The sequence below is a fragment of the Carcharodon carcharias genome, chromosome 11 (assembly GCF_017639515.1).
Source record: "Carcharodon carcharias isolate sCarCar2 chromosome 11, sCarCar2.pri, whole genome shotgun sequence".
In the NCBI taxonomy this organism is placed as follows: Eukaryota; Metazoa; Chordata; class Chondrichthyes; order Lamniformes; family Lamnidae; genus Carcharodon; species Carcharodon carcharias.
In genome coordinates, this window is record NC_054477.1 from 29,855,816 (window position 1) to 29,957,185 (window position 101,370).

The following is a 101,370-nucleotide window of genomic DNA, read 5'->3' on the forward strand; positions in this document are numbered from 1 at the left end:
AAATAAAATCCATGCCATAAACTGAATCTGCACAATTTGTTAAAGAGGTTTTCAGTTTCCTCATTTATAGCACAGAACAGCTAATGCTAATTTCAAACATTGTCGGAGACTTGTCGTCATTCCATTCTTATGCTCAGTCCTCATAAATTTTATAGAACATGCCCATTCACCTTAGGTTTTAGATTTCCAGCAACCACAATATTTTACTTTTATATTAGTGTCTATCAGAAGCTCATCTTCATCACTAGCATTTTGACAAGTGACAAGTTTAATATATTATCTGCAATTCTCAACAAAAGCTGCCTGGGAGGTGCCAAGCAGAGACAAACAAGAAATAGTGAGTTCTATCGATAAGTTGTGCATTTTTCTACCAGTTGTTTAAAGGATAGTGTTGGCACAAGTGTATGGGCACATTGTCTAATTATCTAGTACACTATTTACGGGAGTGACCTCAACTATAGAGTAATATAAATAAATAAATACATAAATCGATCAATCAACTTGCATTGTATATTTGATGAAGACCTTCTTGGCCCTTCATGGATTAGACTGCACGTTTACTAAGCAATTTGTATGATATTGAAACTGGTTTTAAGTTGCTTATTGGTGATACATAATTACACACACATACATATGACACACGCAACTATATCAATCCCCATCTCTTGGTAGTAGAGCTCTCCAAAGTTTAACCTAACTAAACTCAGAAGAGTACTTTTTTTGTTGTTCATGGGGTGTGAACGTCATTGGCAAGGTCAGCATTTGGTGCCTATCCCTTAAGTGCCTTTAAGAGCATGGTGGTGAGCCAGCTTCTTGAACTGCTGCTGTCCATGTGCTGTATGTTTGGATGAAGCTCCAGGTTTTTGATCTATGACAGTGAAAGGTATGACAGTGAAAGAGGTATGATATAGTTCCAAGTCAGGATGGTATGTTGCTTGAAAGGGAACTTGCAGGTGGTGATTTTCTCAGGTATCTGCTGCCCTTGTCCTTCTAGGTTGTAGAGGTCATGGGTTTGGAAGGTGCTGTCGAAGGAGCCTTAAATGGTACACACTTCAATGGTGAAGAGAGTGAAGGCTTAAAGGTAGTGAATAGGGTGCTGATCAAGTGAGCTGCTTTGTCCTGGATTGTGTCGAGCTTCTTGAGTATTGTTGGAGTTGCACCTATCCAGGCAAGTGGAGAGTCTTCCATTACACTCCTGGCTTTCAAATGGTGGAGAGCTTTGGGGAATCTGGAGGTGAGTTACTTGCTGCTGAATTCCCAGCCTCTGACATTCTCTTGTAGCCATAATATTTAATGACTGGTCCAAGTAAGTTTCTATTCCCCAAGGATGTTGATGGGGAGGATTTAGCGATGATAATGCTGTTAAAGGTCAAGGAGAGATGGTTAGATTCCCTCTGGCCACAGATGGTCATTACATTACATTTATGTGGTGTGAATGTAATGTTACACTTATCAGCCCAAGCCTGAATATTGTCCAGGTCTTTCTGCCTGTGGACATGGACTGCTTCAGCATCTGAGGAGTCATGAATGGTGCTGAACAAATTACAATCATTAGTGAACATCACCAAGAGTGGGCGAAAATAGGACCTGGAGCCAGTAACCACCACCTAGAAGAGCTATCCAATCCATTCCAGCCTACGGTTCCAGAGCAGAGCAGCTGAGTTCAGAGAGAAATCAAAGTGTGACATCACAGGAAAGCAGATAAGTGATTGGATGGTGAATATTTTGCTTGTTTAACTTCAAATCGTGTAATTTATTAGGTATTGTAGGGCTTTACTAGTTGTAGTAAGTTCACCTGAACTATGTTGGGGCAAATGTTCTGGCGAGTCATATAGTTAGGGCAGTAGAGAGGGCTTTAAACTAAATAGTGAGGGCAAGGTATCAAGTTTGGGAAGATTTGACAAAAGAAGTAGAGAAGACAAGGCAAAAGAGCAAGATAGGAATAAGGGAAATGATGATCAGAGCATGGCAGGAAGGGACAGAGTGTACAAACCTAAGAGTGCATCAGCAGATAAGGCTAAAGGTTCAAAAAAAGTAAAAAGACATAACTAAAGACTCTGTATCTGAATGCATGTAGCATTTGTAACAAAACAGATGAATTGACAACACAAATAGAAATAAATATGTATGACCTGATGACCATTACAGAGACATGTCTCCAGAGATGAGATTTGTAAAGATAAGAAGTCACTTATGGGAGTGGTTTATAGGCTCCCTAACAGTAAACACACTGTAGGGCAGGCTATACAGGAAGAAATAATGGCAGCTTGTGAGAAAGTTACGGCGATAACGATGAGTGATTTTAATCTACTTACAGGTTGGACAAACCAGATTGGCAAAGGTAGCCTGGATGATGATTTCCTAGAATGTTTTTCAGGCACATTTAAGCACCAACCAGAGGGCAGGCTATACTAGATCTGGTAATGTGCAATAAAACAGGATTAATTAATGACCTTATGGTGAAGGCGCCCCCAGGTAGCAATGATCATAATATGATTGAATTTCACATTCAGTTGGAGGGAAGAGAGGAGTGGATCTAAGACTAATGTTTCAAGCTTCAATAAGGGCAATTATGAGGGCATCAAGACAGAACTGGCAAAAGTAAGCTGGAAAATTAGGTTAAGGGATAGGTCAGTCAGTAGAGGTGCTGTGGCAGATATTTAAGGAGATATTTCAGAATACTCAGAAAAGATGCATTCCAGTGAGAAAGAAAGACTCTAAGGGAAGGACACACCATCCATGGCTAACTAAAGAAGTTAAACATAGTATCAAATTGAAAGAAATAGCATATCATTCCAGAAGGTCAGAAGATTAGACAAAATATAAAGAACAGCAAAGAATGACTAAAAGATTAATTAAGGAGGGAGAAATTAGAGTAAGAGAGAAAGCTTACTAGAAATATAAAAAGAGATAGTAAGAATTCCTACAGGTATTTAAGAAAGAAAAGAGTAAGTGAGCGTTGGTCCTCTATAGTGTAAGAATAGGGAATTAATAATGGAAAATAAGGAAATGGCAGATGAATTGAACAGATATTTTGTCTGTCTTCACTGTAGAGGATAAAAATAACATCACAGAAATAATTGTGAATCAGGAGGTGAGAGTGGAGGACAGGAACTTGAAACAATTACAACCACTAAGGAAAGGGTACTGAGAAAATTGTTAGAACTAAAAGCTGACAAGTCCTCAGGTTCTGATGGACTTCATCCTAAAAGAAGTGACTGCTGAGATGCACTGATTTTAATTTTCCAAAATTCCCTAGATTCTAAAGGTCCCATCAGATTGAAAAATAGTGAATGTGACTCCTCTATTCAAGAAAGGAAGGAGGCAGAAAGAAGGAAACTGCAGGCCAGTTAGCTTAATATCTGCTGTAGGGAAATTGCTGTAGTGTTATAAAGGAGGTTATAGCTGGACACTTAGAAAATCTCAGTGCAATCAGAGAGTCAACATGGATTTGTGAAAGAAAAATCATGTTTGACTATTTATTGGAGTTCTTTGAGGAAGTAACAAGCAACATGGATAAAGGGGAACCTGTGGATGTGCTGTACTTTCCAGAGGGCATTTGACAAGGTGCCACATCAAAGGTTACTATGCAAAATAAGAGCTCCTGGTGTTGGGGGTAACATTAGCATGGATAGAGGATTGGTTAGCTAACAGGAAATATAGATTAGAGGTAAATGGGTCATTTTTCAGTGGCAAGATGTGACAAATGGAGTGCTACAGGGATCAGAACTGAGGCCTCAGCTTTACAATTTGTATCAATGGCCTGAATTTTTCCTGTGTTGGGTGGGCTTGGTGGGAGCGGGTGGGGGCGGTCATGGACCTGACCACCGCCTGCCATCGGCTCCGCACTGCCATTTTACGCGGGCGGGCCAATTAAGGCCCGCCCAGCGTAAGCACGGAGCTGCCTCAGGGAGACAGAAGCGCTTTTGAAAAAAGTAAATAAATGCAATGAAAATTTATTGAAACATGTCCCCTTCTTGTGACTGTGTCACATGAGATAGGACATGTTTTTATTTTTCAGAAAAAGTTTTTATTTGATTCGTAAAAGCTTTAGGAAACCTCAAACCGCCTTGTGGATGAGATTTCCCAAAAAAACGTAAAGGCCTTTTCGCCTGCCTGCCAACCATAAGGTTGGGTGGGAAGTGTAAACTTGAAATTAATTACTTCCTTAATGGTCTTAATAGGCCTTTCAATTATTGGCGGGTGTGCAGCCGACTCCTGCACGTGGCCCGCTGAACGAAATATCGCGAGACAGCACAATGACATCGGGAAGGATGCATAACGTCATCGTGCGTCATTTTATGTTCCCACGGGTCGGGCCTAGCCCCCACACACCGAATGTAAAATCCTGGCCAATGGCTTGCATAAAGGGACTGAATATATGGTGGCTAAATTTGCTGATAACACAAAGATAGGTAGGAAAGTAAGTTGTGAAGGGAACATAAGGAATCGGCAAAGGGATCTATATGCCTGTAGCTTAAGTGACTGGGCAAATATTTGGCAGATGGAGTATAATACAGGAAAATGTGAACTTGTCCACTTTGCCAAGAAGAATAGAAAAGCTGCATATAATTTAAATGGCAAGAGATTGCAGAACTCTATGGTACAGAGTGCCCTGGTATATGAATCAAGAAAAGTTAGTTTGCAGGTACAGCAAGTGATTAGGAAGGCAAATGGCATGTTGTCATTTATTGCAAGGGGAATTAAATATAAAAAGAGAAATGTTTTGCTACAGTTGTACAGGACATTGGTGAGACCACCTCTAGAGTATTGTGTACAGTATTCTCCATATTTAAGAAAGGATATAAATATCTTAGCACAGGCTTGCCCAACCTTATCTTGTGGCGGGGGTGGGTGGGGGGGGGGGGGGTGCCACATTTCAATTTTTCTCACACTCGGGGGGCTGATGAACAAATTTCGGAAAGATGAGGTTTTTGCAACATTAAACGTGATTTTTTTAAAGCTGATTAGAAACAACTTGCTGAGCAAAAAAATTCACAACAATAAATTGATAATTTTAAAAAATAAGTTATGAGTAAAGACGTCCATTCGCGTGCGAAAGGGTGAGAATGTGTGTGTCCAGTTAACTCTGAGTGTCAGGGTGCTTACTCACTCAAACTCACCCACTTTGAGAGTGCCTGTTGCTGTGTGGGGGGGTGGAGGTGGGGGTGGGGGTGGGGGTGAGGGTGAATGAGAACCCTGCGACTGTGAGTGAGCCAGATAGACTCTCCCCTCCCGATCACCCTCTTCTCTCTCACACGCACAGACGCATGCACTCACCCTCTCTGTCACACAAACGCTCATCCTCTCTCTCCCGCGCATATGCTCATCCTCTCTCTCACGTGCCTTCACCCTCATGCTCACCATTTCTGTCACACACGTGCATGCTCACCTGCTCTCTCATGCACCCTCACTCTCTCTCTCACACATGCTCACCTCCTCTCTCTCTCCTGCACGCACACCCTCTCGTGCACGCTCACCCTCTTGCACACGTGCACCCTCTCTCACTCGCACAATCATTCTCTCTCACATACACTCACCCTCTCTCATGCACACGCATGCCTACTCTCTCTCATGCGCAGGCACACACTCACCCTGTCTCCCACACATGCGCACGGGTGCGCACACACGTTCACTCTCTTTCCCTCAAATGTACTCACCCGCCCACATACTCACTCACCCTCACTCGCTCACCCACCCCCACCCACCCCATCACTCAACCCCAATCACCGCCACCGACTCACCCTCACTCTGTCACTCTTCACCCTCACTCGATCACTCACCCTCACTTACTTACCCTCACACTTACTCGCCCTCACTCACCTATCCCCACACTCACTCATTCACCAACCCTCACATTCATTCACTCACCAACCCTGACGCTCACTCACTGACCCTCACTCCTACCCACCCCCCCATTCACTCCCACACACCCCCTCACTCAACCCCACCTACCCTCTCATTCACTCCCACCCCCGCCCACACCCAGGCCCACCTACACCCACCCACACTCTCACTTATCCAGCCACCCTCCCTCACTCCCCCACACCCCACCCTCACCCGCTTGTCCCCTCACCCACACATCCTCACCCCCCACACCCCCCTCACCCACAAACCCTCGCCGCCCCCTCACCCACACACCCTCGCCCCCCTCACCCACACCCTCTCGCGCCCCCCACCTCACCCACACCCCCTCGCCCCCCCTCACCCACTCGCCCCCCCACACCCATACCCCCCTCACCTCCCTCTCCTCGCCTACACCCCCTCACCCACACCACCTCGAGCCCCCCTCACCCATACCACCCTCACCCCCACCCCCCTCCTTGCCCACACCCCCTCACCCCCATCCCCTCCTCGCCCTTCACCACCACACCCCTCTCGCCCGCCCCCCCCACACACACCCCCTTGCGCCCCCCTCACCCCACTCTCACCCACCCACCCACCCGCCCCCCCCACCCACAACCCCCTCCTCGCTCACACCCCCTCACCCCCACCTTGCCCCCACCCCCTCCCCTACAACCTTTCGCCCCCACCTCATCCACACACCCCACCTCACCCACACCCCCTCACCCCCACACCCTTCTCGCCCCCAACAGCCAACACCTCCCCCCTCCCCACATGTCCCTCAAACATGACCCCCCAACCACACCCCCCTCACCCACTCGCCCTCCCTCACCCACACCGCCTCGCCACCCCCACCCACCCCCTCACCACACCCAATCGCCCCCCACCTACACCCAATCGCCCCCCACCTACACCCCCTCGCACCCCCCTACCCACACCCCCCAATCACCCCTCGCCCCCCCCACCCGCACCCCCCAATCACCCACACCCCCTCGCCCCCCCCACCCGCACCCCCCAATCACCCACACCCCCTCGCCCCCCCCACCCGCACCCCCCAATCACCCACACCCCCTCGCCCCCCCCACCCGCACCCCCCAATCACCCACACCCCCTCGCCCCCCCCACCCGCACCCCCCAATCACCCACACCCCCTCGCCCCCCCCACCCGCACCCCCCAATCACCCACACCCCCTCGCCCCCCCCACCCGCACCCCCCAATCACCCACACCCCCTCGCCCCCCCCACCCGCACCCCCCAATCACCCACACCCCCCTCGCCCCCCCCACCCCGCACCCCCCAATCACCCACACCCCCTCGCCCCCCCCACCCGCACCCCCCAATCACCCACACCCCCTCGCCCCCCCCACCCGCACCCCCCAATCACCCACACCCCCTCGCCCCCCCCCACCCGCACCCCCCAATCACCCACACCCCCTCGCCCCCCCCACCCGCACCCCCCAATCACCCACAACCCCTCGCCCCCCCCACCCGCACCCCCCAATCACCCACAACCCCTCGCCCCCCCCACCCGCACCCCCCAATCACCCACAACCCCTCGCCCCCCCCACCCGCACCCCCCAATCACCCACAACCCCTCGCCCCCCCCACCCGCACCCCCCAATCACCCACAACCCCTCGCCCCCCCCCACCCGCACCCCCCAATCACCCACAACCCCTCGCCCCCCCCCCACCCCGCACCCCCCAATCACCCACAACCCCTCGCCCCCCCCCCACCCGCACCCCCCAATCACCCACAACCCCTCGCCCCCCCCCACCCGCACCCCCCAATCACCCACAACCCCTCGCCCCCCCCACCCGCACCCCCCAATCACCCACAACCCCTCGCCCCCCCCCACCCGCACCCCCCAATCACCCACAACCCCTCGCCCCACCCCACCCGCACCCCCCAATCACCCACAACCCCTCGCCCCCCCCCACCCGCACCCCCCAATCACCCACAACCCCTCGCCCCACCCCCACCCGCACCCCCAATCACCCACAACCCCTCGCCCCACCCCCACCCGCACCCCCCAATCACCCACAACCCCTCGCCCCCCCCCACCCGCACCCCCCAATCACCCACAACCCCTCGCCCCACCCCACCCGCACCCCCCAATCACCCACAACCCCTCGCCCCCCCCCACCCGCACCCCCAATCACCCACAACCCCTCGCCCCCCCCCACCCGCACCCCCCAATCACCCACAACCCCTCGCCACCCCCCACCCGCACCCCCCAATCACCCACACCCCCTCGCCCCCCCCACCCGCACCCCCCAATCACCCACACCCCCTCGCCCCCCCCACCCGCACCTCCCAATCACCCACACCCCCTCGCCCCCCCCCTCCCGCACCCCCCAATCACCCACACCCCCTCGCCCCCCCCCACCCGCACCCCCCAATCACCCACACCCCCTCGCCCCCCCCACCCGCACCCCCCAATCACCCACACCCCCTCGCCCCCCCCCACCCGCACCCCCCAATCACCCACACCCCCTCGCCCCCCCCCACCCGCACCCCCCAATCACCCACACCCCCTCGCCCCCCCCCACCCGCACCCCCCAATCACCCACACCCCCTCGCCCCCCCCCACCCGCACCCCCCAATCACCCACACCCCCTCGCCCCCCCCCACCCGCACCCCCAATCACCCACACCCCCTCGCCCCCCCCCACCCCGCAACCCCCAATCACCCACACCCCCTCGCCCCCCCCCCACCCGCAACCCCCAATCACCCACACCCCCTCGCCCCCCCCCACCCGCAACCCCCAATCACCCACACCCCCTCGCCCCCCCCCACCCGCAACCCCCAATCACCCACACCCCCTCGCCCCCCCCCACCCGCAACCCCCAATCACCCACACCCCCTCGCCCCCCCCCACCCGCAACCCCCCAATCACCCACACCCCCTCGCCCCCCCCCACCCGCAACCCCCCAATCACCCACACCCCCTCGCCCCCCCCCACCCGCAACCCCCAATCACCCACACCCCCTCGCCCCCCCCCACCCGCACCCCCCAATCACCCACACCCCCTCGCCCCCCCCCACCCGCACCCCCCAATCACCCACAACCCCTCGCCCCCCCCCACCCGCACCCCCCAATCACCCACACCCCCTCGCCCCCCCCCACCCGCACCCCCCAATCACCCACACCCCTCGCCCCCCCCCACCCGCACCCCCCAATCACCCACAACCCCTCGCCCCACCCCCCACCCGCACCCCCCAATCACCCACAACCCCTCGCCCCCCCCCACCCGCACCCCCAATCACCCACACCCCCTCGCCCCCCCCCACCCGCAACCCCCAATCACCCACACCCCCTCGCCCCCCCCCACCCGCACCCCCAATCACCCACACCCCTCGCCCCCCCCCACCCGCACCCCCCAATCACCCACACCCCCTCGCCCCCCCCACCCGCACCCCCCAATCACCCACACCCCCTCGCCCCCCCCACCCGCACCCCCAATCACCCACACCCCCTCGCCCCCCCCACCCGCACCCCCAATCACCCACACCCCCTCGCCCCCCCCCACCCGCACCCCCCAATCACCCACACCCCCTCGCCCCCCCACCCGCACCCCCCAATCACCCACACCCCCTCGCCCCCCCCCACCCGCACCCCCAATCACCCACACCCCCTCGCCCCCCCCACCCGCACCCCCAATCACCCACACCCCCTCGCCCCCCCCCACCCGCACCCCCCAATCACCCACACCCCCCTCGCCCCCCCCCCACCCGCAACCCCCAATCACCCACACCCCCTCGCCCCCCCCCACCCGCAACCCCCAATCACCCACACCCCCTCGCCCCCCCCCACCCGCACCCCCCAATCACCCACACCCCCTCGCCCCCCCCACCCGCAACCCCCCAATCACCCACACCCCCTCGCCCCCCCCCCACCCGCAACCCCCAATCACCCACACCCCCTCGCCCCCCCCCACCCGCAACCCCCAATCACCCACACCCCCTCGCCCCCCCCCACCCGCAACCCCCAATCACCCACACCCCCTCGCCCCCCCCCACCCGCAACCCCCAATCACCCACACCCCCTCGCCCCCCCCCACCCGCAACCCCCAATCACCCACACCCCCTCGCCCCCCCCCCACCCGCAACCCCCAATCACCCACACCCCCTCGCCCCCCCCACCCGCAACCCCCAATCACCCACACCCCCTCGCCCCCCCCCACCCGCAACCCCCAATCACCCACACCCCCTCGCCCCCCCCCACCCGCAACCCCCAATCACCCACACCCCCTCGCCCCCCCCCACCCGCAACCCCCAATCACCCACACCCCCTCGCCCCCCCCCACCCGCAACCCCCAATCACCCACACCCCCTCGCCCCCCCCCACCCGCAACCCCCAATCACCCACACCCCCTCGCCCCCCCCACCCGCAACCCCCAATCACCCACACCCCCTCGCCCCCCCCACCCGCAACCCCCAATCACCCACACCCCCTCGCCCCCCCCCACCCGCAACCCCCAATCACCCACACCCCCTCGCCCCCCCCCACCCGCAACCCCCAATCACCCACACCCCCTCGCCCCCCCCCACCCGCAACCCCCAATCACCCACACCCCCTCGCCCCCCCCACCCGCAACCCCCAATCACCCACACCCCCTCCGCCCCCCCCACCCGCAACCCCCAATCACCCACACCCCCCTCGCCCCCCCCCACCCCGCAACCCCCAATCACCCACACCCCCTCGCCCCCCCCCACCCGCAACCCCAATCACCCACACCCCCTCGCCCCCCCCCACCCGCAACCCCCAATCACCCACACCCCCTCGCCCCCCCCCACCCGCACCCCCAATCACCCACACCCCCTCGCCCCCCCCCACTCCGCAACCCCCAATCACCCACACCCCCTCGCCCCCCCCCACCCGCAACCCCCAATCACCCACACCCCCTCGCCCCCCCCCACCCGCAACCCCAATCACCCACACCCCCTCGCCCCCCCCCACCCGCAACCCCCAATCACCCACACCCCCTCGCCCCCCCCCACCCGCAACCCCCAATCACCCACACCCCCTCGCCCCCCCCCACCCGCAACCCCCAATCACCCACACCCCCTCGCCCCCCCCCACCCGCAACCCCCAATCACCCACACCCCCCCCCCCCCCCCCCACCCCCCCCCACCCCCCCCCCCCCCCCCCCCACCCCCCCCCCCCCCCCCCGCCCCCCCCCCCCCCCCCCCCCCCCCCCCCCCCCCCCATCCCCCCCCCCCCCCCCCCCCATCCCCCCCCCCCCCCCCCCCCCCCCCCCCCCCCCCCCCCCCCCCCCCCCCCCCCCCCCCCCCCCCCCCCCCCACCCCCCCCCCCCCCCCCCCCCCCCCTCCCCCCCCCACCCCCCCCCCCCCCCCCCCCCCCACCCCCCCCCCCCCCCCCCCCCCCCCCCCCCCCCCCCCCCCCCCCCCCCCCCCCCCCCCCCCCCCCCCCCCCCCCCCCCCCCCCCCCCCCCCCCCCCCCCCCCCCCCCCCCCCCCCCCCCCCCCCCCCCCCCCCCCCCACCCCCCCCCCCCCCCCCCCCCCCCCCCCCCCCCCCCCCCCCCCCCCCCCCCCCCCCCACCCCCCCCCCCCCCACCCCACCCCCCCACCCCCCCCCCCCCCCCCCCCGCAACCCCCAATCACCCACACCCCCTCGCCCCCCCCACCCGCAACCCCCAATCACCCACACCCCCTCGCCCCCCCCCCACCCGCAAACCCCCATCACCCACACCCCCCTCGCCCCCCCCCACCCGCAACCCCCTATCACCCACACCCCCTCGCCCCCCCCCACCCGCAACCCCCAATCACCCACACCCCCTCGCCCCCCCCCACCCGCAACCCCCAATCACCCCACACCCCCTCGCACCCCCCCCCACCCCGCAACCCCCAATCACCTCCACACCCCCTCGCACCCCCCCCACCCGCAACCCCCAATCACCCACACCCCCTCGCCCCCCCCCACCCTCAACCCCCAATCACCCACACCCCCTCGCCCCCCCCCACCCGCAACCCCCAATCACCCACACCCCCCTCGCCCCCCCCCACCCGCAACCCCCAATCACCCACACCCCCTCGCCCCCCCCCACCCGCAACCCCCAATCACCCACACCCCCCTCGCCCCCCCCCACCCGCAACCCCCAATCACCCACACCCCCTCGCCCCCCCCCACCCCGCAACCCCCAATCACCCACACCCCCTCGCCCCCCCCCACCCCGCAACCCCCAATCACCCACACCCCCTCGCCCCCCCCCACCCGCAACCCCCAATCACCCACACCCCCTCGCCCCCCCCCACCCGCAACCCCCAATCACCCACACCCCCTCGCCCCCCCCCACCCGCAACCCCCAATCACCCACACCCCCTCGCCCCCCCCCACCCGCAACCCCCAATCACCCACACCCCCTCGCCCCCCCCCACCCGCAACCCCCAATCACCCACACCCCCTCGCCCCCCCCCACCCGCAACCCCCAATCACCCACACCCCCTCGCCCCCCCCCACCCGCAACCCCCAATCACCCACACCCCCTCCGCCCCCCCCCACCCGCAACCCCCAATCACCCACACCCCCTCGCCCCCCCCCACCCGCAACCCCCAATCACCCACACCCCCTCGCCCCCCCCCACCCGCAACCCCCAATCACCCACACCCCCCTCGCCCCCCCCACCCGCAACCCCCAATCACCCACACCCCCTCGCCCCCCCCACCCGCACCCGCAACCCCCAATCACCCACACCCCCTCGCCCCCCCCACCCGCAACCCCCCAATCACCCACACCCCCTCGCCCCCCCCCACCCGCAACCCCCAATCACCCACACCCCCTCGCCCCCCCCCACCCGCAACCCCCAATCACCCACACCCCCTCGCCCCCCCCCACCCGCAAACCCCCAATCACCCACACCCCCTCGCCCCCCCCCACCCGCAACCCCCAATCACCCACACCCCCTCGCCCCCCCCCACCCGCAACCCCCAATCACCCACACCCCCTCGCCCCCCCCACCCGCAACCCCCAATCACCCACACCCCCTCGCCCCCCCCCACCCGCAACCCCCAATCACCCACACCCCCTCGCCCCCCCCCACCCGCAACCCCCAATCACCCACACCCCCTCGCCCCCCCCCCACCCGCAACCCCCAATCACCCACACCCCCTCGCCCCCCCCCACCCGCAACCCCCAATCACCCACACCCCCTCGCCCCCCCCCCACCCGCAACCCCCAATCACCCACACCCCCTCGCCCCCCCCCCACCCGCAACCCCCAATCACCCACACCCCCTCGCCCCCCCCCACCCGCAACCCCCAATCACCCACACCCCCTCGCCCCCCCCCACCCGCAACCCCCAATCACCCACACCCCCTCGCCCCCCCCCCACCCGCAACCCCCAATCACCCACACCCCCTCGCCCCCCCCCACCCGCAACCCCCAATCACCCACACCCCCTCGCCCCCCCCCCACCCGCAACCCCCAATCACCCACACCCCCTCGCCCCCCCCCCACCCGCAACCCCCAATCACCCACACCCCCTCGCCCCCCCCCCACCCCGCAACCCCCAATCACCCACACCCCCTCGCCCCCCCCCCACCCGCAACCCCCAATCACCCACACCCCCTCGCCCCCCCCCCACCCGCAACCCCCAATCACCCCACACCCCCTCGCCCCCCCCCACCCGCAACCCCCAATCAACCCACACCCCCTCGCCCCCCCCCCACCCCGCAACCCCCAATCACCCACACCCCCTCGCCCCCCCCCCCACCCGCAACCCCCATCACCCACACCCCCTCGCCCCCCCCCCACCCGCAACCCCCAATCACCCACACCCCCTCGCCCCCCCCCCACCCGCAACCCCCAATCACCCACACCCCCTCGCCCCCCCCCACCCGCAACCCCCAATCACCCACACCCCCTCGCCCCCCCCCACCCGCAACCCCCAATCACCCACACCCCCTCGCCCCCCCCCCACCCGCAACCCCCAATCACCCACACCCCCTCGCCCCCCCCCACCCGCAACCCCCAATCACCCACACCCCCTCGCCCCCCCCCACCCGCAACCCCCAATCACCCACACCCCCTCGCCCCCCCCCACCCGCAACCCCCAATCACCCACACCCCCTCGCCCCCCCCCACCCGCACCCCCAATCACCCACACCCCCTCGCCCCCCCCCACCCGCACCCCCAATCACCCACACTCCTCGCCCCCCCCCACCCGCACCCCCAATCACCCACACCCCCTCGCCCCCCCCACCCGCAACCCCCCAATCACCCACACCCCCTCGCCCCCCCCACCCGCACCCCCCAATCACCCACACCCCCTCGCCCCCCCCACCCGCAACCCCCAATCACCCCACACCCCCCTCGCCCCCCCCCACCCGCACCCCCCAATCACCCACACCCCCTCGCCCCCCCCCACCCGCACCCCCCAATCACCCACACCCCCTCGCCCCCGCCCCCACCCGCAACCCCCAATCACCCACACCCCCTCGCCCCCCCCCTCACCCACACCCCCATCCCCCCCCCACGCAACCCCAATCACCCACCCCTCGCCCCCCCCCACCCGCAACCCCCAATCACCCACACCCCTCGCCCCCCCCCACCCGCAACCCCCAATCACCCACACCCCCTCGCCCCCCCCCCCCACCCGCATCCCCCTATCACCACACCCCTCGCCCCACCCCCCAACGCATCCCCCAATACCCACCCCCCCGCCGCCCCCCCCCCCCCACCGCAACCCCCATACACCCCACACCCCCTCCGCCCCCCCCCCACCCGCAACCCCCAATCACCCACACACCAGTCCCGCCCCCCCCCCCCCCACCCGCACCCCCAATCACCCACACCCCCTCGCCCCCCCCCCCACCCGCAACCCCCACTCACCCACACCCCCTCCGCCCCCCCCCCACCCGCAACCCCCAATCAACCCACACCCCCTCGCCCCCCCCCCCCACCGCAACCCCCAATCACCCACACCCCCTCGCCCCCCCCCCCACCCGCAACCCCAAATCACCCCACACCCCCTCGCCCCCCCCCCCACACCAGCAACCCCCAATCACCCACACCCCCCTCGCCCCCCCACCCCACCCGCAACCCCCCCCCAATCACCCACACCCCCTCGCCCCCCCCCACCCGCAACCCCCAATCACCCACACCCCCTCGCCCCCCCCACCCGCAACCCCCAATCACCCACACCCCCTCGCCCCCCCCACCCGCAACCCCAATCACCCACACCCCCTCGCCCCCCCCCACCCGCAACCCCCAATCACCCACACCCCCTCGCCCCCCCCCACCCGCACCCCCCAATCACCCACACCCCCTCGCTCTCCCTCCCCCCTCGCTCCCCCTCACCCACGAAATTGGCTTTGGGCCGGGGTAGGTGCGATGTGAGCTGGAGCAAAGCCTGAGGCTTAGGTTCACCCAAACGTGGGTGCCCGCCGAGTGGAGGGAGGGCCAAGAGCCGGTGGAATGCGGGGGGGGGGAACAGGGGAGAGTCGGAGAAACGCAGGAGGAACCGGGGAAAAGTGAGGGAGAACCAGGTAGAGCCAATGAGAACACAGCCGGGCCAGAACACCGGTAGCTGGAAGAAAGCAACCGCAGGCGGAGAAATGACTGCAGCTGGGCCAGAGCACTGGTTGCCATGGGAAACCATGGTGAACGTGCACTCCAAAGTCTCTCTCTATCTACAAATACTCGCAGTTGCCGGTATTCGCTGCACATCCAATTACAGCCTGTTTATCTCCCATGTTTAATGCTGATAGGCTCAATAGTGAGCCTATCAGCAGCAAACACGGGAGATAATCAGGCTGTGATTGGAGGAACAGGCCCCTGACGGAATCTTCAAAACTCAGCCATCTTTCCGGCGTTTTCAACAGTTGTTCCGGCCACATGGAGGGGCTTGGATAGGCCTGTACCAGAAGCAGTTCAGAGAAAGTTCAAGCAACAGATACCTGGGATGAAAAGAAATTATCTTATGAGGAAAGGTTGGACAGGGTGGGCCCGTATCCATTGCAGTTTAGATGATTGAGAGGCAATCTTATTGAAACATATAATATGCTGAGGGGACTTGACAGGGAAAATGCTGAAAGGATGTTTCCCCTGTGGAACTAGGGGACACCGTTTAAAATAAGGGGTCTCCCATTTAAGATGGAGATGAGAAGAATATTTTTCTCTCTGGGGGTCATGAATCTTTGGGATTCTCTTCCCCCAGACACCGGTGGAAGCAAGGTCATTGAATATTTTAAAGGCAGAGGTAAATAGATTCTTGCCTAACAAGGGAGTCAAAGGTTATTGGGGATAGGTGGAATATGGAATTGAGACCACAGTCAAATCAGCTATGATCTTGCTGAATGGTGGAGCAGGCATGAAGGGTCGAATGGTCTACTCCTGCTCCTAATTTGTGTGTTCGTATGTTGACTTCTGACCTCTTTTAGGGGGAAGGTCATTGATGAAGCAGCTGAAGATGGTTGTGCCTAGGATATTACCTTGGGGAACTCCTATAGCGATGTCCTAGAGCTGAGATCTTTCTTTGTGCTGGATTTGACTCCAAGCAGTGGAGCTTTTTTCAATGATTCCCATTGACTTCAATGTTTTTGATGTCACACTTGGTCAAATACTGCCTTGATGTTTAGGGCAGTCACTCTCACCTGAACTCTGGAATTCACCTCTTTTGTGCATTTTTGGATGAAGGCTGCATTGAGTTCTGGTGGCATGTGGCCCTGGCAGAACCCAAACTGAGCAACAGTGAGCAGGTTATTGCTAAGTGCTGCTTGATAGCAGTGTCAATGACATCCTGCATCAATTTGCTAAGGATTGAGAGTAGATTGATGGGCCATAATTAGCCTGATTGGATTTGTCCTGCTTTTTGAGGGCAGGACATACCTGGGCAATTTTCCACTTTTTCGCATAGATACCAATGTTGTAGAAAAAGTTTTCATTACTACTGTGGGATCATGTCAGGGCCCATAGTCTTTGCTGTATTCCGTGTCATCGGCATTTTCTTGATATCACATGAAGTGAAATGAATTGGCTGAAGACTTGCACTTGTGATGGTAGGGACCTTAGGAGGAGGCTAAGATAGATTATCTATTTACTACTTCTGGCAAAAGATGGTTGTGAATGTTTCAGCCTTGTCTTTTGCATTGGAGAGCTGGGGTCCCCCATCATTGAGGATGGAGATGTCTGTGGAGCCTCCTCCTCTGGTTAGTTATTTAATTGCCCACTATCGCTCATGACTGAATGTAGCAAGACTGCTTGATCTGATCCAAATAATTTTGGAATTACATTGTTCTGTCAATCGCATGCTGATTCCACTGTTTAGCATGTATGTAATCCTGTGCTGTAGCTTCACCAGATTGGCACATCATTTTTAGGTATGCCAGGTATTGCTCCTGGCATGCTCTTCTGCACTCCCCATTGAACTAGAATTGGACCCTTGCTTGATGATAACAGTAGAGTGAAGCATTTGCCATGCTATGAGGTTGCAGAGTGGGGTTGAATACAATTCTGCCACTGCTGATGGCTTAGAGCACCTCAGAGTTGACCAGTTTTGAGCTACTAGATCTATTCTGAGTGTATCCCATTTAGCAAGGTGGTGGTATGATGGAGGGTATTCCTTGTGAAGACAGGACTTTGTCTCCCCAAGGACTGTTCAGCATTACTGACATTAACAAGTGCACCTGCGACAGGTAGATTGCTGAGGGGAAGGTCAAGTAGGTTCTTTTCTTTTGTTAGCTCTCTCACCACCTACCACAGGCTCACTTTAGGAGTTATGTCTTTCAGGCCAGCTCAGTAAATAGTGGTGCTACTAAGTCACTCTTGGTGATAAACATTGAAGCCCCCTGCCACCCCACCCCCCCCAAACTTTGTGCCCATGCTACCCCCAGTGCTTCTTCCAAGTGGTGTTCAACATGGAAGAGCATTGATTAATAAGTTGAGGGAAGGTGGTAATCAGCAGGAGGTTTCCTTGACCATGTTTGACCTAATGCCATGAGACTTCATGGGGTCCGGAGTTGAAGCTGGAACTTTATATCACTATTCTGCCATTTCTGGTGGGTCTGTCCTGCCAATAGGACAGGACATACCCAGGAATGGTCATGGAGGAGTTTGGCCATCGGCTGCAACTAATGATTTGGTGAGTATAACTTTGTCAGGCTGTTTTGTCTAGTCTGTGAGAAAACTCTCCAAAGTTTGGTACAAGTCCAGAGATGATAAGCTGGAGGACTTTTCAGGGTTGACTGAGCAGTGTGTGCCTGTGTTTAGGTTGATACCGGGTCTGTCTGGTTTTATTCTTCTTACCATACTTGTGTGATATTTCCACTTCCAACATTACTCATCTTTATAGCCTCTCAACTTGGGGGTAGAAATCCCTGAGTGTCCATCCTTTAATAAACTGATTAATACATCTGGATGAAAATCCTGTTTTTCCGATGAGGCATTAAGCTGAGGCCTATCTCCCGACTGAGGTAAATGCAAAAGATCCCGTAGCACTACTCAAAACAGAGTAAGAAACTTCTCTGTGGTGTCCTGGCCTACATACTTGTCCCTCAAACACATCACTAAAACAGACTACAAAAGTGACTACACTTCAAGTATTGTTGTTCATTGGCTGTTAAGAGACTTGGGATAAGCTAAGGCCAGGAAAGGCACTATGTAGATGCAAATTCTTCCTTTAAAGAAGAATCTTGCATACAACATTGGGAATTAACATATTCTAAGCTGCATTTAACATTACAGAAACATTACAATTTAAAAAAAAATTTCAACTCAGCAACAGCAAATCCAACTCGGGAATGCAGGCTGCATTACTGAAAGATCTTGAAGGAGGCTGGAAGGCTCATTCCTGGCAGCTTTCAAACAATAAATTAAGGGTGAAGTGACAAGGAAAAACTATCTAAATTTAGTTGTTTGCTGAGTACTATCTATTTATTGAGTCCCTGCACGACAGATCTCCCTAATGTATGAGAGCTGGTAAGGAACAGTCCATTACCTGCATCTGCTGGAAGATCTTTAATCGAATAATGGTCTACTCCGGAATGCTCAGCACTTCCAAAACTATCTGCATTGGAACACCCTCTCTTAGCTGGAGATATCATAATATCACAATGTAAGAAATAGGAACAGGAGTAGACCATTCAGCCCATCAAGCCTCTCTGGCATTCAACAAGATTATGGCTGATCTGATTGTGGCCTTGACTGTGCTTTCCAGCCTTTTTCCCTTATTATACTTAACTCCATTGTCAAACAAAAATCTGTCTGAGTCAGCCTTGAATATATTCTATGACCCAGCCTGCACTGCTGCCTGTGGAAGAGAATTCCAAAGACTAATGACCGACTGAAAAAAAATTCCTCTTCATCTCCACCTTAAATGGGAGACCCCTTATTTTTAAACTGTGTCTCCTAGTTCTAGGTATCCCCACGAGAAGAAATATCCTCTCAGCACACTTGTGAATTCCAAATGAGCATCATAATTGATGATATGAAACGTTGTTACATCTCAATATTGTTACCTGTATTCTGTCTTGGGCAGAATTTTGGGTCACTTTACATTAAGATGTTGCTATTAAGTTAAACACAGCACACAAGGGATTAAATCTACACAACACAAACAATCTGAGCACATATATTCACCCAGTGGCCAGACATGATGAAATAGCTGGCAAAGCTGTGTTCCTGGTGTACATGATCATCTCCAGACAGTTAGCACATCCTAGTGATGTTCACATATCATGTTGGATTGGTTTCATTCATTTGAACACAGTGGCAGATGGCAGCCAGGGGGCCCACACTCCACACACACAACAGTGGCAGCTTTGATTTGCAGCCCCTCTGCCCAATCCCTGATTAAGTTAAGGATATCAAGTCTTTGGCATTCTATTGAGCTGGAAGGCTGTCTGCAGATTGAAACCAGCCAGTTCAGGAAATACTGACTTGGAACACAAAATTAGACCTGTAGCACAGGCTATGTTTGTGTAATTTTTATTATGTTTGTTGCTGTGGGAGCGATCATTAGATTAAATTTCTCATTTATTTGTTTGTTCATGTGTTATATTAAAGTAAACTAGTTGCTCAGTTTAGTTGGTTTTGTCTCACTTGATTGCTTATCAATCTATCTGCCAAAATTTAGATAAAAACCTGTGGAGGCATTCACAAAGAATGTACTCTCTGTTACTGGCTTCAAATAATGCTATCATAAATTCGGGCAGTAGAGGTTAACTCCTAATCTTTGGGCATTCCCTGTTCCCATTCTGTGATGATCTTTGAACCGGAAAAAGTAGTAAGGAAAATTTGTAATTTATTTAAAATGTCTAGGGAATCTGTCATTGTTTTTAAGAATGTTTGAAAAGTACCTTTAAGCGTTTGCATTGTAAAGGGATCAGCTGCAATTTTCTTGGATAATAAGAAATACTGGTCCATGTGATCTGGTGACCTTTGACCTGGAAGCAGTCCCAATAGGAAGGAAGTTAATATACATACATTGTGTGGGGCTTGGCCTAAATAGCCAAGTGGTTATGGTACTGGGCTTGTAACCCCAAGATCAAGAATTCAAATCTCACAATGGCAAACTATGAAACAATGTAACTTCATCTGAATAGGAACAGATGGAAACGTGTTTGTACTCAAAAGAGTTACATGCATTGTGTGACACAAAGGAGAGCTGAAGGTAGAAGGTGTTCAGCATGCAGATGTAGACACAAAGAGAAAGCAGATAGAGACAGAAAGGGGAACACTAACTCCTTGTGAGGAGAAGCAGCAAATTTCTCTCAAGAATGGATCAATGTTTCTGTTTGGTTAAAAAAAGGGGACAGGAGCTCTTGGGGGCAATGTGCAAGCTGGCAAATGAGACTAAAACCTGGAAAGCTATGTGAATAGCTCAGAGATACTAAAGAGCTAAGTGTTTTCCCAGAAGTGGCCAAACAATGAACTGGGGTGTTATTGGTTGGTCAGTTGAAACAGAAATCTGGAAAGCTACACTATCAGGATTGTTGTGACCTGAGGGAGAGAGAGTTTGTAGAAGTATATCTTGTTGATGATAATTGTACACATGAGACTCAGGTGAAAGTTGTCGGATAGGACTCCTATCCCACTCTGCATAAATAAAGGACAGCATATTATGGAACTGTGTAGCTATGTAGTGCTGTATGTATGAGGGGAGTGATACGGGTGCTTGTGTAAGATGTATCTTTGTTGTATTAATTATTTAAAGTGAAATTTACCATTTTATTTGAAGCATCATTTGCCTGTTAATTTGTTTAATTTGTGTTGGTTATGATCTGTGTATAAGTAAAAGCTACAAAAAATGTAATCTCGTTGGTAATTTCTTTACTTGGGGTCATTCAGTAAATTTGGTTATTTTGGTTTATGGTTCCCCCATGGGGATTGTAACAATGGTCCACTTATGTGAGAGATTGGTGACACTGTACTTGAGAAAATATCTAGTGCAGACATAAATATTTGTAACATAAAATTGGATCCCATTCATCTTAAGTCCAACCATATAAGATTCTTCATACTGGAAGGTCTTTTGTACAGAACATTGATGCAGAGTTTCATAGCAGCTCAACAGTCTGTGCCCCCATTCCTGGTCCTCCGATGAGATCATTGTCCTATGATGAGAAGCTGAGTAAATTGGGTCTTTACTCTCTGGAGTTCAGAAAAATTAGATAGTCTTACTGAAACATGCAAGATTTCTAAGGGACTTTATAGAGTAGACACTGAGGTTGTTTCCACTGACTGGGGAATCAAGAGCACAGGGTCATAGCCTCAGAATAAGGGACCAATTATTTAGGACTAAGATGAGGAAAAGTTTCTTCAGTCAAATGGTTATTAATCTCAGAATTCTCTTTCCCAGCACTTGTAGATGCTCCACTGTTGAATATATTTAAGGCTGAGATAGACAGATTTTTGGTCATTCAGGAAATCAAGGGATATAGAGAGCAGACTGGGAAACGGTGTTGAGGTAGAAGACTAACCATAATCGTGGTGAATGGTAGAGCAGGCTAGAGGTCTACTACAAAAACAGAATTACCTGGAAAAACTCAGCAGGTCTGGCAGCATCGGCGGAGAAGAAAAGAGTTGACGTTTCAAGTCCTCATGACCCTTCGACGGAACTTGAGTTCGAGTCCAAGAAAGAGTTGAAATATAAGCTGGTTTAAGGTGTGTGTTGGTGGGGGGGGTGCGGGGGAGAGAGAGAGAGAGAGAGAGAGAAGTGGAGGGGGGGTGTGGTTGTAGGGACAAACAAGCAGTGATAGAAGCAGATCATCAAAAGATGTCAACAACAATAGAACAAAACACATAGGTGTTAAAGTTGGTGATATTATTTAAACGAATGTGCTAATTAAGAATGGATGGTAGGGCACTCAAGGTATAGCTCTAGTGGGGGTGGGGAGAGCATAAAAAGATTAAGATATTTAAAAATAATGGAAATAGGTGGGAAAAGAAAAATCTATATAATTTATTGGAAAAAAAAGGAAGGGGGAAACAGAAAGGGGGTGGGGATGGGGGAGGGAGCTCACGACCTAAAGTTGTTGAATTCAGTATTCAGTCCGGAAGGCTGTAAAGTGCCTAGTCGGAAGATGAGGTGTTGTTCCTCCAGTTTGCGTTGGGCTTCACTGGAACAATGCAGCAAGCCAAGGACAGACATGTGGGCAAGAGAGCAGGGTGGAGTGTTAAAATGGCAAGCGACAGGGAGGTTTGGGTCATTCTTGCGGACAGACCTCAGGTGTTCTGCAAAGCGGTCGCCCAGTTTACGTTTGGTCTCTCGTAGAAGGAGCATTAGAATTAGGTAGCACAACATTTAACCCCAATATCAAATTTACCAAGGATAAACACTAGACAAAGAACCCATTACACAATAAAACAAAAAAAAACACACTACAGTAGAAATGATTGCAAGGGTTCCTTAGAGGTGCATTGCAATGATGGTGCAGTGATGATGCTTAAGGGTAGTGGGAACTCACCATAAAGTTTGATGGTGTTTCGGGTAAAAATGGCCTTTTAAGTAAAGTGGGCAATAACCTTTTATGTATCCCTTTCTCCATGTTTGATGTTTCCTATTGTACAAAAGCATTAGGAATAATGTGTCTCCATCGATTTTGGGCATGACAGATATTTCCAACAGCAAGAAAGGAATGTGTAGCAAGCTCCCATTTCCCACTTAAAGTAGCAAAGGGGTTTAATATTAAATGATAATGACATATAGACACCATTATGATGTCTCTCATCTCTCAGTGGCTATACTGCTTCTATAGGATGCACTTGGTAAGCACTGAGGAACAAATGGAAGGTACATTTGAAAGACCAGTAATAAATAAAATTGATCAGTTTTGAGATCTGTGCAGGTCCATTTATTCAAAATGTTTTTGTTGGGTTTTTTTTCCTCCTCATGGTCATCTCCTGCTTCTCATGAGTCTTCGTTGATTGCTTTGAACTATTATCTTTTATCTCCAATGCTATTACTTGCATCAGTAGGTTTCCTAATAGGAATTCCTGTATCTGTGATTCTTTTAAGAAGGGGTGCCACGAGAATGGTTTACACAAACCACTAGTATCCTCACACTTGCATTTGCAAACAAAAGTAACTGGACTTTTCTTTAATAGGTGATTAGTGTGTATGGAAGTTTCAACTGTCAAGTTAAGACAGCAGGCTTATTGGCACAGATACCTGAAGAACTGTTCTACAAGTTGGTTTTTTATAACCAGTCACAGCATGTAATATTACTTTATGAAAGAAGGCATGCTAAGATGATCATCAGCCAGCACAGATTGTTTGGCTACATCCGCCAAGATATGCCAATCATTTTCATGATCATCACACTCATTAGGTAATGGCTGTGGGGGGGTGGCTTCGCATAGCCTGGTTAGCAGAGATGTTCTGCTGTAAACAAAGTTGCCTACTAACATCTGTCTCTGGGCTGGCACAGCGAGTGGGGGAACTGATCAGTTGCCACCTCCAAGTTGCATGCAGTTTCCTCTTTGGGGGTCACATCTAATCTCCTGCCTTTTCTGCCTTGGGCTGCCAGTTGACGGTGGTGTCTTTGGAACCTTTCTAAAGTCTTTTAGAATCTTTATTCCACCATGGACTTGATGGACTGAATAGCCTCTTTCTGTACTATAATGACTATGATCCTTGTGACGCATTCATTTAATTGTTCTAATTATTTAAAATTTTACTTGCACCCAATTTTTCACTCCCATCTTTAGTTTGTAACTTACCTCTGCAGAAGGCCACACCGGATCCATAATTTATTGTGCTACTATGTTGACTCAGGATACCTGAATGCTATTAGCTATCTGTTGTTCAGATGAGAGTAACACAGTTTTTTTTACCTTTTAGACATGATATATCAGAGATGGAACTCTAATTCTTAAATCCCTAAAAGAATTGCACAACAAAATTTGTGAAAACAAATAAAACCTGTTACAAATGGAAACAAAGCATCACTAATATAATTTCTTAAAGTTCTTCAAGAGATAAAATCTACCAATGTGGAAAGAAACAGCTCTATTAACACCACAGTATAATGCATATCCTAGAATGATTTTGAGACTTTAATCTCATTTTGGATTCAAACGTAACTGCTGTACTTTTGTATTGTGTGGGCCCCTGATCTCCGCAAATGCTGTTAGACCTGCTGAGCTTTTCCAGGTACTATTATTTTTGTTTTTTTATATATAATACAATATCTTTGTGATTATCAGAGACATATTCATATATGATTTGAGAACTGTTGGGAATGACATTCAACATACACAAAAATGACACCAATTGAGAACACATTTAAACATATTGAGCACTGTTAATTTTTAAGAGTATGATGTATCAGAGTTGGATAAATGCCCTAGATGTGTGATTTTCAACTCAATTTGTAAACCAGAGTGTGTGCCTAAAACATAAATCACATAACTACCATTGAAAATTAAATTAATCTATACAGCTCCTCTCATGACTCCAGGACCTCCCGAAGTAATTTACAGCCAAAACGTGTTTTTGAAGTGTAATCACTGTTGCAGTGCAGGAAATATAATAGTAGTACGTAAATATTTTGCTTCCAATTTCCACCCCTCCATCATTTTCACGTGGTCCATCACTGACACTTCCCTGCCGTGACCTCTCAGTCTTAATTTCTGGTGTTAGACTGTCCACCAATATTCATTACAAGCCTACTGACTCCCACAGCTACCTCGACTACGGCTCCTTATGCCCGGCTTTCTGTAAGGACTCCATCCCATTCTCTCAGTTCCTTCACCTCCATCGCATCTGTTTTGATGATGCCACTTTCAAAAACAGTTCCTCTGACATGTCTTCCTTCTTCCTTAACTGAGGTTTTCCACCCATGCTGGTTGACAGGGCCCTCGACCGTGTCTGGTCCTTCTCCTGCCCATCCGCCCTCACACCTTCCTTTCCTTCCCAGAACCATGATAGGGTCCCTCTCATCCTCACTTATCACCCCACTAGCCTCTGCGTTCAAAGGATCGTCCTTTGCCATTTCCACCAACTCGAGCATGATGCTACTTCCAAACACCTCTTCCCTTTACCCCCACCCCGGGCGGCTTTCCACAGGGATTGTTCCCTCTGGGACACCCTGGTCCACTCTTCCATCACCCCCTACACATCAACTCCCTCCCATGGCACCTTCCCATGCAACCGCAGAAGGTGCAACACCTGCCCCTTTACTTCCCTCCTCCTCACCGTCCAAGGGACCAAACACTCCTTTCAAGTTTCAAGTGAAGCAGCATTTCAGTTGCACTTCCCTCAATTTAGTCTACTGCATTCGCTGCTCCCAATGCAGTCTCCTCTACATTGGAGAGACCAAACGCAGACTGGGTGACCGCTTTGCGGAACACCTTCGCTCTGTCTGCAAGCATGACCCAGACCTCCCTGTCGCTTGCCATTTCAACACACCACCCTGCTCTCTTGCCCACATATCCGTCCTTGGCCTGCTGCAATGTTCCAGTGAAGCTCAAAGCAAACTGGAGGAACAGCACCTCATCTTCTGACTAGGCACTCTACAGCCTTCCAGACTTAATATTGAGTTCAACAATTTCAGATCATGAACTCTCTCCTCTATCCCCATCCCCTTTCTGATCCCCCCTTTTCCAATAATTTATAAATTTTTTTAACAACTATTTTTTTCTCTTCCCTTCTATTTTTAAATTTATTTCGATCTATTGTTTCATCTCCACATTTTAGCCCATTTCGATCCCTTCCCTCCCCACCCGCACTAGGGCCATCTGCCGCTAGCTTACTTCCTCCCTTAATGTCCCCAATAGCACATCCTTTAGCTAATATCACCACCGTCAACACCCCTTTGTCCTTTTGTCTATGACATCTTTGGCAGTCTCTTCTTGGCCTCAACCTATCACTGGCCCCCTATCGAGCTCTCCTGTCCCACCCCCTTCTACTAGCTTATATTTCATTTCAATATGTCTTAGTTCTGATGAAGGGTCATACAGACTGGAAACGTCAACTGTATCCCCCTCTGCAGATGCTGTCAGACCTGCTGAGTTTTTCCAGGTACTTTTTTGTTCTAGATTTCCAGCATCCACAGTATTTTGCTTTTAAATTTTATCTTAGTTACGCTGTCTTTCCGTTTATCTTGCTGTTTCACCCCCAACACCCCACCACCGGTCTCTTTAAAATCCATCAGATTATGGACTATATCAATGTTTCTCTTCTAGACATGGAAGTGGAGCCATCCCAGAATCCGCTTGGAGGCTGCAAACCCTCTATTAAACCTACAGGAACTTTGTTGAGCGGCACCTCCGTGTTGTAGATGGCGCTAGCGAGAGAGAGTGAAAATATCCATCTGATGTTAACCAGAAGTTCCTCTCCCATTGCAATGACAAACAGCGCATGAGGATTTGGGCCGAAGGAAGGCGTTTTGCTTAGCAACAGAAGTAATTTAAAGGAGTGGGATCGGGTGAGTAAATGCTCCTGACATTCAGCTTCCAGGAGCGGCTGCTTCCATGTCGTTACTCATTGCATTTGGTTTTATTATTAGTTTATATTTTGCAGCGACGCGATGCCCTTGCTGAATGGTGGACTCCGGGCAGTATGGAGAGCTCTCTCCCCTGCTCGCTACACCACTCTGGCCGCTTTGGATGAATCCCGGGGCGGCGGTGCTCTGCTCTTGAAGTCCATTTCCACTGATATTTACGAGAACCTAGCGCTGGAAGACTGGTTACACGAGTACGTGCAGTCCCGGGACCGGCAAGTGCTCCTGCTCTGGAGGAATTGCCCAGCCGTGGTCATCGGTCGCCATCAGAACCCCTGGCAGGAATGCAACCTGAAACTCATGAGGGACCGAGGAGTGCAGCTGAGCCGGCGGAGGAGCGGAGGAGGCACCGTGTACCACGACCTGGGCAACATCAACCTGACCTTCTTCACCTCCAAGAAGAAGTACGACAGGCGTGGCAACTTGGCGCTGCTCATCTGTGCTCTGAAGAGGATCCGACCTCATCTGGACATCTTAGCCACAGACAGGCACGACCTGCTGCTCAACCGTGCCTTTAAGATCTCAGGTACTGCCTCCAAGATTGGAAGGACCTCTGCTTACCACCATTGCACCTTGCTTTGCAACTCAGACAGCTCTCTGTTGTCCTCAGTGCTCCAATCTCCACATCAAGGTCTAAAAACCAACGCTACCCCTAGTATACCTGCCATTGTGAAAAACCTTTGTGAAGAGGATCCCACCCTCACCTGTGATATATTAATGGATGCCATTGCAGCAGAGTACGCAAGGCGCCATGGCCTCCGAAGCCAGATCATGCTCATAGATCCTAAAGACAATTTGTTGTTACCTGGAATTGGCAAATTTACCCAAGAACTCAAAAGCTGGCATTGGATCTATGGAAGAACGCCGAAGTTCAGCATCAGCCACTTTTTCTCTTTGGACCATAATTTACCTGGGGAAGACATTAAATTGAACATGAGCATCAATCAGGGCAGGATTGAAAGCTGTAGTATTGAAGTGTTTAATGATCGGCTACCGTCTGCAATGTGTGATCAGTTAGCTTCAGACCTCATTGGCAACAAGTTTTGCCCTACTGAAACAATGGTTTTGGCAAGTGCTCATTTAAGGGTTTGTTCCCAGGACAATGAGCTCCATAGCAAATGGAATGAACTTTGTGAACAAGTTGTCACCATTATGTAATTTTTAGTCTTCAGTTTTTTTTAAAATGTTAACTCTACATGCAAATTTGGTACTGCCAAACCTGGTAGCTCAAATTAAGCAAAAACATATCTGGTTTTGTTTTGTGCAACTCTTACCAAAAATGAGTTTTACGAAAACCTTGTCCTCTTAAAATTTATTGTGCTACGTTAGTAAAAACTGAAGTTCCAGCTGTATGAAATAGCTATTTTATTTAGGGAATATGGAAACAAAAATGTTCTGGATGTGTGATGGGCTTGAGTGAAAATAATGTAATTGTCTATTGTTAGGCATATTTGAATTCATTAACTATATAACATACACAAATATTTATGAATAAAATATTAACAATGCAGGGTGCAAAATATAACTTATTTTTGTTGTAATTGAAATCCTTATAATATCTGGAAAATGGATTGTAGTGGTCCAATAAAATGGCTCACCAGCATCTTTGAGAACAATTAGGGATGGGCAATAACTGCCAGCGCCACCCACATCCCATGAGCATGTTTTTAAAAAATTAGATTGTAGGGGGTCAATGGGTATTGAACCTATATAGATCAGTGTATCTAATTTTAAAGTATTAATGACTCACTATATATTTCCAGCATTATCTGTTTTTCTATTAAAGATTTCCATCATTTATGATTTTTTAATTGGATTTTTGTCAGGGTGATGAATAAATACTGAGAAAGCTGCTACACTATTATTACATCTTAAGTTTCTACCATGTACAAAAGAATTTTACACGACAGAAGAAAGACAGTGGGTGCTGAGTAGGAGGCTGATGAGGTAAAATGGAGTAGCTAAGGGATTTGATAGCATTGTTTGGGGAAAAACACACTTAGAAGATGCATAACAGAGGCTGGGTGTTCTGCTCCAATTAACCCATCTCCTGGCTCCCCAAAGCCTGTCCACCATCTACAAAGCTCAAAGTCAAGATGTGATGGAAAATGCTCTACTTGCGTCGATGAGTGCACAACACCATCCAGAACAAAGCAGCCCATTTGATTGGCACTCCATAAATCACCTTAATCATGTACTCCCCCCACCATAGGCTCACAGTGGGAGCAATGTGTACTATGTGCAAGATGCAACTCACCTGGGCTTCTTTGACACCACCTTCCAAATCCATGATCTTCACCATCTAGAACAGCCAGGGCAGCAGCACAAGGGCTTACTATCACCTCTAAGTTCCTCTGCCACTGAAACACCATCCTGACTTGGAAACATATCACTGTTTCTTCATTGCCACTGGATCAAAATCCTGGAACGCCCTCCAAATAAAACTGTGGGGACACCTTCACACAAACTGCAGCAGTTCCAGAAGGAGGTTCACCACCACTTTCTCAAGGGTGATTAAGAATGGGAATTAAATGCTGGCCTTCCAGCGCCCCCCACATCCTATGACTAAGAAAAACATGTGACAGCAATTGCTGCATAACAGGTTTGTTTTCAAATGAAATGAGCTGAAATGCATTCTGGGTCTGGGAGTAATAAAACCATGTGACCCAGATTGCTACGTGCTGAGCAACATTTTCGATTGTAGGCAAGGAACACCTGCAGTATACATTCCAGTTCCTAATCGTTTTCCATCAAACTTTGAATTAAATTTAATTAATTAATTAGGTGATCTCGTTACAATGAGGTGGCTGTGAGAGGAAATAAACATTAGAATAATTTTCAAGGAAGAGAAAACAAAGTTTAAATAGGCCTGTGGATCTAAACTGTCTTGAAATGCTTTTGTGGTCTAGGTGTGACTGTATTTGCTTAGTTTAATGCCATAAAGATAATGGCAGACATTAAATGCAGATTATCCTGGAATTTTTGTAGATCAACAAAAGGTACATTTGAAGAATTCCCCAAGTACATGGTTTCAAAGGTGCAATTAATGCCTTTTTTTACGCCTTTTGTAGGCTTTTATTGAAATCCATTAAAGCAAGGTGCCCTTATCAATTCCTTTTGACATCCACAGTAAATAGGGACTTATAACTTCAAAAAATTATCTTTATTTTCTTTAACGATGCAACAATACTTCACCTTTCCAAGACTTCCTAGTGTGGTGTTTGTCACTTTAAAGTTCACAAGGTGTGCTTGACAGTCCCTGTTAGCTATGATTTATGATTTAGCTCAGATTTATAAAGAGAAGCACAGCTGTCTGGGGAAATAGTTACTCTGTGGAATCAATCCATTTTTAAAAAAAAGTTTAAAATTTCCCAGTAGTAATTCACTGAGTTTATCCATTTCAGTCGTTGAGACATATAGATCAGGAAGACCGTGGGGTTTGCTCTGTTTCGTGCTGAGCTAACTGATCTCCATTAGAAGAGTAGCACAGGTACTTCCATTGGCCTTCGTGCTTCTGAATTAGGCATAGCAAAATTATCTGGGTTCCTGCTCCTAATCGCTATCTGGAAAATAATGCTACAAGTGCAGCTGAGGTGGATCATGAATGAAGATTCAATGAAACTTAGTAATTCTTAAACAATTGCTAGTGAGAAGGGCCCACAGCGCAAAATTGTTCCAAATTTTGTGTTAAGTGGTAGTCTCTCTTAAATGCCTAAAAGGGAAGCTAAAAGTCATGCTGCTTTAGTAGTGAGTATGAAACTGGCTGAGATTGACCACTTTTGAGGATGTAATTGAGGAAGCTTTAATCTGCAGCAAATTATGTCATATTATAATGGGGAGTGCTTGATGCTGGCATCATTAAAAGTAATTAACATTCTTTTCTAAAAAGAATTGTTAGAAGTTCTGTATGCATGATTCAAGACTATTGTTGCCAGGATGGAACAGTCTGGGACCTAGCATCAAAGCAGATAATTTTTAAAAAGACATCCTTTTATTTCAGGATTCCATATTATACTCTTTATTTTGCTTACAGAAATTAACTTAAGGATTTCACCATGTCAGAACCAATAACGCTGAATGTAGGGGGAAAGTTATACACCACTTCCCTAAAGACTTTAACTCGCTTTCCAGAATCGATGCTTGGCTTAATGTTTGATGGAGCATTGCCCACCAGCATGGATCGGCAAGGAAATTACTTCATAGATAGAGATGGAAAAATGTTTCGATACATCCTGAATTTTCTTCGAACATCGCACTTGGACCTTCCAGTTGATTTCCAAGAGCTGGATCTTCTAAACAGAGAGGCTGATTTTTTCCAGATCCAACCTCTGCTGGAGGCTTTGCAGAAGATCAAGTCCCCAGTGACTAAAATAAAAAAGAATGTAATGCTTAACATCATTCATGACTCATATTTACATAATGTTGGCTCCTATACTGTAAAAATTGTTACTGTTCAAGTATTTTCCACATCGTGTGCCTTATTGAAACTCCTTAATTCTAAATTCTACTATGTTTTCAATGGAGACAATTTATCTACAGGCACCAATCTGGAAGATTCAAAATTTATTTCATTAGAATGGGCTGAAAATACCGGAAGTAGAATGGAAAGACATTATGTAATGCAGAATTGGAAAAGCCTCTATGTTTCACCATCTCATCAGCAAATCCAAAATCTGGAAATGTTTGTTCAACAAATCATAAAAACAGCAGTGGATGGTGGTTTCCTTCTTCATTCCATTCCTTCTGTTTCATCTGACCCAGTGATCTTGCATTTCACTCAGTATTGATAATACTGCAAGTCAACTGACATGGGTTTCCAATCTTCTGTGTTTTAAAAAAAAAATAACCTCTTCCTTTTTCTTATTTAGAACTGAATTTACTATCAGATGTGTACTTAATAATAAATATCCTGGTGTATAATGTGCAATATAATGAACGTTAATTCTTTGACTGGGGCAGTGGAATTTTGATGTTGAGATAAAACTTATGTTGCTAGATTCACTTGTTCAAGTGCACTTATTTTAAAATAAATCAGCCTAAATATTCTTATACATTTTTGAGAGTTGCTGAACACTGGCAGAGTCTCAATTCATTTGGACAGGATGTTCTTGGCTGTAGATTAATCACTGATTACTTTGCGGCTGCTTTGTCTGGCAGTCACCTCTTGAACTCATTTATACTCTTTTAGTCGCATGGCCTATCCTGGCAACTTATTCCCTACATTCTTTGTATAAAACAGGACTTCCTATTGTACAGTGTCATTTTTTTGTCTGATTACTTCTCTGAAGTACCTTGGGATGTTTCCAATGTTAAAGGCTGTATATGATTCCTAAGTTGTTGGCCTAACTTCCACAATATTGGATATTCACTGTTGATTTCTCTGGTTGCACAAAATAAGGTTTATCAATATTTAAATTAAAATGGAGGCCTTAAATAGTAATAGTTTTACCAGTTGAGACTTGGAAAGAAAAAATTACATTTGTACCATACCATATCATGCCCTCAGAAATATATCAAAACACTTCACATTATATAAATTACTGTTTTGCTATGGAATGCATGCTATTATGTAGGCATATGTGGCAGCTAGTCTGCACACAGCAAGATCCCACAAATAGCTACGGCCAAAGAAAACTATTTACTGATATAAAAAAATAACATTTAGTTACATCCTACAGGAAATATGTGCACAACACAGCGCTTAAAGATAAAAAAAGCATGGTAATATAGTGGTTATGGAGTTGATCAGTAAAGTTATATCTGTAAGTTCAAATCACACCACAGTAAATTGCTGCTGCAATTAAGTACAGGTATTCAAGTCTGTGGAGAAACAAGCTCACTACCTCACACTCCAAAATCAAAACCACCTCTGAACAGATTTGAATATGATCTTCCCACATAAATATAACTTCAAGGGTTATCGTAATAAAGCTTCCTCCCAAATTAAAAATATTCCATTAAGAAATGATACACAGCTCAGTGGGTAAGTGCACCACTTGGTTTGGTACTGAGCCATACAGATTCTGTGACAAGTTAGATGGTGTCATTGAGGAAGCAGTCTATAGGCTGAAGGAATTGGGATGGGGAGTATATTAAACCTGTAGCAGCAATGGGTCAGTTGGTAGTACTCTCATCTTGGAACCAGAAGGTTCTGGGTTCAAGTTCTACTCCAGGACTTGAGCACAAAAAGCAAGGCTGATACTACTGTACTAAGGGAATGCTGCACTGTCTGAGGTGTAATCTTTTGGGTAAGACATGAAACTGAAGTCCCATCTTCCAGCTGGACAAAAAAGATCCCATGGCACTATTTCGAAGAGGAGGGGAGTTATCCCTGTTTTCCTGGCCAATATTTATCCCTCAGTCAACTTCACAAAAGCAGATTATCTGGTCATTCTCGCATAGCTGTTTGCGGGGACTTGCTGTGAAGAAATTGGCTGCTGCGTTTCCAACACTACAAAACAGTTCAAAAGTATGTCATTGGCCATAAAGTAGTTTGGGATATCATGTGGTCGTGAAAAGTGTGATATACAAGCAAATCTTTTTTTTATTCACCTTCAATGACCCCTGCTGGAAAGGATTATAAATGTCAGTTCGGACTTATCTGCTTTGACCTCTCTTCCCCAGCCTATCCATTCATCCATCTCTCAAATGATTGTTGACACTCAAAAGAGTGACCATTTGTTTCAGGTACCAGAGAGGTGCAAATATCCATCAAGATTCTTGCCAAACTAAGCTACCATCCTGGGAATAAGAACTTTGAACCTTATTTGAGTAATTTGGATAGCTGTTGCTTATCAGCCAACAGAAGTTGCTGTCATTGCCTTGAGAGAAACAGGTTTCAGGCTACCACTTGCAAATCAGCAGTGCTGACTTATTAATTGTATCCCACTGGCCTATAGAATACAAGATGTAATAAATCTTTTAAAATAAAAATACTTTAAAAATGATGGAATATTTTATCGATGTTACTTCAGAGGAAGAAAAGTAACATGTTCCCATTAAGTTGTTAACTTTTTGAATACTGCAGTGTTGCCTTCACTTTTGCAGTCACTCAGTGAGTTGCTTTGTTCGCACCAGCTGCATTGTGAGTTTGAATAAAGTTGTGTGAAAGAGCAATGGCGGCGCCCAGTGTGAGCATTTGGAGCTGGTTTGCGCCAGTCGCCTTCGGTGTGACCCTGTTAAAGTGTCTGCTTATCCCTGCTTAGTAAGAGCTACCCCAGATACGGGGTCTAATCTTTAAACTTTTTTTAAAAAATTGTATTGTTCGCCTCACGGACGGACGGGTCTGGACAGAGGAGGGGCCTGTAGATGCGGCTGCTTTAGTTTAAGGGCTAATATTCTGGTTTTTTTAAATGAGAATTTCGTCAAATGTTGCTGAAAACAGGAACGCTCTGTAAGGGTTATGTTTTAACGCTAAAATTAAAGGTTAGATGTTAGAAGTGCATACAATAATGACTTCATTGTCACCAAATCTGCCCCCCCCCCCCCCCCCCCCCCCCGTGTTCTCCATTTCAGCAGCCCCTCTCTGGAGGTAAAGAGTATTGTCCAGTACTTTATACTGCCTTGTGTGTACCTATGAATATTACTGTCAGCTGCTTAAGCGGTGGGGTGGGGGAGACAATGACCTACTCAACCTTGTGTACTCATGCATACACTTTCCCTGGCCATTAATTCGGATTTTTTTTCTCTTTCTTCCCTAGCTGAGGGCCTCTGCAGTCCTCTATTGCTACCCAGGAAGCACATTACAATATTCCTTATTGTTGAAGAGCACCCAGCCTATTTAATGCATCTAGCCAGGTCAAGAAGATCCTATCTGTTACAAACCTGTGGGTCAAAACTGCCCCTTCATTGTGTATATGACTCAGTATCGCATTGCTCGATACATTTATCTAGTGAGTCATCACAGTGGATGAAGGGTTACACCTTTAAACCAAATTGTGTGATTCTGACTCTAAATCAAAAGTAAAATAGGTTCTGCTTGTAACTGTGATTCACTACGTGGAACGCAATAATGTTAAAAGTTAAATTGAGTATTTTAGCTACAGTGTTTGAGCCTTTTTGTTACAAGAACTTCAGTAGGCCCTTGTGCTGATCTCTGACCTAACTCCATATACCTCCCTTTTCTCCATATCCTTTAACACCTTGGTTAACAAAAATCTATCAGTCTCAGATTTAAAATTAACAATTGATCTAGCATCAAATACCATAGAGAGTTTCTAACTTTTACCATGATTTCTGTGTAGAATTGTTTCCTAACTTCTCTCCAGAAAAGCCTGGATTTAATTTATAGGCTATGTCTCCTCGTCCTACATTTCTCAACCAACGGAAATAGGGTATAAAGAGAGAAACTATCAGTTTCCCTTAACATTTTGAAAACTTTGGTCAAATCACCTCTTAATTTTCTAAATTCCAGGGAATACAGCCTTGGTTTGTGTAATCGCCCTTCATAATTTAACCCTCAGAGTCCAGGTATCATGCTAGTAAATCTCTGCTGCACTCCTTCCAAGGTTAATGCTTAGCATATGGTTTCTATAGCATGGTACCCAGAACTGAATACGGTACTCCTGGTGTCTAACCAGGACCTTGTACTGCTGTAATTCTTTCGAGTACAAACACGTTTCCATCTGTTTCAGATGAAGTTACATTGTTTCATAGTTTGCCATTGTGAGATTTGAACTCTTGATACTCTTTTGAGTAAACCTGTTTCCATCTGTTTCAGATGAAGTTACATTGTTTCATAGTTTGCCATTGTGAGATTTGAACTCTTGATCTTGGGGTTACAAACCCAGTACCATAACCACTTGGCTATTTAGCATGACTTCTAACCCTTTCTATTCTATTCCTGTAGATCAGCCAGCATCTCATTATCCATTTTGATTATTTTTTGCACCTGTCCATGACATTTTATTGATCTATGCACATGGATCTCTAAGTCTCTTCGGACCTCAGAGCTTCTGGTTTTTCACCATTTAAAAAGCACTCTGATCTATCCTTTTTAGGTCCAAAGTGGATGACCTTCCTCTTGTCTATATTTCAATCTATTCGCTACAGTTTTGTCCATTCACTTAATCTATCAATATCACTTTTGTAATTTTATGCTTCCATTCACACTGCTTACAAAACTATTTATCTTTGTGTCATTTGGATATATGGCTCTCTATCCCGTCATTGAAGTTGTTAATAAAGTGAATAGTGACGCTCCCACACACATCTCTGCGGGACTCCACTGGTCACATCCTGTCAATTTGAGTACCTTCCTATTATCCCTGCTCTTTGTTTCCTGTTGCTCAGCCAATTTCCTAACCAGGTCAGTATTTTTACTCAATTTTGTGACCTTCAATTTTAGCTAACAGTCACTGTGAGGGACATTATTGAATGTCTTCTGGAAGCCCATATGAATAGCATTCATAGGCAGACCCCTGTCCATTACTTTAGTCACCTTTTCAAAAAAAAGTCAATCAGGTTCATCAAGCATGACCTGCCCTTTACAAATCTGTCTCCGCCTGATCAGTTCAAAATGTTCAAGGTATTCAGTCATTGTATCTTTACTTATAAACTCTAGAAATTTCCTGACAACAGATGTTAGGCTAACTGGTCTATAATTTCCTGGCAGAATGACATGTGCAATTTTCCCATCTAAAGGAATGTTTCCTGAATCAAGAACTTTAGAAGGTTATAATTAGGATATCTATAATGGTCTCACCTACTTCCTCAAAAACCCTGGTCCTGGGGATTTGCCACTCTTTAATGCTTATGTTAATTATGTTGAGTCCCTGTCCCTGATTCAGTACTAGTTTTCTTGGGATGTCCAGCATGCTGTTTTGTTCCTCTACTGTAAATAATGATGCCAAGTTTAGCACATTTACCATTTCCTTATGTTCATTTATAATATCACTTATCAAATTTTAAGGAACCCATATCGCTCTTAGCCACCCTCTTTCCCTGATGTACTTGTAAAAGTATTTTGTATTGATTTTGATGTCTCAAGTTTCTTTTTTTCTTCTTTTGTGGCTCTTGCTATCTGTTTTGTCACCCTTTGCTGTTCCTTGGATCTTTTCCATCCTCTTTGCATTTTCTTTTAATTTTATGTTGTCTCTTCTTACGTTGTCTGTGGCAATTAGGTATTTGGTAATTTAGGAAAATTTAGTACTTTGATTTTGTTAGAGGTTTAAATTGGTTCCACATTACATTGTTTTTTTTTGTACACCATCCAGGAGCAGCACCAGGCATACCTTAAAAAAAAAAGGTGTCAACCTGATGAAGCTACAACACAGGACTACTTGCATGCCAAACAACATAAATAGCAAGTGATAGATAGAGCTAAACGATCCCACAACCAATGGATCAGATCTAAGCTCTGCAGTCCTGCCATATCCAGTCGTAAATGGTGATGAACAATTAAACAACTCAGTGGAGGAGGAGGCTCCACAAATATCCCCATTCTTAATTATGGGGGAGCCCGGAACAGCAGTATAAAAGATAAAGGCTGAAGTATTTGCTACAGAAATGCCGCGTGGATGATCCATCTTGGCCTCCCCCGCATTACAGTTTTCAGCCAATTCAATTCACTCTACATGATAGCACGAAAAGGCTGATGGCACTGGATAGTGCAATAGCTATGAGCCCTGACGATATTCTGGCAATAGTAGTGAAGACTTGTGCTCCAGAACTTGCAGCGCCCCTTGCCAAGCCATTCCAATACAGCTACAACACTGGCACCTACCTGGCTATGTGGAAAATTGCCCAGGTATGTCCTGTACACAAAAAGCTGGACAAATCCAGCCCGGCCAACTACTGTCCCATCAGTCTACTTTCGATCATCAGTAAAGTAATGGAAGGGGGTCATCAACAGTGCTTTCAAGTGGCACTTCCTTAGCAATAACCTGCTCACTGAAGCCCAGTTTGGGTTCTGCCAGGGCCACTCAGCTCATGACCTCATTACAGCCTTGGGTCAAACATGGACAAAAGAGCTGAACTCCCGAGGTGAGAGTGACTGCCCTTGACATCAAGGCCGCATTTGACCAAGTATGGCATCAAGGAACCCTAGCAAAACTGGAATCAATGGGAATCCAGGGGATAACTCTCCTCTATTTGGAGTCATACCTAGCACAAAGGAAGATGGTTGTGGTTGTTGGAGGTCAGTCATCTCAGCTCCAGGACATCACTGCAGGAGGTCCCCAGGTTATTGTCCTTGGCCCAACCACCTTCAGCTGTTTCTTCAATGACCTTCCTTCCATCATAAGGTCAGAAGCGGGGTTGTTCGCTGATGATTGCACAATGTTCAGCACCATTCACGACTCCTCATACTGAAACAGTTCATGTCCAAATGCAGCAAGACCTAGACAATATCCAGGCTTGGGCTGAGAGTGGCATGTAACATTCGCACCACACATGTGCCAGACAATGACCATCTCCAACAAGAGAGAATCTAACCATCACTCTTTGATGTTCAATAACATTGCCATCACTGAATCCCCCACTATCAACATCCTGGGGGTTACCATTGACCAGAAACTGAACTGGACTAGCCATATAAATACTGTGGCTAAAAGAGCAGATCAGAGGCTAGGAATCCTGCGATGAGCAACTCACCTCCTGACTCCCCAAAGCCTGTCCACCATCTACAAGGCACAAGTCAGGAGTGTGATGGCATACTCCCCACTTGCCTGATTGAATGCAGCTCCCACAGCACTCAAGAAGCTTGACACCTTCCAAGACAAAGCAGCCCGCTTGATTGGCACCACATCCACAAACATTCACTCCCTCCACCACTGACGCACAGTAGCAGCAGTGTGTGCCAACTGCAAGATGCACTGCAGGAATTTGCCAATGCTCCTTAGATAGCATCTTCCAAACCCACGACCACTACCATCTGGAAGGACAAGGGCAGCAGATAAATGGGAACACCACCACTTGGAAGTTCCCCTCTAAGTCATTCACCACCCTGACTTGGAAATTTATCGCCATTCCTTCACTGTCACTAGGTCAAAATCCTGGAACACCCTAACAGCACTGTGGGTGTACCACACCACATGGACTGTAGTGGTTCAAGAAGACAGCTCACTACCACCATCTCAAGGGCATGTAGGGATGGGCAATAAATGCTGGCCCAGCCAACGAAGCCCGCATCCCGTGAATGAATAAAAATAATAATGTTTACAGTTCGTTTAATTGATGCGCAGGTGATCTTCAGCAAAAGTGACCGTTAAGCGATAACAACTGATTAGGTGTATTTATCATTTCAACAGTCTTGTTTGGGAAATTTATGTCACTGATTTATTTCCATGAAATGCTTAATTATTATTTAACTATTTCAATTGTAGTCATTCAACAGACTTTGAAGTCCACAGAAACTGGCTGGCAATTACTCACAGTTTACCTGTTTCACAGTGGTATTATGAAGTAAGTCTTTATGCTTTAAAGGTAGCTTTATGATACATGAAAGATAAGGGTGTCCAATGATAATTCAATCATTTCCGTCCTGTCCTTTCAGTCATGATATGAATGAGAAAGGCCATTCAGCCCATTTTATTTGGTGCATTCAAAAGATCTGCATTTCGAATCATCATAACATCCAGTTGTTTCTTAAATGTTTCCAGACTTTTTCTTTCTCTAGAAACTCTTTCCATGACCTGAACGCTTTTATACGAAAGCTGCAGTCCCAAATTTGCCTTCTGTTGGCTTAGACCTGTGCCCACTTACCTTACCACCATTGTTTAACTTGATGCAATGTCCTGAATTTACTGCTGTACCCCACTTGCTAACTTAGATGCCTCTTCGAAGTCTCCTCCATTTACCAGGATAAAATGTACAAATTGCTTAATTATTTCATTGTGACTCAATGCTCTGATTCTAGGGATCAGCCTTTCCCTCTCTGTGCAACATCTCCTTGGCTTTATTGCCTGATTTGTGTCTGCATGATGAATCTGGACACAATACTCAAGGTGCATTTGGAGCTAAACATTGTACAATGGGGTAAAGCCTGGAATGTTTTTAAATGCTTAAATATGCCTGGTTTCTTCATCAAATGTAGCTTTCAATTGCAACAACGTTAGAGGGCACAGCGTGCAGCTGTAATTCAGTCCTCTTTTTAAAACCATCCATTCTGTCCTTATTCTTATAATATTTTAATATTAAAATAGAAAATAGTTAAATAGATAAACTAAAAACAGTATAGGAAGCATCAAATTGAAGTTGGAATGTAGGCGTTTCTCTACTGTACAGATGACACAAACATAGGCACTGTTATGATACCACAGGCAGGAAGATGTCATTACAACATAAGTTTACATGTATAAGTAGTTCTTATTTTAAATGTGGGACATAAGAATTTAAAATTGACAAGTGTAAGCTGTAAGATTTTTATTATATTAAATGGATAATGTAAAATCCAAGTGATATAAAAAATTAAGAACAAAATATGGCTTTAAAATGGTGACAGAATTACTTTTGCTCGTTTTGATCCAATTATCTCTTGTCCTTTTAAATCTTTTTTTATCAGTAGCAGAGTTGGTTGACTCCCCTTGTGCAATGCTATGGGAAATTGATTGGTAAATAGAAACAGATCAAACACTAAATCTAGATTTCAGCTATTTATGGTAAATATATCTATTTTTAAGGCAGAGGCAGATTCTTGACTAACGGAAGTCAAAGGTTATCGGGTAGGCAAAATGTGGACTTGAGACCACAATCAGATCAGCCATGATCTTATTGAATGGCGGAGCAGGCTCAAGGGGCCAACTGGCCTGCTCCTGCCCCTGATTCATATGTTTGCATGCCATTCTGCATTCTTGATTGAAATTTTAAAAATTCTGTAGTTTTCTTTTTTAAATCTGCCTATTTAGATTTGCCATGGACATTCCTGCAGAAAATATAGACTACTACTGTTCACCAATAAATTGTATTTGGCTATTCTATAAACAAATTGTAACAAAACCTGTCTGCCTTTTCTCCTTGACTATCTCCCTGCAAAACCTTTAACAGAAGCTTGTTAACAATGATTTCAGTTGAGCCTGTGATGGAAGGTGAATAGAAAGTCGAAAAAAGACAAATTTAAGTGGGTAAGGGGAAAGAACAGAGAAGCAGGAGTCGAGACATTGCTCTTTTCACAAGTCACTATATGCATAGTAGGTTAAATCTATAGCTTTCTCCTGCATTGTAAGATCACATGATTGCATAAGACCACTTAAAGTAATAGCCATTAGCAAAAATAATCATTTAACCAAAATCTACCAAATGCTGCATTTGTCATGATGTTTGCTTGAATTTAATAAACATCATCTTTTAGTTGATCCAAAATACTGAATTGTAAATGCAATTATTAACTTTATTAGTAACTTCTGTTTTCTTCTCTCTCTCCATTACTCCTCATCCTTCTGTTTCCTCCACCCACCCCTCCCCGCCTCACCCACCAAATGTAGGCAACCTCGCAGTGGACTTTGGACTATCCACCATTTTTTGCGTGGTTTGAATATCTACTCTCCCTCATTGCACAGTATTTCGACAAGGAAATGCTGGTTGTCCAGAACCTTAATTATGCCAGTAACGCAACAATCCTATTTCAGCGACTTTCAGTCATCCTCGTGGATATTGTATTTATTTATGGAGTAATAGAGTATGTTTTAATATTACCTTTATACTTACTTTAAAAATGCTTGTGTTCTATATTAGTTGTTTAGCAAGTATAAGAATTTGATAGTTAAACATCAGTAATCATAAAATATTTGTAAAACCACTAACTCTGAGAAATGAAGGATCACTAAATGTTTAAAGTGTTGATTTCAAAAATTATATTTTCCTATCCTATCCTGAAAGTGATAACTCTTTTTGTGATATGGTACCATGGTTACTGGTACTATTCTAATATCAAGCCCAAATGGTTATTCTTCATCTTTTGTGTCAGTAGTCTATTCAACAATGAAAGAGCATTTCCTAAGCACAGTGAAGCTCATCTGATCTCCACATGTGCACTTTCAAGTGCGGATCAGCCTGGTGACATTATAGCCAATTGCACTATTCCAACTACTGCCCTGCCCAGGGTGAGTCCAGCTAACTCAACATATATGGGATTGAACATTGGAACCTTTGTGTGGCTCAGTATCACGCTGGGTAATGCATTAACCACTAAGCCGTCTGAAGAGCTTAATTTTAATTATTTATAATCACATCAAGTCAGCCAGCAATATGACTGCTTAGCTTTCAAACAAAGGTGTACAGTCAGTCTCAAAAAGCGTTTGGCGTTGCAGCTCATTTGTTACATCTCAGTAGGGAACGTTCTGTTTACATTTGGCTTTGTGTTTTGAAAGAAAAAGCTAACAAAATAAAATCATGGCTCCTGGTGCCCGGTCATTGCTGATGAGAAATGTATATCTCATCCTAATTCCTGTGATATGGGAATAACGATGAGGATAGTGCAACATAAAGAGACTAATCAGCAACCATTGTTTTAAATACTATTTAATTTTAATCCTCTGCTGCTTTGAGTTATCAGTCACAGTTATGCTGTTGAAGAGGGAGCTGGGGTAAAGTCCAGGTAGTTCCCATGCTATCCATGTAGGTTCCATATTCTCAGCAGCTAGCTGAAGAATATTGTTGTTGGAAAGTTGAGAGCTGGTCACCATGCCTCTTACCTGAGAATGGCATATGACCAAAGAGAGGTCAATGGAAAAGGAGCACAATTCCACATACATTAAGTGATATATTCTCACCCTTAAAAATGTATTTATAGTGTTTGTTTTAAGAAGTTACATTAACGGCAAGCCTTTCTGTTTGTCCCTACTAACATTTTCCATCTTAATTCTGGTGTTTTAAATATTTTTAAAGGCATGGGTATCTTTGGAATTAACTTTGTGACCTTTTTAAATTTACATGATCAAAAGGCAAAGCAAAATCCTCTACCTCATTGCTTTGTACCATTTTTCCTTTTGCAGTTGGAAACTCTCCTAAGATTAGAGGAAAGCACATCAGCGCCTTACAGTGGCTGGTGATCAATATTACAAGCTGTTTTATTCTTTAGAAATGCCACATTCAGAATATACTGTTATGGTCCTTCTATAGTATGTACAACTGTAAAATGTGCAAAAGAAAATCCCTCTCTTGCTATTTGTTTCCATCAGTTTTGTTGTCTGCACAGTAACTGCAATTAGAAAGCAATTCAACACATGATCCCAGAGGCGAAAGATGTGTGTTAAACCACTACACTATCTAGTTCTCAGTAGAATAAAATGAAAAATGAATAATCCGTAAGATATTTTTATTTGTCCTATTTTAAAGATGTTGTAAGTGTGTAAATAGAACAAAAGAATCAAAGGAAACGATGGAGAGACCAGCTTTTATACTTGCAGTGCTGTTACTTTGGAACTTTGGATTATTGATTGTTGATCGTATCCTTGCATTATAAAGTGCATCTTTCAAAACAACTATTGAGTAATATTTCATAGATTCTAATGCCTTAAGTTAGCTTCACTTTTCTCACTATGACAAAACATTATTGTTGTTCCTGGCTAGTTTTAGTCCGTGTAAATATGATGTGCTTTAACTTAAATTAATTTATAACATTTTAGTCTATTTTATAATGGTAGAGACTGTGGCCATATTTATTGTTAAAATGTATTATTTTAAATCATTACCACCATGCTATTGGTGGTGATAGTAAAAATGAGTTTATTTCAACAGCACTTCATCTAGAGGACTTTATTTACCTGATAGTTTTGATACCTTTAATGCTTAACAGAGTTCTACTATTTGCTAACTTAGTTGTGAATGTTTTTTGTGGTATCTTGACTAATAGCACTGCCATGTGGTGCCATGGTTAATGATAGGACATTGCAACATGCCCAGAATCCCACATACTGCTGCTTTCCAGCTCAGAAGCCACTTTGGAAAGGTAATTTCCACAGGATCAGAGCTTAGAGGGAGATTCATCTTGAATGACTTTGATAGCAGCCAGAGAGCAGATTTCCTTTCTCAGATTTGGATGGTGCGTGACAGGGGGAGAACTAGGAAAGAAGTGTTGACCTTATTTTGAAAAAAAACTTCTGTTTTTGTATGTTTTTCTCTCTCTTCCAACTCTAACACATGCATACACAATATTATTCCTTAATTCAAACCCAGATATTCATTTTCAGTACAATGGTTTCTTATTTGGTTTGATGCTTCTTTCTGTTGCAAGGATGTTTCAGGTAATTTGAGAATTTCAGTCTAACAACTAATAAATAGTTGAATGTTATTCTCCTCAGTGCTTGCTGAAGGTATGCATTAATCACAGGAATGTGAACAGACTTAACACTCATGTTAGAAAATAACACAAAGGACTCAATACCTGAAATATTTGGTTTTATTACAGGGAAGACATTTGGAAAGTGCATTACTATTTGCAATCCTGATGAACTTTAAACATGTTTTTCTGTATGTGGCTCCTGCCTATGGTATTTACCTACTACGTTCATACTGCTTCACTGACGACAAACTAGGTATTGAACCCTTTTTTTAACCATTTGAGATAATATACAGCTATGTTTAGTTCTTCAGTGGATTTTCATTTGTAAAGTGAAAAGCAGGGAACAATTATGGGATTGGTGCCAAGGAGAGCTGAAAAGAGCGAAAAACATAAAAGCAAGAAAAGTGGAGTAGGAAATTACATTAAACCAGATGTGTCCTTTGTGAAATGATCACAAGATAATTACAGATGATGAAGGCTCATCTAAAATTCATTCATCGAGAATGATCCCAAGGTCCCTCAATTGCAGTATCTAATTGCTCCTTAAAAGATTCCATGGTTTTTCCAACCACTAGGTGTCCTGCAAAGGCACTATAATAATATGATACAACTGAGTGACTTGCTAGGTGACTTCAGAGAGCAATTAATTATAATTAGTATCAGAAATTTACAGAAATCATGTTTTTGGTATCTAAGATGAGTATTTGAAAGCTAAATCTCTAATTCCTGCTGAATTTGTATTCCTATGTTCACTTTTAACCATTGTGCTTCTTTGTATAGGCCAAGTTTTATTTTATTTTGCCTTTTAGCATTCTGATTCATTCTTGTGCTCTCATTTTTTTGTAAAGTAGTTTTACCATAAGAAGCATTTTTACATGCTGATCAATTCAGGAAAATTCCCCTCTCTCAGGCAACCAGTTTTCCTTGGGTTGCAGTCTGATATTAGTTTAAAGAAGCACTGACATAGAAATGTCATAATTTCTTCAAATATTTAACTAATTTTCCATTAAATATTCTGATTACCTCAACTGCAATACACACACATACAGTAAGCATGGGAGACCCTTATAAATTGTTGCATGAAAATATTTTTTTGACTCTGTCCTTCATCCTAGTAATGTTAACATTATTGTTTCCTTTTATGAATTTATTGACCAATAATACCATTTTAATGAATGTTCCCCAAAAGTTCAAGAATAGTTTTATGACCATAATTTTTCCAGGCCCAAATATTAGGGTTAAGAACAAATGGATATGTAAACTTGTTCTGCTGATCTCGTGAAAGTTTTTTTTCTGTTAAAGATTAATCATTAAACTTTTTCAACTGTTAATTCGCCTGTCTGACATTCGGTCATGGTAACCTATTCAAACTGACTACCCCACTGTGGCACTCTGTGTTTATATAAAAGTATTTGTTTAAGAACCAAGTGAAATGGATAGAACAAAGATGACGAATTCCATTACAATATTTGGAACCATCTGATTTTTTTTTTAATGGATATGGATGGTGAATATTACTTTTTGGTATTTGAAATGTCTCTTGTCATTTAATTTTGTCATTGCCTGGCTTGTAACTAATCAAACCTTTTTTTGTAATATCCTCAGCTTATAATTTGTCATTTTTGTTTCTTGTGTTTATTTTTAAGATGGATCTATCCGGTGGAGGAGCTTCAGCTGTTCCCGTCTTTTTGCCTTGGGATTTATAGTCTGCTCTGTTTTTGCTGTTTCTTTTGGGCCCTTCATAGCCATGGTAAAGATGAGCTTGATAAATTCAGTTTAATGCCTTCTTCTGTACTTTATACTTCACTGCATTTGAACTGTCATTTTGATGTTCTCTGATTCCCATTGAGCACAGTTTTATTTATATAGCTGAAAATTGTGCAGTTCTATTGCAGTATCAGAAGACTCTGGTGTCAAACTCATCGTCGTGTTTGTAATTTGTTCCCTGTGGACATTAGCCCAAGAGCAGAAAGCATACTTGATATACTTGGGGACGTTTAGAGCAACTCTTAAAGGGCTGCTGAAATTATTTACAAGGATGCAGCCACTTAAAGTGGCTTTGTATCAGGGCAAAAATTATTTTGGCCTTGAAGACTATGTGCAGAGTAAGAAACTGGAAGATAAAAGTCGAGATAGTAAATTGAGTCATTGGGCAAACAGTAGAGGGCACAGTAACGGATTCATTATCATGGATGGATACTATTGCATGAGGTGGGTACAGGAATGTTGTTTCATTTGGCACTCCAGGACACCCTCCCCAAAGACAACAGCACATGCCCAGAAAGAGGTAGCAGCCAAGTTGAAGGCTGCATACATTATGTACAAGACTTGGGAAAGAGATAGCAGAAGACACCATACTTCTAGCAACCTGACAAGGTAAGATTACCTAACAGCATCATGAAGAAGATGGATGAGCCAAAAACGTTTGCCACATCATCAACCTCTTTCACATTTACTGTTCATCCATGCCAAGCCCAGTATATTCCCACAGCTCATGTATACCATGCTTCAGCAGGGCATGCATTTAAATTGCAAATTATGGTTGAAAGCTTTACCATGCTGACATCTTCTAGGTGCTGATGGTGTCATCAGGGAGGATGGCTTAGAGGAGCTACTGAATTGGACGATGTGAAATCTTGAGAATGATATAATAAAAATGTTGCTGATATAACAGATATTAATTCCTGTATCTTTAATTATATAAATTCAGCTTTTACTCTTCATTTTGACCCAACGACAATGAAGAAATTACAATACATGTCCAAGTTAAGATGGTGTGTGACCTTGAGTGTTGACTTGGAGGTTATACTGTACCCTTGAATCCGCAGTCCTTATCCTTTGAGTGTCAGGGAAGTGCTGTTGATGGAACCTTGACATTTTGCTGCAGTACATCCTGCAACAATGGTATGCCAGTGGTAGGAAAGGTGGATATTTAAGCTAGTGCATGGAGTACTGATCAAGTGGATTACTTTATCCTGGATGTTGTTAGCTTCTTAGTATTGTTGCAGCTGTACTCATGATGGCAAGTAGAAAGTACTCCCTCACACATCCTTTTTGTGCCTTGTAGGTGGTAGAGAGGTTTTGATAGTAAGGAGGTGAGGTAAGCCACTCATCACAGAATAGCAAGCCTCTGGCCTGCTCTTGTAGCCATAGCATTTGTGTGACTGGTTCATTTGAGTTTCTTTCCTCATATTGGGCAGAACATCAGGATATGCTTAATTTTAAAATAACTAATAATTTAAAATAAATGTTAACATTTCATATATCAAGTAATATACCAGGCATTACTTAAAAATATGATTCTGCAGAAAAGTTTTGAGGCAAAGATACAGAATTCACAAGCTGTTTATTTATTGATGCTTATTTCTTTTCCAGGGTCAACTGCCTCAGGTGCTTGCACGACTTTTCCCCTTCAAGCGAGGTCTCTGTCATGCATATTGGGCTCCAAATTTCTGGGCTTTGTACAATGTGGTGGACAAAGTATTGTCTGTCATTGGTACGGTCTAGTTACATTTATTGAACATTTAACACATAAACATCTAAGACATTTAGCGTGCTGGTCTCTAAGACATAGTGAATGATAGGGGGAATAAATTCTTTATCTGAACGTTGAAAACTAACAATTACCCAGGAAATTATATTTTCATAGTCCTGAGGTTTACCAGATCAAAGTTCGTTATCTTGCCAGTTGCTGGTGTTATTTCCATAACTATCATATTAAATTATTTTATCAAACAGAAAGCTAATGTTCCAAATAACTGACAAATAATTTTCATTTACCTGTACAGATGTAAAGTTACAACTACGGGATCCTACCAAGCTTTCAAAGGCATCAATGACAGGAGGTTTAGTGCAGGAGTTCCAGCACACTGTCCTACCTTCTGTGTCACCATTCACAACATTGGTCTGTACATTGCTTTCAATAATGGTCAGTACCAGCACATGCTTTCTCAGTGAAACATGATTCAGTTGCGATTCTTTGGTCTTTATTTTATTTTTTGGCATTGGTTGATTTGGAGATAGTAATTTTCACTTGATGAGATGAGTTTCCTGCAAAATGACCAGTAGAAAACATTAAATGATTTTTGCTTCAATTATTAACCAATGTCTTATACCTCTCCATATCTCTTGTTTCAAGCCTGCTATTCTCCATCTTTGGTTAAGACCTCGAGGACCGAGAGGGTTCCTTAAATGCCTAATCCTTTGTGCACTGGGGTCGTTCATGTTTGGCTGGCATGTGCATGAAAAGGCCATTCTCATCGCTATACTACCTTTGAGGTATCTTAAATTTGCTAGCTTAGTGATGCTGTTTAATACTACTGTAGTAGTTTTTTTAATATCAATAATGGAGATTCTGCTACAATGTTAGAAGCAGAAATGGTTTACAAAGGTAATTAAATTAGATCTTGATATAAGGAGCCCCTCGGGCACGAATGGGGTAATGAGTTAGTATATGCAAGCCACTGGTAATCCAGCCCCTGATGTCCTAGCACCTCAATTATATTCTCGCATACATTTCTTATTTGCTGGTTTGACCTGTTTGTGTCTTGTGGAGCTGGAGGTTTAGCAGCAGGTAGCATTGTTGCCTCATTGGTGAATAAATGTTAAATCAAAACATCTTGTCCATTAGTTTTAACGACTGCAACATATGCTAAATCAGTGGAAAAGTGGATTTCAATTTTAAGTGACCTTTGAGGCTCCGCGGTACTCGCCAAATGTTTGGGCTCTCCTGGATTTGCACTCTGTCCGTTAGCTCTGGCATCTAGATTTAAATACTAGTAGGATGGAAATCCCTTCTCGCTGATGGCTGTAAATGCATGAAATGAGTTTGGGCCCTTCAGTCCAGCTCTTAGAATGGATAGAACAAAACTGACCATAATTGGACACCAAACATGAATAGCTAATTTGGGAAATAAAATTGTCACATTTGTGTAGCCAACCATGCTATTCCATTCATCCATCCATGTGAAGCAAGCACATATGCTGAGGTACTGGAAAAACATCAGTTACCCTGTACAGTCAAAATTGTTACTGTGGGACAACCACCTAAAGTTCATTGATGTGCTCTAATATGTTTAGTATTACAATTTAATATACTAAGACTGTTGGAAAGCACAGTAATAGGATTGGTACAGGATTTATTTCTAAAGGTGCAATTATTTGCCCTTTTTCATGATATTAAAAAGTGATTTGCAATGACTGAAAGTGGTAATATAACTTCAGAGTCAAGTTGGTGATCCTTCTCCTGATCACACAAGGCCAGAATCTTAAGTGCTCGAAGCAAGCATCATGTATGGCTTAAGTCCAGCCCAGTGCTAAGTACTCTAAAGTACTCAGTTGGCCCATTGGATATACCAGAACCAGAACTTTATAAACTTATTCTCTTAAGCTTATTCCCTCTTGTTATTTTTTAAATTTTTCAGAAAATAATTGACTCCTATCCTTATCTCATGACACTAAGTAAAGCTGGTGCTGGAAAACATTCATCCTACACAAGATGTGATTCCACCCCCATAATATACAGTAACGTTGGAGTAAATGAGTTATCCTATGAAGCAAATAAAATAGAAGTTGTATCAGAATTTTTCTCAGTTCCGAAGAAGCTATTCTTATGTTGCAATATTTTTCTTTTAAATCCGTAGTCTGTTTGCTGTGGAAAGTAGAAAAGATGCTGGAACATATCTCATCTTAGTAACAACAGGGCATCTTTCCCTCTTCCCACTCCTCTTCACAGGGCCAGGTAAGGATAAGATGCTCATTTACATTTTGAAACTTCTTTCTGTGGACGCACGAAACAAATAGATGCATTTTATGCACTGTTGCCCCTCACTTTAAGAATGAAGTGAAAATATCTTCAGTTTCTTTGACTTAGTGACTTTGCCTGATAAAATGCTAAGATGTACGACTGGAATGTTAAATTTCTTAAAGCTAGTTGGTGAATGAGGAGACCAGAAGTCAGTCTTTACTCAGTTTTAGATCTATTCACAAAGTGATACATTAAAAATGTATAGCTCCTAACTCTACAACCCACCACCAAAGTCAATAAGTGTCTATTTATACTCTTGTAAGTATAGTTAATAGACAAATGAACTAATAATTGAATTAACTAATTAACAGCCCTTTTTTAAACCGTGAACAGGGCTTCGTCCCTAAATGGTCACGAGTCACTGACCTTTCAGTCGCACTGACCTGTTTCAGCCAACTGGCACCACCCACACAATGAGTCCGAGTTGCTGTTGTATATTGTGGTCTGGAGCAGTAGAGGCTCCAATTTTTTTCCTTTCCATCACGTGGCTGAAAAGGAATCTCTCCTGCTCTTGCTGCCTGTCATAGGCATATTTTGGGAGGGTTTGCAGATTGACCCTCCATCTGTTTGACCACATTATGAACACATCAAGTCCTGAAGTGGGACTTGAATCTGGGGCTTCTGAATCAGAGGCAGGGATGCTACCACTGCACCACAAGACCTCCACTGTCTCTTTATACTCTTTCGAGTAGAACAATTAAACAAATGAACACATTAAGTAAATAATTAACAGCCCCTTAAAAGGAAGTGTCTCTTTATAGCTCTTTTAAAGATCGACCCTAGGGCCTCAATTATTTACGATCAATATTAATGACTTGGAGGAGGGGGCAGAGTGTAATGTATCCAAATTTGCTGACGATACACAAATAGGTGGGAGGGCATGTTGTGATGAGGACATAAGGAATTTACAAGGGGATATAGACAGGTTGAGTGAGTGTGCAAAAACTTGGCAGATGGAGTTTAATGTAGGAAAGTGTGAGGTCATGCACTTTGGCAGGAAGAATCAAAAGGCAGACTATTATTTAAATGGAGAGAGACTCCAAAAATGTGCAGCACAGAGGGATCTGGGTGTTTTCGTGCAAGAAACACAAAAATTTAGCATGCAGGTGCAGCAAGTAATTAAGAAGACAAATGGAATTTTGGCCCGTATAGCTAGGGGGTTGGAGTTTAAAAATAGGGAAGTCTTGTTTCAACTGTACAGGGTGTTGGAGAGGCTGCAATTGGAATACTGCTTTGGTCCCTGTATTTAAGAAAGGATATACTGGCATTGGAGGCAGTTCAAAAGAGATTCACTAGGCTGATTCCTGGGATGAAGGGCTTGACTTATTAAGAATGGATAAACAGGTTAGGCCTTTATTCATTGGAGTTGAGAAGAATGAGGAGTGATCTTATTGAAACATACAAGATTCTGAGGGGGCTTGTCAGGATAGAAGTTGAGAAGATGTTTCCACTAGTGGGGGAGTCTCGAACTAGGGGACATAGTTACAGAATAAGGGGACACTCATTTAAAATTGAGATGCAAAGGAATTTCTTTTCTGAGAGTAGTAAACGTCTGGAATTCTCTACCTCAGAGACTTGTGGAGGCTAGATCACTGCAAGTATTTAAAGAGGAGATAGATTTTTGAAATGTCGGGGAGTTGAGAGCTATGAGGAGCTGGCACAAAAGAGGAGTTGAGGCCTGGGGCAGATCAGCTATGATCTTATTAAATGGGGGACAGGCTTGAAGGGCTGAATTGCCTACTCCTGCTCCTATTTCTTATGCTCCTAACCTGTCAATATAAACTATAACTAGATTCCTAGAATAAATTTGATCACTTTGGCAGTGACCTGATGCAGCCTTGTAATTCATTTTCCATGTCTCATAAACATGTAACATGGTTCAGAATTAAGAATGCTTATTTCTTTCCTGCATATCTAAGAACCATTTCTAATGCAAAATTGGCCACAAGAGGTTTGTGGTCGGTAGAATGTTCATTTCTTTTCTGCATACCTAGGAAACATTTCTAATACAAAGTTGGCCACAAGAGATTTGTGGTGGGTAGTATATTTCACACTAAAAATGTCATAAACTGATTCCATGCTTTTTGCAGGCAATGAACTCAAAGCCAGAGAACTGGGGCTATGAATATCTAGCCTTATCTTCGACTGTTCCCTTCAAGTGTGACTCCTTGCTGACAGCGTAGGACTGGTGAATTACTCTCGTATGTAATGCATTGTATTCAATCCAGTGTTTTTGATTTTGTACTGGTCTTTTATCCTTTATAGAGATGCCACTGAAAATCTGCCTCATGCTGCTGTTCACTGTATATAGTTTCTCTGCGCTGCAAGCTTTGTTCAGGTGAGTTGAAATGCATCTATCCCTCCCTAGAAATCAGTGCTAAACATTCTGCTATAGAGATTATGATGGTTCAATGTTATCAATATTTAAATGTTGTAATTACTGTTTAAATGGGAAAGAAAGTCTAGAGAGAGATGCGTTTTGTTGAAATGACTTCCTCAATTTTGTAAAAGCTCTATTTTATCCGCATGGAAACCTAAATGTTCCTACCTTTTGGGCTGCCATAATATGACAAATAGGTAGAATCCCTGTGCATCTTGGAGCAGCTCCATGTGGAACAGTAAACAGGGTTTTGAGAAATTACTTAAGACTGAAGATTTCCTCCTTTCCTTTTTGTCACTTTAAAACAACTCCAGCTCAATGTATTTATTTATTTTATTTTAAGTAATTTCCTTTTTCATTATCATGTTCTTAGTTTGCCCAAATGACACACCATCCCTCAGTGAAGTGTACAGGGGAGCTACTCCTGAGCTTTAGCACTGCAGTCCTCGATCCAGTTGATAGGAAGCATCCTCGAGCACCTTTTCCCTTTCTGTCCCAATCATGTTTAAGTATCCAATCTCCACTTGGCATTGCTCCCTGATGGCGCAGCAGGCTTCGGAAACTGGAAATCACCCCAAGGCCTTTCACAGGGAATATTAGCAGACAATTTTTCACACTGAACCACTTAAGGAGGTATTAAGATAGATGGCCAAACTCTTCGTCAAAGATAAAAACAAAAAAACTGCGGATGCTGGAAATCCAAAACAAAAACAGAATTACCTGGAGAAACTCAGCAGGTCTGGCAGCATCGGCGGAGAAGAAAAGAGTTGACGTTTCGAGTCCTCATGACCCTTCGACAGAACTTGAGTTCGAGTCCAAGAAAGAGTTGAAATATTATATTATATTTCAACTCTTTCTTGGACTCGAACTCAAGTTCTGTCAAAGGGTCATGAGGACTCGAAACGTCAACTCTTTTCTTCTCCGCCGATGCTGCCAGACCTGCTGAGTTTTTCCAGGTAATTCTGTTTTTGTCTTCGTCAAAGAGGTTGTTTTGAAGGAGCACTTTAAAGGATGGAGAGGCTTCAGGGAATTCCACAGCTTCGGGCCTGGATAGCCTAAAACAGCCCATGGTGGGGAAAAGGAACATATTTGTTGCTCCATCCTGTTGCACATGGAGCTCCAAAGAACTGTTCCACTGCAACTTTTGAGCAGGTATTGTTCTTTATAGACAAACTGGAAATGTACAGCAGGCCTGCTAGCATTTATAGAGAAAGATTCTCTTGTCTTCAGATGCTGATTGATCTGCTGTATATTTACAGCAATTTTCTTTCTTTTTATAACTATTCTAGATGGGAACTAATGCAACAAGGGCATAATATGCTGTATAGATCCATAGACATTTACCCAGAACATGCTGACAGGGTACAGTAACCTCTTTTGGTTTAACAATTTCAAAAAAGTTAAAACGATGTGCGCTGTTGAACACTCACCGGGTCAGCTGAGCTTCATCTTAACTAGCAATATCTGCCTCATCTTGTTTCCACAGAAGTTCCCACAAAGTTTCAGATTCCATTTAAATATGTTCAATTTTAAACATTAAGTTTATTGGGTTAAAAAGTAAATGTGGTAAATCCACTAAAATCTAACTGAGCTTGTTCCCTATCTAGGAAAGAGGGATCACTTCTAAACCTGCCTGAATTCATCTACCTCAGCGGTCTTATTCCCCTGCAAGTTACTTGTGAGATCATTTATCCCCTAACCCCCTGGCAGCAGAGGTTTCCCTTTGTGCCACTGTTGCTCATCTCCGTATACTGTTCACTAGGAGTTACCTACTCTTGGATTAAACTGTACATTTCAGTCCTGAGGGAGCCAAAGACTGACAGAAAGTTGAAAGAACAGTAGTCGATGGACTAGCTTTTTCGCTTTATTTGGATGTATGAATATGCTGTTAACTTGGAGTTACAATACTGGAATCAAGGCATGGACACAATACAGGAATCATGGTATGGACACAATACAGGAATTATGGCATGAACACAATACAGGAATCATGGCATGGACACAATACAGGAATCATGGACATAATGCAGGGAGCGTGGCCGTAGTCCAGTGTTGGGGCCTTTGTAGCTGTGATGCCGACCTTATTTTACTACAGATTTTGAAAGCATTAATGCTGGGAGGGGCATGATATTTCAATTATGGATATATTTTCAGTACCCTTAATAATTGCATGGTATTGTGTCTTTGTTGATGTTTAAGATTAATTTCATTAGCCTGAAAAACTGTGTCCTGGTGATTAAAGGTTTGTCTTTTTTTTTGTCAACCTACCCACTTTATACCATTGGATGCTAAATTCTTCCACTGTATTTTGTGATGCAAAATTCAGTACTTTGTGACTATTAATTATATTGATAGTGAATTTTTAAATAATAGATCAGCTTCACTCCTGCAAGAACTGCATTAATCTTTTTTTTAAGTTGAGATATACCCTAGACCTCCAAAAATTTATACAAGCCTGTCTTGGTTGAACATTTTTGAAAAACTTCGACTGATATGTCAATCGTTATTTTTCTCTTGAGGACCAAAAATGATGTTATGGATATCAGCTTATGTGTATGCTCCCCATTAATCTTTGTACATTGTGAATTGTAAATGTAACATGGAAAGGTGTTTATTTTATAAATTGAATCACATTGGAGTAACTACAATTCAAAAACAAAAGAATTTAAGTGCAGAATAAATTTATTTTCTTATTTTGTATAAAGGATTACCAGTGAAAGTAGGAACACTTGATTTGACATAATTCAGTCCCAAATGGTTATTGTGAAATTCATTTCATATCACTTAAATAAAGGAGATTGTTTTTTTTTGATGTTTCTAGCCTCCTTTTATCTCAAACCACTTAAAATAGTGTTTGGAGATCAGGCCAAATGTAACATTCACCAGTAAGCCAACAAAATGAAGAAAGGGTGAGATTAGTGATTCTAAATTAAGGCCATGGAACTGAAGAACCTCAGGATGCCCTAAAGTGCTTTACAGACAATTATGTACTTTTAAAGCGTAGTCATTGTTGGAATGTACACCTTTTGATACCTCTGGTCCATTATCTTCACTTGCTTCATGAGTGATCTCTCCTCCATCATAAAATTAGGACAGGGCAATTTGTGCAATTAGCAGCAGTCTTCAGCTCCATTCACAATTCCTCTTAACAATGAAGCAGTCCACGCCAGCCTACAGCAGGACCTGAATAATTTTCAAGATTGAGCTGACGAGTTACAGTTCCATTCTATATGAATACCAAATTGTGAATATCTTGAACATCAAGACAATGCTCCCTCTTGCCTTCAGTGGAATCACCACTGCCAACTACTTAACCATCAACACCTTGGAAGAACGGCACCAACAAAATGTCCTGGCCACAACACGGCAGAGTGACCAGTGGTTCACTTACTGCCCCCGCTCCACTATCTTTAAGGCACATGAAAGAAATGTGATGATAAGCTCACTACTGGACTGAATAGATGTATTTGCAACATTAAAGAAGTTTGACTCCATTCAGGAGTAGAGTCCGTTCATCAGCATCACTGTCACTGAGCTCAATAATCATTCCTTCCAAGACTGATGCATTGAGATTTCTGTATGTACTGGACACGTAATTAACTGCAACAAATTGCAAATCCTACTTTGGCAGCAATGCCCAGCCTTATGACCAGTACCACTCTTGTCCCCCTTAGTAGTAAAGTCACCGGATCATTGCCACCTCTGAGTTCCCCGAAAAGTGAAATCCTGACTCGGCCATAAAAAGGCATTACTCCACTGTCACTGGGTCAAATTCCTGAAATTCTTCACCGAGCACCATTGCACCATCATCACAAGGACTATTGACAGTTCAGAAGAAGGTCCTCCACCACCCCAGGCCAGGTAAGCACGGGTAGTAAATGTAGCCTTTCTCATAGAACAAAACAAAACAAAGGGGGTTTCGGACATTCTACATCTGATTATTCATTCGTCTTGTAATTAGACCATAAGACATAGGAGCAGAAATTAGGCCATTCAGCCCATCGAGTCTGCTCTGCCATTCAATCATGGCTAAGTTTCTCAACCCCATTCTCCTGCCTTCTCCCTGGAACCTTAGGTTCTTGATTGGTAAGGGGATCAATCTATCTCAGTCTTAAATACACTCAATGACCTGGCCTCCACAGCCTTCTGTGACAATGAATTCCATAGATTCACCACTCTCTGGCTAAAGAAGTTTCTCCTCATCTCTGTTCTAAAAGGTCTTCCCTTTACTCTGAGGCTGTGCCCTCGGGTCCTAGTCTCTCCTACTAATGGAAACATCTTCCCCATGGCCACTCTATCCAGGCCTTTCAGTATTCTGTAAGTTTCAATCAGATCCCCCTCATCCTGCTAAACTCCATCGAGTATAGACCCAGAGTCCTCAAACGTTCCATATATGTTAAGCTTTTCATTCCTGGGATCGTTCTCGTGAACCTCCTCTGGACCCTCTCCAGGGCCAGAACATCCTTCCTGAGATACGGGGCCCAAAATTGCTCACAATATTCTAAATGTGGTCTGACCAAAGCCTTACAAAGCCTCAGCAGCACATCCGTGCTTTTATATTCTAGTCCTCTCGAAATAAATGCCAAAAGTTGAGACTGCTATTTGGAGGTTAACTGAATTACCCAAGACCTTCAGGAAAAATTTTGCTTGCCTGCTTGGCCTCAATATCACTTTTCTAAACTGCGCGAAACTGAGGTCAATGGGCTGTATAATGGGGCATCAGAAATCACAGAATCACCCAGTGTGCAGGAGAGGACCTTCAGCCCATTGAGTCTGCACCGACATGTGAGAAACACCTGACCTACCTACCTACCTAATCCCATTTACCAGCACTTGGCCCATAGCCTTGAATGTTATGACATGCCAAGTGCTCATTCAGGTGCTTTTTAAAGGATGTGAGGCAACCCGCCTCCACCACCCTCCCAGGTAGCGCATTACAGACCGTCACCACCCTCTGGGTAAAAAAGTTTTTCCTCACATCCCCCCTAAACCTCCTGCCCCTTACCTTGAGCTTATGTCCCCTTGTGACTGACCCTTCAACTAAGGGGAACAGCTGCTCCCTGTCCACCCTGCCCATGCCCTTCATAATCTTGTACACCTCAATCAGGTCACCCCTCAGTCTTCTCTGCTCCAACAAAAACAACCCAAGTCTATCCAACCTCTCTTCATAACTTAAATGTTTCACCCCAGGTAACATCCTGGTGAATCTCCTCTGTACCCCGATGATGATCATGGAAAACAGCAGCTAAATTACTTAAGCAGCTATGTAAGCTATGTAAGTGTACATGAAGGCAGGGGAGAGCAGGTTCAGGTATTTGCAATCGTTCTCCTGTAGGATAGATGCTGAGAAAGCAAGAATAGGACATTTCAATTATCAAGCACCCAGCTTCCTTATTTGTGAACTGTAGGAAAGGAGCCCTTCTCTGCTTCTGTACTCCCCAAATTCCCAACCAGCAATGCTGAATTGTCACTGCCATAAACTTTTACGTAGACAGCAAATACTTGGTTTATTTGAGTGTGCGAGTGCTCATGGCAAATCAAACTGTGCAAGAGATGTTGGAAGGAATGGATCTAGTGAACTCAGGGACTTTATCTCATTCTCTAGCCTTCTGTTTTCACCAAAGTTCTCAAACTATCAGTTAAATTATATAATGTAAGTTGGCATGTTTCATTTAAAAAAATGGACTGACAAAAATGCGAAATAGGTAATTGAAACAAAATATTAAGTAGCCATGTTTTATCATGAATTACTCCCTTAGAACAAAGAACAAAGAAAAGGACAGCACAGGAACAGGCCCTTTGGCCCTCCAAGCCTGCGCCGATCATATTGCCCGTCAACTAAAACATTTTGCACTCTTGGGGTCCGTATCCCTCTATTCCCATCCTATTCATGTATTTGTCAAACTGCTTCTTAAACACCAATATCGTATCTGCTTCCACCACCTCCTCTGGCAGCGAATTCCAGACACTCACTATCCTCTGCGTAAAAAACTTGCCCCGCACATCACCTTTATAGTTTTCTCCTCTCACCCTAAATCTATGTCCCCTAGTAATTGACTCTTCCACCCTGGGAAAAAGCTTCTGACTATTTACTCTGTCCATGCCACTCATAATCTTGTAAACTTCTATCAAGTCATCCTTCAATCTCCATCACTCTAGTGAGAATAAACCGAGTTTCTCCAACCTCTCCTCATAGCTAATAACCTCCAGATCAGGCAGCATCCTGGTAAACCTCCTCTGCACCCTCTCCAACGCCTCCATATCCTTCTGGTAATGTGGTGACCAGAATTGCATGCAATATTCCAAGTGTGGCCCTACCAAGGTTCTATACAGCTGCAGCATGACTTCCCAGCTTTTATACTCAATACCCCCGCCAATGAAGGCAAGCATGCCATATGCCTTCCTGACTACCTTATCCACCTGCGTTGCCACTTTCAGTGACCTGTGGACCTGTACCCTCTGCCTGTCGATGTACTTAAGGGTTCTGCCATTTACTGTGTAATTCCTGCCTGTATTATGAGCTTCCAAATTGTATTACCTCACATTTGTCCGAATTAAACTCCATCTGCCATTTCTCCGCCCAAGTCTCCAACCGATCTATATCCCGTTGTATCCTTTGACAATCCTCTTCACTATCTGCAACTCCTCCAACCTTGGTGTCATCTGCAAACTTACTAATTAGCCCAGTTACATTTTCCTCCAAATCATTTATGTACACCACAAACAGCAAAGGTCCCAGCACTGATCCCTGTGGAACACCACTAGTCACAGCTTTCCATTCAGAAAAGCACCCTTCCACTGCTACCCTCTGTCTTCTATGACCAAGCCAATTCTGTATCCATCTTGCCAGCTCACCTCTGATCCCGTGCGACTTTACCTTCTGAACCAAGTCTAACGAGAACCAAGTACTCTTCCTTTTAAACATGGAAGAAAAAGTAACGTTAACAAAGTTCCCTTTAGATCATTATTTTTTCCTTCTTTCCAAGCAGAAAAAACTCAACCAGTTAAAGAGGCAAAATTAAGACCTATTCAATTCTGTAAAAAAAATGTACTCTACGTTTTCCTGAATTTTGTCTGTGCCTCTCCTGGGTCTGGTTTCATGGGTTTTGGCAACCCATGCCCCTTGCAAACATTTCTCCTTGTGACAGCGGGGTATTCAATCTTGGAGTCAGCTGGCATCTGCACCTGAATTTATCCCCACCCGAGCACTTACCAGCAGGGAACACTGGATGACGATCAAGAACAGGGACCTGGAGTGATTTTCTCTTCCCCCTTTCCCCAACCTCACCTGGTCTAAAATAGGTACTGAGGGCTGATTACAGCATCTTTACCGCACAGTTGTAATCTGAATTTTAATCAATATCCATCTGGAATTTGTAAAGTTACTGTGATCACTTGATTTGTTTCCTGAGCCGGGGTTCCATCGTCACGCTTGGAACATCAAGACGAGGTGGTGCCATTGTGGTATTGTCACCAGATCAGTAATCCAGAGAGCCAGGGTAATGCTCTGGGGACCTGGGTCTGAATTCCACCACAGCAGATAGTGAAATTTGAATTCAATAAAAATCTGGAATCAAAAGTCTAACAACCATGAAACCGTTGCTGATTTTTGTAAAAACCCTAAGATAAAAGCAAAATAGTGCGGATGCTGGAAGAGCCATGAGGACTTGAAACGTTAACTCTGTTTCTTTCTCTCCACAGATGCTGTTTGACCTGCTGGGTTTTTCCAGCATTTTCTGTAATTGTTGTAAAAACCCATCTGGTTCACTAATGTCCTTTAGGGAAGGGAATCTGCCGTCCTTACCTGGTCTGGCCTACATATGGCTCCAGACCCACAGCAATGTAATAAAAAAAATGCCCTCTGAGCAAGGGCAATTAGGGATGGGCAATAAAGGCGATGCCTGGTAAAGCAGTTGGTGGCCTGAAGGGGGCGGCTGTGCGGGTCGGAACGGTTGTTGCCAGAAGCGGGTGTCCACCCGGAGCCGTGAGGGGGTGCTGGACCGTCGGGAGTCATCCCTTGTCCTTGAATTGCCGTCCGGGTCGGGTGCTGGGTGACCGTCGGGAAATGGGGCTCCTGCCAGACAGAGCGAAAGCGCTGCCGCCGCCGGGCATCGTCAATAGGAACAGCGTGTGGCTGGGGCTCATCGGCTGGACCACGGCGGTACTGCAGAACGGCCTGAACCGCCGGCCGGCGCTCAAAGCCGGTGAGTGAAGATCAGGAAAAGCCGAGTGGGAGGGGGAGGGGGAGGGGAGACGCCGAGGCTGTGGGCCTGGCCCAGTAACTCCCTCCACACGCACACACATACACTGAGCTGGGCTCACTTACTACCCGATTTTATAGTGAACACCCTCAATATTAACATAATCATTCGCGGGAAGTCCACTAATATCTTTGCACAGTTTCCCCCTCCTTCGTCACTATTTGACAGCAGTCTGCCTGGGGGAGGTCATGTATTTGGTGTCCACTGTCCTCTTAGCCACCACCACCACCCCGGTGTAATATTTACTGCAAAAGTTAATCCTGTAATTTGCAACTGTTTCTGTGTATTGTCGCAGTTTCGTCTGACAACTCATATGCAGTTACATGTGTTGTCTTTGCAGATTTATTCAATGTTGCTTTTTCAAGAAAAAAGGCTGGTTATTAGGAACATTGGAACAGGAATGGGCAATTCAATTCCTTGAGACATATGGCTGATCTGTGACAACTTCACATGTCTGACTTTACTCCATGTCTCATAACAGCTTTAAGTATTTGACTGCCATGTTGAAACAGTAACTACTTCCAAAGTAAAAAAAACATAAAGTGCTGGAAAAGCTCAGTAGGTCTGGCAGAGTTTGTGGAGAGAGAAACAGAGTTAATGTTTCTAGTCCAATATGACTTCTTCAGAGTGCTTTATTGGTTGCAAAGCACTCGGGACATCCTGAGCTTGTGAAAGGTGCTTTATAAATGCACATTTTTTTCTTAATTAATTGAAAGGAGCTCTTTAAATGCTTCTAGTAAATAGTGTTAAAGTTTGGCCTGGTCACAGTTAAGATGCAACCAGAAGGAGGAGAGCGTGGCATAGTGGTAATGTCACCGGACCAGTAATCCAGAGGTAAAAACAAAAAAACTGCGGATGCTGGAAATCCAAAACAAAAACAAAAACAGAATTACCTGGAAAAACTCAGCAGGTCTGGCAGCATCGGCGGAGAAGAAAAGAGTTGACTTTTCGAGTCCTCGTGACCCTTCGACAGAACTTGAGTTCGAGTCCAAGAAAGAGTTGAAATATAAGCTGGTTTAAGGTGTGTGTGTGGGGGGCGGAGAGAGAGAGAGAGAGAGGTGGAGTGGGGGTGTGGTTGTAGGGACAAACAAGCAGTGATAGAAGCAGATCATCAAAAGATGTCAACAGCAATAATACAAAAGAACACGTAGGTGTTAAAGTTAAAGTTGGTGATGTTATCTAAACGAATGTGCTAATTAAGAATGGATGGTAGGGCACTCAAGGTATAGCTCTAGTGGGGGTGGGGAGAGCATAAAAGATGTAAAAAAAATAAATAAATTAAATAAATAATTTTTTTTTCTTTTTCTCTTTTTATAATGGAAATAGGTGGGAAAAGGAAAATCTATATAATTTATTGGAAAAAAAAAGAAAAGGAAGGGGGAAACAGAAAGGGGGTGGGGATGGGGGAGGGAGCTCACGACCTAAAGTTGTTGAATTCAATATTCAGTTCGGATGGCTGTAAAGTGCCTAGTCGGAAGATGAGGTGTTGTTCCTCCAGTTTGCGTTGGGCTTCACTGGAACAATGCAGCAAGCCAAGGACAGACATGTGGGCAAGAGAGCAGGGTGGAGTGTTAAAATGGCAAGCGACAGGGAGGTTTGGGTCATTCTTGCGGACAGACCGCAGGTGTTCTGCAAAGCGGTCACCCAGTTTACGTTTGGTCTCTCCAATGTAGAGGAGACCACATTGGGAGCAACGAATGCAGTAGACTAAGTTGGGGGAAATGCAAGTGAAATGCTGCTTCACTTGAAAGGAGTGTTTGGGTCCTTGGACGGTGAGGAGAGAGGAAGTGAAGGGACAGGTATTGCATCTTTTGCGTGGGCATGGGGTGGTGCCATAGGAGGGGGTTGAGAAGTAGGGGGTGATGGAGGAGTGGACCAGGGTGTCCCGGAGGGAGCGATCCCTACGGAATGCCGATAGGGGGTTGAAGGGAAGATGTGTTTGGTGGTGGCATCATGCTGGAGTTGGCGGAAATGGCGGAGGATGATCCTTTGAATGCGGAGGCTGGTGGGGTGATAAGTGAGGACAAGGGGGACCCTATCATGTTTCTGGGAGGGAGGAGAAGGCGTGAGGGTGGATGCGCGGGAGATGGGCCGGACACGGTTGAGGGCCCTGTCAACGACCGTGGGTGGAAAACCTCGGTTAAGGAAGAAGGGGGACATGTCAGAGGAACTGTTTTTGAATGTAGCATCATCGGAACAGATGCGACGCAGGCGAAGGAACTGAGAGAATGGGATGGAGTCCTTACAGGAAGCGGGGTATGAGGAGCTGTAGTCGAGATAGCTGTGGGAGTCGGTGGATTTGTAATGGATATTGGTGGACAGTCTATCAACAGTCTATCATCTCAGTCTTAAATAATTGACCCCCTATCCTGAGACTGTGCCCCAGTGTTCTAGATTTCCTAGCCAGCGGAAATAATCTCTCAGTGCCCACCCTGTCAAACTCCTTCAGAATCTTGTATGTTTCAATGAGATCACCTCTCATTCTTCTGTTCAGAGAATATAAGCCCATTTCTGCCCTTCATCACAGAACAACACTCTCATCCCATGGACCAATCTAGTGAAGCTTTGCTGTACTGCCTCCAATGCAAGTATATCCTTCCTTAAAAACAAAAACTGTACACTATAATCCAGATGTGGCCTTACCAATGCCCTGTACAATTGTAACAATACTTTATTATGTTTGTAGTCCAATCCCCTTGCAATAAAGGCCAACACGTCACTGATGGGGCTCAGAGCAAATGACAAGGCTAAAGCATATGCTACAATCTTCAGCCACAAGTGCCGAGTGGGTAATCCATCTCAGTCTCCACCTGAGGTCCTCAGCTTCATAGATGCCAGTCTTCTGCCAATTCAATTCACTCCACATGATATCAAGAAATGACTGATGGCACTGGGTACTGCAAGGGTTATGGGCTCTGACAGCATTCTGGCAGTAGTACTGAAGATTTGTGCTCCAGGACTAGTTGCTCCCCAGCCAAGCTGTTCTAGTAAAATTACAATACTGGCAACTACTTTGCAATGTGGAAAATTGCCCAGGACAAATCCAACCCGGCCAATTACCACCCCATCAGTATACTCTCCATCATCAGTAAAGTGATAGAAAGTGTCATCGACAGTGTTATCAAATGACACTTACTCAGCAATAACCTGTTCACTGATGCTCAGTTTGGGTTCTGCCAGGGCTACTTAGCTCCAGATCTCATTACAGCCTTAGTACAAACATGGACAAAAGAGTTGAACTCCAGAGGTGAGGTGAGAGTGACTGCATCTTGAGATCAAGGCACATTTGACAGAGTGTGGCATCAAGGAGCCCTAGCAAAACTGGAGTTAATGGGAATCAGAGGTAAAACACTCCACTGGGCGGAGACATAACCAGCACAAAGGAAAATGCTTGTGGTTGTTGGAGGTCAGTCATCTCAGTTTCAGGACATCACTGCAGGAGTTCCTCAGGGTAGTGTCCTAGGCCTAACCATCTTCAGCTGCTTCATCAATGACCTTCCTTACATTATAAGGTCAGAATTGAGGATGTTCACTGATGATTACACAATGTTCAGCACCATTCGAGACTTCTCAGATACTGAAACAGTCCTTGTCCAAATGCAGCAAGACAAGTGCCAGGCAATGACCATCTCCAATAAGGGAGAATCTAACCATCTCCCCTTGGCATTCAACGACATTACTATTGCTAAATTCCCCAACATCCTGGAGGTTAGCACTGACCAGAAACTGAATTGGACTAGCCAAATAAATACTCTGCCTGCAAGATTAGGTCAGAGGCTAGGAATCCTGTGGCAAGTAACTCACCCCCTGACTCCGCAAAGCCTGTCCACCATCTACAAGGCACAAGTCAGGATTATGATGGAATGATGCTACCTTCAAAAACAGTTCCTCTGACATGTCCTCCTTCTTCCTTAACCGAGGTTTTCCACCCACGGTCGTTGACAGGGCCCTCAACCGTGTCTGGCCCATCTCCCGCGCATCCGCCCTTACGCCTTCTCCTCCCTCCCAGAAACATGATAGGGTCCCCCTTGTCCTCACTTATCACCCCACCAGCCTCCGCATTCAAAGGATCATCCTCCGCCATTTCCGCCAACTCCAGCATGATGCCACCACCAAACACATCTTCTCTTCACCCCCCCTATCGGCATTCTGTAGGGATCGCTCCCTCCGGGACACCCTGGTCCACTCCTCCATCACCCCCTACACCTCAACCCCCACCTATGAACCACCCCATGCCCACGCAAAAGATGCAACACCTGTCCCTTCACTTCCTCTCTCCTCACCGTCCAAGGGCCCAAACACTCCTTTCAAGTGAAGCAGCATTTCACTTGCATTTCCCCCAAATTAGTCTACTGCATTCGTTACTCCCAATGTGGTCTCCTCTACATTGGAGAGACCAAACGTAAACTGGGCGACCGCTTTGCAGTACACCTGCGGTCTGTCTGCAAGAATGACCCAAACCTCCCTGTCGCTTGCCATTTTAACACTCCACCCTGCTCTCTTGCCCACATGTCTGTCCTTGGCTTGCTGCATTGTTCCAGTGAAGCCCAACGCAAACTGGAGGAACAACACCTCATCTTCCGACTAGGCACTTTACAGCCTTCCGGACTGAATACTGAATTCAACAACTTTAGGTCTTGAGCTCCCTCCTCCATCCCCACCCCTTTTCTGTTTCCCCCTTCCTTTTTTTTTCCAATAAATTATATAGATTTTTCTTTTCCCACCTATTTCCATTATTTTTAAGTATCTTAAAATATTTTATGCTCTCCCCACCCCCACTAGAGCTATACCTTGAGTGCCCTACCATCCATTCTTAATTAGCACATTCGTTTAGATATTATCACCAACTTTAACACCTGTGTGTTCTTTTGTTCTATTGTCGGTGACATCTTTTGATGATCTGCTTCTATCACTGCTTGTTTGTCCCTACAACCACACCACCCCCCTCCACTTCTCTCTCTCTCTCTCTCCGCTGTCTATCTCCAAGGCTGTAAGGATCAGTGTTTACAATCTCAGCTATTTACAATCTAAAGTAGTTAAAGAGACAGTATCTAAGTTGGCTGATGATACAAAGCTATGTAGACAGGTAAGCTGCAGGGAGGACACAAAATGGTATAGGTTATGGATGTGTGAAGTTATAGAATAGAAAAGCAGAATGTATGTTTTAAAATTTGTAAATGTTGATGTTCAGAGAGACTTGTGTGTATTCATGCAAGGAACACAGAAAATTTGCATGCAGGTGCAGCAAGCAATTAGGAAGGCAAATAGCACAGCCTTTATTGCAAGAGGATTGGAGTACAATAATAAAGAAGTCTTGCTGCAATTGTACAGAGCTTTGGTGAGACCACATCTGGAACACTGTAGGTTTGGTCTCCATATTAAAGGAAAGATATACTTGCATTGGAGGCAGTACAGTGAAGGTTCACTAAATTGATCTCTGAAATGAGGGGGGATTCCTATGATGAGAGGCAGAGTAAATTGGGCCTATGTTACCTGTAATTTAGAAGAATGAGAGGTGATCTGATAGAAACATACAAAATTCTGAAGGGGCTTGACAGGGTAGACACTGAAAGATTGTTTCTGCTAGTCTGGGAACCTAAAACATTGGTGGTGGTGGTGGTGGTTGGGGGGTGGCTATTCTCAGGATAAGGGAATCATTGAGGACTGATGAAAAATAATTCACTCAAAGGGTGTGAATCTTTAAAATTCTCCATCCCAAGAGGGTTGAGGGTGCTCCATTGTTGAATTCTTTTAAGGCTGGGACAGATAAATTTTTAGTCTCCCAGGGAATCAGGGATATGAGGACTGGGCAGGAGAGGGGAGTTGTAGCCCAAGATCAGTTGTGATCATGTTGAATGGCAGAGCAGGCTTGATGGGCTGTATGGTCTACTCTTACTGCTACTTCTTGTGTTCTTATATTCTTGAGTGGCTTGGTAGTACCACCTCTGAATGAGCTGGCTGAGTCCTAAAGGACGTAGCTGCTAGATGGAGCCTGTGGCAGGTGATGAAGGAACCAACAATAGAGAAAAACTTACTTGACTCAACCTACCAGGACAGTATTGGTAGCAGTGACCACTGCACAGTCCTTCTGGAGATGAAATCCTGTCTTCACATTGAAAATGCCCTTCGTCGTGAAACCCTACCAAGTTAAATGGGATAAATTTAGAATAGATCTAGCAACTCAAAACTGGGCATCCATGAGGCACTCTGGGCCATCAGCAATTGAATTATATCACTCTACCATTATAATCAGGCCGGGGGATCAACCCTGGTTCAGAGTGCAGGAGGGCATGCCAGTAGCAGCATCAGACATACTTAAAAATGAGGTGTCAACCTAGTGAAGATACAACACAGGACAACTTACATGCCAAGCAGCTTGCAATAGACAGAGGTAAGCGATCCCAAACTGTGGCTGAACACACAATACAACAAATGGCAGATGCGCCCAAGATAGATTGCATGGATTTCTCAGTACTGTAACATCCAGTAGTGAATGGTGGTGGCCAATTAACTTATCAGAGGAGGCGGCTCCACAAATATGCCTGTCCTCAATGATGGGGGAGACCAGTACGTCAATGTAAAAGATCAGACTGAAGCAGTTGCAGCCGTCTTCGGCCAGAAATGCCAAGTGGATGACCCGCCTTGGCCTCCTGAGGTCCACAGCATCACAGATGCCACTGTTCAGACAATTTGATTCAATCCGTGTGATATCAAGAAATGGCTGAAGGAACTAGACACTGCTAAGGTTATGGGTCCTGACAGCATTCCAGCAATAATACTGAAGACTTGTGCTTGCTACAAGATCTGACTTACCTTTGCATCAGGTGGAGCAAGGCCTGACAGGCATCAGGAGTTTTTGCGCATGTGTGGACCGGCGTTTGTAATTCTTCGGGCTGAGGATAAGGGCCCAGTGTACCTGCGAGAAGCAAAGAAAAAGAAATAAAACGGCGCGAAAACCTTGATAATGTGACCGAGGAGTGGAGCGCTATATCAGAGAGAGGCTCCAGAATGGGTCAGGGAGAAGCCCCAGTTAAAGAGAGAATGGGGGAAGGAGCCACCAGGAGGAGGAGACTACTGGTAGGAACCACTAGAAAGAGGAACAAAATAAAAGGCTCCAGCAGAAAAATTGCTGCAGTTGGCAAGCTTTAAGTAATGAGGGCTCGGGAAAAACTCGGGAGATCTGAGAAGGTAGCGGAAGGCAGGTGATTCCATGCTGTGGAATGTTGGGGCAAAGGTAACCCTATGGAGGAGTGGTGTTTTGCTCATGGTGACTAAATAGCTGAAATTTTGCTTGCGAATTGATGCTGGAATGCAGACTCGAGAATCCAGGGGAATGGAGTCTCAGGAGACTGGATTGAAACCCTGCAAGGTGAGTTGTTGTTGAGGCAGTCTGAGTTGGAGCGACCTTTGGGGAGAATTCCAAGGCTAGATCTTTTGAAGGTAAAGACTGGAATCCCTTGTGAGACATAATTTCAATGAGATTAGTTGACTGACGGTGTTTGCTGAAGTCTGGATGGATTGCTGAGAAATCTATGCAATTTATCTTGGACGCATTTGCCTTTTGTTGTGTTGTGTTCAGCCAGTTTGCCTGTGAATTCACAAGAAGCTAATATTAAACCTGAATGTTTCAGTATAAAATAGATACTGTAAATTGTTATATCTTTCTGGATTTGTATAGTAAAGTTTATTTCTTTGTTCAAAAAATGTGGAATCTTGTGCCTTTATTCTCTTACTAGGTATCTTGTATCTCAAACTTTTGTCTACTTTAAATAAAAATTATTGGTCCTAACTGGATTGTACCCAAAACTGTGGGGTCCAGTCCAGAATCGTAACATTCTCCAGAACTAGCTGTGCCCCTAGCCAAGCTGTTCCAGTACAGCTACAACACTGGTATCTGGTAGGCTGCACTCCCTTTTTAGTTATTTAAAAAACCTTTTGTTACTGTTTTGTTTGCATTTCAGTCCCACGCTCCTGATCTACGGACACCCGGTGCGGAAGGGGGTCGGGAAGGAGGAGGACCTCCTCGTGAACCTGCTCCTGGGCCTGGCCAAGTTGGCCATTAACAGGTCCTGGCAGCGGGCGATCGAGGGGGGAGTCCCGCCCGATTGTTTGTCCCTCTTCTGCGGCTACGTTTGCGGCCGGGTGTCCTTGGAGACGGAGCACGCGGTGTCTGCCGGCACTCTCGAGGCCTTCCGTGCTCGGTGGGCACAGCGGGGACTGGGGTGTTTTATTGACCCCTTTAATCACATTTTGGTTTCATGTTTATAAGTTTCCTTTTAAACTTTGTCCTTGGTTTTACAGCTGACCTGACCTAGGGGCTGTGCTTGATTTATCCCTCATTTTGTTAATTTAATTTAATTGTTTTAACTCTAAAAGAGTTACAACACTGGTATCTACCTGACAATGTGGAAAATTGTAAGCCATGTCCACAAAAAGCTGGACAAATTCAACTCAGCCAATTGCTGCCCGATCACTCTATTCTTGATCATCAACAAAGTGATAGAAGGTGTCACAACAGTGCTATCAAGCGGCACTTACTCAGCCACAGCCTCCTCACTGCTCAGTTTGGGTTCTGCCAGGGCCACCCGGCTCCTGACCCCACTACAACCTTGGTCCAAATAATAGCAAAAGAGCTGAACTCGAAGTGATGTGAGAGTGACTGCCTTTGATACCAAGGGGGCATTTAACAATGTGGCATCAAGGATCAAAGTGAAGTCAATGGAAATCAGGGGGAAAACTCTGCACTGGTTGGAGTTATACCTAACACAAAGGAAGATGGTTGTGGTTGTTGTCTCAGTTCCAGGACATCACTGCAGGAGTTCTTCCGGTAAGTGTCCTAGGCCCAACCTTCAGCTGCTTCATCATGACCTTCCCTCCATTTTAATGTCAGAAGCAGATGATTGCACAATTCGTGACTCCACAGATACTGAAGCAGTCTGTGCCCATATGCAACAAGAACTGAACAACATTCAGGCTTGGGCTAATAAATTGCAAGTAACACTAGGACCATATAAATGCAAGGCAATGACCATCTCCAATAAGAAAAAATCTCCCCTTGACATTCAATGGCATTATCATTGCTGAATTCCCCACTATCAACATCCTGGGAGTTACCATTGACCAGAAACTGAACTAGACCAGCCATTTAAATACTGTGGCTACAAAGAGGCTGGAAATTCTAAGCTGAGTAATACTCTCTTCCTGACTCCCCAAAGCCTGTCCATCTACCAAGCACAAGTTAGCTTGGAATACTCTCCATGTGCCTAGATGTTTGGGGCTTCAGCCACACTCAAGAAGCTCAACACCATCCAAGACAAAACAGTCCGCTTGATCGGCACCCCATTCATTCATCCTCTCCACCACTGATGCACAGTGGCAACTGTGTGCACAATCTGCAAGATGCACCTGCAGCAACTCACCAAGACTCCTTTCAAACCTGTGACCTCCACCACCTAGAAGGTCAAGGGCAGCAGATGCATGGGAACACCACCACTTTCAAGCTCCCCACCAAGCCATCCTGACTTTGAATTATATCACCATTCCTTTGCTGTCTCTGGGTCAAAATCCTGGAACTCCCTTCCTAACAGCACTGTGGGTGTACCTACACCACATGGACTGCAGTGGTCCAAGAAGGCAGCTCACCACCTCCTTCTCGAGCAATTAGGGATGGGAAACAAATGCTGGCCTGGCCTGCGACTCCCACATCCCCTGAAAGAATAAATAAGAAGAAACTGAGTTTGACCTTTGAACCCCAGAAAGCAGGAAAAACATGTAAATGTCATCCTGAGAAGTACTGAGGGAGAGGATTCATGATCCTGCTTTCTAAAGAATAAAGGCTTGTGGTCTTATCATTTTTTGAGGCGAATAATTGGAGCTTAAGGATGGCTGAATGACAAGGTTTACTGAGACTATTACACATGAAGCTTGGTTAAAATGTCAGTGAATCCTCAGGATGAGAGGTTAGGGCTTTCAAATGAAAGGACATGTTCATGGCTCGTTCATATCGTAGCCACTCTTGTAAGAACTGGCAGGCCTGTACCGAAGAATCTTGTCATTTTAATAGGAATGCCTGTTGAATAAAGACTGGTGTTGCTTAATTTTATGTTTTGTCATTTTATTCCATAAAACAGGCCAATATATAACCTGTTGCTTTGCCTGCAGGTGTGCACCGGCAGCTTCTTTTTGTTACTGTTGGATGGTTTCTTGGCTATTACCTCACCAAAGTGGAAAATTACAAGACTGCCAAATTAGACCAAGAGATGATGGAATATATTCGGCAACACCCAGGTGACTTTCCTGAAAAAGGTACATAATTCATTGCACACTGAAAAAGAAAATATATAGGGTGTAAAGGGATGTTTGCTGTTTAGGTAGGTGATGAACTGTCTCTAATAAAGCATTCTGCAGTCATGCACATGATTTATAATGAAGGCCCAGCCACACTCGAATCTAATTTAATATGCTTCTTAAATTTATCTCCATAGAATTCTGGGTTTATCTAAAAAGTCAGAAATATAATTTTTTTAAAAATGAAAACTTGAGCCCAGAATTTTCTGAAAATTCGCACTACACTAATGACACAACAACCAATAATGACCTGGGACCATCTTTTAAAGTGCCACCCAGCATTTCTCATCTGGTCTGATCCATTAATGACGTTTCATAGTGAAATATATTTTTCAGAATATGCTGCGTATACAATGACTTTTCTCTCTGGTAAACTTTAAAATTCATAAAGTGATAAAGTGAAGAATTGCGGACATACCTCCCAATATCTTCTGGAGCCTAGGTAGAAAGATCTGCAGATTAATCAACTACATCTCAGACAAGCTTAATCTGTAATGTTAAGAAATATATATTTCCAGTAAGGGTTGTTCCAGTTTGTATGAATAAATTTAGGGTACATGAGCGGGATCATGTGATCCATCTCGAGTCTAGCTGACTTTAAAACCTGGATGGTAATTTGTAAAGATCAAAGGGAGCACTCCAATTGTGTTACTGAAAGGGAGGTGACCGAAATTTACATTTGAGCACAATCACGGCCGTTGCTATGTCTACAATCAAAATACTTGAAGTCTCCTGAACCTATAAAGATATTACTGGTATCAAGATTGTAAATAGTTGTGCTGAAACCTTTATCTTAGAAACAAAGATGAAAGGATTTGTGGTCAGCGATAGCTAATTAACGTTTCTACTTGGAGACAGGACTAAGGGTTCCTGTTGCCATGGCGAAGGGATTAGGGGAAGCCATTTTTGAGATCAAGTTATGGCCTTTCCTATAAACCCGTTGTTAGCTGTCCCGTGATTCGAGGATGACATCATCTCAGGGTTATGAGTTCCTGCCATGGGCCTTCATGTGACTGAACAGGCCAGTTGTCGACCTACAGGTCTTTGAGCATGAGGGGCACGATGTCTCACGAAGTAGTGGGATCTGGAGTGCAGGATTTGCTTCCTTTCCTTTCCTTCTCCGCTACAGCTCTGTCACATTGTTTTGTTTGGACACAAAGCATGTTGCAACTTGATGGCCAAGTTGTCACCATTTTGAATGATTGGTAGCAAGCTCCTCCCATTAAAAAATCCAGGGATATCACAGAGAGAGTTATAGCTTTGTCTTGTGTAGTTTACTGATCACTGAGAATCAAGGGAGCAAGAGATAATTGTTAGCCAGGCCTGGACCTTAAGCAGAGAAAACACTAACTATCATTCACCACACAGAATGTGGGTAGGAGTTCATGCTTAGTCTGTAGACAGAATTTGAGAGAGGAAAAGAGACTGGAAGATTTGTCTAGCTTGGAGCTAGAAGAAGAAAGCTACCGTAATCTTTGTAGTAAAAGGCAATCAGCAGCCAGCTTGGTTGGAACTTGGAACAGGCAGAGAGCTGGAAGAAAGCAGTCTGTGTCTGTCCAAAGCCAGGACAAGGAGGGTAGGAGCCATTGGGAACCACAGCATGTTCCTGATTTTTAAATCACTAAGCACGAATGCAGCGAGGCTCAAACTTGAGTTGAGCAATCCACAGTGGTGAGGTTTTGAAGGAAAGTTGAAGAGTCACTTAGCCAAAATCTAATGGAAGAATCCCCATGAAATCTCATACATTGCAGAATAGTTGGAAGGCTGAGGAGAAATTAAAGTCAATTCCGGAGAGTTGCAGCATACTTGGTTTGGTTCCAGAGAAAGGAGTGAATGTACCCTCACAATCTTCCATAAGGGAACTCTTGGGTGGAATTAGGAAGTAAAAGGGCAACTGGATTTACACTCTAAGCCTTGACAAACTGTAGTGTTAAATTAGTAGTGCTTGCTTTGTTTATTTTTTTTATACACAGGAAAATCTGTTCTGTTTAAAAACATGAATTCTTGTGATGTAGTTCTTTCAGTTGGTCTCTGGGTGTTTGAATGTCTCTTTATAAACACTAATGTCTCTGTAGAGATAGTAACACTGGATAATAATTAGCATAGCTTATATTTATTGATTGTAAAAAGACATCTTGAGTTGGAAAATCTTGTGGAATTTTTCCTTCTAAAGCCAAGGGAAATAAGGCCATTTGTAGTCTACCGGCTGCTCTCTTGGCTGAGGGCAGCATAGACTGGGGATTGAATCTGGTATCATCTTGGGCTGAATGGCCCAGCTACACTCGAATCAAATTTAATATGCTTCTTAAATTTATCTCCATAGAATTCTGGGTTTATCTAAAAAGTCAGAAATATAATTTTTTTAAAAATGAAAACTTGAGCCCAAAATTTTCTGAAAATTCGCACTACACTAATGACACAACAACCAATAATGACCTGGGACCATCTTTTAAAGTGCCACCCAGCATTTCTCATCCGGTCTGATCCATTAAAGACGTTTCATCGTGAAATATATTTTTCAGAATATGCTGCATATACAATGACTTTTCTCTCTGGTAAACTTTAAAATTCATAAAGTGATAAAGTGAAGAATTGCGGACATACTTCCCAATATCTTCTGGACATGCCTCACTAATGAAAATGAATGGTACCTTTGCACAGGGGCGCTGCTTCAGAGCTCCTTAAATCACTACTGCCATCGTATTAATGTATGACCATGAGTTTCCCAGCCACTCATGACTCTGGGTCAGTGCTTGAAGATAGGGGTGAGCATTGATCTTATTAATAGCTATCGTTGCCAATATTAAGATTGCAACAAATTCCTGGTCTGAATCTGGGGGTGCCGCAATGGATTTTGGTAGTCTCCTTTCCTCCGACTCCCCAAAGAGCCTATATGAATGAAATTTGCTGTGTCTTGTTATGACCTATGTGAAGTGAGTTAACTTTGTTTCAGTCCAGTTTCACGTGAGCAAAATTACCTATTAATTTAGTACTCTGCACAAGAGAGTTCAAAAGAATAGCTGGTAGGTAGGCAGTATATATTAATGCACCATTGGAGCACTCTGCCCAATACAGAAACATGCTGTTCCTGTATGAACTTGCAATCTGCCTAAACTAAACCTCATTTCTTTTTTTAAACAAAACTGTCTACATTACCCCCGTTACAGTAAATGGGCCAACATCTGCACTTTAAGAACAAGCACAGAAAGCAGTTTATGATTGTGTTAATTTGTAAAAGAACAGTTTGTGGAAAGTACATGCCAATGTGTCAAATCCCATCTTCAAGATTACCCTCTGTTACATCAATGTAATTCTCTTTTTACCTTTGGGCTTTTAAGCTAAGTGAGAGTGCCAATTGCAGGAATTAGATTAAAACAGATGAACATTTGTTTCACTTTGGACGTTTGCAGTCAGCAAAGAAGAGAAACCTTCACTCCCATCATTCTAGGATGGATTTGGCCTATGTCTTGTGGTGAAAGGAAAGTTACTGAAAAATTATTGCTGTTTCTTATGACACCCCTTCACCTAATGCTGTAACCGAGAAGTTAGCATGTTTAATGTTGGTAATGTGTTGAAGGTTAATGTCTCTGTCAAATAGTAGGCAGAGGAATGTGTACAAATGTATTAATCATTTGTTTCTTGGCTGTGCGGGTCTGTTAGTTAGATGGAGTGAAATGCATAACGATACCAGCGGCGCAGGTTTAATCCCTGTACCGGCTGTGGTAGTTCATGGAGGCCTGTCTCCTTGCCTTGTCCCACACATGTGGGGCACCACTCCAGCTATATCAACAATTGTCTCCTTCCTGATGGAGAGAGATGTCTGTGGCCCTTTGTGGGCTATGACTAATTGCTTCTCTTCCAGGCTAGTTCTAACTCCCACTCCAGTCCCAAGAACTGCAACTTTGTATTTTGGGTCTGCTAATAGGTCATAGCCCTGGAATTATTGGTCCTTCTTAATTTTTAAGAATGATTTTTTTTATTTGTTTCTTTTCAGAAAAAAAGACATATGCAGAGATTCTGGAGGATTTTCATCCAATTCACTAAACCATCGACAGTAACTCTTAGTTGACCATGTTGGGTAATTGGTATAACTCACATGACTGTCTTATCAGCTGATGTATGAAAATATTCTACAGTGTGCTTATGGTCTTTCTCATTGTAAATTACTTCATAATAAATTATAAGAACTAATTATTTATGTTGTTTTTATTTAAACCTGATATTAAATGCAGCATATTTTACAGCAATCAACTAGTCTCACTAAGCATATGGCCATTGATCTCTGTGTCCTCAGAGTGATGTGGAAATTTGAGACAGACAGTAAATAGATTATTGCAATGCAGTTTAAATAACCTTTGAGGAAAATTGGCTAGAAATACTAGAAACTCAATCTATTGCACCCTTTATGTGATAAAGTCCATTCCTACAACAGCTCGCATTTATATAGTACATTTAACATGGTATAATGTCTCAAGGTGCTTCAAAGGAGCGTTATCAAACAAAATTTGACACCAAACCACATAAAGATATTGGTGCAGATGACCAAAATCTTTGTCAAAGAGGTTGGTTTTAAGAAGCGTCTTAAAGGAGTTTGGTGCCTTCAGCTGTCAAGGCCCTAATGGTGGAGCATTAAAATCTGGGATGCTCAAGAGACCAGAATTGGAAAAGCATAGAAATCTTGGAGGTTATAGACCTTGTTTCCCTGGGTGAAATGTAACTTCAGTTACATGGAGAGTCCTCTGGCCAAAGCAATTAACAAGCAGCATAAAAAGAGGGCTTCTTTGCAGTGTCTGTTACTTTATATTTGCCCTGTTCTAATATTTTACAAAAAGGATTAAATGCTGTCTTTTTGTTTAAAGATTCCTATATGTTATAGTCATCAAATGGCACTGAGTTTTCGAGCTCTAAGCGCCGATTAAATATGGTGCAAGATGAATTAAGGTTTATTCCCCACTGCTCAGTTTTCAATCTGAGCTCTGTTGAATGGGATGGTGCAGTGCAAAATCAAACCCAAAAGCAAAACATTACCTTCAAGGGAGAATGCAAATCAGACAAGGAATTATAATTGCTAACCCCGAACCCAGAAAGGCCACAAAACATGGGTCCACTTTCTTTGTACTGTAATGATGAGCATCAAATAAAATATTTACTGACTTTTGCTTCTGTTAATCTATCTTGTATTAATTGCAGATACCCACACATCTTTTGAATTGAAGCAAAATTTTGCAAAGTAATCTGGTGTAGAATAGGTGAACAGTAGATCTGTTTGCCAGGTTTGATTTTCTGACTATGCTAAATGCCTTTTTCCCACTGTTGGAAAATTAACGGGTAGGTCCCCAGAATTTTCTGCCCTGAAAACTGTTGGGAATGAGTGGGCTTGTAATTGCCAATTGTGTGCTATCAGCAGTGTGACTTTGCACTGGGATGTACATTTAGCAAATGGCCCTGTGGTATCAACTTTTACAGATAGATCTCCACAATTCCCACATGCTGAAAGCAACACAGTGTTCAGCGGGCATTCAGGACCAACCATGTATTGTGGGACTGGGTCATCTGTAGGCTGGATCAGGTGGCGGTGCCAAATGGTTGAGTTTTATTACAGTAAAAAGTCAGATAGCTTCCATTGTCTTTTACCAGATGCCAGCCCACAAATTGCCATTTTTATTTAATTGAATTTCATAACCTAACATGCTGGGATTTGAATCCACAGCATCTATTAACCAGTATACCATAGTCAGAAGACGCTTAAAATCAGAGTGGTGCCAAATATTTTCTTAGAAAGCTAAACTATCAAATAGGTTTAATCACATGCTGTTGCTTGCAGATTTGAGCCCTAACAGCTGGTTGTTGAAGTCAACTCAAATAACAGCAGCTTTGAACTATTTCGCAAAAAGTTAAACAAATGGTTTAGTCCATTCAGTTCCTTTGGCTTTTCTTTCCCAGATCTTTTGAACGAAAGATAAGCAAACTCTTAGAAGAGGAGCGTTTTTCTCAGAATTCCATAACAGATACAATTTACTGTGACATGTTGACTATATCAAAAGTATTTGACTTTTACGTCCAGCAAATATTTTGGAATATATCGTTGCCCTTAAGAAGACAAATAATGAAGTGCAAGTTTCAAAATAGGTAGATAAAAGACAAGTGGCTACTTAATGCTTGACAGGTTGTCTATGCTTGTGTTGCCGTGATCAGGTTATGTTGTGCTTTAATAGCCTGCTGTTCTGTTAATGGAATTCTAACACTTGGATTCTCAGAGAAACAGAGGGCTGTTAGTAATGAGCAATATTGACTTGACTGGCTTCTTTCATGCAGTGCCAAATCAATAAAGCCAATTGCCCAGCATGTAGCTGCAGAAGCCATTTTGAGGATGATATCTTTCTTTCAAAGAATCTTAACAAAGAAAGTCAGTAAAAAGAGAAACCCCATAGGCTGGAGGATAACATTCCCAATTTTAGTCACTGGTCAGCCATGACTTGCAATTAAAAATTGCAAAATAAACTGGGGTTGGAATTTTCCAGCCTCTCACACCGACAAGGTCAGATATTTCAATGGCTCACCGGCCCCACCACAGGGGAACCTACCATGGGGTTTGGGAGCTGGAAAGTTTCAGCCTGGGTTTCTGTAGAACCACAGGAAAATATATTTTAAACGTTAGGTAAAAGTAAGGAATTCTGTGCTGAGATTCATTGATTTTATCACTCAGTTTCTGAACTGAAATAGAGATAGTAAGAATGTGTACACTGGAATATGTACAAGTCAAATGTTTGGAAATTATTTTATATTCAAATTTTATAGCCAAATTGCTAAACAGTTGTCCCACTCCTTCCTGATATTCCTGCTGCACTGTCTGATGTTACATCTGAAATGTGAGCAGTTTTCAACAAAGTAGAAATGTGATATAGATCAGTGATATGGTTATTGTTCTGTTAAGTGTGCACCCCACACCATTCTTAGCTCTCAGTTTAAGGAAAATTGGATCTCTCGACTACGGTTTTTTTTATTGGAAACAAAAACGTTTCCTGTTGGGATAAGTAGGGTATTTGAAGATGGCATTAATAGCTAAGGCCAGTGCTTACATGTTTTCCCTCATTAAAAGCAATGGACACATTTACCTGTACTAAAATTTGATTGTTCTTTGCTAGTGTACCTTCTATGCATTTAGCCAACACTGCACAAGAACAGCCCAGGGGTTGAAGCAAGGTACTTTTTTCCAATTCTTTTGCAAGTTCCGCTCCTCCCTATCCACCCAAAGGCATAGATAAGGTTGGAACTTGCAATGTAAGAAGTTACAAAAACTGAGTCTGACATTTCCAGGACTGATGGCCTCCACTCCCTGCCCTGATCAGTAAAGAGTAGGAATATACCTCGTGCCTAATGGATGGAATCTGGCCTATAATTTTTACTTTCCTAAACTAGGTAACAGTTTTAGAGCAAAGAAAAACTAAATACATTCATCTTTTATTCTATAAAGTGTATATCTAAGATTTGCAACCTGTCCTACCACTGCGTGCAAGTAAAAATGAAACTGGCCAAAACATGACTCCAGACCTACAGCAATGTGGTACAGAAATGGCCTAGTAAGCCACTCACTGGTTTTAAGCCCAAGAGGATAGTTGAATAAGAATAAAACTGGACAGAGCACCCAGCATTGGCCTCAGCCCTGAAAAGACAACAGCACACCCTGCCCAGTAGACTCTGCAAAGCTGTCCTCACTTAGCTCTGGGGACTTGTGCCAAAACTGGGAGAACTGTCCCACTGACTGATCATATAGTATCCTGACATAGTCATATTCACCAAATCATACCTTATAGCCAATGTCCCAGAATCTTCCATCATCATCATCTCTAGGTGTGTCCTATCCCACTGACAGGATGGTGATATACAGTCAAGAGCCAGTGGCCCAGGGACTCCTCAACATTGACCCCAGAACCCTTAAAGTCACATGTCATCAGGTCAAACATGGGCAAGGAAATCTGCTGATTACCGTCTACTGTCCCTCTCCCACCCCCGCCCCCATCCTCTCAGCCAATGCATCAGTGCTCCTCCATGTTGAACACCGCTTGGAAGAAGCACTGAAGGTGGAAAGGGTGCAGAATGTACTCCTGGAGGGGAACTTAAATGTCCATTACCAGAGTGGCTTGGTAGCACTATTACTAACTGAGCTAGGCGAATCCTAAAGGACATATCTATCAGACTAAGCCTGTCGCATTGCTCAGAGAACCAACAAGAGGGACAAATCTACTTGACCTCAGCTCACCAATTAAGCTTATAGGGGAGGTGATGGCATAGTGGTATTGCTGCTAGACTAGTAATCCAGAGACCTAAGGTAATGCTCTGGGTACCTGGGTTCAAATCCTGCTAGTGCTGATACTGGGTGGTTTGTTCAGTTTTATTCTTATTCAACTATCTTGTTGCGCTTGAAACAAGTGAGTGGCTTGCTAGGCCATTTCAGAGGGCAGTTAAGAATTTGAATTCAATAAAAATCTGGAATTAAAAGTCTAATGATGTCCATTGTTGTAAAAGCCCATCTGGTTCACTAATGTCCTATAGAGAAGGAAATCTTCTGTCCTTACCTGGTCTGGCCTACACGACTCTTAAATTCCCTTTGAACAAGGGCAATTAGGGATGAGCAATAAATGCTGGCCTAGCCAGCGACGCCCACATCCCATGAATTAATTTTTTAAAACTGTTACAGTTCATCTACCAATGACAGCAGTTGTAGGAGTGACAACTACATAGTCCTTGTGGAGATGAAGCCCTGTTCTCACATTGAGGACACCCTTAATATTGTTGTGAGACATCACCACCGTGCTAAATGTGATAGATTCAGAACAGATCTAGCAGCTCAAAGCTGGTCATCTAGGAGGTGATGTGGACCTTCAGCTGCAGCAGTATGGTATTCAACCAGAATCTGCAACCTCATGGCCTGGCATATCCCTCACTCTACCGTTACCATCAAACCAGGGGATCAACTCTGGTTCAATGCAGAGTGCAGGAGGTCATGGCAGGAGAAGCACTAGGCATACCTAAAAATGAGGTTCCAACCTGGTGAAGTTACAACACATATCATAAGCATATCATACAGCAGAAACAGAGAAAAGTGATTCCACAGCCAACAAATCAGATCAAAGTTCTTCAGTCTTGCCACATCCAGGAGTGAATGTTGGTGGACTGTTAAACAGATTGGAGGAAGAGACTGCAAAAGCATCCCTATCCTCAATGATGGGGGAGCCCAACATGCCAGTGCAAAAGACAAGGCTGAATGCATTTGCAACCATCTTCAACCAGAAGTGACAAATGGCTGATCCATCTCAGTCTCTTCCTGTAGCCCCAGCATCAGAGATGCCAGTATTCAGCCAATTCAATTCACTCCACATGATACCAAGAAATAGCTGAAGGCACTGGATACAGCAAAGGCAATGGGCCCTGACAATATCCCAACTGTGGTACTGCAGACTTGTGCTCCAGAACTAGCCACCCCTGTAGCCAAGCTGTTCCAATACAGCTACAGCACTGACATCTAACCGACAAAGTGCAAACTTGCCCAGGGTTGTCCTGCCCACAAAAAGCAGAACAAATTCAATTTGGTCAATTATCACCCCATCTTAATCATCAGCAAAGTGATGGAAATTGTTTTCGACAATGTTGTCAAGCGACATATATTCAGCAATAAGCTGCTCACTGATGCTCACTTTGTGTTCCGCCAGGGTGACTTGGCTCTAGACCTCATTTCAGCCTTGGTCCAAACACGGACATTAGAGCTGAATCCCAGAGGTAAGATGAGAGTGACTACTCTTGACATCAAGGCAGCTTTTGAGCGAGCGTGGCATCAAGGATCCCTAGCAAAACTGGAGTCAATGGGAATCAGGAAAATGTTCCACTGATTGGAGTCATACCTAGCACAAAGGACAATGGTTGTGGTTGTTAGAAGCCAATCATCTCAGGCCTAGAATATTGCTGAGAGAGTTCATCAGGTAGTGTCCTAAGCCCAACCATCTTCAGCTGCTTCATCAATGACTTTCCCTCCATCATAAGGTCAGAAATGAGGATAGTCACTGTCATTTGCACAATATTCATACACAACCTCTCAGATACTGAAGCAGCCCATGCCTGCTTGCAGCAAGGCCTGGACAACATTCAGGCTTGGGCTCATAAATGGGAAGTAACATTCGCACCACACGACAGCCAGGCAACGACCATCTCTAATAAGAGAAAATCCAACCAATTCCCTTTGACATTCAATGGCATTACCATTACTGAATCTTGGGGGTTACCATTGACCAGAAACTTAACTGGATCAGCCATATAAATACTGTGGCTACAAGAGCAGGTCTGCAACAAGTACCTGATATCCTGAATGTGATAGATTATTCTTTACTTGCCTGGATGAGTGTGGCTCCAACAACATTCAAGAAGCTGGACATCATCCAGGACAAGGAGCCCACTTGATCAGCTCCCCATCCACCACCTTGAACATTCAGCTCCCCCACCACCGGAGCACACAATGGCAGCATCTAGAAGATGCACTGCAGCAACTTGCCAAGGTTCCTTCCAAACCCACCAGCTCTACCACCTAGAAGAACAAGTGCAGCAGATGCATGGGAACACCACCACTTGCAATTTCCCCTCCAAATGACAAACACCATTCTGATTTGTCATTCCTTCACTGTTGCTGGGTCAAAATCCTGGAACTCTTTCCCTAATAGCTTGGGTGTACCTACACCACGTGGACTGCAGCAGTTCAGAAGGCAGCTCACCACCACCTTCTCAAAAGCAATTAAGGATGGGCAATAAATGCTGGTCTTGCCAGTGATGCTCACATCCTGTGAAAAAAATGAAAGAATGACTGAATCATCTCATAGAAGTTCTGCATAATTTGTGTGAACTAGTATATTGTTCCTGCTTGCAGTAGGCAGCATATGGAATCATCCATTATAAACAAGCTTTTTACCAACCACGGAGTAGAAATCAAATTTGGGGATTAAAAGTTCTGATGCTTAATATTGGATATATTTCTACTCAATATTGAAATTCTACTTTCAGTGGACATTTACATTCATGTGATAAAGACAGTGAGGGAAAATTATACATTACAACCACAGTTTTACACAGTGCTGTATCTACAAGGTGCGCTAAATCAAACTATGTAGAAGATATTCAGATTTAACCATAAACTGTTGCCCCAGTACAGTCTACTTATTCTGCATTCATCATCATTGGCAGTGCCTCATGCTGAGGATAATTCTGTATAGTGAATGGCAGGGTTTAAGGGAGATGTCAGTGTTGGCTGTGGGTTCACAGATGGCTTATGAACCCTACATTAGCCTTACAGGCTCTCACGCACTGAGGAATTGATTATCGGCTGGTAGAGGTGGTGGATGATTGTTGGTTCAAGCTTCTGCCCTGTTTGTCTCTGTCGCCATTCTCTCTTAGTGACTGCACTTGTTGATTGGATTGCAATAATTATGTTATCCTAATGCATTTATTTTTTATGTTTATGTAAATCGAGATTTGTTATCCCAAAATTTTAATGTGTAAGGGTCACTCCAATGGTGCATTACTCTAGTTCACTTTTTCAACAATCCTTTAGCTTAAATAGTGCAGATAAACATTTTAAACATTGCATTAGACTAACTGGTTCAGAATTGCACTCTCTGCTCAGGCTATCATTGGATTAAAGCAGATCATATTATTGAGTGGTAAGTATTCATGCAGTTTTTACAAGATCAGCAGTTGTATATTCCAAATAACCTGCAGTCAATTTTTAAAAACTGTTTCTATTTTTGCTCTGAAGTTAGTATGAGACAACGATCAAATTCTAGTTCTCTCTGGTTAATGTGGTGGCTCCACTGGTCAAATTATTTAGCACTTTTGCATTCCCCCGGTACATATGGAAGTGTTTTGTCATGAACAGAATGTATTTGCACTCATACTGCCTGTAATCAGTATGTTTTGGGCATAAAGAGGTGTGTCTTTTCTTACATTTGGAGTGTGTATTCCAATTAAACAATCCAGCAGCAAGCTTTCGCAAGTTTAAAATAAGGTTATTTATTCTCACACACTTGCCACAAATTAAAGCAACATTACACACTTGGTCTCATGCTTGCAAACACAAGCGCACACACAAAGATTGAATACAGATATAGATAATGCACTTTTACAGATTACAGTTAATGCAGTCTCTTATTTACAGTTCATTGTCTTCTGCGTGGCAGGCCTGTTGTTTCTTGAGTGGATTTGATGATTTAAAGTTGAAGTGAAAGTCTTGTAAGTGAAAGGTTCACACCCAGTTGTGAGGCTTCTTGTAGTTGATTATCTAGGATGTTGGTTCTCAGCTGAACTTTGAAACTGGAACAGGTTAAGTACTTTGGCTGCTTGATGACTTGCAGCCAGTTTCAGAGCCTGGTTCTCAGGCAGACTGATGACTGATAGTACTGATGGATCTGCTGGGCCCTGGGGTAATAAGGGTGATGTCCCTGAAACCAGCTTTGTTCACAAGACCACTGGGTTAACACTTATGAGGCCCAGCCAGTTTAGTTGGGATGGGGGTGGCCATTGTGATACAATGGGAAGTTGATAGTGGCCATTGAGCTTTGATATTCTCTTTTGTCCAGTATGAAACATCGAGACAGGTAGTCTGGAAACTCCATTATCATTAGGTGTTGGCCCATCCTTAAGCAATGAAATACGTGAATACAACAGATGGCTGTGAGGCACCCTCGCCTTTGTCCATATTTAATTAGGTATTTGCGGAGACTTGATACTGTCTGTAGCCTAAATGCCAAAAGTCACATTATTTTCGGCAGCCAGGTTAACATCTTGTTTATGTCCATAATATGCATTCCTGTACTGGGCATGACAGTTTCTGGATCTGCCTTGTGGGTGCTGGTTTTCCTTTTCTGGTTATCCAAACGTTCCATATTTCTCTCCACCATCATCCAGCTGGTGTTAAATAACAAGTAACACCCATGGGGCTTCCCAGTACATTATTCGTCCAGATCTGTTTCTCCAGGGGTAGAACTTGGAGGGAGTTGGGTAACACTACAATAGGCTCTATGTCTTTAACTGCAAAGGCAACCTGCTGGCTGCAGCCCCAGGTTAGCTCTTCCAGTGCTGAAATTCTAAGAATTGTATGGTGTTTGCAGCAATGATTTAACTTTTGATGCCACTGGCTCGATAGAAATGGCTTGCGGTATCACAGTTAACATTTACATAGACTTGCAAAAACTGATGCAATCTGCTCACAAAGCCAGCTGATGCAATATTACATGCAAGTCCCTAACTCAGGAATAATCAGGTCAAGAGGTGTTAAATATTTATTACGACATTCTCAACAACATTTATCACCCAACATTACTGAAACATATTATCTGGCCATCATCTCACTGCTGTTAATGGGAGCTTATAGTGTGCAAATTGGTTGCCACATTTCCTATATTACATTAGCAACTAAATTTCAAAATGCTGTGAAGCGCTTTGTAATGCCCTGAGGTCATGAAAGGTCCAAACCAATGCAACATCTCATTCTAGCATACAAAATTATCTTCTTATCTTTGGGAGGCTCTGCAGTTAAACAATTCTCTTTATCTTTCTTTTCACCTTTAATGCATTCAATCCAAGGGGTTAAATACTTAATCTTTAAAAGTATTAGTCACTGTAGTAACTGAGGGTATAGCCCCTCCTGCTGTCCATCAAGGGTCATGTGATGTTCTGGGAGGCTCCAACCAATGAGCCCTAAGCGTGGGCAACCTGGGGAGTGGGGCTCCCTGACAAGAGGCCTGATCGAGCATGTAGCACCTGAAAAGCTCCCTGTAATAAAGTTTATCTGTTTCTTGTTGAAACCTGTCCACTCCGTCGAGTCATTACTTTTGCTGAGCAGGGTAAAGTAGCACCGACTCTGCACCTCGCCCTGTTACTGTGAATACACCGCATCTTCAGAGAAAGAAAAGACTACTCACCAGTCATGCCACTCTTTGGAAAAATCGATCCTTTGATGTGGCTATGGAAGACTGGAGCCAATATGTAGAGCGCCTAGAATTTTATTTCATAGCGAACGGAATTACCATGAAGGAAAAGCAGAAAGCCATCCTCTTGAGTGTACGTGGCAGTAAAACAGACAACCTCATTCATAACCTGACGGCCCTGAGCGCGCCCAATTCTAAGTCCTATAATGATTTCGTGGACCTCGTGAAAACTCACTCCCAGCTGAGGCCATCTGTAATAATGCAGCGTTTTAAATTTAATTCCAGAGTTAGGGCTCTGGGAGAGTCCATTGCAATCTATGTAATGAGCCATAAGTTGACAAAACACAGTGACTTCAGGGACACATGAAATGATATGCTGTGGAACTGAATAGTTTGTGGAGTTAAGGACGACGCCATACAACGCCGTTTACTCATTGAGGTTGGCATCAACTTTAAGTGCGGCCTAGAAATCTCCCTCACCATGGAAAGTGCTGTGAGATACTCGCAGGCTTTGCCACACATTCATGTGGGCCGGAAACCTACTGCCGAGTGTGGCGTGACAACCGGAGACACAGCATCGAAGCGAGAGGCAATGCCATGAAAAGGCGCAGTCAAAACGCTTCAGTAGTGACTTCAAGATTAAGTTGTTATAGATGTGGAGGTGACCACGGACTGGACACCTGTATATTCAAGGAGGCAGAATGTCATTACTACCATAAGAAAGATCATGTAGTAAGACAATACCGGGCAAAGTCGAAGCAGCCTGCAAAGCAGCAAACCAATGACTGAATTAAAGAATACAGCAGGACCTGAAGCTCCTGACATTAACGTTTATTCCCGTATAAAGAAACAGCTGTAAAAACCAAACCTATCACTGTCACAAATTAATGAGAATCCACGAATAATGGAGGTGAATATGAGTGCCTCAACTACAGTGGCGGGAGAGCACACTTTCAAATTCCTTACTGAAGGTAGAAAGCCACTAAACCCGGAGCAAACAACTTCTAAATTAAGAACATACACAGGGGAATCTATTCAGGTAAAGGACATCGCCACAGTACCAGTGTCTTACAGGCAACAGACCATCCAGGTGCCTGTGATAATAGTGAAAGGAGAAGGACCCAGTCTTTTAGGCCAAGACTGTTTACAGCAAATCAAGCTCGACTGGTATGAGATATTGCACCCAAAAACAGGAGGAGTTCCTGAACTGCTGAGGAAATAAGACATGGTATTTCAGGATGAATTAGGAAAGTTAAAAGGCTGCAGGCCAAGATATATGTGGATCCTCAGGCAACACCACATTTCTTTAAGGACAGACTTGTGGCCTGGTTGCCTATTTGTAATAGAGTTGACCTGCAGACAATTTTCTGAGTGGAAACATTAGGTTTATTTACAATACAGCCAGCAGCAACTAAACATGTGCTTTCAACTCTATCTCTATCTCTACACTGGCTGTAGAGGTAGCCCATGCTGCTAACACATTGGTTTACACAGATCATGTGATCTTACATCACAGGATTATTCTGAAATGTACAGTCCAACATTTAACAAAACCATAATTACTACATGTGCCTTATATGTCGGAGGAGAAGGTGGATTCAGAACTGTGCTGGGTAGAAAACCTGGGCATCATCCAGCCTGTCCAATTCTCGGAATGGGCAGGACCCGTAGTTCCAGTGGTTAAGCCAGACCAAACCATATACAGTTGTGGGGACAATAAATTGACCATAAATAAGGCAGCAAAACTAGACAACTAACCCATTCCAAGGATAGACAACTTATATGCAAAGCTGGCTGAAGACAAATCCTATACAAAATTGGATATGAACCACATCTATCAGTAATTAGAGCTGGATAACACCTCTAGAGGATGCATGACTATTAACACACACAGCTGCCTTTATCAGTATACTCGCCTAGCCTTTGGAGTATTGCCTGCATGGGCTATCTTCCAGAGATCAATGGAGAGTGTTTTGCAAGGGCTTCCCCGAGTGGTAGTTTACCTAGATGATGTTTTAATCACAGGATCAACTGAGACCGGACACTTGGCTATCCTGGAGGAGGTGCTAAGAAGGTTCATGGAAGCTGGCGTTTGATTAAAGAAGGAAAAATGCACATTTCAAGTGCCGGAAGTTATTTATCTGTGTCACAGGGTGGATGCCATGGGTTTGCAGCTGGTAGATGAGGATGTTTGGGCAATAAAAGATGCACCCTCACCATCCAATGTAACCAAACTTAAGTCCTTTCTGGGTATGATCAACTACTATAGCCACTTCTTGCCTAATCTTTCAACTGTGTTGCCACCATTATGCTTGTTAAAAAATAATCACCGTTTATCATGGAATTCACAACAGGAAGAAGCCTTTGTGAAAGTAAAGAAACTGTTGCATTCATTGTGTTTATTGGCAGACTACCACCCATTGAAAGAATTAGTATTAACATGTGATGCCTCTCCTTATGGTGTAGGAGCCGTGTTATCACATAGAATGGAAAATGGATCAGAAAGGCCCATTGACTATGTCTCAAGAACCCTCTCCACAGCCGAGAAGTATTATTCCCAGTGAGAAAAAGGTTTATCGGTAGCATTCAGGGTGAAAAAAATTCCACCAGTACCTTCATGGACAACATTTCACCATTGTGTTGGACCATAAACCATTAGTGGGTTTATTTAGTGAGGATAAAGCCATTCCGCCAATAGCATCAGTAAGAATACATTGTTGGACTCTGATATTACCTGTGTATGAATATATTTACGCGTACTGCCCTGGCTTACACGTTGCAAATGCGGATGCACTCAGTCATCTCCCATTACCAGATAGCATTGTACATGCTCTGTTCCACAAGATGTTGTGTTATTACTGAATTTATTGGATTCTTCGCCTCTGATTGCAAAGCAAATTATATATTGGACAAGCAGAGATCCAATATTGTCGAAATTCAGAGACTTTGTTTTGCAAGGATGGTCAAATTCACCTGTATCTGAAGATTTGAGACTATTTCATGCCAGAAACACAGATTTAAGCTGTCAAGATGAAATTCTGTTGTAGGGATCATGAGTTGTCATCCCATCACAAGGTAGAGAACCACTCTTGACAGAGCTTCGCAGTGTGCATCCAGGCATATTGAAGATGAAAATGCTTGCGCAAAGCTATGTCTGGGTGCCAGGCCATTGACAGTAACATTGAGAGCATGGTCAAGCACTGTCTCCACTGTCAGCAACAACAGAAGTTGCCTGTTTTAGCTCCCCTGCATCCGTGGGAGTGGCCTGGTTGACCCTGGGTTAGACTACATATCGATTATGTCGGACTATTCTTATTTTTATTGTTTGTAGATGCTCATTCTAAATGGATGGATGTATACAAAGTTAAACTGCTAATATTGAGCGCAACTATTGAGAAACTGCATCACTGTTTTAGCATACATGGCCTAACTGAAATTGTCGGTTCTGACATCGGCACAACCTTTAACAGCACAGAGTTTCAGAAATTCATGGATTGAATGGAATCCGCCATATAAAGACAGCCCTTTGGCAACCCTCATCAAATGGTTTAGCCGAGAGAGCTCTACAAACTCTCAAATCTGGTATGAAAAGGTTATCAAAAGGTACCGTAGAATCTCGACTTTCCCATTTTCTTTCCAGTTATCGTACAACACCACATTTGACTATGGACTGAACACTGTCTGAATTATTGATGAAATGCCGCCTACGTACACAGTTAAGCCTGGTGTTTCCAAATTTAGAGGGGAAGGTAGAGCGGAATCAGAGTAATCAAAAATTTAACTGCGACATGCACAGCAAAGCTCGCACATTCAGTGTAGATGACATGGTATTCATGCGAAATTTTGGAAGCGGATCTAGTTGAGCTCCTGGATTCATTGTCTCAGAGACTAGTCCATTATCTTTCCAAGTACAAGTGGAAAATAGAATCATCTGTAAGCACGTAGATCATACACATGCCAGAGAGGCGATCCATCAACCAGCTATTCTGCCTGTGATCAAGGTCGAACATTCAATTCCTGAGGTGACTGATCAACCTAGAATAGACATACCCACTGTCTCTGTAGAGCTGCCAAACCATGACCTGTCACTTTCTGATGATGTGTCTCATGCTGCAGTTCCAGATCCTGTCGACCCTGTTGAGGAACCTCAAGTGGTAGATCTGTGCCACTCTAGCCGGATAAGGAGACCCCCTCAGAGACTTGATATTTCATCACCTGAAGTTGTATATATGTACATGTTGTTGGATATTCAAACGTTTCTCTGTAAATAGAAATTGTAAAAAACTAAAGGGGGAGGAAACATAATAACTAACAGTATAGACCCTCCTGCTGTCCATCAGGGGTCACGTGATATTCTGGGATGCTCCAACCAATGACCCCTAAGCTTGGGCAACCAGAGAGGTTGGGGTTCCCTGACGAGAGTCCTGATCAAGCATATAGCACCTGAAAAGTTGTAGTAAGATTTATCTGTTTTTTGTTGAAACCTGCCCACTCCATTGAGTCATTACAGTCACCTTTAGTTGCAGCTTATAGTTTCCAAATTCTTTAAGTTATTCATTGTTCTGATAATGTTACGTTATTTTATCTAAATTATACACCTTAATTTATCATGCAACCTCTTTGTATGCATTGCCCAGAAAGATGCGGCTTCTGTCATTTGAATAAGGAAACAACGGAATGTCTGTGTGCTGCTTTTCCAAATGCCCTCACCTACAAGTATTGGAATAATATTTTCTAATGAGATTATGATATTCACAGTATCACATAGTGCAGAAGAGGCCCTTTGGCCCATTGAGTCTGCACCGACATGTGAGAAACACCTGACCTACCTACCTAATCCCATTTACCAGCACTTGGCCCATAGCCTTGAATGTTATGATGTGCTAAGTGCTCATCCAGGTACTTTTTAAAGGATGTGAGGCAACCCGCCTCCACCACCCTCCCAGGCAATGCATTCTAGACTGTCACCACCCTCTGGGTAAAAAAGTTTTTCCTCACATTCCCCCTAAACCTCCTGCCCCTCACCTTGAACTTATGTACACTCGTAACTGACCCTTCAACTAAGGGGAACAGCTGCTCCCTAACCACCCTGTCCATGTCCCTCATAATCTTGTACACCTTGATCAGGTCACCCCTCAGTCTTCTCTGGTCCAACGAAAACAACCCAAGTCTATCCAACCTCTCTTCATAATTTAAATGTTTCATCCCAGGCATCATCCTGGTGAATCTCCTCTGCACCCCCTCCAGTGCAATCACATTCTTCCTATTCTATGTTTCTATAACTCTTGGAGCGAAAGGGATCAAAGGGTATGGGGAGAAAGCAGGAGCAGGATATTGAGTTGGATGATTAGCCATGATCATAATGAATGGCGGAGCAGGCTCGAAGGGCCGACTCCTGCTCCTAGTTTCTATGTTTCTATAATGTGGCGACCAGAACTGTACTCAGTACTCCAGCTGTGGCCTCACCAAGGTTCTATACAACTCCAACATGACCTCCCAACTTTTGTAATCTATGCCAGTGTCCCATATGCCTTTTTCACCATCTCACTAACATGCCCCTCTGCCTTCAGAGAACTATGGACACACACGCCAAGGTCCTTTTGTTCCTCAGAACTTCCTAGTGTCATGCCATTCATTGAATGCTTCCTTGTGAAATTACTCCTTCCAAAGTGTATCACCTCACACTTTTCAGGGTTAAATTCCATCTGCCCATATGACCATCCCATCCATATCTTCCTGTAGCCCAAGACACTCAACCTCACTATTAACCACCCGGCCAATCTTTGTGTCATCTGCAAACTTACCAATCCTATCCCCCACATAGTCATCTATGTCATTTATATAAATGTCAAATAATAGGGGACCCAGCACAGATCCCTGTGGTACGCCACTGGACACTGGCTTCCAGTCACCAAAGCATCCTTCTGTCATCACCCTCTGCCAACTAAGCCAATTTTAAATCCACCTGATCAAATTACCCTGTATCCCATGTACATTTGCCTTCTTTATAAGTCTCCCATGTGGGACCTTGTCAAAGGCTTTGCTGAAATTCATATAAACTACATCAACTGCACTAGCCTTATCTACACACCTGGTCACCTCCTCAAAAAATTCAATCAAATTTGTTAGGTATGACCTCCCTCTGACAAAGCCATGCTGATTATCCCTGATCAAACCTTGCCTCTCCAAGTGGAGATAGATTCTCTCCTTCAGAATTTTCTCCAATAGTTTCCCTACCACTGACATGAGACTCACTGGTCTGTAGCTCCCTGGCTTATCTCTACAACCCTTCTTAAATTGCGCAACCACATTAGCTGTTCTCTAGTCCTCTGGCACCTCCCCTGTGGCTAGACAGGAATTAAAAATTTGGGTCAGAGCCCCTGCGATCTCCTCCCTTGCCTCCCTCAGCAGTCTGGAGATTTGTCCACTTTTAAGCCTGCCAACATCTCCAATACCTTGTCACCCCTATATTATGTAGGATTTTATAAACAAATACGTGGGAAACATGCCTAACAGCTATGGAAGTGATAAGAAGCCTTTAATGTTCATAGAGCCTTGCTGTACTCAGCTTGACTGTGATGTTTCCTACTTTACAGCAACGACCACACTTCAAAAGTACTCTGTTTCTCTTGCCATAGATACTGCCTTACCTGCTGAGAATTTCCGGTATTTTCTGTTTTTACTCCTAAAGAACTTCATTGGCCGTAATGTTTTTGGGACAGCCTGATTTGTGAATTGTGTTATATAAAGGCAAATCCTTCTTCTTTTGCTAACTCCCTGTTGTCTTTCCTCTGCGCTTCTTCAATCCCTTCTGAGTACCCTACCTCTGTTTGATCTCGCAGTATTTCATTCTCTATGTATTATTGATATACTCATCCCCTTACTTCATCAATAGTAATCATTATATTGAACTATCAATGCGAATGGAGCATTTGTTAATTTTGAAATGCTTCGTGTTTGTACTGCAAGTAGGGAAGGGAAAGGTATTTTTCTCAGCTCAGTCTACCTTTACGAAGATCCAGTTGTTGCAAATTCAGGTGAGCCTTAGATAGCTTTAAGCACTCAGCGGCATCATTTGCCCTCCTTAAGAATCCTGAATGTCTTACTGATTCACATAATCCTATATTTACATGTACAATAGCATAGCTTACATATGGAACAGCAGCGTCCCCTTGTGATCGTGTTTTGATTCTTGTGCATTTTGAACATTTATTTCTTTAGGAGATCTGAAGTAATACTAATCAAGAAGTTTGATTCAAATCATAAACTGCTTTATTCCACAGTAAGATGAAAAAACAGAGTAATAGGAATGCTCAGAGTAACCTAGTACAACTTGTGTTCACATCCTGAGACAAAGAACATGCAATGCCCCCACAAGGGTGAATTATAACTTAAGAAGAATAATCCCTCTGCATCGTGTCCTATAACTGAGGGCAGAAGCACTATTCCAGTGGTCCCTTGCTTTGACAACCTTTAGCCCAAACCAACAATTATCCCTCAAGAAAAAGTAACTAATGGACTGTAAAAGACTTTAGGACACCCTGAGGATGTGGTAGGTATCATATAAATGGAATACCTTTCTTTTTGCTGCCTGTCTGCCTGGTTGGATGCCAACCTGCTTCAGAGAAACCCAGTTGCCTTCCTGGTTGTTTGTGTTTTGTTTTTAAAACCCCTGTCCCTCTGTGCAAAAAGACTGTCCCTCTCACAGGTAACCAGTAAGGCTAATGAATTGTTTCTTGTTTAACCTCAGTGAGATGCAACTCATTAGCACCTTTCAATCAGGTGCCTTTTTTCCTAAAGTTGTAAGAAAGAATGGAGGAAGAAAGACTTGCATTTATATAGCACCTTTCACAACCTCAGGATGCCCTAAATCTGTTTTGTGGTGCTGGCTGAGGGATAAATATTGACCAGGACACTGGGGGAGAATTCCCTTACTCTACTTTGAAATAATGTCATTAAATCTTTATCATCCACATGAGAAGGCAGACAGGTCCTCAAAAGATGACACCTTTGATGGTGCAACCACTACATTGGGGAGTCAGCCTAGAATTCTGTGCTCAAGCTATTGGAGTGGGACCTGAAACCACAGCGTACTGATTCAAAGCTGAGAGCTCTACCCACTGAATCACAGTTGACACTGGGAGAAGCCCCATTGCTTTAAACCCAGAATGAAATGAACTCTTTTTCCCACTCCTTTCTGAGGTAAAAGGGTAAAAAAAACATCCAGTCATTGAACACTTGAACTAAATATTGAATTTAAAGGCACGCAAGAGGAAAAAAGTACACATATTTTAAATAATTTACACTTTTTGTGTGCCATAAATGAGAAAAATCATTCAAGTTGTAACAGTTGAACAGTTGAATAGTCCATTCTGATCACAGTATAGTGTTCCAAAATGTTTCTCAATGATGCAAGGTTTCATCAGCAGATTTGAAAATTCACAATTACATACAGTGTTGTGCATTTAATATTTCTGACTCTTGACTGGGAACATTAGTTCAGTTCAAGTCTCTTCTCAAAAAGCTCATGGTATGTTCATGGAGACAAACCCAATGGGTGCGTTCTTGATCATTGCCCAAACATTGTGCAGTTTGTAAAGATTTTGTTTTTGCTGTCAGATGTTTATTGGCTAAGCAGAACAGTTACCTTGCTTTCTCCCCAGCTTCTTTATTCCAGGCTGCTTATCATCGATGAGCATTTATCCTTCTTGTCTTTGCATCGAAGCTATGAAGAAAATCCTATCATGTCCTCGTACCTACTGGTCAGCGTGTTGGCTTTTTTGGTCAGTGTATTCAACACAGCGCAGAGCCCCTTCACATGGACATAGAAAAGTTTCTCTAAATTAGCCTCATCTTCATTTTCCAGGTCATAGGCACTGTTGATTTTCCTTTTTAAATCTTCAAATGGCAGTGGACCGCTCTCCACGGTGTTTTTGATGGATTTCAGCAGGGTATAGCATTCATACAAGTTCTGTGAACTGGCTGTGGCATCTTTAGCTTCATCTTGGTCCTCCAAAGGGATGTCTTGAAGGAGGCTGGGAAGCATGACTGTTTGCTCCATATTCTTCACTGCAGAAGAATACTTGCTCATTGTAGCAACAAGGAAGTTGGATTGCTGCTGAGCAATTAGAGACTGCATTGTGTTCGTTGGTCGGTGCTGACACAGCTATAAGGTTGGATCTATGCAGCAGTCCTGGAGTCACAGTGGAGAACAGTAACCCTCCGGGACTTATGTACTGTTTGGAAATGGTTTGATGTTACTTGAGTTCAGCCCATGTTTCAGGTCATTCCAAAAAGGTCACACAGGCAGAGCCAATTAACGGCTGATAGCTCTGTGTTGGATTGTTTTAAGCAGGAAATCATTTAGTAATACTGTAGCAACTGAGCACAGCCATTGGCTCTGATAAATTATTTGCCTAGTTATCACTAGTTATCACTATGGATCTGCAGCAGTGATTTCACAATGTCATGAGAGTGGTGTGATTGATTGTTATATGTGATAGGACACTAGCCAAAAGTTTGAGCCAATACAAAGTTGAATATTAACTGTGTTCTGTAGGTCAGGGATATCTTGAACAAATCTGGTCAGATCCTTCACTCATACCCGAAGTTTCTGCGTAACCACACGCTGCCCTTGAGGCAACTGTGGTGGGAAAGAGACTGTTGTTCACCTCCTTCTGGAATGTGCCTTTACATAGAAAGCCTGGAGAGAAATGTAATGGTTTTGTCGAGGTTCTTCCCAAGCAGCTCCATGATGTGCGACTCTGTGCTCTACGGGCTGTTCCGAGGGACGCACACTGAGACAAACATCAATTGCTGCTGGAGAAATTTGGTGAAAGACGCTCTTTGGTCCGCAAACATACAAATTTCCTACAGGGCTCAACAGGGTAGATGCAGGGAGAATGTTTCCTCTGGCTGAGGTGGGGCGGGGAGAGGTCTAGAACCAGGGGACACAGTCTACCAGGGGACGCAGTCCCAGAATAAGGGGCAGGCCATTTAGGACTCAGATGATGAGAAGGAATTTCTTCACTCAGAGTGTGGTGAATCTTTGGAATTCTCTGACCCAGAAGGCTGAGAAGGCTCAGTTGTTGAGTGTGTTCAAGTCTAAAAGTGACAGATTTCTACATTAAGAGATGCAGGAAAATGGTGTTGAACTAGAAGATCAGCCATGATCTCATTGAATGACAGAGTGGGCTTGAAGGCCTTCTGCTGCTCCTATTTCTTATGTTCTTACCCATATACTTTCTGGTGAGCAATTTACCTTTAATTCTGGTCAATTGTTAAACCGGACAATGGTGGTAAATAAAGATATTGGTTTGGGCTAAACCTGCCTGTGGAAGCTATTTAGCTGTGATCACAAAAATCCTTGAGGAACCAAACATTCCCCCAAACTCCAATCAGGATGTGAACTCCAGATAGGGACTGGCCAAAGCTCCTTATATCTGAAGTATCTTCTCTAGATTATTTTCTGCATCTATACTAATATTTAGTGTTTTTTTTTAAATGGACACCTAAATCTGTTTGCGGCTCCACAGTTCCTAGCTTCTCACCATTAAGAATATATTCTGGTTTGTCTTTCTCAGAGCCAAACTAGATGACTTCAGTATTTTGTCCACTTACTTGGCCTGTCCATGTCACCCCATGACATTGCCCCTCCCTATCTCTGTAATCTCCTCCAGCCTGCAACCCTGTGAGATATCTGTGCTCCTCTAATTCTGACCTCTTGTGCATTCCCAATTATAATACTTCACCATTAGTGGATATGCCTTCAGCTTCCCAGGCTCCAACTCTGAATATCCTCCCTATACCGCTTTGCCTCTCTACCTCTCTTTCCTCCTTTAAGACACTCCTTAAAACCTACCTCTTTGTCCAAACTTTTGGTCATCTGACCTCATATTTCATTTTTTGTGGCATCATGTCATTGTTTTATAATATTCCTGTGAAGCACCTTGGGATGTCTAATTATTATCGGTTAGTAGCACAGAACTTGAGTATTGCTGAGAAAAGAGATACTTTTGTCAAAGCTTTTCATCTCGCACTCATCAGGACAATTTGCAAGATACCAATGTCAGTGGAAACAACATATTTATACTGTATGAAAAGAGAGTTCAGATTGGTTGGCAAGTGGACTCTGATTGATAGAGGCGCTACCATGGAGAATGCATCAGTGGATGGTGACTGACAGTTAACTGCCAAGCGTTGTTTGAAATTTAAACCAGGCAACCCGACTCTGATTGGTCAAGACATTGCCCTGAGGAAGGAACTAGCAAATGGTTGGCACTTATTTTGTTCAGCTGAAACAGGCACAACGTGTGTATATGTTGCACAGAAAGAAAGCCTGGCGGGCTTTTAAAAAAAAACAGAATCGCGAAGCTGCCTAAAGGCCAGAAGCTGCAGCAGCAGCAATTAGTTAAATTGACCTGACATTGACAGACCGGCTTACAAATATCCTGACCTGACAGATTTGCTTTTTTTAAGCCAGTTTTTCAGGCCTGCAGCTCTGGCTGCTCAGCGTAGATGATGAGAAACTGTTTGAAATACTGAGCCTGAGTCCCAGTCTCCCAAAACCCTGGGCACCCAATGCTATGCACCGTCTTCACCCGCCTCTCCTTGGCCCTGCTGTCCCTTGTGTGGATCCTTCATTCTTCCGGACCGCATGCAATCCCAGACCCGCCCACTTCAGCTCCTGGCACTGCAAGGATTAGAGAGCCCCCGAGTGAGGGACGGAAGTCCCACCAGCAGCCAATTAACGCTCGTTGAAGCGTGAAAATGCTGCGGGCAGGCGGTGTTGATGGGGATGTGTCCCCTGCATATAGCAGGATGGGAAACCCCACCATTTAAAAAATCCTGGCCCATATTTGTATCACTGGGGAACAACACTTGTCACATTCTACCAATCAGAGAATATTCCTTTTATCCCTACTTTGTGTCCTGTACATCCCAACCAATTACTGACCCAAAGCACAAGGTTACCTCCAATTCCATGTGCTTTCATTTTTACTAATATACTTGCAGAACTTTATCAACTGCCTCCTGAAAGTCCATAATCGCACCATCCATAGATACCCTTCAGAACCATCAGACAGAAAAAGCCCACCCCTTTATTCAAAGATTTACATTTAGACTCCGTAAGTGGTTTGCGCTTTTCACGGTCTTTCCACGGTCACGTAGAGCACGATTGAAAAAGATTGTGATCTAGAATTTTATGAATGCTGCAGGCTGTTTTTGGTGAGCAATTTCAGATCCACAGAAGATATAAGTGTAGTTGCAGGATGAGTAGTAAGCCTCTCATTTTCTGATGAATTTTTGAAAGCAGTAATTTAAACCCAATTTCATTTTAAACCTAAAAATAGATTGGATTTTTAAATTTTGAGAAAAAGTGAAGACTTGAGGAAAGTTGTGAGTAGTAATACTTTACAAAGTTAGGTGGCACATAACTATAAATAGGTGTTTCAAGAATTAAAATAAATAGAATGACCTTGCAGAGTCAGCATGAAACCCCTTCTTTATCTGATTGGCATGAGTGTAGCAACTGGGGAAATGATTGCTGTTATTCAAGTTCATTTGCAATATTGCAACCAGTCAGCATTCACTGAGGTGCTTCAGATCAACATCCAAGCAGGATAATGATTACTGAGCTGAGTTACAGATTTGTCATAATGCCATGATGCCAGAGAATTCTGGAAATCTCTGGCCCCATCCGTCTCCTCTCCCTATGGGCAAAAGAGTAGAAGAGCCCAAAGAGCCTCTGTTTATACCTATATTCAACAAACTGTGTTGCAGATGGAAGTAGGTGTTTTAAAATGCAAACGAACTGAACACACATATATTCTAATATTGGTGAAAAAAATGAGACGTAGAACGGAGTTGTCTGGTCCTGCTGGTGGCGGGTGTCATGATGGGTGGGGGGTGGGGGGGCGGTGCTGTGGGGACAACCTGGTGTGAGGGGCAGAAATTGGTTTTATGCTGGTGTGAAAGCACGCCAGGATCATTCGGTGGTGTCCGCCATGGTGGAACGCGAGTCCCACTGGTGTCTGGCGTTAACCCAATTTGCATCCTGGTAATGGGATGCAAAATAAGGCCTGACCAGAATCGTCCCCCTACGTCCGATTTACCATTACACCCACGGCAAAACATGCCAGCCCAGAACATTTCTGGACAAGCAAGACGTGCAGAAGCCAGGCCTCACCTTTAGGGCCTTGCTCAGGTCGCAGACAACCCAGGAGAAGAAGATACTGGAGCCCTACAGCTACCGAACACTGGAGGAACATATGCATCGCGTTCTGGGTGGATTCTCATGGGTATGGGTCCGCTGCGAAGCAGCTTACGGAAGGGGGGAGGCCTCCATTGATGTTTTGGGTCTACTTCTGAACATCATGGTCTTGGCCATGGGCTGCTACAGATGATCACCGAAGGGGGTGAAGAGGAAGATGGAGCTGTGAGTGGGAGAGGAATGTGCACCGGTGTGTGGGGCAGAGGGGGCTTGAGGTTGGGAGGTTACGGGGCGAAGGTGTCAGGAGTGAGTGAGGTTGGTGTTGGGGGATGAAGGTGTCAGGGGAAGGAAGGAGGGGGGGAAGGTGTCCAGAGGGAGGAGAGAGTTCAGAGGGGGTAAGGTGTCTAAGGAGGGGGAGGGAGTTCGGAGGGGGGCAGGTCTCCAGTAAGAGGAGGGAGTTCAGGGGGCAAGGTGTCCAGGGGGAGGTGGGAGTCTGGAGGGGAGAAGGTGTCCGGGGGGCGGTGGGGAAGAGGGAGTAAGGGCAGAGGAGAGATGTTCAGGTGAATGTGTAAGGGAGGGTCTATGGAGACAATGACTGCCTCCTGGGGAGTGAACTGAGGGTGGGTGAGGTAGGAGGTCTGAGAGGGTCAGAGGGAGCTGGTAGAGTGGGAGGGTGAGAGTGCATTGGTACCGGTAGATGGGACGGCAAGGGTGATTGCTGGGGACTCGGAGGCAGACACAGACCCTGGGGGTGGGAAGGAAGGGGTCGGGGAGGTCAATGTGGATGGGGGTGGGATTGTCAGGAAGGTAGGGAACGTGCACGTTCACCTGAACATCCTGGGACGAAAAGGGTTCTGGTTGGTAGGTGAAGGTGGGAAGGTGGAAGGAGGGTAGATAGTGAAAGGGGAAAGGATGTGTGTGACTGAAGGAGGGATCAGACAGAGGAGCTGACAATATACCTAACCAGGACCGTTGTTGTCGAAATGGAAAGTGAGCGGATCCTCGTGTTGGACGGGAACAGGTGCTGCATGGGAGTGCAATCAGTGGGTGGGCGGAGATACAGGTCAGCTCAGATAGACAACTGAAAGAGAACCCCAGCAGGCAGCATTGAAAATGCTTGGAATAGTAGATGAATGTGATGGATGAAGGCTCCACGTGCGTGGGAGAGTGCTTGCACAGGATTCCAAAAGACCCTACTACACACACACACTTCTCCATCCAGAATGACTCATGGTCTGGCTGCAGCTGACTGCTAGTGGTGGTGGTGGTGGTGGTGGTGGTGGTGGTGGTGGTGGGGGTGGGGGGCAGGGATGCAGTGGAAGAGCTTATGAAGCCTGTCAATGAAGCAGAAAGACAACATTACATGTTATTCAGTGAAAGTGAATATATTTTCAGATTATAAAGTGACAAAATGTGTTCACCTGCACAACCACTTGTGATCAGAATTTCTTATCTTTTCTAGACCTACCACTTCTTCTAGGTGCTGCCCTGACATCCGCAGCAGGGGTGGAGACAGCCTGTGCAATGATTGGCCCTGTTGCCTCCGATGAATGCAGCATTTATCCCGTGAGGGCCCCAGCTCTCTTTGGCTGTTCCGTCTGTGGACCAGCTGCTCCCTCTGTGGTGACATAGAATGAGGTTGAGGGAGTCACAGGCAGAGCGGACGGCCTCTGAGAAATCTGAGTGGATGAACCAGGGTGTCCAGCTGCTGCAGCTCCTCCCTTTGGGTGCCCGAAGTCCCCGGCCCGACTTCTTGAGGGGAAGGAGCACCGGGAGGGACATCGAGGTGCCCCATTTCCCTCTCGCGCTGCCACTGCAGAAACTCACCCATGGCTACCGTAATGGCATGCAAGCCTGTGTGCATCTCCATGTTCTGCTGGGGCGGGGTCTCCATGCCACATCCTCAGAGAGCAGGCAGACACACTCTTCCGACTCATGAGACACTGTGTTGAGGGCTTCCAACAGCTCTGCGTGATGTTCCCCCACCTTCTGCAGACTCGCCCCAATGAGCTGGATGGCCGAATCCAGAGGCTCGTCGTCTGATTTGGACCTCACAAATGCCTCTTGCCCAGCAGTCCTCCGAGTACTGGGTAGTTTGGCTGAAACTGCCTCCTCCTGCTGCAGACACATATCCACTGCAGTTATGAACCCAAGGCTGCTCTAGATCCAGGTCCCACCGAGGCATGTGTCTCTGCAATGGTGGAGGGTGTGGGTAAACACTGTGACGGGTCTTCCAGGCTGCTTATTTCCAGCTCTTCAATGGAGGAGGTATCTTCTTGGCTGGAGGTGAGGGCGTGATGGATCTGAGGCACTGGTTGGCTGAGGGTGTCGGTCACTAGGCAGAGCTCCCTGTGAACCAAAGTAGAGATAATTAGTGCATTGCAGAAAAGTCAAAAGCAGGAGAGAGGGCATTCACAGTTGCGTTGAGAGAGGGATGATTTGGTGCAGGACCTTCACGTGGGTGTTCACCATTGACATCACTGCCACGGCAGGTATGGTCCACGTCCTCACCAGTCAGCGTGATGGCACACTCCTCAAAGTGAATGAGGAGCCTAATGTAGGCCACTTCATCCCTGGTCTGGGACCTCTCCCCAGTGCTGTGAGCCAGCTTCTCCTGCATGAAAACAGATGGAATGTGAGCAGGACACATGGCACTACATGGAATGTTTGTATGGTGTGCGGAACCATGGACAGGATGAGGTATACAAGTTTGAGAGGATGTGAGCTTGTTGGAGATGTGAGGGTGCATGTGAGAGTTACTGGTGTTGTCACTTAAGGTTTGAGATTCCTGTGCATGTGTGATGGGTTTGTGAGTGTGAGTTGAGAGTGATGAGGTGGTTGACTTACCCTGGTGGAACGGGTCAGAGCATTCATCCTCTTCCTGCACTGGACGGCTGACCTCCTCTATGCTCCAGTGGCACTGACCACCACTGCCACTGCCTCCCAGATCAGATTGGTGACTCTGGTGGACCTGCTATGGCCAGAGCGGGGGTAGAGGACATTGTGGCAACCTTCCACTGGGTCCCAGCACCTCAGAGAGGCGTCACTAAATTTGCAGGCTGTCGTCCTCCTGGATTTCAGGGCCATCTGTCACCTGGAGCAGCCCTGGCCTGTAGATGTGAAGTGGGCATGCTCTCTGGTGTGCTTTAAATATGGCACCCGGAGCGAGGAAGTACTGAGGTCATGGCGCAGTGGGCAAATCCAAGCCCGCCTGTCAGCAATCCAATGTGTTTCCCGTGAATGAATTATTATTGAGGTGGGACTTGTCGGGAATGGAATGATATGGTGCAAAAACCCGCCATTGTGGCTGACGGGTAAATCATCGTTTTTCACACCCGCTATCACACTTAATGCAAATCTGGGATGATTC

At 45.2% G+C, this 101,370-nt stretch overlaps 5 protein-coding genes and 1 long non-coding RNA gene across 12 annotated transcripts; 4 read left to right on the forward strand and 2 right to left on the reverse strand.

Moving 5' to 3' along the window:
• Positions 1-286: 286 nt before the first annotated feature.
• LOC121284471 lies at positions 287-29,203 on the reverse strand. The gene is made up of 3 exons (XR_005944481.1): positions 29,066-29,203; positions 27,614-27,718; positions 287-1,359 (listed from the first exon to the last, which is right to left on the reverse strand). It is a non-coding gene; the product is annotated as an uncharacterized LOC121284471 (long non-coding RNA).
• On the forward strand, positions 26,609-28,240 carry lipt1 (lipoyltransferase 1). 2 transcript variants are annotated; one of them, XM_041199966.1, is made up of 2 exons: positions 26,609-26,733; positions 26,829-28,239. In XM_041199966.1, exon 2 carries the CDS (start codon positions 26,836-26,838, stop codon positions 27,964-27,966), a length of 1,131 nt encoding a protein of 376 aa, XP_041055900.1. In that variant the 5' UTR covers positions 26,609-26,733; positions 26,829-26,835; the 3' UTR covers positions 27,967-28,239. The 2 variants fall into 2 exon arrangements, with proteins under 2 accessions (XP_041055900.1, XP_041055901.1); XM_041199967.1 differs by having other exon boundaries at positions 26,654-26,733; positions 26,815-28,240.
• Positions 26,630-31,805, forward strand: LOC121284470 (BTB/POZ domain-containing protein KCTD21-like). 2 transcript variants are annotated; one of them, XM_041199968.1, is made up of 2 exons: positions 26,630-26,733; positions 30,842-31,805. In XM_041199968.1, the coding sequence occupies exon 2, from the start codon at positions 30,864-30,866 to the stop codon at positions 31,593-31,595; it is 732 nt and encodes a 243-aa protein (XP_041055902.1). In that variant the 5' UTR covers positions 26,630-26,733; positions 30,842-30,863; the 3' UTR covers positions 31,596-31,805. The 2 variants fall into 2 exon arrangements, with proteins under 2 accessions (XP_041055902.1, XP_041055903.1); XM_041199969.1 differs by lacking the exon at positions 26,630-26,733 and adding an exon at positions 29,283-29,410.
• Positions 31,806-33,870: 2,065 nt separating this feature from the next.
• On the forward strand, positions 33,871-55,019 carry alg8 (ALG8 alpha-1,3-glucosyltransferase). Of its 4 annotated transcripts, XM_041198514.1 has the most exons (14): positions 33,898-34,012; positions 34,509-34,605; positions 39,132-39,210; positions 41,229-41,422; positions 43,081-43,190; positions 43,921-43,988; positions 44,153-44,279; positions 45,673-45,776; positions 47,402-47,522; positions 47,815-47,954; positions 48,165-48,304; positions 49,669-49,766; positions 52,098-52,170; positions 53,820-55,019. In XM_041198514.1, exons 2-14 carry the CDS (start codon positions 34,592-34,594, stop codon positions 54,052-54,054), a joined length of 1,503 nt encoding a protein of 500 aa, XP_041054448.1. In that variant the 5' UTR covers positions 33,898-34,012; positions 34,509-34,591; the 3' UTR covers positions 54,055-55,019. The 4 variants fall into 4 exon arrangements, with proteins under 4 accessions (XP_041054446.1, XP_041054448.1, XP_041054447.1 ...); XM_041198512.1 differs by lacking the exon at positions 34,509-34,605 and having other exon boundaries at positions 33,871-34,012; XM_041198513.1 differs by lacking the exons at positions 33,898-34,012; positions 34,509-34,605 and adding an exon at positions 34,146-34,201.
• Positions 55,020-60,094: 5,075 nt separating this feature from the next.
• Positions 60,095-75,011, forward strand: ndufc2 (NADH:ubiquinone oxidoreductase subunit C2). Of its 2 annotated transcripts, none has more exons than XM_041198572.1 (3): positions 60,095-60,416; positions 70,635-70,778; positions 74,815-75,011. In XM_041198572.1, the coding sequence occupies exons 1-3, from the start codon at positions 60,110-60,112 to the stop codon at positions 74,862-74,864; spliced, it is 501 nt and encodes a 166-aa protein (XP_041054506.1). In that variant the 5' UTR covers positions 60,095-60,109; the 3' UTR covers positions 74,865-75,011. The 2 variants fall into 2 exon arrangements, with proteins under 2 accessions (XP_041054506.1, XP_041054507.1); XM_041198573.1 differs by having other exon boundaries at positions 70,635-70,760.
• Positions 75,012-93,512: 18,501 nt separating this feature from the next.
• LOC121284475 (mid1-interacting protein 1-B-like) lies at positions 93,513-93,926 on the reverse strand. Its single transcript, XM_041199981.1, has one exon. It carries the CDS (start codon positions 93,924-93,926, stop codon positions 93,513-93,515), a length of 414 nt encoding a protein of 137 aa, XP_041055915.1.
• Between the last annotated feature and the right edge of the window lie 7,444 nt (positions 93,927-101,370).

Excerpts from the sequence above, each read along its gene's own strand:
- lipt1 (XM_041199966.1), top strand. The coding sequence starts at position 26,836 with ATGCCCTTGCTGAATGGTGGACTCCGGGCAGTATGGAGAGCTCTCTCC.
- LOC121284470 (XM_041199968.1), top strand. The coding sequence starts at position 30,864 with ATGTCAGAACCAATAACGCTGAATGTAGGGGGAAAGTTATACACCACT.
- alg8 (XM_041198512.1), top strand. The coding sequence starts at position 33,924 with ATGGCGGCGCCCAGTGTGAGCATTTGGAGCTGGTTTGCGCCAGTCGCC. Across the intron at positions 43,191-43,920 it reads TGGATTATTGATTGTTGATC|ATATTCATTTTCAGTACAAT; the intron begins GTATCCTTGCAT and ends ATTCAAACCCAG. Across the intron at positions 48,305-49,668 it reads ATCGCTATACTACCTTTGAG|TCTGTTTGCTGTGGAAAGTA; the intron begins GTATCTTAAATT and ends TTAAATCCGTAG.
- ndufc2 (XM_041198572.1), top strand. The coding sequence starts at position 60,110 with ATGCCTGGTAAAGCAGTTGGTGGCCTGAAGGGGGCGGCTGTGCGGGTC. Across the intron at positions 60,417-70,634 it reads CCGGCCGGCGCTCAAAGCCG|GTGTGCACCGGCAGCTTCTT; the intron begins GTGAGTGAAGAT and ends CTTTGCCTGCAG. Across the intron at positions 70,779-74,814 it reads AGGTGACTTTCCTGAAAAAG|AAAAAAAGACATATGCAGAG; the intron begins GTACATAATTCA and ends GTTTCTTTTCAG.
- LOC121284475 (XM_041199981.1), bottom strand. The coding sequence starts at position 93,926 with ATGCAGTCTCTAATTGCTCAGCAGCAATCCAACTTCCTTGTTGCTACA.